Genomic DNA, 144,179 nt, shown 5'->3' with positions numbered 1-144,179 from the left:
GTCTAATTTTGTCCATTGTAATGGAAGTAGTCTATTTAAACGAATAGTGTTCAAGTTATTTGATTGAGGGGGGGGAGGTATTTTCAAAAAGCCCTTAAAATGAAACAAAAATCAAAAAATCGAAAATTAGTTCAAAAAATCAGAAAAATGAAAAAATTGAAATACCTTATACATTTGATCCTGTAAAAAATGGCGACCCCGTTTGACAACAAGTTTGTTCACAGTTTCAAGATTTCAAGTTTGGTATTAACATTTTTTTGGAAATGGGGGGGGGGGAAGAGTTTCATGCGGTAAAAAGACACCCTGTCTCGAATTTTTGAATTTATCAAAATGGCCGTCATTTTGTCAGTAGGGCCACCTTCTTTTTGGGAATAACGGCTAGAAATGTTCCTCTGGGCTACCCCTTTAAGAAAAAAGTTGCCCCAGAGGATTGGTGGGGGGGGAGGGGTGCAATAGATCCTTGATCGACCCCCTCCCCCGGGGCACGACTACGTGGACGGGGAATGTAGCCAATGAATAAGTACAATAAGTTTCTGCAAAATGGATAGAATTCTTTTTAATCGTGATAATACAGTCTCTCTTGATACTCGGTCATGCTGATTTTAACGTGTAGCTGGCATCCAGTAGTATGTAGTTCTCCCTCGTCGTCCAAATACGGTATACTTTGGAAATATACCTACTCGAGAAACGCTTCGTTCATTTTAGGCCCTGCAGGTTTCTATTTCTTCTCTTCAGGTTTGAGCTTACCTCGGAATTCTGATAAATTCTCCGATTTCAGTTCGGAGATCGCTAGTTTATCGGAATGTGGGTAAATTTCAGACGTAACATGTACCCTTCCATTTGGACGAAATGGTTGTGATTGAAATTCGACTAACTTTTCGTAGGAGTAATCGGCAGCTTGCATAATGGTGTAAGGATTAAGTTCGAAGTCTACCTTCTGTAGTAATTTCTGAGCTTGAAGAAATTCCATACGAGTGGCTACCTTGTGAACTTCGTCACTTTTGATATTCGTAGCCGATGGTCGGGTTACCACATCATCATCATCGAGGGTGTCTTTTCGATGAAAATTTCGTAATCGAAAAATTTCATCACCGATGGATCATCGAAATAATATATACTTGTATTTTCCAATAATTGGCTTAATTCGCCAAATATCACGAAACTTTTGCCTTTTAATTCGTCGAATTCGGCCGGACGTTTAGTTTTATCACTCTAGAGATAAAATTACTCTAGCAGAGTTAAACACCTTGTAAAACATAAAAAAGTACCAAATATCACGAAACTTTTGCCATTTAATTCGTCCAGTTCGGCCAGACGTTTAGTTTTAGCCACTAATTCGGGTACGAGACGTTGATATCCGTGGAATTTGGTTTTATCGTCGAACAGAACGTTTCGACTTCCGAATTGAATCTCTTCCTTATTCTTAGTATCGTCACCTTCGTCGAGTTTTTTTCGATTGAAAATTATACGAAAATTACATCCGTCCAGTTTCTCTTGAATGATCACGTACTCGAGATCGGACACATCGATTTTATCGTTTTTGAAATTTTCGATACTTGGGAAAAGTATAAACGGTTCATAGCCATACCTATTTCGTCAGATCGTCACTTTACACTTTCCAACACGAACAACGAATACAAAAAAATTCAACTTTCAACTCGAATATCGATCGATAACAGAGATAAAATTGCGCGAACAGAGTTAAAATACCCGTACCTAGCAAAATTATAAAGTAGGTACCAACAATTTATCAAATCCGTAAACAATTGAAACTTTTATTCACGATGGGAAACTGGGAAAGGCATACATTGATACCTACGAAGAATACAAAACAACTCTGGCTTCTCTAGGACTAGGAGAAAGGCTCGTTTACACATATGACAGCAATGTCATGAAAGACGAATTACGGTTAAATATAAACTTCAATGAAAAATTTATTCCCCCAACTAATGACTAACGTTATTGAAACGAAATCATCAGGTGTTCTTCTTGGTACAGATTTTATACGCGTTCGTGACGGCATCGATGTAATTTTACGATCATTGAGCATGCCTATGAGTTTTCCACCTCTCGATCAGCGATGAGTCATCATTTGCTCAACCCAGTAAGTATAACATTTGAATGTTAGTTTTCATATGTACGTGAAACCATCCCAAAAAATTTTCTAGTCAACCCCCCCCCCCCGTCCAACTGTAATCGTTGATTTTTTCAAAATTTTATTTCGACGACACCTCCACTTAGGGGTTGAGTGAAAAAAGGACTTCAGATTCATGTTTCTCGACCCAAAAAACCTACATTTTGACATATCACTAGATTTTTTTCACTTTTACAAAATTTGGCTATGGTAGCACCTCCCAAAGGGCTCCCAAGGAGTCTGAGGGAAAAAAGTCCTCGAATTCGTGTTTCTCGATCCAAAAAACCTATATTTATTGACATATCGCTCGTTTTTTTTTTGATTTTTATAAAATTCTGTTTTGGGCCCCCAAGGAGTCTGAGGGAAAAAAGACCTCAAATGTGTTTCTTGATCCAAAAAACCTATACCTATATCGACATATCACTTGGTTTTTTTTTCATTTTTATAAAATTTGGTTTTGGGCCCCCAAGGAGTCTGAGGGGAAAAAGACCTCAAATGTGTTTATTAATCCAAAAAACCTATATTTCAACATATAACTCGATTTTTTTCACTATTACAAAATTGGGTTTTGGGCCCCCAAGGAGTCTGAGGAAAAAAAGACCTCATGTGTTTCTTGATCCAAGAAACCTATGTATTGACATACCTATCAGTTATCACTCGGTTTTTTTTCATTTTTACAAAATTTGGTTTTGGTAGAAACTCCCAAAATGTGCCCAAGGGAGGGAAAAAAGGACCTCAATTTTGTGTTTCTCGATCCAAAAAACCTATATATTGACATATCACTCGATTTTTTTCATTTTTACAAAATTTGATTCTGGTGGCACCTCCCAAAGGGACCCCAAGAAGCCTGAGGGAAAGAAGGACCTCAATATCATGTTTTTCGACCCAAAAAACCTATATTTTCACATATATTTCGATTTTTTTCATTATTGCCCCCCCCCCCTCCAAGAGTCTGAGGGGAAAAACGACCTCAAATTCGTGTTTCTCAATCCAAAAAACCTATATTTTGACATATCACTCGATTTTTTTCATTTTCACAAAATTTTGATTTTGCTAGCACCTTTCCAATGGGTCTGAGGGAAAAAAGGACCTCAGATTTGGGTTTCTCGACCCAAAAAACCTACATTTTGACATATCACTCGATTTTTTTCATTTTTACAAAATTTGGTTTCGGTAGCACCTTCCTTAAGGGACCCCAAGGAGTCTGAGGGAAAAAGTAGGTACATCAGATTCGTGTTTCTCGACCCAAAAAACCTATGTTTTGACATATAACTCGATTTGTTTCATTTTTACAAAATTTGGTTTTGGGCCCTCCAAGGAGTCTGAGGGGAAAAAGACCTCAAATGTGTTTCTCGATCCAAAAAACCTATATTTTGACATGTCACTGTTTTTTTTTTTCATTTTTACAAAATTTGGTTTTGGGCCCCAAGGAGCCAGAGGGGGAAAAGACCTCAAATGTGTTTTTCGACCCAAAAAACCTATATATTGAGGTATCTCTTGGTTTTTTTAAAAATTTTTTACAACATTTGGTTTTGGGCCCCAAAGGAGTCTGATGGAAAAAAGACCTCAAATTCGTGTTTCTCAATAATACAAAATTTGGTTTTGGTAGCACCTCCCAAAGGACGCCCATGGAGTCTGAGGGAAAAAAGACCTCAAATGTGTTTCTTGATCCAAAAAACCTATATATTGACATATCACTCGGTTTTTTTTTTCATTTTTACAAAATTTGGTTTTGGTAGAAACTCTCAAAATGTGCCCAATGGAGGGATAAAAAGGACCTCAATTTGGTGTTTCTCGATCCAAAAAACCTATATATTGACATATCACTCGATTTTTTTCATTTTTACAAAATTTGATTCTGGTGGCACCTCCCAAAGGGACCCCAAGAAGCCTGAAGGAAAGAAGGACCTAAATATCATGTTTTTCGACCCAAAAAACCTATATTTTAACATATATTTCGATTTTTTTCATTTTTACAAAATTTTGATTTGGGTAGCACCTTTCCAATGGGTCTGAGGGAAAAAAGGACCTCAGATTTGGGTTTCTCGACCCAAAAAACCTACATTTTGACATATCACTCGATTTTTTTCATTTTTACAAAATTTGGTTTTGGTAGCACCTTCCTAAGGGACCCCAAGGAGTCTGAGGGAAAAAGTAGGTACGTCAGATTCGTGTTTCTCGACCCAAAAAACCTATATTTGGACATATAACTCGATTTTTTTCATTTTTACAAAATTTGATTTTGGGCCCTCCAAGCAGTCTGAGGGGAAAAAGACCTCAAATGTATTTCTCGATCCAAAAAACCTATATTTGGACATACCTATATATAACTCGATTTTTTTCATTTTTCCAAAATTTGGTTTTGAGCCCTCCAAGCAGTCTGAGGGGAAAAAGACCTCATATGTGTTTCTCGATCCAAAAAACCTATATTTTGACATGTCACTGGTTTTTTTTTTCATTTTTACAAAATTTGGTTTTGGGCCCCCAAGGAGCCAGAGGGGAAAAAGACCTCAAATGTGTTTTTCGACCCAAAAAACCTATATATTGACATATCACTTGGTTTTTTTCAAATTTTTTTACAAAATTTGGTTTTGGTAGCACCTCCTAAAGGGCGCCCAAGGAGTCTGAGGGAAAAAACGACCTCGATTTCGTGTTTCTCGACCCAAAAAACCTATATTTATTGACATATCACTCGTTTTTTTTTTTCATTTTTACAAAATTTAGTTTTGGGCCCCAAAGGAGTCTGAGGGAAAAAAACTTGAAATGCGTTTCTTGATCCAAAAAACCTATATATTGACATATCACTCGTTTTTTTTCATTTTTACAAAATTTGGTTTTGGTAGAACCTCCCAAAGGGCCCCCAAGGAGTCTGAGGGGAAAAAGAACCTCAATTTCGTGTTTCTCGATCCAAAAAACCTATATTTTAACATACCACTCGATTTTTTTCAATTTTTACAATATTTTGATTTTGGAGCACCCCCTCCCCCTTTTTTTGCCATCGGAGTCACTTTGCGCCCCATCCAAAGAACTGTTAAGAATTTCGAATTTTGTACACGTGTGGATGATTTTTTTAGATTACAGTGGGGAGGAGGGGGGGGGGGGGTTGAGTTGAACATCATTCAAATTTTATACTTACTGGGTTGAGCAAAATTCTGAGAATATTTTTCATAAATTACTTCTACGTGCCTGGCTCGCCTCTGTAAAAATTTATGTGCTCGAATAATTATCGAATATTTTTATGCTATTAGTTTATGAGTCACGTTATGTTGATAAGGCACATGTTATTGGTCATCGCAGAAGGAGAGATGGAAAACTCGTAGGCACGGTCAATGTGCGTGAAATTACATTGGTGACGTCACGAACGTGTAGGTATATAAAATCTGTACCAGGAAGAACACATGATTTCGTTTCAATAACATTAGTCATCAGTTGGGGGAATACAGTTTTCGTTGTATTTCATATCTAACGGTAATTTCGTTCTATTCTTGCGTCAGTCAGCCAGGTGGTTTGTTGATAGTTGATCGTTGGTCCCTTATATATTGCTGTTGCTGTTGCAATTCGCTGTACAGTACGTACATTGTTGCATCATGATCTGAACTCGCGTCTACTCTTATTCTCGTAGAGAAGCTTCAGTCATTCAGTGTTGTTTTGTATCCTTCGTTAGTATCAACGTATTCGTCTTTCGCGTCGTGAATAAAATTTTCAATTGTATACGGTTTTGATAAATTGTTGGTACCTACTTCATATTTTGCTAGGTACGAGTATTTTTAACTCTGTTCGCGTAATTTTATCTCTGTTATCGATCGATATTCGAGTTGAAAGTTGAATTTTTGTATTCGTTGTTCGCGTTGGAAAGAGTAAAGTGACGAAAATGGCTATGAACCGTTTACTTTTCCCGAGTATCGAAAATTTTAAAAACGATAAATTCGAAGTGTCCGATCTCGAGTACGTAATCATTCAAGAGAAACTGGACGGATGTAATTTTCGTGTAATTTTCAATCGAAAAAAGCTCGACGATGGTGACGATACTAAGAATAAGGAAGAGATTCAATTCGGAAGTCGAAACGTTCTGTTCGACGATAAAACCAAATTCCACGGATATCAACGTCTCGTACCCGAATTAGTGGCCAAAACTAAACGTCTGGCCGAACTGGACGAATTAAATGGCAAAAGTTTCGTGATAATTGGCGAATTGGTCGGATCTAACAGCGGCGGTAAGCCAATCATCGATAGATACAAGTATTTCGACGATCCATCGGTGTTGAAATTCTTCGCTTACGAAATCTTCGTCGAAAAAGACACCCTCCCTGATGACGTAATAACCCGACCATCGACTACGAATATCGAAGGTGACGACGTTTACAAAGTAGCCACTCGTATGGAATTTCTTCAAGCTCAAAAATTACTACAGAAGGTGGACTTCGAACTTATTCCTTACACTATTATGTACGCTGCCGATTACTCGTACGAAAAGTTACTAGATTTCAAGTCCATTTATTTTAATCATAATGATTTCGTCCAAATGGAAGGGTACATGTTACGTTTAAAGTTCACCGATTCCGATAAACTAGCCATCTTCAAACTGAAACCGGAGAATTTACCCGAGTTCCGAGATAAGATCAAACCTCCCGAGAAGAAACAGAAACCTGGGCCCAAAATGGACGACGCGTTTCTCGATTATATTTCCAAAGTACCGTATTTAGACGACGATGGCAAACTACTCGATTCCAGCTACGTTGAGATCTGCATGAAGGAGTATCAAAAAGAGACGAATATCACGACGAAGAAGGAATTCTTTCCATTTTACAGAAATTTATCGTTATGTTGTCGCGAGAAAATTAATTTTAACGAATTGTGGGAGAAGTTTGAGAAGTTGGTGGCTGATGTGAAAAGGTAGCGACGAAGAATTTTTTTAATGTAATATTTTATCACTCGTTTGGTACATATTTATCTATAATAATTATTTTTGTTTTTTTTTCAATTATTGTGCATTGGTTGCTGAAGTGAAAGAATTTCGTACTGAGGATAATTATTTTTTTAATTACAATTTTTTAAAATTCGTTTTTAATGTGTTATTTTTTAAAAAATTATTTGCATTAGGAGAGAAAATTTTGCGTTCTACTTACCAAGTGAAAGACTATTTTTTTTTTTACATTTAGACCTCCATTTTTTATGCAGAGAGGACATAGCTACAAATTTGAACAATTATTAAAAGTAGGAGATCTGAAAATGAAAAAACGTCACATTTACAAAAAATATCAGAAAAATAATCATCGAATCTGCAAAAATTGGCATTTTTTGATGGTAGGGGGGGGGATGCATACAATCCAATATATTTTCTCAAACTATGAAGTTCATACAAAATATTGGTGGAAAAAATCTTGAAAATTTGATAAATTACACTGAATTAATTTTTGAAGTTGTAAAAAAATGTCTAAAAAATGGAAAAAACACTACCAATTCATCAAATCACGGTTGTGGTTAAGATAATAATTCTCGTTGAATCGAAACGATATTTTTTCTCATTCGTGGTAGTTGTTGTTGTTGTTTGTTGCGATATAATTTTTCCTCATCCGCAGCTGCCTTGTGAAATAATCTCTTTTTTAAAGACTCGAATTCGTCGTCGTTGTTGTTGTTGATTTTTACTCGCGTATTTTCGTCTTGGTGGTCGTTTTCTTAGCATTGATGAAAGTCTTTCTGAATGTATGAGTTATGCTATTGTCACTCGCCACAGTAGTCGACCATGTTAAAGGGGTTGAAATTTTCATTCTCGTAGTAGCCGTCGTTATTGTGGTTGTTGTTGTTGTTGATGATTGAGAACTCATTTTAGCGACAACGATAACCACTACTACTACTCAAAAGCATAATGATAAAAATCACTGAATAAAATAAAAACTTACAGAATTTTATTCAAATCAACAAAACATTTTTAAATATTTTTCTAAAAGAAAATTTCTGAAATTATTTGTGTGTTAGAATCGCAGATGTCTTTCAAAAAAAGGTGAGTAAAAAAATTATGTTACTCGAGTTTTAAACAAAAAATCATCTCCTGAGGTCACCCTAATCAAGTATTGGACTTGACAAATATCGAATTATGATGAAAAACGAACGCTGATTTCAACGAGCTACTCAGTTTTCCTCTACAATAATATTATGGTGATGAGTGATTTTGAAAAATGTCCTTGGAGGGTAAAAAACCTTACAAATCATGCGTGATATTAATCGATAGTCTTGAAGTTTTTATTAACAAATAGGGAATTGAGAGGAATTTAAAAAACATCCACAAATGAACAGGCTATTGTAATCTAGAGCAATAAAGAACATGTTTGTGGTCAAATTAGCATTTTATTATAAAAACATTTTTATAATTCAATTAAAAGATTTTTCAATTTCAAAAACTAAAATAAATCTAACAACTCTGGTTGAAAAAGATTCATTAGATTATTTTCCATTTTCCATATAATAAGTGAAGTAGGTACCTACTGAATTTCCATTTCCACTTTTTTAATTTGAAAGGTTTTCATTTTTCCTGGATGTCCGATTGAAGTTATTATTTTCTTAACTTCAGACCATGTAGTTTCGATATTTTCTGACGAGTATCCCGTTACAGTGGTGTAGTACTTTTTATAACTTCACAATTTTTTATTTGTACTACATTATCCATATGGATTGATGAAAAAGTAATATCATCCATAATTTAAAAAATATAAATAATGAAATACTATATATAAATTCAAAATGAGGGAATTCATGTTAATTATTTTAAAAGTTTAAAATTATTTTACCGACTTTGTTGCTTTAATTCTGCTAGAAGATAATCTGAGCAAGATGAGCACTCTTGGTGGATTAAAAATATGTTCACAAACAGGTGGTTGAATGATGTTATTCTGTGATTTGTGGTAACATCCATAAGAAAAACGTACTGATTCTTACAAATAATTTGCAAATGCAAAAAAAATATAATGATTTTACTAATTACTTACTTTTTTGGATATATACATACTACATAGTGCCATGCACTGTCAAACAAACAATGTTAATGCTTAGGTGGAACATAAATCAGGCACTTCAGGAGGTTGAAGTTATAACTTACATTTAAAGGCTTCTTTTGCTGTCCCTTTAGAATTAGTTTTATAGCCACTGATTCTTACAAGTAATTTGCAAAAGTAAAACAAATATAATAATTTTACTAATTACTTAGGTTTGGTAGTCGAATGAAACAATAAGACTCAAATTACTGAATGAATTACGTCTTATACTGAAAGTATAGATGTGACAAGTAAATACTCAAAATATTATTTGGGAGTGTATCTGGTTCTAGTGTGTATTTTATACAATTTGGATCCAGTATTCATGCTTTGTTACATTCGTCATACTTGCTATTTCCCAATTTTCATTGTAATGTTGACTGGGGGTAAAATTAATTTTTTAGTTTAAAATTTTAATTAACAATCAATTCTAAAAATTTATCCTCTCATGGAAATTTTTTTTAAAAGACTCAAATTATTTTCTGAATGAATTACATATTTATTGAAATTACTGAATGAATTACATATTTATTGAAAGAATATAGGTATGTCAAGTACACTACCTAGGTACTACCTACCAGTTCCAGTGTAACCCCATCCGAAGAGATAAACGGATTTATTGCCTTACAACTATCCCTTCGGTGTTCTTCTTTTCTTCCCAGTAGACAAACTGGTCTTATGTTAACTGGTCTTATGTTAGCTACATTATAAAACAAAATTGGTTTCTCAAGTCCAATTTTCAGTAGGTACTGCAAGTGAAATTCAGTAAATACATTTTTTTTATGCTTACGTGTAAAATTTACCGGATTTTTCAGTTTTAGTAGGGCAATGTCATTTATGGACTAATCCAGCAGAATAAACAATGATTTTGTCAGTCTCCACTTCAATCAACATTCAGGTCTCCAAGTCATTTCTTGGCGGAATGATGTACTTCGGGTGCCACATGTTGCTATATTACTAGTTAAAAACTGCTAAGGAAAAAGAAAAAAGTGTACCTACCGTTTGTATTAACGATGGAAAGAAGAATGTGAATGCTTAGAAATTGCGTGTTTGTATGTTTCACTATAAATAATCCTCAATCTTCAACCGTCGAACAAAACATGAGTGAAATAGGAACCCAGCTTAGAATTTATCTCAATGAAATGAATGAAACCGACAATTAGAGCCACGAAAATTGGCACAAGTCGCACAAGGGTTCAAATTGAAATTTAGCACTTGCCAAAAATAAAAAAAAAATTTAGTGCTCAAATAAAGTTCAAAATTGTGCACATAGCTAAATGCAAGCACCAATTGTGAGGATTTTGGTGCTTGTATTGGAATTACTTATGTGTACATATATATGAATTGCAATATTTTATGTTGAAAAAAACACGTTCATAATAACACAATTTAACCCAAATTACAGTTTCAAGTTGTTGAATGCATCATTTAAAGTAGATAAGGGGTCTTCCAGTATTAATCCATTTTTTTTCAATTCATCTTTCACAGTCTGTTTGAAGGACCGTTGATATTAATGTTTCTTGTAGCATGGACATTGACCTTCCTACTGCAGGTGTTATGGTTTCAATGTTGTTTGATGAATATCTAGTCACACTGATATTATACTTTTGGTGACTGCGTAGTTTTTTATTATGTAACTACATTACCCATAAGGATTGATGAAAAAGTAATAGGTACATAATAATAATAATAAAAATAAATAAATAATAAAATATGTATAGGTAACTTAAAAATAAAGTTATTTCATATTAATTATTACTAAGAATGTTTAAAATCATTTTGCTTGAGATATTCGAGATTGTCTGCATCCTGCTCAATTCACATCTTGTTGAATAGCTGACTTTGTTGCCTTAATTCTGCTAGAAGATAATCTGAGCAGTGAGCAATGTTGGTGGATTAAAAATATGTTCACAAGCAGGTGGTTGAATGATGTAATTCTATGATTTGTGGTAACATCCATAAGGAAATTGTACTCACTGATTCTTTCATAATATACATTAAAATTTAGTCGAATTCGAAACGAAAGTATCTACTAGTACTATTCACACAAATTGTAATTGTAGCCATTTTTGCATCTCACAACAACGTTGTATTGATATGTATCATATGTTTTTTATATGTAAACAATGTTTATGCCTAGGTGTAACCTAAATCACTTCAGGAGGTTGAAGTAATAACTTATTGTGCCGGCCAAAAGAAATGTCCATTTTCTTGAATATTAATCAATAACTAATAAGATACTAATGAAAAGCCAACTCCTTTTTTTGTCCCCAAAAATGGTCAACTCAAATGACACTTTTTTGCGCTTGGACTGTAGACTATTACTGTCAGGCGGTCACTGAACTTGCATGCTTTGTTACTTACCGAACTAGGTAACGGCAAATCTTTGGCAGACGACAATATCATCAAGACGGATGTAAAATTGCATGAATAATCCTATCCATAAAGTATTCATGTCATCATAATATACTAAAAACAAAATAGATGAAAAATGATTAGACATACTTTTAGGTAACGTGATTTTTATGAATTTTCCGAAATTCAGAAATATGAGAGGTAAATAAATTTAATTTAAAATGCGTACCGATGTCAGAAGCATGATCACTTGCTGTTCCTTCACATTTTTCGGGGAGGAAGCAAAATTATGCATTGGGGTGATATGGAATACCGGAACGTTTGTCAATTCTCCAAGTCGGGTAGAAAATGATCTCAAGTTTTCCAATACGTGGAGTGAATTTACTCTATCTTCGCCGGCAGAGAAATACACGAAGCCATTTGTGAGACAGTTTCTGTCTAGCCACTAAACTGGCCTTGTGTGGACGAGGCTTTACACTGGCTGTCTGTGCCATCACAATTTTGATACCTAATAATTCAGCAGACAATTTTACACTAATTCAGTTTTGATTCACATTATAAAATACTGTTTGGTAGGTAAATTACGCGACGAAAATCCATACAGAAGAACTTACATACTCTATTGAAAAACATTAAAAATCATGGATGACACGTAATTCATCGAATACATATTTATTCAACGAATGATAATGGGAGTTGAAGGTCTTAATAGTGACACCTGCTGTGGCTTAACGGCGTCGGCAAACGATTAGTTCAAAAATTTGTACAGAGAGTTTTTAAATAAAGGGTGACTTGTAGGGCCACTTTCGACCCCATACTCAATACCCACTGTCTAACAAATGAAATGATCTTCAAGAGTGTAAATAAGGTACTTAATCTAATTTTTAAATACCAAGATGATTAAAATTGGAAATTAGGATTAGGAAGTAAATACTTACAAAATTTTTGTTGTCCTGTTGTCTTTTCAATCCACTCTAAATAGTATACTCCTCTGACATATATTCCAGGTTTTGTAGGAGTATCACAAAGTGGGGATCCCAAAGACACAATTCCAGTCAAATGATATGAATCAGAAATTAGTAAAATAAATTGATTCAGCACATTTTTATTTATTAATTTAATCTCATACTTATAGGTACTTACTTATCATTGTGATTAAATTTAAAGTTATAAATTTAAAAAATCAATGTTTATTTAAATAATTTATACCAGAGGGCCTCCTGAATCGCCCTATTGAAAACAATATAAATAGTTGCTTACTATCTCAGTACTTACATTTAAACGCTGCTTGATGTAGTCCCTTCAGAATTATTCCTTCAGAATTATTATAGCTTGCAGCTAGCTGATTTGAGATGAAATTTCTGATTTCTGGCATTTCATCATCAATCTTCAACATATTAAGCAAGTCCAATACTTCTTGATACTGTCGCGAATTATTCCGTCGTAGAACTAAACCGAACCTGAATTTACCGAATAAAGAACGAACACGATATTTCCAATTTACTTTACACTTTATTTAACGATCAGTTTAGTTTTTACAATTTCGGTAAGCTAAGGCGATGGCGATGGTGTTGCCTTCGAGGTTCGGATCGCGACTGTTTTTTGTCAACCACCGATGGTACAATCGTCGGTGGCCGATTTCCGCTAAAACTGCTGACCAGCAGTTTTAGCGGAAATATGGGGTGATAGCCCTACGAGCCGTGTGCAACTTTGTCACCAAAGTTGCACGATCGGCGGATTTAGTATCCGCCGATGCGATGGCGTGACATTTTAGCCATCGCATTGGCGGATGTCTAATTTTCCAAGAATTTAAAATCATCATCATTTTATTCGACGGCTCGTGTTTTCATGCTCGTGTTTTCATACGAAAACACGAGTCGTCGAATATTACAACGCCACAAATTCCCCCCTCCTTTAGAAGTAAGGGGGCGACCACGCCCTAACCTAGATCCCTTTCGCCAATGGGAAAATTTTAAAGGTAACAGATAATAGTACAAAGAGATAATTATAAAATAACTAGTAAAAACAAAACATAACGCAAAATTTGGTAGTAATACATAATAACTAGTAACAACAAAAGATAATGCAAATTTAACTAGTAACAGCAAAAGATAAATTTTATAACAACTAGTAACAACAAAAGATAATGCATGTTTAACTAGCAACAGCAAAAGATAAGTTATATAACAACTAGTAACAATGAAAGAAAATTTGATAGCAGAAGGAAAAGTATATTTGTAACCCACAGCCATTTATCTGCTTATTAAGATCAATTAATTTATACCCACAACATATAAAAGAAATATAGTAAAGTAACAATAACATTTCATAAATAGTAATAACAACTGAAAAAATTTAGATTCAATATATAAGAGAAATATGGTAACAATAACATTTCATAAATAGTAATAACAACTAAAAAGATTTCATCTCAGATTATTTTTGCAGCGTAATTAACTAATTTATAACCCACAATCAATAAACAAAATAAGGATGATAATCATCCTGTAACCCACAACCAATAAACAAAATTATTATTTTTTTTTTTTTTTTTTTTTTCAATGAGAAGATTTTTATACCCAGCTTGGTTAAGGTAGATGGTTTTCTCAATAATAACAGTAGCAAAATTTCACATGTATAAAAATAGTAACACAACAAGGAAAATTTACATCACAGATAATTTTTTTCAGCATTGGGTAATTGTTGATGAAGGTGTAAGGCTTCCCCCCTCCTTTCAGAAGGGGTGACCTCACACCTTAGATGCTGACTGAAGCATTTTTAAAAAATACATAGGAAGTGAGGTATGAGGATATATTGTGTGATTAAGTATAGTATTCCCTTTCCTATTTTTGGAGAGGTTTCCTTGTTGGTTTCAAAAAACCACGAATCATATGAAAAAATATATCTAGGTACTTGTCAATTACAACAGATAATTTTAAATGGGGCAGCCTGAAGTTTTAGAGAACAGACTAGGTATCATAATTGAGAGCAATAAAGAACAATTTTATTTGAAAAACATTTTTATAATTCAAGTCAACAGATTTATCATGTTGAGACATCAAAATTATTTAAAATCTCTTTTGGAGAATAATTATGGAAACTTCTATGCTTATGTTGTTAGGTATAAATTTGATATCATTTTTTGAGACATTAAAATAATTTGAAATCTGTTTTGGAGAATTGGTAATTTATGGAAATATTAAGGTAAAAAATATGCTACGACTGCATGCAAAAAAAATATGGTGGATAAAAAATTGAAACTTGTCCATTCTTGCGATTGAAATCAATTTTAATTTACATATGTGACGTGCTCTATGAGAATCGACCTTAGGTCAAAAAAAGGGGTTTCAAGTTGATGAGCGATTATTATAGAAAAAAAGACGCTCTTTCCAATGGCGCAAACCGCAACTTCCTATCTCTTTTACTTTCCTCGGAAATCGACCCCAAAGTTGAGGGGTAGGGCCAAAATCAACTCAAAATTCATTTTTTTTATTTTTTATGATTTTGGCAGTAAAAAATAACCTAATTTGCATACAAACACTTATCAAGCCCCATTCGTGTATTTCACTTCATAAAAACTTGTTAATTCATTAATTTTTTAAAAGAAGAAAAAGTAGAATAAATTTCATTTTCAGTGAAAAATCTGCTTGAAAAAATATTAAAATAAAAAAAACAACTGAAAAAAATTTTAAAAAAATTGTTGACTTAGGGGGGATTTGAACTCAGTACCTCCCGCGTGTTAGTACATCAGCTGCGCCATGCGGCCAGCGTGGCAGCATAGGAACACGCGGTTATGACTGGTTTACAGGAACAGTCACAGAGCTAAAGGGGACCTAGACGAAACTACTGGAGATGTTTCTGTTGCATACCAACCCGAAAATAAGGCGAAAACACACTTCAAAACTTTAAATGCATGTTTCTCAAAACACATTTTTTTACCTAAGGTTGATTCTCGTAGAGCACGTCACATATATAGTCTTCATTAGTATCTAAGAATTTGAAAAATCAAAAAGTCATTCCGATTTTCAGGATTTAGTTTTTCATATGTAGATAAATCAAAAACTAATTGCATCCCAGAAAAACCCAACAACATTATGTCGATTGGAAATTGGAATTAATTCCTCCATGACCTGATCTATTAATGACTAGACTATGTATTACTCCAGGTTTGGTAGGAAAAACTCTCAATCCCTACCAAATAATATGAAACAGAAATTTGTATAACCAGAGGGCCACCTGATCGCCTTATTGAAAACAATATGAATAGTTGCTTACTTCCACACAGTGTGCAGCAGTAAATAAAAAAATCTGGAAATGATTTTGCTTTTTTATTTATTGTCACTGTGAATACATACGATGACGATAACCTAAATTAATTGTACAATAGGTACATAAGAAAATTAAGTAGGTAACTTTGAAATCTTGCCGCATTTAGGACACTTTGAAACAACCGTTCCTATGCTTCTTTGTGGTGTATGAAGAATATCTGTCGCAGGAAATTGTCTGTTGATGAGTAAGCCTTCAGCTGTTGGCATCTAGAATAATATTCATACCCAAGAGTGAAAATTGAGAAACTTGTGTAATGATAAAAATTGACTCAACAATGTCTACATAGTAGGTTTATTGAATGAATGATGCTTACAGCTCAGCTAGCTTATATTAGGAGTACATTAATCTAAAATTACGTGCCTACGTGATATTTTATTTTTATTTAATTATTTATCCTCGCTTCCTCACGTAGGTATCTTTCTACACTACACTTGATTATAGGTATGAAATCTCATTGATCAGTAGATCGTCAGTGAGGTACTTTTTGCAGATCTATATTTCATTCTAACTTATCAGTTACCAGTTGGGTCGGCAGGTTTGGTAGGAGTATCACAGAGTGTGAATCCAAAAGACACAATTCCAATCAAATAATATGAATTAGAAATTGGTAAAACCAGAGGGCCGCCTGAATCGCCCTATTGAAAACAATATGAATACATGTAGTTGCTTACTATCTCAATTCTTATAATGAACCAGTCGAGTTTAATTTTAGGATTTTATGAACTCACAATTGCAAAAAACTTACTGAACAAGCATCTTTTTTGGGATGATAGGCACACAACATGCTTTGAGGGTTTACATTTGCAGAACTGTACATTGAAATGCAGTCTTTCTAATCGACTTCCTATACATGGAGTTCTGCTTCCATCAGCATATCAGACGAGTCATCCTAGCATGGAATGTTTTTTTAATAGACACAAATTACTGAATGAATTACATATTTATTGAAAGAATATGTACGTCAAGTAAGTGTACCTACCAGTTCTGGTATAACCCTATCCGGAGAGATAAACGGATTTATTGCCTTACAAACTATCCCTTTGGTGTTCTTTTTCTTCTGACAGAAGACAAATCGGCCTTATGTTAATTAAACAACAAAATTGAAAGTTTAAATACGTTTTGTTATGCTTACCTGTAAAATTTACAGGATGTTGTAATCTCAGCAGGGCCATATCATGGACTAAGCCAGCCGAATAAACAATTATTTTGTCAGTCTCAACTTTAATCAGGTGGGCTAGGGTCCAAATTCTGGTCTCTAAGTCACACACAGGTTCACATTGAAGTTTAGCTAGCCAAAAATGAAAAAAAAATTAGTCTTCACATAAATTTCAAAATTGTTCCAAGTATTAAGTATAGTCTAGAACCTACATAGCTGAATGCAAGTTTTCAGTGCATGTATTGTTATATATGTACCTACTATCGTCTGATGTTTGGTATTAATCAAGAAAAGTAAACCCATCCCTTTTTTTTGCCACGTTGACAAGAGTATTTTGAAATTCTTCAGAATTAAAATCCAATACATCTATGAGAGCTCTTGAAACATCTTCTATGGTAGGTACTTATCAAGGGAATTCTCAACTATATGAACAATATATAGGTATACACACACATAGATATTGAAAAAACATGTTAAGAATATTCAGCACCCAGGGAACAACAAAGTTCTGACATGGCCATTTGTGCTGACATACTTATTATGTAGTTATGTACCTAATAGAAAAATAACTCTTATCTTACACATAATTACCAAACATTGGATAGTTCTTCCATTCTAGAGCCCTTTTGCGATCAGGTTATAAATACCTATATTATAATTTTAAAAAGTATGATATTTATACTTTTGTTAAAGATATCATAAATTATTTTAGGCATGAATATATGAAATTGAATAAGATTAGAGCTGCATAGCCAGCTGATTTGAGACCAAATGTCTGATTTCTGGTACATATTTCATCATCAATCTTCAACATAAGCGAGTCCAATACTTCTTGATACCACCTTGACTAAAGCATTTTAAAAAAGTACATAGGAAGTGAGGTATGAGGATATATTGTGTGATTACAACTAATAAATGCAAAAATCAAAACTGATAATAAAAACATCAACTAGCTAAGATTTCTGGCCGATGAGGACATAAGCGAATAGGTAATATTTCTGGTTCTAAGAAATTCTTTGAACAACTTGGAACTGGCAGAATTTCAGCTTCTATAAATGAAAATGGATTACAATACAAATACAAACAATTTTTTTCTCTTCAAAATTTTCTCTAAGGTACCTGTAGTATTTTCAGTCTCACATTTTGATCTTTCTGCCTGAGATCCCGCTACATTTATCACAGTAAGTATCAGCAACTAAGAACAAAAAATAATTTTGAAAATAAATTTTTCCACTCACAATATTCTTTTTTCTTTATAAAGCAATTTTCCTTTCTTAATGAAATCTTACTTGCAGTCCAGTCAGTGCCAGCATTTCCTACATTCAAATCTTCACCTACATTCGTTACGACTTCTGCATTTCCTGAATTATTGCAATTAATTATTAATAGATTAACAAAAATGTTATCAAGTATTTTATCAAGAAATACCAGAAATAAATAGCATAAAATAAAAATAATAAATGAATAAATAATATATGTATTTACCTTCCAAATTAATTTTCTCAGTGGAAAGATTTTCTGTCACAATTTCGCCACCAATACAATCTGTCACTGCATATTCCCTTTCCTATTTTTGGAATGTTGGTTTCAAAAAACCAAATCATGTGAAAAATATATCTACTTGTCAATTAAAACCGATGATTTTAAATGAGGCAGCCCCAAGTTTCAGAGAACAGACCATCATAGCCGAGAGCAATAAAGAACAATTTTATTTAAAAAACATTTTTATAATTCAAGTCAACAGATTCATGACCTGATCTATTATTAACTAGACTACTTACTCCAGGTTTGGTAGGAAAAACACAATTCCTACCAAATAATATGAAACAGAAATTTGTATAACCAGACGGCCACCTGATCGCCTTATTGAAAACAATATAAATAGTTGCTTACTATGTATTGCCTGTGCTAGAAGCTCTTGGTATTTGATGAAATATTGTGCACACTGCACAATCATAATTTGAAATATCAAATTTTAATTCATCTATGGCCTTACTGAATCTGGTATTTCATCATCAATCTTCAACATAAGCAAGTCCAATACTTCTTGAAACCACCTTGACTGAAGCATTTTTCAAAAATAGAATGAATGTGAGGTATGAGGATATGTGTGATTGTACATTACATTATTAATAACACTTTATAACCTATATCATTTTTCTTTGTTATTACATTCCCTTTCCTGTTTCTAGAGAACTTTTCTTGTTGATTTGAAAAAAAAAACAAATCATGTAAAAAAAATATACAGTATGTACTTGTCTATTAAAACTGATGAGTTTGAATGATGCCGCTCGAATTTTCAAAGAGCAGGCTACCTATTTTAGTTGAGAGCAATAAAGAACATGTTTGTGGTCAAATTTCATTTTCAAATGTGATCGTTTCAGTGTTTTCTGATGAGTAACCACTAACGCTGATTTTGTAATTTTTATACCTAACTCATTAATTTTTTGATTTCTACTACATTATCCATATGGATTGATAAAAAATTAATATCACCTATAATACTTGAAAAATATAAATAATAAAATATATTGGCAACCTATAGGACACGAAGTCAATAGGCGTAGAAATTTAATGTTTGTTGCTCATTTTTTGCATGTATATAGACATTTACAGCTCCCATATCCTAAATCAATTGTTTCACATCCAATACGAATAAAACTATATTGTTGAGCGATTTGGTATGTAATGTAGTCAACTTTGAAGCCTGCGATTATGCAGTCTGCTTTGTTCTTGTATTTGACGAATCGGATGTCTGAGGGTGCAATACCCCTGCTGATTTTGATGTTTTTGTATAACTGTTCGACTATAGTTTCAACTGGAACTTCATGAATTTGTACTTCGGAAAGCTGGGAGTTGATGGTCTTAATAGTGACACCTGCTGTGGCTTACAGCGTCGGCAAACGATCAGTTCAAAAATTTGTATAGAGAGTTTTTAAATAAAGGGTGACTTGTAGGGCCACTTTCGACCCCATACTCAATACTCACTGTCCAACAAGTGAAATGATCTTCAAGAGTGTAAATAAGGTACTTAATCTAATTTTTACATACCAAGATGATTAAAATAGGAAATGAGGGTAATAAAAACAATATAAATAGTTGCTTACCATCTCAGTTCTCATAATAAACCAGTCGCAGGTACTTAATCTGATTTTTAAATACCAAGATGATTAAAATTGGAAATTAGGATTTAAAAGCAAATACGTACTTACAAAATTTGATTCCTGTCTCACAAAATTGTAGTGCAGTTGTGTTCTTGATCCAGTCCATGTAGTACACTCCTCTGACATGTACTCCAGGTTTGCTAGGAGTATCACAGAGTGTGGATCCAAAAGACACAATTCCAATCAAATGATATGAATCAGAAATTAGTAAAATAAATTGATTCAGCACATTTTTATTTATCAATTTAATCTCATGTATCATTAGGTATGATTAAATTTAAAGAATTATAAATTTAAAAAAAAATGTTTGCTTACTTTAAATAATTTATACCAGAGGGCTACCTGTCTTCAAGATTTATTTCTAAATCTTTTAGATTCCATTTCTTAGTATAATGTACCTCTACAGCAAATTTTACTTCCTGGATCATAATGTTGAATATCCCTTCGCAATTTGTGTTTTGGTTATCTTATCAGTTTCAAAATATTTCCACACATTGGAACCGTTCACTCGAGTAGCGACGGCGGTTATTAGAAAAATTATTCTGAACATAATGCTGGCTACTTTTCACAGCTATTACACTGCCACGCTCGAAATTGTCCAGCTTATTAGCAATTAGTGGGCCGAATTTGAAAGAGGAAGACTTATACCTTTTTGTTGTCGTTTCATTCCACACGTAACGATTTTTAATTGCGCCTTTGGATGGGAGTGGCGATGAACAAATGGACAGGAACGGAAAAGCAGAGACGAATTGATCGTGTTTTTGCTCCATTGCAGGGAAGTGTGCTTCTTTCAATGTTTGAACTTTTGATGCGTATAATATCGATTCTTTGTAAGTGTGGAATTGCCGCTTGTTTGACAACTTGCAGAGATCATCGCAAAATGGAGTGAATTTCATCTAAGGTGGGAAAATTTTATTAGCATAATATCAGGTACCTAGTTTATCGCAGGTACATAGGTATTACGAGTAGGTACATTTATATTCCTGCATTTTAAAAACTGAAATTGATGGCAATGTCACTTACTTCTCCCTTAGCAAAAATTAATTCACATCTATAAAGGGGAAAAAACAAAAAAAAATACACATAAATAATATAAAAAAATACAGATAAATCCAAATTTTTCACATTATTATTTTAGCTCACCATTTAGGCCTCTAAACCAACGAATACGTGCCTCACTGGAAAGACGTCGATATTGTACTGGCATTGGTTATTCTGCTCTTCCATATTAACGAATCTAACTTGTAGAACCATTTTCAACCCCATATACTCAATACGCAATATCCAACAAGTCAAATGATCTTAAAGAGTGTAAATACGGTACCTAATCTAAATAAATTTTACAACAAGATGATTAAAATTGAAAATCCAAATAATAGGGAGGAAATGAACACATGAGATGATGATCAGAAAATTTCTAAAACTTGAAATTTGATTCCTGTCATGTTCTCCATCCAGTCAGAAATTGTGAAATGTGAAGCTCCTACCCAGAGCCATGAAAAATGAAATTAAAATTACTTACGTTTGTTAGGACAATTACGCAGTATGACTTCGGTAACTGCAGTATATTCTGTTTCGCTTTTTCTTTGTTCTGCATTGTAATGTTACAAATAGATTGCAATAACTCTGCATACGGATTGTTAATTATAATGCATAGTGTTGCTTTAGTCCTGCCACATGTTTCGTTTGCTGCGTGTATCATATTATCCCTGAAAAATTGGGAAGTGTGCCTTTTTTCTTTAGCAGTAAATACACATACGCTGCCAAAAAAACAAAATAAAAACAAAGAAGTTGATTCTGCCTCCATCAGCATATCAGACAAGTCACCCTCTCATGGAATTTTTTTTAAAAGACTTAAATTACTTACTTGATCAATTATGTAGGTATTCATTGAAATTGCTGATGTTGTTTATTGAAAGAATAGGTATGCCAAGTAAGCATACCTACCAGTTCAGGTATAACCACATCCAGTGAGATGAACGGATTTATTGCCTTGCAAACTATCCTTTTGGTGTTCTTCTTCTCTACCCAGTAAACAAACTGGCCTATGTTAGCTACATTAAAAAACAAAATTGAGTTCTCAAGTTCAACTTTCAGTAGGTACTGCAAGTGAGATTTAGTAAATACATTTTTGTATGCTTACTTGTTTGAAATTTAGCTTGTCAAAAATCAAAAAAATATAGTCTTCAAATAAAGTTTAAAAGTGTGTCAAAGTATCAAGTATATAATATAGAACCTACAAAGCTGAATGCAAGCACCAATTGTGAGCATTTTTGGTGCTTGTACTGTAATATATGTACTAATTGTCTGGTAATACCAGATTTGGTGGGAAAAACACAATTCCAACCAAATAACATGAATCAGAAATGGTTATAACCAGTGGGCCACCTGAATCCTCCTAATCTCTTTTGGGATGATAGGCACACAATATGCTTCAAGGGTTTACATTCGCAGAACTGTACATTGAAATGCAGTCTTTATTATTGACTTCCTGTACATCCAGTTCTGCTTCAACCAGCATATCAGACAAGTCACCCTGTCTGAAATTAATTACATACCTACATATTTATTGAAAGAAACCTACCAGTTTCGGTGTACATTTCTTTATGCTAGGTTATTATCTTACCTAGGTATATTATAATTTTAAATAGTTTGATATTTATATGTCAAATATCATTAATCATTGTAGGCATGAATGTATAAAATTAAATAAGATTAGAGCGGCATTATTTAAAATGTGCCTCAAATTTTAATTCATCTATGGCCTTACTAAATCTATATTAGATAATTTTTTTATTCGCATTCACTATAGGTACAATTTAAAAATAATTTCATTTGTCTATGTATATTGTATTGCAATAACAATGATAACACGACAGTGTATTGGCAATCGTTTATTCATTGATACTGTACAATTAACATGGCTAGCTTATATGTATTAGGTGTAGGTACTCTAAAACTATGTGCCTATTTTAGTTAGTTTTTATTTATCCTCACGTATCCCTCTACATATTCCCTCTACTTTTTTAGGCTGTGTCCTCACAGCATTACTTATACTTATGTACCTATTTATTTTAGTAATATTATATACATTCCTATAAATTATTGTGGGTTTCTATTGCAGTATCTAATTTTATTCGAGTATTCTTAATATACATAACATATTTAAATCCAATGATTATTATAGATAATAAACCCACGGTTAGAAAGATGTTCCAGATCAATAGTACAATTACCAGAAAATCCCCTTTTTCCCTGTATTCCTCAAGTTTAACATCCCCTAGCCTTTAGATTTCATCTCTGTGTCAGTGTTTGTATTATCAACATGCATAACAAATTATTAGAAAGTTAAAGTCAACTGATTGAATAACCAAAGACCTGTAGCTCTACAAAAAAATGCGGAGCTTAAAAAATAATATCTACTTATAATTTTCAAAAAGTAATTACATTCTTTATACCTACATAATTACCAATTTTGTAGATGCCACTCACTATTCCTGAAAATTGAAATATGGCAAAAACAAAACAGTGTAAGTAATCCAACTAGCCTTTCTCTTAATGCTTGAAAGCCTTTTCCAATTTTCAGCCATACTGTGGTGGTATAGCATATCTTTTGGAAAGAAAAAAGGTGTTTAACAGCAAATGACCAACAAATAACATAAATTACGTTTAACAGTTTTTGCAGTACAAGTACTTGCAAAATTTTTGGAACTCTGTAATGATGGTGGTTTTTTTTTATCAATAGTATAGATCACCATCATCCGTGTGCATGGTTCCTAACAGCTTCAACTGTGATTCCAATTTGCTAACATTCCATAATCTGTGGAACAGAGAAACAATTCTTGCCATCACAGAAACCAGCTGATGGTGCCACAATTATTTGCACCGTACATAGGCCATTTTTCCCATTTTAACGTTCTCCAAATTGGGAATGTTTTGGTACTTTCTAGTAACAGGTTTCAATTCATCTCATATTGACCTTGTTCATGTATTCTTCAATAGTGAATTTCAAGTTTACACTTTTAGGTTTGCTTATTGTGTGTAGATGCATTGTTTGACAAACTTCCATTGAGAGTGCTAATTTGCAATCCTCATCCGGGTGCCAGTGGAATTCATTAGTTACATATGTTGTGAATGCTGTATGTTGATCATACCTAAAAGAACAAATATTGTTGTCCAAAGAAAGAAAATTTTTGATTTAAACTAGGACAAAAGGACCTTGTTCAGAATTTTAATATTTTCTCAAAGGAGAAATCAAAAAAAAATTTTGGACTTGATGTGTTGCTCAATAATGATTTTTGACATAATGAGTAGATTAGGTACTCCCTGAAGTAGAGTTGGATTTTGATGTGACCTATGTTCTTTATCTATACTTAAGAAAAAAATCCCCATTGAAATAAAATTGAAATGTTGAAGAACTGTACACAGATGAAGGGTACCAGAAGCTTCAAAGCTGAATTGGTAAATTAATGTTTTCTGCTGTTGCTCTTCTGGTCTCCTCTTTGGATACTGAAACAAACTTGAGAAGCTCTTTACACTTGAAATAACTGTGAATATGAAAAAAGATGGCTCCAGGCACACAGTACTTATGGTTTGAAATTTAATACAGTGTAAGAATGGGCTATTGTGGAAAATTTTGAAATTTTGATTCAATTATTTTACTATATTCTCCAGTTCAAGTAAAAGATGGCATTAGCCACATTGTACTTATAGTTTGAGATTTTATACAGAATAAGAAAAAGCTAGGTATAGTGGAAAATTCAAAAATGAAAAGTAATATTTTCTCCAGTTCAAATAAAAGATGGCCTTAGCCACACTGTACTTGGTTTGAGATTTTACACAGAATAAGAAAAGACTATAGTGGAAAATTGAAAAAAAAAAAGTTTCAAAACTCGACTTCTCCATTTTTTACATTTTGATCCCACATTACTATTTTCAGTATTTTCTCCAGTTCAAATAAAACATGGCATCAGCCACACAGTAGGTACTTATGGTTTGAAAATTTGAAAAAAAAAAACCAGTTGAAACGTATCCATTTTTTTTTTACAAAATTTTGATCCAATGGAATACATATGGAAATGAAAAAAGATGGCATTAGCCACACAGCACTTATGGTTTGTTTGAAATTTGATAGAGAAAAAGAAAAGGCTACTGTGGAAAATTTGAAAAAAAAAGTTGGAACATATCCAAATAAAAGATGGCATCAGCCACACAGTAGGTACTTATGGTTTGAAAATTAAAAAAAAAAAAACAGTTGAAACGTATCCATTTTTTTTTACAAAATTTTGATCCAATGGAATACATATGAAAATGAAAAAAGATGGCATTAGCCAAACAGCACTTATGGTTTGTTTGAAATTTGATAGAGAATAAGAAAAGGCTACTGTGGAAAATTTGAAAAAAAAAAGTTGGAACTTATCCATTTTTCTTACAAAATTTTGATCCAATGAAATAACTTATGAAAATGAAAAAAGATGGCATCAGCCACACAGTATTTACTTATGGTTTGAAATTTGATAGAAAATAAGAGAAAGCTATTATGTAAATTTGAAAAAAATGTTTGAAACTTATCCATTTTTTACAACATTTTGATCCAACATTACTATTTCCTCCAGTTTGAATATTTTGTTTAACGGGTGATGGGAAAAGATGGCACTAGCCACACATGCATTATTTATGCTCTGCACTATGGTGGAAAATAGAAAAAAATGTTTTAGAAGTACCTAAGTATTTTCTGCAAGGCAGAAATCTCATTTTACTATTTCCTCCAGTTCTAATGTGAGGTTTTTTTTTGGGTGAATGAGAAAACATCATGTTAGCTCAAATCTTGATATTGATGATAAATTCATACAGCCTTGGTTTTTGTATGGGTTCCCAAATTATCTCACAATTTTCTTCATTTCATACTGAATGGAGAAATTGAAAGCATGACTGAGTACTCATTACTCATCAAATGTTGTGTATATTATGTATATCACTCACTTGTTACTACAGAGTGAATTATTGTCACATTTTGTATTACACAATATTGTACTTGTTAAATGGTACATCGATATGGCTGATGTAGCAATGAAATACAGCCAATTTGTGACTTTGTTGTTTTGAAAGATACCTACTGGTGATTGTTGGTTTCATCCCAATTGCTGTATCTAGACACATATTACTCGAAGCAGTCACACTATTATGTAAATGTTTACATAATAAACAAGTCTAAAGTATCATGTCATGCTTTTCTTTGGGTAATTTGGGACCTCAAGAACCATGGTGGTATTTTCTGAAAAACATTCAGAACATAAAATAAAAATATTAGTTTTGAGTTCATGAACTCTCGAGATTTTCAGCCATGAGTGGCAACTTTGATCAACAGAAGATGAAGTTTGATTTTTATTCATTAGTGCAAAAATAAAAGACGATTTAAAAAAATACAGAACTGGATGAAAAAGTGAATCAAATGACAATTTGTTTTACTTAGTTTGAAATATTTTAGGGCCAATATGGAATAGCCAATACAGAAAAGAATTTAGTTCAAAAATTGTGGGAAATATGTTCACAATGATTTTTTGATTATCAAATGTGCAGATAAATACTTAGGTACCATATGATTTTCAAAAATTCAAAACTGAAGGAAAAAGTGAATGATAATTTGTTTTACCTAGTTTCAAATATCTTATGGCCAATATGGAATAGCCAATACTGAAAAAAATTTGGTTCAAAAACTGGGGAAATTATTTTCACAATGATTTTTTGGTTATCAAATTTAATGGAGAAATAACAAGACTAGAACACGTTAATAATAATGAAAAAAAATATATTAATAATGATGAAAAAAAAAAACAAAAAAAACACTTGAACTGGAGTAATTAGGATTGAAAAAATGAAGTAATCAAATCATTTTTCTCATAGTTTGGCAATTCTTTTGAGAGATGAGCTAGGAGTAGAAAGAACGCAGCAGTACAAAATTATTGACAAAACTCCAAACTTGCAAAAAAAAAAAAAAAAAAAAAAAAGAAGAAAAGAAATCACAGATACATTTTAAAATTGCAAAACAAAAAACGATTTGAAAGAAAAAACTCAATGAAATGGAGTAATTAGGACTAAAAAATGAAGTAACAAAATCATTTTTCTCATAGTTTTGTTTCTATTCAGAGAGGAGCTCGAGAGAATGTGTAGCAGAATAGAATTACTGACAAATCTCAAGTGCAAATAAAAATAAATAAATGAAATAAATTGTAAAAAACATGAATAAATAAAATAATCACAGAAAAAATTCTCAAAATTGCAATAATTTTTTTAAAAAACATCTTGAAATAACCATTCAACATAAATGGCTGAGAGTATAAAAATAAACATAAATGAGCTAGGTTACTTCACTTTATTGAAAAATCAAGATCCAAGAATGTTCTTCTAGCAGAATGTATCAAAAATAGTTAGTTGGAAATGGAATCAGTGAAGGATACAAAATCAAATTTAAAACTAATTATGTACTTACAATTTACAAGAACAAAAAAATGTGTTCTTTTGCTTTTGGGTTGCTGAGGTGGCAGTAGCATTTTCAACACAGAAATTCAGACTAATTTGGAATTTATATAAACTCACCATTTAGCCTCCAGGGCTCCAGACCAACGAATATATATATTTTTTTGGCATTGATTAAAATTTTCTCGAAATCTCATTGTTAACCCCCTAAGTTTAGTCCAGTATCAAGTTCTTTTTTACCAACGTAAAGCAAAAAACAAATTGAAATTTTGAAGAAGAAAACAAGGTATTCTAACTCAAAAATAAATACAAATTACAACATAGCCTTCATTCAGAGGAACTTACAAGAATAAAAACCAAAAATATACCTTCTTAGATTCTGTAAAAATAGAATAGAGATTTTAGCTTATTTTATACCAAAATATATTTAACTTTGTAACTTGACTACAGCTAAAGGATCACTTACTCTGGATGCAATCAAGCGTAAATTCAGAGTACAGAGGCACCGGTATATTGGAAAGAGGAATTCAAAAAAAATCTGCAAAAAATTTACAAAAAGTCACTTTATAGTTTATCAATTGCATGGAAAACAATAATTTCTTTATATTTTTAATCACTTTTTTTTCAATTACCTACACCCGACAGTAGGAATGTACTACTTATATACAACACATCGCAAATTTGAGATGGCCTAGTTGCCAGACTGGGCTAAAAAACATACGGCTGCCAATGATAGGAAAAACCTTGTCCAGGCTAACCACTTTGAGTATAGGCTAACCACAAGCTATAAAATGAATAAAATCAAAGAAATAGTAAATTTCGTCATCATATTTTAACAGTACTTTTTCACAAATCCTTCAAAATCCGCGCCCCTTTGTTAAAAATCAACCAACAGTGCTAAAGCCTGTTCTGTAGGTTAAAAAAAACTGGTTAAAATTTGAGGGTTCAAAAAAAAACCAGTTGAAATAATTAGACTTAAGATTTATGTACTTACTTCCAACTGTTCAAACTTCCGCTATTAGCATCATAATGCATGCTGTTTCCATATCCATATCTTATCTTGCAAAAATTATTACTTCCTGTATATTATTTAATACTGGTTTACCGGCTACTGGTCGGATTTCTTCAGTTTTACTATCCAGTAGGTATAAAACTGTTCTATAATTGCTATATACCTGGCTGTTCTCATTAATTCTGTATTTGTTTTGTTGGAATATTTTAGTTTCTTTCCCATGTCCTCGCCGATTTCATTGGTTCCCTTTCCATGACTCTTGCTAAATGGATAGCTATAAAAAAAAATCAAATTGCAAAATTCCTAATAAGACAACATTAAGATTTAAAATAACAAAATCCTACATCATGTTTTTTTTGGCGAAATTTTTAGAATCAAACTTGATCTGAAAATAAGGGGAAAATCAAAATTATCCAAAGTTAACCTAGAAATCTGAAAGCTTCTGTAATTTATGCGATTGTAGGTAGGTACCTGCTTCTTTCTCCAACTATCAGTAAGAAAACATTGAGATTTTTTTAAAAAATTGAATGTGGTATCCATTTGTGTGATGATGAGGCTCTTCCTCTGGGAGATATTCCAACTATTTCGCCAAATACTAGTCCGAGGGCAAAAGGAACCTCATTTTTGAATTCAGCAATCTCAAATTTAGTCGGAAAACGTGATTAAGAATGCAAAATTTGACAACTATCATTAGACATGTATAATTATTATTTTATAATATGTAGAAAATTACACAAATTGTAATTAGGTACAAAAATAAGTAGATATTAATTATGAAAAAAATTATGTTTTGCTACCAATTGTGAAATTATAAGTATACGAACTACTGGAACTTGGATGAATTGAATCTTGAATCAAGTTGATACACATACTAAATCAAACATATTTTTGATCTCCATGAGAATACAAAGGGAATTCTTTAAAAATTAAAAAAATTACTTTCTAGTTTTGTCATTGGTAAGTGATGCACCAAATGCTTACTGATAAGACGTAGTGATAATCATTACAAAATTTGGAAATTTTTGTTGTCACTGAATGAAATTCTTCTTTTTGATCTTGGTATTGGATTTCATTTCGGAGATACTTTTAAAATCTATAAAAAGATGAGTAAGAGAGCATTTATAATTTTTTAGTACCAGCGTGAAGCAGAAAACAAATTGAAATTTTGAAGAAAAAAAACAAGAGAATACCTAATGAAAATACGAGTACATAACACAAAAATAAATACAAATTACAACATTAGCCTTCATTCGGGGGAACTTATCTTGATTCTCTACAAATTGAATAGAGATTTTAGCTTACCTTATGGGGGTTATTTTTGAACTGCAAAACTGTCTCTTTATGTTTAGAGCCTGGAAAGTCTTACTCATTAATTGAGTTGTTGTGTCCTTAGATGTAAATTACACCGTGGAAAAGCTAGAGTCGTAGTGCATCTGTGCCATACAGCCATATAAAAATAAGCAGCAATGTACTTAGAATTTTTCAAATAATTTTTGAAAAAAATAATGAATATATTGCAAGTAAATTACAACAAAATGACAAATAATTAATACATTGTAACTATATAACACTGGAATAGCATATGTAAGATACAACTGGAAATTACATGACAATTGTTGAAAATTTTCTTAAATAACTAGAAACCTACGGGGGACAGAAATTTCAAATGTAAAGTTTATTATGGGCTAATATACAATGTGAACTGGAGAATTACTAGCTATCTATTATATTATGGTGAAAGTGAAGAAGTCTTTATTGCTATACAAGTAGATTCTCCAGTTGTAGCTTCCTCATAGAGTTTTATATGTAGCTGTTAGTATATACAGAATATAGTCCTTTGGCTCCAGAATTTGTGATGTTCCAGTATCAAGTAGAGCCACAAACTTCAGATAATCTCCAGTTGTACATAGCTTCCATGGCCCCTGAATGGAAGATGCAGTAGTGTTTATAAACTTGTGATAAATTGTTTTGCTACCAGAATAAGTTTAAGCACAGTTTTGGAGTTGACCTACTTGATGAGGACACTCCTTAGAAGATCGCGAATTCGATATCACTCAAAAACTATGCATTTTTGAGGAAAATACCAAGACACAAAAAATGCTTAGAATTAAATTCTGTATATTCAGACTCCAACACTTCTTTGCCAGAAGGTACCGTGTAAAACGCCACATTCGTCATAAAGTAGACAAAAGTAACAACAGCGCATGAGAGTTTAATTAATAAAAATACACACTCGCGCACCAAGAAAGTTCCAATGTTGGACTTGTCATAGGAAACTTCAGCATCACTTTTCTCCATGAAAAATATATCTACAGCCACGCTCGACATATCATTTTATTCAACATTATCCTTCTGGCTTCGAATCTGTAACGAAAGGTCCTGCCGAAGAGCCTACTAATTACGTTTATTGCTTTTAGTGCTTTACTGAACATTGCTGCATAATGTGCGGAGAAGGTATGCTGCCTGTCGAACACTATTCCCAGTACTTTAGCTCCTCCGCTGGTTTAATCTCCTAGATTTTTATATCCGGACCGTTTTTTCAGGTGAAAACCATTAGCTGCATTTTTGCTTCGTTCAACTTGAGTCCTATAGATCTCAAGTTTAGTTTCTCAATTAATTGTTTTATGGCTTTGTTCATTTGTTTTATTTGGTCTTGTGGATTCATTCCTCTAAACACAAACATTAGATCATCCGCAAATGTAATTGCCTTAGCTGCTGTATATCTGTAGCCTGTAGGTATTTAAGAATTGCATTACAGACACATATCCAAAAAAAAAAGTCGTAGCAGTCTGCCGCTACGTAAGAGCCAAATTTTTGTGCAAGAAACGTTGAGGGCTCTTGAACTACTCGCACCCTCGCTTCGCTCCTGTGCTTCGCCTGTATTTGGGGGGACTTTGTCCCCCCTACACCCCCTTGACCTTCGCCCAATTACCTCCTGCTGATGTCTTTTTTTTGTGTTCTGCGCTTCGCTTGAACTACTCGCACCCTCGCTTCGCTCCTGTGTCCCTGGAGAGGGGTCAAATGGGGTTGGAAGGTTGAAACCTGCAAAAAGCACTTCGGGTACACCCTCCCAATGTACTGTGAAAATTCGGACCCTCTAGGTCAATTTGGAGGGGCTGTAGGTCTGGCTAAATGTCAAAAAATACGCAAAAATCCACTTTTTTGACCCTGGAGAGGGGTCAAATGGGGTTGGAAGGTTGAATCCTGCAAAAAGCATTCAAGGGGCACCTTCTCATTGTATGCTGAGAATTTGGATCCCCTAGCTCAATTTTAGGGGTGAGGGAGTCAAAAATAGAGGTAAAATGTGGTTTTTCCCAGCTAAAATGGAGTGGGGATGACCTAGGAAGCTGAAATTTGGATATGTTGATCACAATAGGGGTACTGACCAACGGTATGAATTTGGACCCTTTTCATTCATTTGGGGTCATATTATGCCCCTCCAAAAAAATGACCTTTCTGTAAAAATGGGGTTGGACGGTTGAAACATGCAAAAGGCACTTCGGGTACATCCTCCCATTGTACTGTAAAAATTTGGACCCTCTAGGTCAATTTGGAGGGGCTGTAGGCTTGGCTAAATGTTGAAATTTTCAAAAAAACACGTGAAATGGATGAAAAAATCCACTTTTTTGACCCTGGAGAGGGGTCAAATGGGGTTGGAAGGTTGAAACCTGCAAAAGGCACTTCGGGTACATCCTCCCAATGTACTGTGAAAATTTGGACCCTCTAGGTCAATTTGGAGGGGCTGTAGGCTTGGCTAAACATCAAAAAACATGCAAAAATCCACTGTTTTGACCCTGGAGAGGTGTCAAATGGGGTTGGAAGGTTGAAACCTGCAAAAAGCACACAAGGGGCACCCTCTCATTGTATGCTGAAAATTTGGACTCCTAAGGTCAATTTTAGGGGTGAGGGGGTCAAAAATAGGGGTAAAATGTGGTTTTTCTCACTTAAAATGGGGTGGGGATGACCTAGGGAACTGAAATTTGGATATGTTGATCATAATGGAGGTACTGACCTATGGTATGATTTTGGACTTTTTTCGTTCATTTGGGGCCATATTATGCCCCTCCAAAAAAAATGACCTTTCTGTAATTTTTAACTTTGACCCTCCCCACTGCAGGGGTCAACTCTAGCTCCCAAAAGAACCCTATTCTCCAAGTTTCATCTCATTTCATTCATTAGAACGTCTCTTGATTAAAAAAGTAAAAAATTCAAGTTTCGGTGAAACTTCTATATACATAAACATATAAACATATAAATATATATAACGCCTTTCGCGACATAAGTGGAGAGGCTGTTGGTTTTCAGGCAACAACTCGCGCCTCGCTGGTTATTGCTACAATAGTGATGCACAGTTGTTGATTACAATGGCTAATCTAAGGAGGTGTACTTAATCCCGTGTCACACAGATGTCGCTATAAAATTTACTCATCTCATTTCATTATAATTCTTAACCGTTGATGCTTAATAAGATTGCATTTTAAAGAAAAACGTTTGCTGCAGATGATGATTATAACGAACATTTTTCAAGGAAAAACTTATCATTACATGGATAAGGACTAAAGGAAGCATCATACAAAAATTCAGCTCTTTTTGATTACTATGAGTGGGAAAAAGCGCGTATTTTGACATCGCACGCACGATGTGACACTCGACCAATCAGATGCGCCGTTCAGAGGACTGATTCAAATAATAATGTTTCTTTGCCTTATCAATACTTTCTGGACTCGGGAAAATTTTGATATCAACACCCAAATATTACATTTACGGCGAATCGGGGAATTAATTAAATGATTAATAAACTTACAACTTTTTATTCTCAATTCTCTCGCATTTCTGTCATTTGATGATGATAATGTAATAGCATCTTCGCTCTTCACAAGTTCAAAACAATCAGACAATTCAAATCATAATAGCAACTTCGAAATCGTGTTTATTCAATAATCAACATCGCTAACAATGGTATGCATTACACATTAATTACATGGTAACCTTATATCTAAATATATAAGTAATGGTTTTCTGTATTTGGATAACATAATAATCAACATCGCTAACAATGGTATGAATTACACATTAATTACGTGGTAACCTTATATCTAAATACCTATATAATGGTTTGGTTTTCTATATTTGGATAACATAAACTTAAAACTTAGGTTTAAAAGCGTAGCAAAAAAATGCAATAAACTTAAGTTGCCGGCAACCCCATGTTCTCCTGCACACAAAACGCCAAACAGTGGGGTGCTTTTTTTTTCCTCGAAGTACGTAAATAATCGTGTTGAGATTGGTTAGCAAAATTGACGTTTTCCTTTAACTCGATTTTTTTCGGAGGCCTCCCTTTAACGATAGGAGCATTTCCACCTACTGTTCGCAATCGACGACATTTCAAAGTAGGTTGTACACTGATAGTCGATCCTCGCAATCTCGGCTTAATTTTTCCATCTTTCCCAAAGGTGCACAGGGCATGCGATAATGATGATGAAGTTTTCAAATGCGAAAAATTGTTGAAAAATTGCTTACATGCTGTTGCGCCTTCTTCACTTTTACTGAACTGAGTTAAAGTGTTGCAAAATTTCTTCAATATTGTACATCGAAAGTTGGCATAAAAAGCTCATCATCACCATCATCATCATCAATGTTGATTGCAGTAGCTGTAGTTGAAGGCGTAGTAGCAGTGATGTTAGTAATATCACGTAATGTGGGAACTGCAAGCATTGGCGCGGAGGTAGTACTAACACTGCAATCAATATCCATTTGTTCTTCTGTACTTCGTTTTTCGCCAACCACTGGGAGAACTTCAACTTGGTGTTGATTATCTGATGGTAAGTCAGACAGCTTTGCATAGAAGTTTGATGGAACAGTCTTCCCTGTTGCAAGCTCATGTATAAATCGCCGTTGATCTTCATCTCCAACAAAGAAATTCATAGTATTCGATTTTTTTTCAACCAAAACTGCAGCTTGATGTTTACAAGGGCCGCCAGTATTTCCAACAAAGCACGTACACATCTCCAACTCAAGATTTACGACATATTCAGTATTTTTTGTCAAATTTTTCACTTTGAACACTGCATCATTATCTTGACTACCATGGATTTCGAAACTTTCTGCTTTCTTGTTTAAAACATCCAAGGAATAACGAGCTTGTAAATGAGTCTGAATATTTCTTCCAGCTGCAAAATTCAACAATTTTCTTTCATAATAAGGATCAATTTTTGTTACAAGGAAGTCGATCAGTTGAATAATATTGTAAGCACGTGTTCGGTGAAATATTTTGTCCTTTAGAACTCGCATTGTAGCTTCAGCGTAGTTGTTGGTATTATTCTGGCGAGTCAGTAAAGTATTTCGAAAACATAACGCCCAATCTGCTTTCTGAGCCCATAAATCCATGTAATAGTTCAGAACTTTTGGGTATTTCTGAGTTACCTTGCGATCAATAATAAATTTATACTGAGCATTCAAATCAGCTTCTGTCTTGGAGTACAATAACTTCTTAAACATGTTGAATAAATTATTTTTATCGGATTTCTCAACATGGTTTTCTGCTTTCCATAAGTACCGCCAAACCGCTTGGAGTATATGAAAAATACATAATAGCAGAATCGCTCCTGGGAAGACAGATCTCAGAGCGGATCGTTCAGCGGCTGAATTATCTGTCAAGATCATTGCTGGTGTTTTTTTACCATAAAATACTTCATCAGGAGACATTAATTTCAACAGTAATCGTAGTCCTTTGGCAATGGAGTCCGCTTTTTCGGTAGTAGTAATCACAAGGCCTAGAGGTAAGGCACCCATATACGAATGCGTCATCAAAATAAACACGCGATGCTGTAGAGAATCGAACCCACCAGTCGAATCCATAAATACAATCTCTGACGAATGATTGATCTTTCGATGCACACGTTTCATGAATGGGGTCATCACCGCAACAATTGGTTTCCCATCATCATCGATTTCATATATGAGAGAATCATTATTATCAGTTTTTATTTTTGATAATTTCTGTAGCATGACCTCCGTCGCATCCTGGCTGAATTCTCCATATAATTTTCCACGAATGTCATGAAACAGCCTATTGAAGGAAGAAAACGAATTAAAATATTGAATAATAATTTAATTTCATCAATATTTTAAATCATACTTGTACGTACTTGTAGCACCAATTAAGATCAGGACAGAGCGAGCGATCGGTAGCTTTCACATAGTAATCCTCTCCATACAGATTTTGGAGGTCCATCTGGTGAGATTCAAGGGCCGAATACGGCGAATGGCCATTTTCGAATAATGCGAGGAATTTGTTTTTTGTTTCAGTGGAAACATCTTTACATTTGAGTGCATCGGCACTATCCAAAGCGTGATTGTGTTGATTGAAAAGTTTTATTATGGTCGGATAGGAAGGTAAATGCGGATCCTTGGCTCTGTAACATAGTTACGATCATCAAAGTTGCGTGTACTTTAAAATAAGTATTTAAATTTAATAGGTATTCGTTATTGATATGGACTATGGAGAATACTCACCGACATCGTTTTCCAATTTTTGTTATGGTGATTGTAAGGCGTGCCTGGCATCCGCAGTGCTTGTCATGGGGCAGAAACTGCCCAGCTGAAATCCTCAAATCGGAATGTTGGCAGTGGTATTCTTTATAATATACGTTTTTGATACCAGCTGACATATTCTTGGGATGCGTACGTGAAATTCGCCATGTAGCTTCCCAAGCTTTAAAAAGTGGCTGCAAATCAGCTTCATCACGATATTCTGCTCGTAAAATGACTGTATTATTTTCGCTTTTGCATACATGAATATCCGGTAGTGAGGAAATATTCAATGATTGCTGGTTAAAAATTAAAAAATCATATTTCAATCATTGGCAAACAGAGTTCAGTTATCTGCGATGTACATATCTAAAAATGGCGCCACAAACCTTTATAGAATTTATTTGCTCAGGGTCTTGTATACAATCCATTTCCATTTTCACACATTTCGGAATAGGAATTATTATTTATTTATTATTTTATTGCACTCTTCAATAGTGATAGACGCGTGTCGAGTTGATTGACAGAAATGAGAAAAGCCTCAAGTCCAGATTCCGGTGTTCCTGAATACAGATGATAGCGGTAGCGCCGATAGCAGTGATAAGAAGAGGAAGTTACAAGTGCAAAAAGAATCGTAATTTCCAGCCTAAATGCACGAGGTGTCACATCGTGCGTGCGATGTCAAAATACGCGGAAAAAGCGTACAAAATGCGATTTTTGAGAGAATTTTCAGATCAGAATGTGAAATTGAGCTGCAACGTTGGAATTACGCTGGTATATGTGTCGTGAAGAAGAAATGAGACGAAAATTTTTGAAAATTATACCATTTTTGGATACTTTTAACAGGAATGTGCTCGGATTTCACAGGCAGCTGAAATTACGCATTTTCAATGGCCCTCCAACTTTTTCCAAATGAAAAATTAATTTTTCTAGGCCTAAGCATAATTTTCATGGGAAAAGTTATTCATGGAGGCGTAGGTGAACTTTTTGAATGAAACGAACTCGAAAATCGGATTCGGTGACTTCGAATTAGGTACAGATGTCGACCTGTACCATGTGTTACCCATTAGTTTGCCACCTACCTTTTGAATTTTTCAAAATTTCTAAAATTAGGGCAAACTGATGGGTAACACATGGTACAGGTCGACATCTGTACCTAATTCGAAGTCACTGAATCCGATTTTCGAGTTCGTTTGATTCAAAAAGTTCACCAAAGCCTCCAGGAATAACTTTTCCCCTGAAAGTTATGCTTAGGCCTAAAAAAATGAATTTTTTGTTTGGAAAAATTTGGAGGGTCATTGAAAATGCGTAATTTCAGCTGCCTGTGAAATCATGGCACATTCCTGTTGACAGTACACGAAAATGGTACAATTTTGAAAAATTCTCGTCTCATTTCTTCTTCGCGACACATATACCAGCGTAATTCCAACGTCCCAGCTCGATTTCATATTCAGATCTGAAAATTCTCTCGAAAATCGCATTTTATTCACTTTTTCCTACTCCTAGTAATTGATAAGAGCTGAAATTACATCGGCTTCATGTTATCATTGTTTCAGAAAATTCTTTGTTGGATTATAGGTACCTATTTCAAGACTTGTTCCTTCGTTTTTCTTTTCAAATCTGAGACATCGTCGCTAAAAAAGTTCAAAAATGAATACCTAAATAAAAACATTTTTGAAAAAATTATATACCGTAAAATCGAGCAACTTGGGACAGTTTTCACTTTGAAATCTTATAGATTTTGATATAATGGACCGAAATTATTCATTCAAGTGTCAAAAGTTAGAAGGCGGTCTATACTTCAAATATCAAATTTAGAAAAAATTCTACCCCCTCCCCTTAATATATTTTTTTTTGAAAATGTGTTGTCCCAAGTTGTACCCATAGTGATTGTAACTTGGGTCAAGCAAAAAAATGACGTTGAATATCAAGTTGTATGCTCTAAGAAACATCAAGGGACACCTTAAATGAAGAAAAAATCGATCACAAACCAATCCCCTCCCCTCCCCATATCAAAACACACGCTGAAAAGTGACCAAATTCCTTTTAAAAAATTGATGGCCTGAAATTGGTCTTTTTTGGAAAAATGTATCAAAAAAATAACAAATTAAACTCACAAAACTTACAAATACCTAGATAAAAATTGAACAAAAAATGAATTTTTGGCAATTTACTCCTCCACGCATCAAAAGGAACAAATAAATTTTACAAATATGTAAAAATTGAACAAAAAAATGAATTTTTGGCAATACACTCCTTGATGCATTATTGCATTAAGAGGAATAAATAAAACTCACAATAGGTAAAAATTTAACAAAAAAAACAATTTTCTGAATTACCTCATCACCACAGAAATAATACACCTTCCTCTTTTCCTTCACAAGAAGTAGTTTTTTGATGACTTGGTCATTACTGATGCACCATGTATCAGGAATCTGAGGTCGTTTGAAACTGATAATTAGTCATCTTCGATTTTTGGACCTTTCCACAGCATGTCGACCTTGATTTGATTTCCTTGATTTGATTTCTTTGGCATCCAATATTTTTTTCCAATACCTGACTAATGAAATTTTTAGTCGTTTCTGTTTTAGTTTCAAAATTATAGATCAACGAAGCAAATAAAAAGTTGCCTTCCTTGACTTCAATTTTATTTGTATTTTCATTCTAAAAAAAAACCATTGCTGGGGCCTGGATTAACAAGTAAAGTAGAGAAAGTAAAGCTTCCTTTATAGTGGAAATAAGCTGGCAATAGACAATTTCTACAGAAAATTGTATAGACTTTTGAACTTGGACTTTTAAAATATGTAATAACATTTTTCTTATACATTCCGATGATTAATTCACTTTGATAAGAAGTTCTTAACTTTATATTTTGTTCAGTTTTCCAATTAAAAGTCAAAATACTTTAACTTTTATTTAGAAAAATTCCATGGAAAGTATAAATATCACCATTTGAATTCATGTATTCAATTTAAATTTTCTGTGGAACTTTTCTATGACCACTATAAAGGAAACTTTAAAGTTTTAAAATCTGTACGAATTTTTGATTGAGCGAGGTTTTTAGAAGTTTCGGATAATTCAGGTTGATTGACATCTTAATCGGATTGAGGGGGGGGGGGGTCAACAGCAGCTTCAAACTTTTTCCAGGTACGGTATGCGGTAGAAACCTTTTTTTGCGAGTGAGCAAGTGAGCTGAGACAGCAAAAAAATTCTAAAAAAAAAAAAAGGTTGAAAAACTGGTCAATTTTTTATTGTAAAAACTTGGGACAAAAAATTTTTTTTTTTCAGACAGCACTCCCTTTAACATTAAAAATTTCATGAACAAATTACCCTAGAAAATTGCGCGATGTCTCAAATTGAAGCTTGAGAAATTATCTAATAGAAAGTAAAGTGAATAATTCACTTGACAGTTTCACATTTGAGGACGACAGAAAGTTATTTCCTCATTTTTTTTTGTAGAAATCCGAGTCTGATGAATAATATTTTTTTATCAACTCATGTAGCATCAGGGCACCTGGATTTCATTAAGAACCTGGGCATTTAACCATGCACAACACGTTCAAATTTTTTCCACAGCGCTAGCTAACATTTTATCAGTCCCACCTCCACTCAAACTATATAGGTAAAAACTGTCCCAAGTTGCACCCTGTCCCAAGTTGCTCGATTTTACGGTACCTTTAATTTAAAAAAGCGAATAGCACTGAAATAAAATAGCGAAAAGTTTTTATAAGCAAAAAATAAGAAAATTTGCACATATTAAACCAATACATACGCTTAATACGTACATTTAAAAAATAAAATGTTTTAAAATTACACACGTGAGGTACTTAAAAAATGCGAATTGCACTGTAAGTCTATAACAAACAGCGAAAAGTTTTGTTTTTCATGATTAAAAAATAAGAAAAAGCACACATATTAAATGATACCTACGTAATACTCTTAGTACACTAGAAAATACATTTTTTTCAACATTAAAGACATTTATGATACTCTGTCAATGGCAAACAGGATTGACTTTAATCAATAGGCGGTAACAATTTCGAATTTCTGTAAACAATGATTGATTCAGTCTTTCAAAAATGTATAATTTGCATTTGATCTTAAGTATACTTAAGATCAAATGCAAAAGTTCCAAAGTTGGACTTGTCATTGGAAACTTCAGCATCACTTTTTTCCGTGAAAAATATATCTACAGCCACGCTCGACATATCATTTTATTCAACATTATCCTTCTGGCTTCGTATCTGTAACAAAAGGTCCTGTCGAAGAGCCTACTAATTACGTTTATTGCTTTTAGTGCTTTACTGAACATTGCTGCATAATGTGTGGAGAAGGTATACTGCCTGTCAAACACTATTCCCAGGTACTTTAGCTCCTCCGCTGGTTTAATCTCCTAGATTTTTATATCCGGAACGTTTTTTCAGGTGAGAACCATTAGCTGCGTTTTTGCTTCGTTCAACTTGAGTCCTATAGATCTCAAGTTTAGTTTCTCAATTAATTGGTTTATGGCTTTGTTCATTTGTAAACACAAACATTAGATCATCATAGACACATATCCAAAAAAGGGGCTCCAAGACTGAGCCTTGAGGACACCCTTTGGTGGCTTTTGTTTGGTAGATATTATTGTTATAGTTATAATTAAATGGAAGAAGAAGCGCTGTTTACTTGTATGTACAATCGATGGACACTGGTGATGAATCTCTATGCAATCACAAATGATTCCTTTGTAACGTTCCGTCAAATAAGGTACATTTCAGCTTTATTTTGTATTTTTGAATAAAAATGAAAATTTTCATGTTTTTTTGTATTTTGAAGACAAGGAGTAAAGTTTTCCGACTTCTGTTCTATGAGGTCTAAATACATAGAAACGAAGAGGGTTCGTTTACCCAATAATTGAGTTGTTGTCGTTACAATGTAAATTACACTGTGGTAAAGCTGGAGTCATAGCGCATCTGTGCCATTCAGCCATAGCGATACGCAGTGATGTGGAATTTTCAAATAATTTAAAAAAAGGTTAATGAATATATGACAAATAATTCCTTGTAGAGTTTTATAGCTGCCATTAGTACGAGTATATACAGAATAAGTATAGTCTTTTGGCCCCAGAATTGGTGATGTTCCAGTATTGACTAAGCCACAAACTTCAGATAATCTCATTCTACATTTGGCTAGATCAGATCAGTGTTGGTGGCTCAATTGGTGTTGGTGGCTAGATTGGCATCATGTCAGTGACCTTAAATATATTGTTCTTACTGGCCACATCCATAGTCAGTGTTGACAGTTATAGATATTTCATATGATTGAGTATACATGGGCATTCACGTGAGTGGGTGGCATGTTTTATATCATAGTTGTTATTCTTGTTGTTAGTATTAGCTTTTGTAAAATTTACACACTCAGTTGGATTATATGGAATTTCTGCTTCCACTTTGCAGTGTTTTTTTACATGTCCATACTAGTGACACTTCAGACACTTGAGAGGTTGCACGCTGTTCTTTACTGGGCAGACAGACCAGCCTTGCTCCATGAATATTTTCCCATACTTTTTCACAAGCAATGGCCATGAGTTTGGAGTTACTGTGCATATAGCAAATGACCCAGATGTGGAGTCATTGTATTTGTATTTCATTATTCTGATGAAGTGTGCGGCTTCACCAGTTATGTTAAGGATTGCTCAGTCAATGTCATCCTTTTCTGTGCCCTCTGGTAGTTGGTGCACGGCAAGTTGCGGATTTTTCTTGGCTTTCTTCGCTATGGGGTCCAGTGAACCCTTGAGCTGCTCAGTTAGGTTGTCGATCTGCTCCTGATTTTTACAGGCAATGATTACCGCTCCGTTGGTTGTTGGTCTTACATACTGGACCCCCATCTTATAGGGGTCAACGGTATTTTGTAGCAATTGCACTGGGTTTTCACCAAGATCCTGAGAGTTGCACTAAATGTTGAATCATAGCCTGTAGAAGTTGGGTGCTGGGATCAGAGAATGAAGGGGGTGGTGGAGACAGCAAATTTGTTGACGTAGAATGGACAGCATTGACAAATGGATCTCTAACTGGAGACTCCATAATCCAATCAGCAAGGGTCGCAAGTTTGTAGAGCTTATCCTTGCTGGCAGTTAAAACAAAACAAATTTTCTCAGGGAGCCGATCTAGAAAGAGCACTTGTTAAAATTTGTCATTTACAGCTCCTTCTGGCAGTTTTTTCATCTTATGAAGTGACTGAAGTGGTCGCTTACTTCTGAGAGAAACTTCCTGTAACAGAGTCCTTGCATTTTGTTTCTTCTGAATCACTTAATTCTGTTATCAGGCGTTGTTTAATTTTTTTGTATGGCTCATCCTTGGATGGATTGTTGAAAAAAAATCCTTGATATCTGCCATTGTGTTCGAATGTGGTTTGGCCTGGACCCACATGCACTTCAATTTTTCATCCTTGATTTGGCATAGGTCAAAAACAGCTTCCAAGCGCTGAAACCAGAGCCGAGGTTCCTTTTTTTCAAACAGTGGAGCTACTATGAGCATAGCAGTGGAGTTTTGAGGTTGTGGGTCTGGAGTAGGGGTCATTGTTGAAATTGAACGATTCACTCAACAATGATTACACAAACAATTTATATCACAAAGCGAATGGGTTATTAATTGAAACAAATATTATTTTCAATGGTACAATATGAAATGTGAATGTTGTGGTCACCACTTGAAGCGCACCAGCTTCTTGTCACAACCATAAAAAAATATGCAGCAATATAGAATTTTTCAAATAATTTTTAAAAAATGAATAATTATATGTATCACAAATAAATTACAACAAGATGACAAATAATTAATACATCGGAACTGTATAACACTGGAATAGCATAAGATAGATACTTATAGCCAGAAAATTAGATGACAAATGACAATTGTTGAAAATTTCCTTAAATGACCAGTCAGGACAGAAAGTTTGAATGATAAGTTTAGTATGGGCTTATGCACAATGAGAAATTGAGAATTATTAGCTGTCTATGATGAAAGTGAAGAAGTCTTTAGTGCTATAGATTCTCCAGTTGTAGCTTCCTTGTAGAGTTTTATATGTATGTAGCTGTCAATACAGAATATTATCCTTTGGCCCCAGAATTAGTGATGTTCCAGTATCAACTAGAGCCACAAACTTCAGATAATCTCATTCTACATAAAGTTTGTCAGCATTATTTTCCTGACTGTTTTTATTTTACAATATACATATATACAAACTTAATCTAGTAATAAGGCAATTTTTTTCAATGTTAGCCCTGCATAATGGGCAGGATGTCTGTCTTCGGTTCATGATTAGCATGGCGATACACCTCTGGCAGAAGGAGTTATGACCACAGGGTTCCAGTTTGATCTGCTCCCCTGTGGCCTCCAGACATATCGAACAGCTTTCTCTTTCATATCCTGGCCTATAGCCAGGTACAAATTCGTTTTCTGGCTCCTCCTGAGGCGGATACTCCATAACATTTATTTCATCTTCCTCCCATACTAGAGGTTCTGGGGCTGGCAGAGGATCTGCCAACCCATCCACAGTTCAGGGGCTTTCCCTGTTTTAAGTTAAGATTAAGACCCCAGACTCACCAACTCTATTTTTGCTCATTACAATATTTGATATAGTTACTCTTGGCATTCTTGAATTACAAGAAATCATTTGATCATAGGTTACAAAAATTAAATCTGTATCTTATTTTTTGATTTTTGCCACCGATGGTTGGTTTTCATCACTGACAATCGCATATTACAAATAAATTCCAACAAAATGACAAATAATTATACTTACATTGTAACTGTATAACACTGGAACAGCATAAGATACAACCATAAAATTACATGACAATTGTTGAAAATTTCCTTAAATGACTAGAAACCCTAGAGACTGAAATTTTGAATGTCAAGTTTAGTAGGGGCTAATGCAGAATGAGAACTTGAGAATAATTAGCTGTCTATGGTGAAAGTGAAGAAGTCTTTAGTGCTATAGATTCTCCAGTTGTAGCTTCCTTGTAGAATTTTATATGTATGTAGTTGTTAGTAAGTTTAGTATATACAGAATATTATCCTTTGGCCCCAGAATTAGTGATGTTCCAGTATCAACTAGAGCCACAAACTTCAGATAATCTCATTCTACATGAAGTTTGTCAGCATCATTTTTTATGGACTTAGATTATTTTCCTGCCTTATAAAATAACTTAGCTTCAGCTATATGTTTTTTTTTTGGGAAGATAATGTGTGATTTTTATGGGCACAAAGCTGATGTAAAAAATGTGTTTTTTGTGAAGGAAATGAGTAAAAATTTACTGTCTTGTTCTGCTTTAACCAGCAGAGGTAATAAAATTAAGTATTTTTGATGGTGATTATGCCGAAGTATTGAATGTAATCCCATCGTGCTTGTATCAATATTTTTTTCAAACAACGGGAAATGAATATCATAATATATGACCCCTACATCTCGAGTATCTGTTGTTAAAAAATAATGATTACATTTCTTTTGAACTGGATGTAGGATGTCATCATTGGTAATTTCTACACAAGGTACCGAGTGCAACAGAGTAACCATTGGTTTACTCAATTTATGAGGTGGAATAAACGTGATGTAAAGTTTAGTAGAGGCTAATGCACAATGAGAACTTGAGAATCATTAGCTGTCTATGGTGAAAGTGAAGAAGTCTTTAGTGCTATAGATTCTCCAGTTGTAGCTTCCTTGTAGAATTTTATATCGCACCTCGGGAGTTATAAGGTCACATCTCAAAAAAAATTGATTTTGATGTTTTTGCATTTTTGGGGTTTGCATGACCCCCTGCAACCAAAAATAACACTTTGAGTTGGGTATGCTGCTTAGATCATGTAAAAAATGCAAAGGGCCTAACTCAAAATTTCTACAACATTGCAAGTTGTTTGGAGTTATAAGGTCACATCTCAAAAAACTCCTCTTTCTTTGAGTAAAATTTGCACATACAAAGTGTCAGAAACCAGTTTCGATAGTGTTGGACGTTTTTAAGATGTAAAATAATCACAAGGAGTGTATTTTTTGTAGGTTTGTTCCAAAACAAAAAATTTTTAAAATAGAACATTTTTCAGAAAAATTAATTTGCATATATATTAAAATTTTAGTTTTTTGGGAAAAACTCAAAAACTAAGCACTCTAGAAAAAAACTAACGACATTATGTCGATTGGAAATTTAATTCTCTACAATTTTGTTATCATGAAAATTTTTTTGGACGCTTTTTTTCGCCTCCAGATCACTTTTTATGAAAGGTTATAACTCAAAATGTTTTCCAAACATTGAAATATTTCCTCTTTAAGATTTTATTTTTCAAAATATTCTTATGCTAAATGAAGGTAGGATCCCAATCTTCAAAATGACATGCTATTCATTCCTCACAATTGATAATAAGTTGATGAAAATAATGAATCAAGTTTTAAAAAAAAAGAAAATCACTCTCCTGTAAAATTTCACTTTTTTGAGATGTGACCTTATAACTCCCAAGGTGCGATATGTATGTAGTTGTTAGTAAGGTTAGTATATACCTACAGAATATTATTCTTTGCCCCCAGAATTAGTGATGTTCCCGTATCAACTAGAGCCACAAACTTCAGATAATCTCATTCTACATTAAGTTTGTCAGCATCATTTTTTATGGACTTAGATTATTTTCCTGCCTTATAAAATAACTTAGCTTCAGCTACATGGTTTTTTTTTTCAATTTATTTGAGAAATATTTACAATCTTAGTCTAATAAGAGTATAAGTTTTTCTATAGTTGTCTGACAAAGAGGGCAAGGAGTTTTCCTCTTATCCATGATGAGTCTGGCTATGCATTTCTGGCAAAATGCATTATGATTGCAAGGTTCAAGCTCAACATGCTTACCTGTTTGATCCAAGCAAATGGAACATTTTTCTTTTTTGTATGATGGCATCTGGGGACAAATTCTTCTTCCATGTCATCTCCTAGATATGAGATGATACTTCTTTCCTCTGTCCCCAAGTTGATTACAGGTTTCTTGAAATTCGGAATTTTTAAAATGTGGCCCATTATCACATGAAATTTTCTTTGGGTTTCTGTGCATGGTCATTAATTCATACAGAAATTGTATGACTACATCAGAAGAGGCTGTAGCTACTGGTTTGGTGAATGCAAATTTCATACCTCTACATGTGCCTACCAATATGTTGCTATGTCCGGAGCTTTTGGGCAAAGGGCCCACAAAATCAATTTTCAAGTGTCCTCAAATTTCACAGATGTTTATTTCAATAGGTTTCAAAAGATTGGGTGTAGGTTTTGGTGAGTTCTTCTACCAAATTGAAAACACAAGTGTACTCTCCACAAGGTATATTCACAAATAATACTGTATGTACAAAATGATAAATTAAGCAACACATTGGCTTATATTTATATGGGTAATTTAGGCTTAACAACTAACATGTTGTCTTAATGTTATGATTATATTTTCTTGCCTCTGGTCACAAACCTGGCAAGTGCATAGTTCTACCTATACCTTGTTTTGATTTGTTGGCCTTCTCTCTACCTATACATACATTTATGTATTTGCATACTGCAAATATTTACCCAATAGTTGAGTTATTGTGTTGTTACGCTGTAAATCAGCCCTAGCAATACGCAGCAATGTAGAATTTTTAAATTATTAAAAAAATTTAACAATTAATTATAATATAAATAAATTACAACAAAATGACAAATAATAATTAATACATTGTAACTGTATAACACCTGAATAGCATAAGTAAGATACAACTAGAAATTACATGACAATCGTTGAAAATTTCCTTAAATGACTTGAAACTAAGTATGGGATAGAAAATTTGAATCCAAGGTCTAGTAGGGGTGAATACACAATGACAGTGAGAACTTGAGAATTATTAGGTAGCTGTCTATAGTGAAAGTGAAGAAGTTTTCATTGCTATAAATTCTCCAGTTGTATCTTCCTCATAGTTTTATAGCTGTTAGTATTAAACAGAATACCTATAGTCCTCTGGCCCCAGAGCTTCTGATGTTCCAGTACCAACTGCATAGAGCTACCAACTTCAGATAATCTCCAGTTGTAGCAGGCCCCAGAATTGATGCTCCGCTATCTACATGAGCTGTAAACTTGAGATAATCTCCATTTCTTGTAGGGTTGTGTAGCTGTTAGTATATTATACAGATTATAGTCCTTTGGCCTCAGAATTTGTGATGTTCCAGTATCAACTAGAGCTACAAACTTCAGATAATCTCCGGCTGTAGTTTCCTTGGCCCCAGAATTAATAGTATGGTGTGTATTGTTGTTGGGGTAAATGTTATTTGGGAATTTTTATTTTCATAATGTTTTAAATTTAAGTTCGTTTTTTTTTCTTCATGTGAAGATTTCTCTAGGTACGGCCCATGTACCTCCTACACATCTTTGCATTGCCACACTTTTCTAAATTGATCTGTCTTATGTTGGCAAACACTGCACTTCGGATCACCTTTTTCTCTCTCCTCACTTCCTCAGGCTCAGTTTCAGGCAGGGTGGCTTGGCTTGGGGTAGAGAATACTTCGTTTTTGCCCGAATAAATTCTGATTACTTCATTTTCATTGTTTTGGTGGTTAGAGGATCCTTTCCTCATGTTCCCTCTCGTCTTCATCTTCCATTTTCTCAGATCTTCTACACATGCTAAAGTAGTCTCAATCCATATTGTCTTCCTCTATCTCTCTCCTGGCTTGCTGCCATCACCATCTGTTGAATGTCTGCACTCATTGGTGGGCTATTCTCCAACAATTTTTCAAGCACCGGTTTGTGATCCTGAACAGGAAGCTTCAATCATACTTTCTGTTGAGGTTGCAAATTGGATTTCTCCATCTTCACTTCAATTATATTTCACTGACAAATTTGCAAACTGATTTTCTAACACTTTATTCAACCTAAAAAAATATTTTAAGTATAAATATAGTATTAATTATATTGATGACAGAGCAAACAGATTACATTAATTAGAACATTTATCTGTGCATCTATTGGATAGAAGGAGATTTCATAATTTCTTTTTTCTGAGTTTCTTCCAGACTACCATGCATGGGGCAGGATATTCCAGGTACATAGCTAAACAGACAAGCACAATTTGTTAATCAACCGAGATATGATTTTGTATTGCGAAAGAAGTCGTTTTTTAATGTACAAGTAATGATGTTTGAAAATTTGATGTATGTAGCTATGTACTTGAATGTGACGATTTTATCACAAATATTGATTTGTTCACAGATTACAAAGACCCTGATAATAAAATCACATAGAAATTCGTTCATCATGCTTACTTACTCAATTCTACATCTGATCCTAATAAAGATTTGATTTTCAATGTGCAATTAGGATCTAGCTTATGGTACAGTGCTGTAGAAATCATTTGAGTGTATTTGCAAAGATGGAAAGGCGATGAATTATTCATATGAGCCACAAGAATATTAAGAGATCTTATTTTATGCCAGGTTTGTACCTTTTTTTCTATAAATTTTTAGTTCCAACATCATCAAAGGATCAAACACATTCAATTTTATTTCACTGTGTTAATTTATTTCTGTTTGATCTGCAGCATTGCCAAAAATGTGGGTTCCTGGATATTGGAAATGTCAAACTACTGGACTCTGCTCCGCTTGCGTATTTTAGCTTCGCCTTTGGCAGATGGGTTCGTATTTTTGTTTATCTGATTCAAAAAAAGAAATCAACGTTTTTATACTTCATGTCAAATTGATTTTTTTTTTTTTTTGCATAATAATTCAGAATTTTGAGAACGTTATTCGGTTCAAAAAACTTTGATAACTTATTTTTAGGTTGTTTTGTGAGCAAGTTTTTTGTTCTATTTTGAAAAACTTTCTCTCACTCTACAATCTACATATTTTTTCATTACCTAATTTTTGATTCACATTTTTTAAATGTAGGTAATTTCAAACTTCAAGTTAAATTGTTTGAATTAAAGTTCTCACAAAGAGAATCCACATTTTTCTTTTCAAGGAAAAATTTGTAACTAATTTCTTCAAATTTTGGTTGAATTCAAACTAGATCGATTGTATCAATTTTCATTGTAGAACAACGAGTTAAATAATGAAAACGTTTCACAAAATTTACACACAAGTTTATTTCACATAATGACATTCTTAAGACATCTTTTTAAAATAAATTTTAATGCTTTTTACTCTTCAATTTTTTTGAAGGAGTTTTTCTACTTTTGATCAAATTTTTAAACTTTTTAAATTTCAGCGGAATTTCTCTAATTTTTTGAGACCATATACATGAATCTCTCATTGTAAGCTGTTTCCTCTTTTTCTTTGTCTAAATCCAGTCCTACTTGTCATAACACTTTCGTGATGTTTTCAAAATTTTTGTATATGTTTTTGGAAAAGTGGTTGAGGGTTGTGGTTATGGTAATCAGGTTGGCATGGTCCTTGAGGATTGCTTCTCTCACATTTTCATATTTTTCTTGGATTTTGTTTTCATTTTCATATAATGGATAAACTTCTTTTTTGGTAATGGCATTGCAGCAAAAGTTGAGAAAATCACCCATAAATTGAAATAATGGGCAGGATGTCTGTCTTCGGGTCATGATTAGCATGGCAATACACCTCTGGCAGAAGGAGTTATGACCACAGGGTTCCAGTTTGATCTGCTCCCCTATGGCCTCCAGACATATCGAACAGCTTTCTCTTTCATATCCTGGCCTATAGCCAGATACGAATTCGTTTTCTGGCTCCTCCTGAGGCGGATACTCCATAACATTTATTTCATCTTCCTCCCATACTAGAGGTTCTGGGGCTGGCAGAGGATCTGCCAACCCATCCTCAGTTCAGGGGCTTTCCCTGTTCTAAGTTAAGATTAAGACCCCAGACCCACCAACTCTTGCCCATCATATAAGCCTTGCGGCATGTAGAGGTGGTGAGAGTGGGTACAACAAGGTGTACCCCGATATTTGACAATGTATACTCACTTACAATATTTTCATTTTAAAAAAAATACTTATTATGTTGGGGTTCCTGTGACAATTCTGTTAGTCTCAAAGATGGTTCGTCTGCTTTCTATTTTTGCTCATTACGATATTTGATATAGTTACTCTTGGCATTCTTGAATTACAAGAAATCATTTGATCATAGGTTACAAAAATTAAATCTGTATCTTATTTTTTGAGTTTTGCCAAGGATGGTTGGTTTTATCACTGACAATCACATATTACAAATAAATTCCAACAAAATGACAAATAATTATACTTACATTGTAACTGTATAACACTGGCACAGCATAAGATACAACCATAAAATTACATGACAATTGTTGAAAATTTCCTTAAATGACTAGAAGTAGAAACCCTAGAGACTGAGATTTTGAATGTCAAGTTTAGTAGGGGCTAATGCACAATGAGAACTTGAGAATTATTAGCTGTCTATGGTGAAAGTGAAGAAGTCCCCATTGCTATAGATTCTCCAGTTGTAGCTTCCTTGTAGAGTTTTATATGTAATTAGCTGTTAGTATGTATTTACAGAATATTATCATTTGGTCCCAGAATTAGTGATATTCCAATATCAACTAGAGCCACAAACTTCAGATAATCTCATTCGACATTCAGTTTGTCAGCATAATTGATTATTCACTTTTAGGTCAGATAATTACATTTGCAAACTGATTTTTTAACACTTTATTCAACACAAAAAAATATTCTAAATAATATTCTATATTAATTATATTGGTTACAGAGCAAATAAATAACATTAATTAGAACATATTCATTTCACAGAACTTTCATTGCATACAGCATACGCATCTTTCATTATTTTTTTCTGGTGCTATGGTGCGGGGCCCTACCGAATACCACCAACCAAAAAGAACACAATCAACAACGACCATGAACGCAACATCGATATATTTTATGTGTCATATTGCAGAAGTATATATATAGCACGCTTATGAACCCATGTATGGGTTAATTTTGCATAAGAAGTGTAAGAAGTGAACCAGTAGGTTTACCAGCCTGGCTCACTTGTTAAAGGTTAATCTTACATAACAAGTCAGCCACCTGTTTCAAACTAGTTTTGTCAAAGTTAGCTGCGCGCACCAAATGTTTCTCAGAGATGTTCGCTAGATGTAGTATTAACGTGAGGCCTATATAATAGGAAGCACTGGTCGGCATACCCAATGCCCTGTTGAAATTGGGTATGCACGATGATAAATTTGACTAATGATTTTTCTGCATTTTATTGCTCTATGGGAATACTGTTGATACCAAAAATTTTGATGTGGTTCAGACTTTTTGACAACCAAGCAATTTTCACAAAATTCAATATAGTACAAAAAATTTTAAAATTTTTTTGAAACAATTTTCTCCAAAAATTTTTTATTCTGTTTCTTGATACAGATAAATTATATATTTCAATGACTGTGCAATTAGAATTTTGATTAGTTAATTAGAACAGAAATTGAAAATGATTTTTAAAATTTTGAAATTTTGAAAAATTGGCTCATAAGCCTGCCGTGTGCCTATATATTATGTATGTAGCTGTTAATACAGAATACATATTATCCTTTGGCCCCAGAATTAGTGATGTACCAGTATCAACTAGAGCCACAAACTTCAGATAATCTCATTCTACATTAAGTTTGTCAGCATTATTTTCCTGACTTATAAAATAACTTAGCTTCAGCTATTATGTTTTCTGTTTCTATTTTTTTGAGAAATATTTATCTAATAAGAATATAAGTTTTTCTATAATTTCCTGACAAATAGGGCAAGGAGTTTTCCTCTTATCCATGATGAGACTGGCTATGCATTTCTGGCAAAATGCATTATGATTGCAAGGTTCAAGTTCGACTTGCTCGCCTGTTTGTTCCAAGCAAATGAAACATTTTTCTTTTTTATATTATGGTATCTGGGGACAAATTCTTCTTCCATTTCATCTCCTAGATATGAGATGATACTTCTTTCCTTGAAATTTGGAATAACACAAGTGTACTTTCCACAAGGTATATTCACAGATAATACTGAATGTACAAAATGATAAATTAAGCTACAAATTGGCTTATATTTATATGGATAATTTAGGCTTAACAACTAACATGTTGTCTTAATGTTATGATTATATTTTCTTGCCGCTGGTCACAAACCTGGCAAGTGCATAGTTCTACCTATACCTTGTTTTGGTTTGTTGGCCATCTCTCTACCTATATTTGCATACTGCAAATATTTCCCCAATAGTTGAGTTATTGTGTTGTTATGCTGTAAATCAGCCATAGCAATACGCAGCAATGTAGAATTTTTAAATTATTTAAAAAAATTAATAAATAATTATAATACGAATAAATTACAACAAAATGACAAATAATAATTAATACATTGTAACTGTATAATACCTGAATAGCATAAGTAAGTAAGATATAACTAGAAATTACATGAGAATCGTTGAAAATTTCCTTAAATGACTTGAAACTAAGTATGGGATAGAAAATTTGAATGTCAAGTCTAGAAGGGGTTGTTGCACAATGACAGTGAGAACTTGAGTATTATTAGCTGTCTATAGTGAAAGTGAAGAAGTTTTTATTGCTATAAATTCTCCAGTTGTATCTTCCTCATAGTTTTATAGCTGTTAGTATTAAACAGAATACCTATAGTCCTTTGGCCCCAGAGTTTGTGATGTTCCAGTATCAACCACATAGAGCTACCAACTTCAGATAATCTCCAGTTGTAGCAGGCCCCAGAATTGATGCTCCGCTATCTATGTGAGCTGTAAACTTGAGATAATCTCCATTTCTTGTAGGGTTGTGTAGCTATTAGTATATTATACAGATTATAGTCTGTAGCTTCGCCCCTTCGATTCCAAATTGGAGAATAATATATTCGACTTTACACACAATGTACTTCGAGCAAATAGATCATAAGTCACTCAACAGTATTATCGACACGAACATCACAATCACCAAAATTATCATATATTTAAACGCATTCGAATAAGATAAATATTTCCTCCAATTAAATACAGGTTACATAAAAGTTTACTCAATTTTCGATACAATGTAGGTACACGATTCAATTCAATTATATTCGATTGTCATTACCAGGAGGCGGATAGTTCTTCTACTGTGGCTATTTTTTCGCGACTAAATATTACTTAGCGCCTGGCACTGTGCTTGGGCTATCCACCTCGCCCTTGAACGTGCGAATGTACCGTTATGTTTATGAATCGAACCACATATTGGTACTTTTGTTGTGGAATTTTTCGTGATGTTTTTTTATACAATTCGTCGCATTTCTGTACGTGACATAGTCCTTTGGCCTCAGAATTTGTGATGTTCCAGTATCAACTAGAGCTACAAACTTCAGATAATCTCCAGCTGTAGTTTCCTTGGCCCCAGAATTAATTGTATGGTGTGTAGATATTGTTGTTGGGGTAAATGTTATTTGGGAATTTTAATTTTCATCATGTTTTAAATTTAAATTCGTTTTTTTTCTTCATGTGAAGATTTCTCTGGGTATGGCCCATGTACCTCCTACACATCTTTGCATTGCCACACTTTTCTAAATTGATCTGCCTTATGTTGGCAGACACTGCACTTCGGATCACCTTTTTCTCTCTCCTCACTTCCTCAGGCTCAGTTTCAGGCAGGGTGGCTTGGCTTGGGGTAGAGAATACTTCGTTTTTGCCCAAATAAATGCTGATTACTTCATTTTCATTGTTTTGGTGGTTAGAGGATCCTTTCCTCATGTTCCCTCTCTTCTTCATCTTCCATTTTCTCAGATCTTCTACATCATGCTATAGTCTCAATCCATATTGTCTTCCTCTATCTCTCTCCTGGCTTGCTGCCATCACCCTCTGTTGTGCACTCATTGGTGGGCTATTCTTCAACAAATTTTCAAGCACCAGTTTGTGATCCTGAACAAGAAGCTTCAATCATACTTTCTGTTGAGGTTGCAAATTGGATTTCTCCATCTTCACTTCAAATATTTCACTGACAAATTTGCAAACTGATTTTTCAACACTTTATTCAACCTAAAAAAATATTTTAAGTATAAATATAGTATTAATTATATTGATGACAGAGCAAACAGATTACATTGATTAGAACATTTATCTGCTAATTCACAGAATACTGCTCTGTATTTTGCATCTATTGGATATAAGGAGATTTCATAATTTCTTTTTTCTGAACTTCTTCCAGACTCCTAGGCACGGGGCAGGATATTCCAGGTACATAGCTAAACAGACAAGCACAATTTGTTAACCAACTGAGATATGATTTTGTATTGCAAAAGAAGTCGTTTTTTAATGTACAAGTAATGATGTTTGAAAATTTGATGTATGTAGCTATGTACTTGAATGTGACGATTTTATCACAAATATTGATTTGTTCACAGATTACAAAGACCCTGATAATAAAATCGCATAGAAATTCGTTCATCATGCTTACTTACTCAATTCTGCGTCTGATCCTAATAAAGATTTGATTTTCAATGTGCAATTAGGATCTAGCTTATGGTACAGTGCTGTAGAAATCATTTGAGTGTATTTGCAGAGATGGAAAGGCGATGAATTATTCATAGAGCCACAAGAATATTAAGAGATCTTATTTTATGCCAGGTTTGTACCTTTTTTTTCTATAAATTTTTAGTTCCAATATCATCAACGGATCAAACATGATGCATTTGAATGCAAAATATTGCTGAGCTTGCATAAAAAGATGTACGTATCGAACGAAATGCTTTTAGGGCAAATTTAATCAAAACATAAACCCTAAGTATAATAAAAATGAAGCAATTCATAAATTATAATCCCAGTGCAATAGAAATCGTAATATATGACAATGAATACATCAATAAAATAATTATTCAGCTGGCAGTGGAACAATCTGCTGGATTGGCACAACCTTTGAGACATGATCAGGTGTTCAAATTTTGACAGTAGGGACTAAACTGCTTTTGGTGGAGAATGTCTTCTTGATTATTGCACAATCCCATTGACATGGTTCTGTATTCATTTTTCAGAGCAAAACTACATCTCCTACTTTGAAGTTCAGTTGTTTGTCCTGCCACTCGGTGTGAGAACGCAGTTGGCTTAGATAGTCTTGGGACCAAATTCTCCAAAACACTCTAATTCTATTTCAATTAGCAACATATCAATCCAACAGCTTGATATTTGCTGTAGGGGTAGAGAAGCTTTAATTATATATGTACCTACGTACTTTCTGTTGATTTAATTGTATTTTCTCAAAAATTCTTTTGTAGATTTTATTATGAAAGCTTTGTCCAAAATTCACAGGATATTTTGGCTAGTTATTATTTTTATGAAATTTTTCTGGAAGTGGGATTATGATTATATGTACATATATACATTTTTGGAATGTTTGTAGGATGTTTATGACACCTCAATATTTTTCATTGAGAATAATGGTTTCATTTTCCTCTGAATTTACATATTACAAGGTGAAATGCCAAAGGTATGTCATAATTCTCTTATGTAGTATTTTCTCATATATTTTGCCCATTGTTTTTAATAGGCAGATAGGTCGATGCAATTTGGCATTATTTGGATCTTTTCCTAGTTTTTGAGGAATACCAGCCATGTGGTTTTCCAGGTGTATGGAAAATACACCAGGTTGATACATGTTTGGTAGATATATCCAAGATTATTTCTTCATTGTATTTATAAATCAGCTTGAACATTCTGTCTCCAAGTCTCTGAGGGGTAAGATTAAAATGGGTAATCTGTGTGCTGAGCAGTGAGTATAGATGTCATTATAATACATGGAGTGTGACATTTCCATGAGGTTATCTGTGACCAATTGACCATGTACATGAATCTCTCATTATAAGCCTGTTCTTCTTTTTCTTTGTCCAGATCCAGTCCTACTTGTCTGACTACTTTGGTAATATTTTCAAAATTTTCATATATGTTTTCGGAAAAGTGGTTTAGGGTTGTGGTTATGGTAATGAGGTCGGCATGGTCCTTGAGGATTGCTTCTCTCACATTTTCATATTTTTCCAGGATCTTGCTTTCGTTTTCATATAGTGGGTAAACTTCTTTTTTGGTAATGGCATTGCAGCAAAAGTTGAGAAAATCGCCCATAAATTGAACTCCTCTCTTCACTTTTTCCTTGGGTAGGCTGTTGCTGAGATCAAACTGGATGGATTTGATATGATGAGTCATTGCTTTTTTAATGTCCATTAGAGCTTTTCCAAGGTCTGTTGTAGAACATACTATGGATTTTGAACACACATCTACTCTTCTTTTCTCCATGATTCTGAGGTCATGAGTGAACATATACTTGAGTGGAATTGAGCTGTCATAGGTGACCACATTCTGTACTTCTGAGAGGTATGATCCAGGGACAATTTTGATTTTGAGGTGGTCTGCTGAAATGGCTTGAAAGATCATCAATGCAAGTGTTATTTTGGCTGGATTCATCTGAAAATACTTTTTCCTTCATTTTTCAAGCTTATACTATTTTCCTTACATCTATGTTAAACAAATTGCATAATATTACGTAGGAAAAATTTTAAAAAGTTGCTATTCTCACCATTAAATGAATTTTGGCGAATCAGCACTTTTAAATACATTGCAAACGTAATTATTTACGATCATTTTATGGACTTGGAGTATTTATCAGACTTATATATATATTTTTTTGGTGTTTTTATTTTACAACATACATATATACAAACTTACTCTAGTAATAAGGCAATTTTTTCAATATTAGCCCTGCATAATGGGCAGGATGTCTATCTTCGGTTCATGATTAGCATGGCGATACACCTCTGGCAGAAGGAGTTATGACCACAGGGTTCCAGTTTGATCTGCTCCCCAGTGGCCTTCAGACATATCAAACAGCTTTCTCTTTCATATCCTGGCCTATAGCTAGGTACGAATTCGTTTTCTGGCTCCTCCTGAGGCGGATACTCCATAACATTTATTTCATCTTCCTCCCATACTAGAGGTTCTGGGGCTGGCAGAGGATCTGCCAACCCATCCTCAGTTCAGGGGCTTTCCCTGTGTTAAGATTAAGACCCCAGACCCACCAACTCTTGCCCATCATATAGGCCTTGCGGCATGTAGAGGTGGTGAGAGTGGGTACAACAAGTGTACCCCAATATTTGACAATGTATACTCACTTACAATATTTTCATTTAAAAAAAAAAAATACTTATTATGTTGGGGTTCCTGTGACAATTCTGTTAGTCATCTCAAAGATGGTTCGTCTGCTTTCTATTTTTGCTCATTACGATATTTGATATACTCTTGGCATTCTTGAATTATAAGAAATCATTTGATCATAGGTTACAAAAATCAAATATGTATCTTATTTTTTGATTTTTGCCACCAATGGTCGGTTTTATCACGGACAATCGCATATTACAAATAAATTCCAACAAAATGACAAATAATTATACTTACATTGTAACTGTATAACACTGGAACAGCATAAGATACAACCATAAAATTACATGACAATTGTTGAAAATTTCCTTAAATGATTAGAAGTAGAAACCCTAGAGACTGAGATTTTGAATGTCAAGTTTAGTAGGGGCTAATGCACAATAAGAACTTGAGAAATATTAGCTGTCTATGGTGAAAGTGAAGAAGTCCCCATTGTCATAGATTCTCCAGTTGTAGCTTCCTTGTAGAGTTTTATATGTAATTAGCTGTTAGTATGTATTTACAGAATATTATTGTTTGGTCCCAGAATTAGTGATATTCCAGTATCAACTAGAGCCACAAACTTCAGATAATCTCATTCTACATTCAGTTTGTCAGCATAATTGATTATTCACTTTTAGGTCGGGTAATTACATTTGAAGAGTGATATTCCAAAACTCGCTTTGTCCATTTTCACAACTTTTCAGGAGAGAGGAAAAACAGTTTCCCTTTAAACGGGTAAATTGGCTTTTTAGGCGAGTTTAGCACTTTATTTGGGTGGATTTATGATGTAGGAGTGTAGGTATACATTTCATCCACTAAATACTGCTGAAAAAATTTTTAATAAAAATGAACAAAACGCGTTTTGGAACGTTATTTTTTTTTAAATTTTTAGTGAATTGGCTATTTAGGTGAGTTTAACACCCCATTTTGGTAGGTTGATGATGTAGGAATGTGAGTTAATACTTCATCTACCAGGTACCACTGAAAACCCAACTTTGATAAAAATGGACAAAGCGAGTTTTGGAATATCACTCTTCATTTGCAAACTGATTTTTTAACACTTTATTCAACACAAAAAAATATTCTAAATACCTAATATTCTATATTAATTATATTGGTTACAGAGCAAATAAATAACATTAATTAGAACATATTCATCTCACAGAACTTTCATTGCATACATGCATATGCATCTTTCATTATTTTTTTCTGGTGCTATGGTGCGGGGCCCTACTGAGTACCACCGACCAAAAAGAACACAATCAACAACGACCATGAACGCAACATCGATAGGGTGGTTGCGGGTTAGATGCCCATAGTCGGGGGTTAGATGCCGGTGTGTCGCGGTTTTGAAATGATTTCAAATTTGCGCGAATCGGTAGAGCAATTATTCCTCTATATTATACTAAAAGCGTAATTTTTTTTATCCAGTAGTTTTTTTGCAATTTGAAAAAAAAACAAGGTCACTTTTTGACCGGCATCTAACCCGCACCTACTGGCATCTATCCCCCCAGTGTGGGTTAGATGCCGATTTGGTGAGGGATAGATGCCACTACCCAAAACCCCCCCAAAAAAGGCTCCTGGAAGATTGAATTCGATGAAATTCTTTTATTTCATGCACAATAAATAAAATGAACATCAAAAATTCACAATGGAAGATTAATTAATAAAAAAAATGAAAAAGGTGTTTTTGAGAATTGACAATATATGTTAAAAATGAATGTAATTCCAAAAATTGACCACGCCAGTTGAAAATATTTAAAAAAACCATCATTTTTGGACTTTTTGCCGCAGTATTACCAAAAAAAAATTTCACCTTCCTCACTCCCATTTAATTACTATGGGCATCTATCCCGCTCACAAAAACCGGCATCTATCCCAAAATGATGGGTCAGATTGCAAGGTCAATTTTCATACCAGAATTGAAACAAATTTTTGTAAATTTGCTTGAATATGTTAGTTCAAGGTATATACTTATGTGTGAGATACTTACATGCAGTTTTGAAACACTTTTTCTGGAGAAAAAATGCGTTTCAAAAATTACTTGAAAAAAGTATCACTGGTTTTAGCTACATAAATTTTTTCATTCGCATATCAAACCAGGTTAACAATAACCGTCACAGATCAAAACTTTAACATAAACTATGTTCACCTTAAGGTATAATCTGTGCTAATCAGTTTTCAGAAAGAGTTGATAGGGAGCGATTGGTGACCACACCGGCATCTAACCCGCACCGGCATCTAACCCGCAACCACCCTATATTTTATGTGTCATATTGCAGAAGTATATAAATGTATACGCATAAATCCATACACCTCTAATACATAGATATAATACTAGGTATGGGTAATTATAGCGAGTCAGCATTTCACCTAGCGCCGTCAATAAACATAAAGTCGAGAGTCGGCAACATGTGTACCTAATGGTACCACATGCTGCCTTCCTCCAAATAAGTAAAACTAGTATAATATGTTTAACGTTGATAATCATAATAATAACAAAATATTTATAATGAGAGAAAAGTATACTATGCTTTTTTTGCATAGGTTATGCTACTACGTAGCTAGACATTGACACAATATACAAGTTTGTAAATACTTAATTAAGACTTTGCAAATGAACAGTTTGCTGAGTCTAGTTTTTTCTTCGAACGAGTAGAGTGATTGATTATTTAACAAGTCATTGAAATTACATCTACATATTGCTTAGTTGTTTACATTCAGGGCGTCGATTCCTGAAATTTTTTCATTGGCGCTATGAGCGTTATGAGCTTTATCTAGCGTTATCATAACGCTTCGTTATTATTCCTGAAAAGCGTTATTGGCGTAACAGGCGCAATCGGCTTTAAACATAACGCTCATAACGACACCTCCGGAGGTGTCGTTATGGGCGTTATGTGCGTTATGTGCATGCAGTTGAGAGTTCAATGAGTTTATTTTGGATACATTTTTGACATTTTTAATTTTTCATGCCCACTTCCACAGTTTTTACGATTTCTAATCTAATTTTTGTCAAATTCTATTCCACTTTGATGATATTTTGGTCAATTTTATTGGTAATTTTTTAATTTTTAAAGCCTATATGCACAATTAACAAGATTTTTATCCAATTTTATTATATTTTCCACAATTTTTACGAATTGTTATGCAATTTTGAGACTTGAGATGAGAGTGTATTCATCAAATTTTAAAAGTAGGTGGTTTTATCAAGGTATTACTCAAATTTCGAAGCGTTTCATTAAATTATTGAGGTCGTTTTAAGATTTTCATGATATTTTAAGTTTAACAAATTTTGATGATATTGTAAGCCATTTTTTGAAAACAATTCAATTTTTGTTGTGATTCAGTAATGGACTCTGCAAAACTACAAATAAGAAGAGGGAAAATTATGAAAAATTTGAATTTTGTTTGTTTTCAACAACATTTTAAAATAGATATAACGCCAATAACGCCAAGATTTCAGGAATAACATTTTTGAACACCACCATTACGCCGGATTTTGATAACGCTAGGTAACACTCATAACGCTCATAGCGCAAGGGAAAAAATTTCAGGAATCGACGCCCAGGGCTGTAAGGTAATTTATGTTGGTAAATTACGGCGGTATTTTACTGTATTTTACCAAATGTTTATTACCGTATTTTACCCTAATTTACCAAAAAGGCAAATTAACACTTCTTTTCCATCTTTCCTTCATAAATTTCCAAATTTCCATGGAAATTTATGATTTGAAAGTTACCAAAAATTTTCCCCATAAATTTCCAAAAAATGTCCATGGAAAATTTTCTATGATCTTTAATAACACCTAAAACAGATGAAAATGTACTTCAGAAGCAGGTCAGAAGTTCAGAACTTCAAAGTCAAACTACAAAAAATAACTTCGTATCCATATTAGTAAAATACCATAAATACTGTATTTTACCGCCGTATTTTACCAGCGAATAAATTACGGTAATTTAACAGCCCTGTTTACATTACATCTCTAGGTAGGTATAATGAAAGTAATCATCCTGTAACGGGAAAACATTGGGTGAAAAGTGCACTTAGAAAGGGAGATTGATTAAGGAGAGGGGTTTAGGAATAGTAGGAAGGATAAGTTACAGGATGTTATAGGTTTTGTCATTAATCAAGTGTTTACTAAGGTTTTCAGAGCATTTTTCTCTGGTTCCTATTTGACTATTCTATGAGTGATATACTTACATTCTCTTTTGTACATAATTCTGTTGGGGCCATGTACTCAGGATCTAGATCAGGTACTCATTTTTCCAAATTTTTATTCTTTTTATAATATCAGGTCATTTTTTTTCAAATTATTTCTGATTTTTCTCCTTCCTTCATCTATTGGCAATTTGAGCATTTTTCTTAAGGTGATTGCGCAATAGTGAGGGGATTTTTCTCAAGAATCATTCTTTTTTTCATTCATTTTTTCTATTTTCCACATTTTTCGGAATTTTAATGTGTAAGACTAGTAAGGATAATTTTTTTTTTCAATTAGAAATTGAATTCGTTGTTGTCATAAATCATTGGTACAAATTCAGGTTTTGATACATATTTGGGTAAGACACATTTTGATACATGTTGTATCCAATATTTTGATAGGGGTACACAAAATTATTGGAATAAGGTGATGGAAACTGCGGAGGTGTCTGATCTTGATCCTTGTTGGCTACTACACATACCTTTTCTTCCTATTGTTCCTTTTTCAGACTGTTTTCCACTTTTTCACTCTCGTTTTCTTCCCTCATTTTTCTCCTTTCAGTTTCCAACCAGGGCTTGAAAACCGGATAGATATCACTCTCGGTTTTGGTTTCGGTTTTATGTTTTTTGAAAAAGTAAAGGTTTCGGTTTTGGTTTTGGTTTAGGTTTTCAAAAATAATATCTCTCTCGTTCCGGTTTTGCTTAAAGGGTTTGATTTCAAAGGAATCGGTTTCGGTTTTGGTTTTGGTTTCGGTTTTTTCCTTTTTTCTCCTTTTTTTAGAAGGAAGAAGGCCAAGAAAGTGATAATTTTTTCAAGTACTTTGTGTATGTGACTAGAAAGCTGCACTTTGGCAGTGCCAAATTTGTCAATTTTTTTAGTTTTCAGGCCTTTGTACCTTTAGCATCAGTTTTTACTTCATTTTTACCAAAAATGCAGTATTAATTGGGCTAATTACCTGAAAAATTCCAAAACCAAAACCAATTCAGTTTTCAATTGGTTACGCTCTCGGTTTCGGTTTTGAATTTGAGAAAATAACGCTCCTGGTTTCGGTTTTGGTTTTAGTTGTGGGAAAATAACGCCCCTGGTTTCGGTTTTGGTTTCGGTTTTGAGCAATTTTAATCGGTTTTTGGGGGTTTCGGTTTCGGTTTTGGTTTCGGTTTGCAAGCCCTGTTTCCAACTTCGCCATTTCACTCCTAATTTCCTCTAAGGTATCTTGCATAATTTTCAAGTCAATTTTACTTTTATCAGAGGCAGCCACTGCATCAATTTCCTGTACTAGTTCTGTCAGGTTCAGTTCATCCTTCACTCTCATGAATTCTCTAGTATTAGAAGGTCATGGGGTGGCAGTCCATCAACTATGTACTCCATCATGTTTTTGAACGCCATTTTTACATCCAGTTTTTTACACAGATTAATTATTTTCTTTACATGTTCTTTGTAGGTTTCATTTTCAGTTTTTTTTTTACTTGTTTTTAATTCCATTCGGATTGCATAACTGTTTTGTTTATAATTTACCTGTTATAACTTTTGTATGATTAATTAATAAATGATCAAGGAATTAATTTAACCCATAACTCAAGAGTATATTTTATCAATGTACATACAGGAATATCTTACACAGTACGAATACACTAGAATGCGCTAAGGCGCATTTACACTACGTTACAACACTTTCTACTTTTACAAAAAAAAAAATAGAAAAAACAAGCTATCAGCTATTTGCTGATTGCAAAGGGTTTTTGCTTTTTGTTAGGTGCTTTTTTCATTTTTTATTTATTTTTCGTAAATTTGATCACAGCCAAAAGCAAGAAGAAATTTACGGAGTAACGAATTTGCAAAAAAAAATAAAGAAAACTGAATAAAAAGCTTCTGGCTTTCGCTAGCTTTTAAGTTGCTACTTGCTTAGCTAACAATTGGGACGTAGAATAGGTATGGAGCGCTAGTGTGCATATTGTTGAGTAGGTAACGAAAAGGTGAACAACAAACGTCGACAACCAATCACAACATTGTTTCATTCAGAAATAAATGGTTCCGATTATAGATTTACTTTAGCTCTGTTCTATTCGCTGCTCCGAGCAACTCCGAGTTGCTTCGAGCAGCAATACTGTGTTCTATTGGCACATTTTTACTCGGAGTAATCCGTCTAATCGTTCTTTTCGCAAGGAGTAGAGTCAAAAGAGCTGCTCTAGAGCAGGTTTTTCTACACCTGCTGAAAAGGAAGTGCAGAAGGAGTAGAGTAAAAAGAGCAGATTTTTTAAGGCGACATTTTTTTTTTTTACAATCAGTATTCCGACATTCCGTTTTACGAGTGTTTATTTTCTTTTTTTTGTTGAAATTTAGTTGTTTTACAAGGTGTTCTTGGATTTGTGTTCTTTTCGAAGACTCATTTCCCCTACTCTCTCTACTCTTTTATCAGTTCCGGAGAAAATCACGAGAGTACACAGAGCTACTCGGAGTAGCGAATAGAACAGAGCTTTTATTTTTTAACATTCATCAGTAGTTATCAGTGATAATAAAATTATTATCACGTATCGGAGGTTTGTTGTTCACCTTTTCATGCCTTTTCGATTTCACCGCTAGAGTTCAGCCACTCCGCGTTCTACGTTCGAATAGCTTTCAACCCCCCTACTTCCTCAGCTTTCAGCTAGCTTTCTGCTTTCCATCCCTACTATCATTTATCATATCATATGTACATTCAGTCATTGTCATTCAGTGATAATTACTTAATTAGCGTAATTAATTAGCAAAAGCAAAAAGCAAAACGATAAAGATTGAATGTTTAAAGAACATCACACATTTTCACATTTCGTTAAAACGTCGCCTATACGCGGCGCTGACGTCACACAGACTCCATGCACTCTCCAATCCAAATCACAGAATGGGTCTCTCCGAAATACTGCTCGCTGATTGGCTACAAATTAAATTGAAAATAATCAATTGCAATAGGGTTTATGCTGCTAGCAGCAAAAACCCTAAAAAGATTCCTATTCACGTAGAACAGAACAAACTAAAAATAAGGATATATAAATCGAATAAAACATAAGAAAAATTTGTCGAAATTAACGAAAAATAAAATGAAATCGACAAAACGTAAACAAAAACTAAATTAAACAAAATTAATTAGCGATGTAAGGAAATATATACTTGTTCCAATCTACTTCAAACACATAAATCCATTCAAGTCCAAACAACGGTGGTCTTTCTTCTTTAACCAAAAATAACTTCAGTGTTTATTTGCATACTGCAAAGGGTCAAATCAACTCTGATTTTGGATTATGCCCATCGAAAATATACATCTAATGGAAACGATTAGAAAATAAACAGATATATTTTTTTCCTTTTTTGAGTGGATGTAGAGCAGGGTCAAAGTTTATCTCTTTCATGATTCGTATGGAAAGGGGGAGCTAGCAGTATTGCTTGACAGGAAGAAAATGTCTAAAAGGTGTAAATGTTACAATTTTATAACGAATAAGGGTAAGGTGCCCGAATGTCGACCAGTCGCCTAAATCCGACCACAAGCCTATCTCGCCCACTAATGCCTTGAAAATTCGGAAAAAAATATTTTCGTATGTATTTTTCACAGAAAAAACGATTAAGACCAAAATCACAACCCAAAAGCCAAAACTCGCGAAAATATAGCTAAAAAACGAAATTCAAAAAGTCAAAATTAACTTTTCCCGCAACTTCAATCGCCTGTTGCGCAAATGTGTGATTTCTCGTGAAAAAAGTTTTAATTATTTTTTAAAGTACAAAGTTCGACGAATAAAAGCCGATAATCAGTTTTTGGATCGATGAAAGGTAAGTCCGATAAATTTTCCATCAAATTTATTTTCATCGAGTGCCCTAATTCCGACCACCAATGATTTGGCTATATATTTGAAATTTTTATTTTCCTGGATTTTCGAAAAAAATGCCAAAACGTAAAAAATGGTGTGCTGATGCAATGAACAAAGCTGTAAAAGCTGTAAGAAAACGAGAATAAGGGTATTTAAAAGCATCTAAACAATTTCCAAGTGTTTCAAATGGGGACATGAGATTTGTGATACGGGGTCAGAAAAATGTAAAAAAAAATTGAATATTTGTTCCCCTTTGCTTAAATAATTAATTGCCTTTCTATTTGTGTCATTTCAATTAATAAACAACGATGTTGACATATTATTTACCATCTTTTTTTCAATTTTTTTGGGGTGGTCGGAATTAGGATACCATTTTTGCGATTTTCAATTTTCTCACTTTTTGGAAAAAACGCCATGAAAAATCAGCGGGGGGGTTTTAGGTTTAGTGACTTTAGGGCATTAAACTAGAGGCATGTGGCTATCATTTGAGCCATTGTGCGCGAACCTAGGTCAATTACAGGTCTTTTTATTCCAAAAATAAACTAGGTGGTCGACATTCGGGCACCTTACCCTTATTGTTTTGTTCACAGATCACAGACCATTCGTTCATCATGCTCACTCAATTCTGTGTCTTGCCCCAAGGATTAGATTTTCAGTGTGTGATTAGGATCTAGCTTATGGTACAGCGATGCAGAAATCATTCTCGAGTGTAAGTATTTGCGAAGATGGAAAGGCGATGAATTTATTGTACGAGCCGTTAGAATATTACGAGATCTTATTTTTTGACAGGTTTGTTGTTTACTTACCTCCTATAATACTTTTTAGTTCGAATATCATTAACAAGTCAACAGCATTGGAATTTTATTTTGTCGTGTTTAATTTTTTCTGTTTAATCTGCAGAATATTCGTCATCAAATGATCGGTGATGGGTGTTCGAAATCTTGCCAAAAATATGGGTTAGCAGTTGCTGACGAGACACTTTACCTGTGTATTGGAAATATCGAACTACTGGACAATGCTCCGCTCGTGTATTTTAGCTTCGCCTCGGGCAGATAGGTTCGTATTTTTTGTTTATTTATCTAATTCGAAGAAAGAAATCAAGATTTTGATAGTGTCGAATTGATTTTTTATTGAAATACGGTGCACAATTCGAAATAAAAAATGTATTCGAACATATTTACACTAATACAAAATGTACAATAAAATAAAACGAAGGAAAATCGCCATAATGCGAACGGAAAACGCAAAACGGTAATAATACTCGAGTAGAATCGCGGAGAATTCGAATAGAAAATCGAAAAGTCATCGGAGATGTTTGTTGACTTCTCGGAAATGTAAGCTATACACTGTATCTCGATAATACGACGAATTACGAGTAATTACGAAGTAAATGAACGATTACAATGTATACGCGATTTTTACATTATTTTCAACACTTTCCCTAATTCGAGAATTATCGAGTAATAAGCTAAATTCTAAAACTACTCAAAAATCTAACATGATGAACGATAATCATGTTTTCTCGAATTCGGTCGATGTTAAAGATGCTTCGATAGCGGCGATGAACTCGGATAAGTAACTCGATCAGCTACCTGGATCCACAAATCGCCGCGTCAGCATATTCGAATAGGTACACCAGATGTCGAGTGAATCGAACTCAAACATCCGGCGAGAGCTGGAACTCTAGAGCTGTCTCCATTTACGTGATGTAGACAGCTGACGTTTTTGTTGGTAGGGTTTTCCAGAGAGATATCGACGTGTCTCTGGCGACGTAACAGCAGCTCGTTTGCTGCTGATCGATGATCGAATCGAAATATCAGACTTATCGATGTCTGATCGCTTTCCCGGAGATCTTGAACGTAAATCCGGCGCATTGTTAGCGGCTATGGAACGGATCGCGGTGTCCATAGGGTCTTTTGAATTTGAACGAGGTTGGCTTCGAACTGCTTCCGCGTACGATTTCGTTGAAGCTTCTATTTCAGCCGTGAAAATCTCAATCTCAACGCAATTAGCGTGATTGTTGACGTCTTGAGATTTCGAACGATTTTTATCGCGTAAATTTCTCCATCTAGACAGAAGCTCGGTTTCTTCTAGATCATCGTTGAGAATATCGTTAGCATCATCGAATTCGTCATTCTCGAGCAAAGAACTATTCGATGATTTCGGTGAGCTTTTTGGCGAACTTTTCGGAGTCGATTTGGTCGAAGATTTCGGCGTAACAAGCGATGACTTCGACGTAGAAGGTGCACTTTTCTTCTCATCACTTATCTCGGTATCGGTATTGTTATCAATCGGATCTAACAAATCTTGATTGATCAGAATGGTAACTCGTTGGTCGCAATCTCGAAGTTTCTCGTAGAAAGTGACATCTTTCGAAATAACAATGTCACGTTTCTCTGGAACGTAAACTCGATATTGCTCCTCACCATCGTATCCGACGAGGTAACCTTCGAGAACCTTTTTATCCAGATTTTGACGTGACTGGATCGTAACGTTAACGTAACATTTCGAACTAACAATTCGAAGATGTTTTATTCGCGGTGGTATACCAAACCACATCTCGTAAGGAGTCGAACCGTTGATCGTTGATTTGCCTACTCGATTCAGCAAATATGTAGCGGTGGTAACAAGTTCAGCCCAGATTTCGATCGGATACGTAATCTCTGGATTCGAATATTTCAATGTTCGCGCCAACTCGACAATCGCACTGCTACCGCGTTCAACAGCTGCATGTGGCGTAAAACGTTGACGAACATCGAACTCTCGTAATACTGAACGTACTGCTTTGTTATCGAACTCGCCTTGGCTGCTAGACTGGAATTCTAACACTTGATGACCAAGGGCGCGAGCTTTGAATAGTACCTCTCGAACGCAACGAGATACTACTGCGGCAGTTTTCTCCTTCTCGACGAACGTATGATGATAATTCGAGTAATCATCTTTGATAACGATGAGATATTTGCGACCACCAAAGGAACAATCGAATGGCCCGCAAATATCACCAGATAGCAGCTCACCAACTGCTCTGGTCGAAGAACGTTTTTCGAACGTTTCGCGATGAACTTTATCGAACTGACAGGGATTACTCGAATTGGTTTTAGTTTCCTGTGATCGTTTCTTCAGGCCCAATTCAACAAGTTTAGCTCGAACGTGATTTTTATCTACATGGCCCCATCGTTCGTGATAAAGTTGCACAATTTCGCTGCTCTCAACAGCATTCACCTGCGGTTCTGGCAAAATGGTCTCGAACGACGCTTTGAAAAGAGAACCATTTTTCGATCTCGTACCGGTGAACATGACGCGATTTTCTGCCTCGAATTTGCAGAACGTAGGATTCGAATAAAATCTGCTCTCTGGCTTTTTATCGTGAGCCGCGACGACTGAGAACAAATTCTTCGAAATACCTGGAACGTACCATACGTCAGTCAAATCGAACTTGACAAGTTGACCATTTACGAAGCTAGCAACTTCGATCGATCCATGACCAACTGCTGTGACGCGACTGCCAGCAGCTTTGACGTAATTCGGTTTCGAAAATGTTTCGTATGTGTGAAACCATTCTCGATTCGATGTAATGTGCTTCGTTGCACCGTTATCAATCCACCAAGATTGATCTGACGAAGATGTAATGAGATTCAGTTGCTCACAATCGGCGAGTAGAGCGCTTTTAGGTTCTGAATCGATATCGTTGAGTTTTGGCGAACAACCAGAAACGTTGACTTGAGGCGAACAACCTGAAGTATCGTTAGCTCGAGCAGGAAAGGGTGGTTTACCGTCGTTGATCCACTGTGAGCACTTTTTGAGCCAGTGCCCTTTCCCAGAACAGTATTTACACACTTGAGCGTTTCTCTGATGATTTCGAACGGATTGATCACCAGATGTTTTCGCGATGAAATTCAAACCACTCTTCTGACCAGATTTAGCGAACATAGCTTCGGATGAAGATGACGACGTTGAACTATGTACTGGTGTGACGTTGCGCTCGTGCGTGATAAGCGAATCGGACAAATTACTTAGTGACTTATCAGCTTGAGCTTTGAGAAGAAGGTAGCTCGATTTAAACGCTTCGAAACGACTCGGAAGAATGTGTAATACTTTCGAAACGAACAAAATTTCCAACAGCTTATCGACTGTCTCGATTTTGCGATTTTCCAGACCAGCTCGAAATTCACGGTGTTGATTTTTGATTCGAGCAACAACAGAGGGCGCATCTTCGTAATCATTCCACTCGGTACTAAAGAAATTCAGGCATTCGCGGAATATTTGGTCTTCTGCCTTGTCGTCGAATTCCTTCGTAAGCACTTGCCATGCTTCGCGCGCGGATAGTCTACCAGCGATTCGACTGTGTAGCTCTTCGGAAACGGTTTGGGAAATGATTATTTTCGCTTGATGAGAAGATTTTTGCCATGTTGCAATCAACTTACGTCTTTCGGCTGCGTCGGTGGCGGTATCGGTCGTTTTTGGTTCATCTGGGCAGGTTGATTTACCTTCGACGATGTCCACGGCATTAAATAGGGCGAGTACGTCGAGCACTTTATCTTTCCATGACGGCCAATCACTGGAACAGGACAGAGGCTTTATACCCTTGATATAATCCATGATACAATTAGGCGAATATGGATTTCAACAGCTCACAACTGCGATCCACAATCTGTACGTCGAATGATAACGCGCGATTAGATATCAACAGCTAACGACTGCGATCTAATTTTCGAATAATACAACCGCACATGAACCTTCGAATACGAATTAGATAACGAACGGAACGAAATACATCACGATTAGCGCGTTTTTATCTCAAATAGGCACAGTTTAGCGCGTCTGTAGCCCATAACCTATTGAAATACGGTGCACAATTCGAAATAAAAAATGTATTCGAACATATTTACACTAATACAAAATGTACAATAAAATAAAACGAAGGAAAATCGCCATAATGCGAACGGAAAACGCAAAACGGTAATAATACTCGAGTAGAATCGCGGAGAATTCGAATAGAAAATCGAAAAGTCATCGGAGATGTTTGTTGACTTCTCGGAAATGTAAGCTATACACTGTATCTCGATAATACGACGAATTACGAGTAATTACGAAGTAAATGAACGATTACAATGTATACGCGATTTTTACATTATTTTCAACATTTTTTTTGCATAATATTCAGAATTTTGAGAACGTTGTTCGGTTCAAAAAGCTCTGATAACTAATTTTTTATATTGCTTCGTAAGCAAGTTTTTTGTTCTTCGATTTTAAAAAACTTTTTTTCACTCTACAATCTACATAATTATTTTTTCATTTCCTAATTTTTTATTCTCATTTTTTAAACGTAATTTCGAACATTCTGTTAAATTGTTTGAATTAAAGTTCTCACGAAGAAAAATCGTATTTTTCTTTTCAAGGAAAAATTTGTAACTGATTTCTTCGAATTTTGGTTGAATTCAAACTACATACATACCTACATAGATCGATCGTATCGATTTTCATCGTGAAACAACAAATTAAATAACGAAAACGTTTCACGAAATTTACTCGCAATTTTATTTCACATAAATGGCATTCTTAAGACATATTTTTTAGCATAAATAATTCTACTAATATCTAACGTAGCCAATTATACCTATTTACAAAAATCGTGCCTTAATTTTGATTAATTTTTTTGTCATGTTCAGAGTTACTTTTTTCGAGTCTGGTGATTTAAAAAAACTAGTGATTTATTCGCTTACATTTTTCACCTTTTGTGGTGTATTTTTTTTTTTTCATCTTGATAATCTTTTATTCGTTGATTCTTCTCTGCTTTCCCCTTCTCTACGAGTAATGGGGAAAGGTCCTCCGGATTTCCTCTCTCTTCAAACATTTTTTTTTCGAGGATTTTTCTCGAAATTGTTTTTAATTTTTTTCTGAAGTCATATAACTACTTTTAATTCTCGTGAGTTCTCAGTTCTAAATTTTCAATGATTTTTCATTAACTGAATTTTCGAGAGTTTTCAATTTTTGTCATTTCCACGATTTTGCGTTGAATCTTATTGATTCGCTTTTCTGCCTAATTTTCGTAATGTTTATAACAATTTCTCCCAATTTTTCCGGGCAAATTTTTGTGGAATTTCCCGTTTTACAGTTTTTTTTTTTGAGTTTTTGAGAATTCGTTTTGGACTTTTGAGACTTGATGGTTTCATTTCGATTTTTTTTGGTGCTTTGTTGATTTTTTTCCTCGCGTCATTCTTTTTGAATTATCATAGATTTTATGTGAATTTTCGCGAGTGCTTTGTTTTTTCAATTTTCACCATGTTTTTTTTTTCATTAAATTTTAGTGCTTTTTACTCTAATTTTTTTGGAGGAGTTTTCCTACTTTTGATCAAATTTGCATTCTGGGATCCTCGTGATTTTTTTTTCAACTTTTAAAATTTTAGGTAGCAGAATTTCTCTAATTTTTGGAGATGTTTTTTCGTTTTAAATTTCGCTCTCGAATTTTATTTTTAGAGTTTTAGAGAGTAGTGATTTTGATTTTGAAAGGAGACAACAGGGAGGTATTTTTAAACACTATTCTTTGACTAATTTTTTTCTCTCCAGATTTCGATCTTTCCTCTGCTTCCTGTTTTAGTCAGTTTTTCTCAATTTCAACAATTTTTTTTGCATTTTTTTTGTTTTTGTTTTTTTTTTGAGATGTGTGTGAGTTTTTGTCGGGTTTTGATGTATTTTCGAATCCAAATCACCATAGGAAAGTTCTGGTTTTTCAACACGCGAGACAAAAGGCAATTTTTTCCTAATTTCATCGACTATGGAAACATAAGAAGGGTACCTACTTTCAAAGTTTTTCAACTTGTTGAGAAATTCATCAAACGGACACTGTTCTGAAAACCAGTTCGTGAAAGTCATCTTCTATAGTCATTAATTAGTCGGATTCTCGAAACATTCTGTAGGTGAATTGCTGTAGTTATATTTGTTTGAAATCACGTATAAAATGGCCGCTGTCAACTGTCAAGGCCAAACAGAGGCGTAGCCGGGGGGGGGGTTAGGGGGTCGAGACCCCCCCATGGGCGCAGGATCGCTGCTAAAATTTCTCCATTGCACATGCATAATATTATGACAAACCATATAAGTAGGTGGGTACAGTAATGAATAAATAGGTAATAATAAGTCAATAGCTATGAACTACGATCAATTCGTATCCCATTCATATCTTCTGGCTACTTAAATTCTCAAATGTTACATTTTTTGTTTATTTTAGCTATTCCTAGGTGCCTATTTTAAAATTTTCAGTCTTAAGAAAGAGACTTAAGTATTTAGCGACTTTTTTGAAACTTGATAGCACATTTTTGAAATATTTTGCTCTCACTTTGCTCTAGCTGAGTACAGTTTTTCTATTTCTAAATTTCTGCACCTGTTCAAGATAGAGCTACCTAACTCTTGAAAATGTCGAATGAAATTACGAAATTGACTTCTTGTAAAAAACATCATAATTTATTAGGTATTCGAAATCAAAAAAAATGTGCATGTAAATCCAAAAATAAACTGCTCACATTAAAAAACTGTTTTTTACTTCTCAAAACACGATATTTCGATAGATTTTGCCCTCAATTTGTTTTGGCCTTTTTACTTTTCTTTTCCAAACCTGAAATTTCTAAAAGAAAATCGTTCAAAATCTGAAATTCTGAAGCTTAAATAATGAATCTCTTCCTAGAAAAAAAAAAAAAAAAACATTGTTCTTTTATGTATGTACATATTCTCTCATCACGGAAAAAATTGGACCTTTCTCTAACAACTAAAACCCCGCTCCATATACGCCCTGGCTACGCCACTGAGGCCAAACTATACTCCGGATCCAAAGCAGATAGTGTGACACTTTAGTATAAACTGACGGATCTTCGTGATTTCCGCAAATACTAGGGCCGAAAGATGACACTCCTATAATATTCCACATGCCAGGTTGTTTTGATATCGAGATCTGTAGCGGTCCTCCACCGTCACCCTGTACATATATGAATAATTAGTACATAATTACAACGCCCTTTTTAATCATTTTGCATGTGTAACTATAGTCTACAAATATTTACGATTCAATTACCGTGCATACATCCCTGCCCGTGTCTACATCTCCAGCACAAATCATGGCTTCTGAATCGTAACCACGCGCCAACTTGCGAGTAGTGCCTTCAAATGAAGTTCTGCAATTTTCATGATCGACTACGTTTATAGTCGCTTTCAGTAACCTATTGCTGAAAGCTTCGGCTATGAAATGAAAAAATCTATGTTACAAAACTGCTAACAAGGAAACCTCTTGAAGTATCCGCCTCCGATTTGAACGGGACCGCGATTAAGTTCATTTTTCGATTTTTGGCGAATTTTTGAAAATCCAAAATTGACTGTTTTTGGCGATTTATGCTTTTTTTAAAAAAAATACGTACTTGATCAGTAAAAATGTTCAAAATAAATCCTTAAACTGATAATAACCCCCCCAAAATCCAAATTTCGCAATCTGCAGTCATTCTGGAGCCTCCAGCGCGATTTTTAAATTTCTCCAGAATTTTGAATTTGCTCCAGAAGGTGTCGATATGAAGTTGGGCAGCTAAAAATCGAGTTGTGTGTTATGATCGACCTGTTTAACGAGCTTATCCACATTTGAGCCGATTCTGGAGGAGACACCTCAAGAGTAAGAGTGGTTTTTTGACAAGCTTTTTTTCAATTTTTCAAAATAAAAATATTCAAAAATCAAAAATTTCCCGTTTGCGAGAATCTTTTCGAAATTTGCGCGAATCGCAGTATTTTGTCATGGACTAACCCCACAAGGGCGAATTTCGCCATTTCCAACCATTCTGGAGCCTCCAGCGCGATTTTTCAATTTCTCCAGAATTTTTAATTTGCTCCAGAAGGTGTCGATATGAAGTTGGGCAGCTAAAAATCGAGTTGTGTGTTATGATCGACCTGTTTAACGAGCTTATCCACATTTGAGCCGATTCTGGAGGAGACACCTCAAGAGTAAGAGTGGTTTTTTGACAAGCTTTTTTTCAATTTTTCAAAATAAAAATATTCAAAAATCAAAAATTTCCCGTTTGCGAGAATCTTTTCGAAATTTGCGCGAATCGCAGTATTTTGTCATGGACTAACCACACAAGGGCGAATTTCGCCATTTCCAACCATTCTGGAGCCTCCAGCGCGATTTTTCAATTTCTCCAGAATTTTTAATTTGCTCCAGAAGGTGTCGATATGAAGTTGGGCAGCTAAAAATCGAGTTGTGTGTTATGATCGACCTGTTTAACGAGCTTATCCACATTTGAGCCGATTCTGGAGGAGACACCTCAAGAGTTGTTTTTTTTACCAGTTTTTTTTCAGCTTTTTTCATAATAAGAAATCCAAAAAAATCAAAGTTTGACGGTTTGAGAGGAAATCTTCGAAATTTGAGCGAATTGCTGTACTTTGAACACAACAAACCCCCTGAGGCCGAATTCCGCCAGTTCCCACCATTCTGGAGCCTCCAGTGCGATTTTTCAATTTCTCCAGAATTTTTAATTTGCTCCAGAAGGCGTGGATATGAACTTGGGCAGATAAAGATCGAATTGTGTGTTATGCTCTGTAAGAGGGTAAAATGACTTAAAGCATGATTCGTAATGTGACTTACGATGGTGGTTGCTATTGTGTTGTTTCCAAGAAATATCCCTTAGAGTATTTCTACTAAATACTCACCGGAATACCTCACATGCTCGGCTAGGGCGTGAGTAGGAAATGGTTGCTTTTACACTCTTAACATATGATCATACACACCATAAATAATAACAAGTTATACACGAGAATAATATTTAATGTGTGCAATATTAACAACACGTTACAGGTTTTACATAATTACATATTCTATGTATTTATGTACGTTAACAAGACACTTTCTTAAACTAAATATACACACGTTGGTGTTACACACTGTGGTGTAGGTTTGGATAAGTGATCTCCTCTGGCAAGGAGATCTAACTTATTCACACTGATATGTGCAAGTACTTACCCAGAGTGGCGACGAGTAGATCATCACTCCTTCTCGTCTATTAATTGGTTTCACTAACAACTAACTAAAACTAAAGCACTAAATATAACACTTAACACTCGAGAGTAAAACTTATACTTAAATGACTGCATTAACCCATTAACCGTGAATAACATACCCGCGTGCACTCGGATACATTACTGGCGTTCTGTACTCTCGTCGCTTGGCTCGTATGGCTAGCTGACGAGAATACAACGCAGTGTTGCCTTAGTGCAACGCAGTGTTACCATGTGGGCGAGCCCTATACATACCACGTACGGCATAGTAGTATATCACATATGCCCCTCTGAGGTTTGCTCGATGGCGTAACCAGCGGAGAAAAGCACGGATAAAAACATGATATACTATGCATGTACGTGGCAGCGGAGCTGTCCCCCTGCCCCCCTGCGTTTCTACGATGAGAATGGCAGAGGCATACGGTAAAGAATAACTTAGACAAGAGAAAATAAATTAATCGACCATCAAGGCCCAGCAACAGGTTCATGTATGGGTGGTACCGCGTAATAATCAAAGAATGGTATTCTATATTTCAATTTTGTGCTTGGTAGTTTCGCTGCTTTGGATATACGATTGTAACATCTTATATGTTACTTCCATTTTTCAAAATCACTCGCTGCGACATCTGCAAAAAATCTGTCATTTTTTGAGGTTGATAATGCGAAAAATGGCACGTGCCTGCCGGATCGCGATTATCGATATGCAAAATAATGACACAGCGATTTCTGCAATTCTCGCAGAGGATTCGCAGGCTGGGAAACCTGTGATTATAGTATATCCTTCTTGCAGCGTTGTCCGTCTGAACATATTATAACACTTTAATTGTGTTAAAATTGGCATTTTTGATAACACGAAAGCTCGAACAACACCAACTTCGGAAAGAAACTGGTTTCCTTAATTGAAGCTGTGTCATCGGTTTCGTGTGTGTCATGACTTGCAGAAAGGTAGTCATCGCTACATCTCATGCTGGAACCCGTAACCGGTTCCGTGCAAGTCATGGCATTATCAGGCAGCGTACCTGTCCTTTTCGGTAACGTCATCACCCGCGGAATCCTCCAGGACCATGCCTGATTTCTTCCAGATACGGGGTGCGTACCGTGGCAGAGTACCAATTATTAATATGTTCTTATGCGGCTCTTAAAAATGGTTCGTAAACCATGCTACCAAGTTCCTCTCAATTCCCTAGGTGTCAGCATCCCATTCGAACATACTTGCAACATCTTGTATGTTACTTCCATGTCACGTGGTCGCCGAATACAATTCAACGATTGTTCAACGAATAGTCACGTGTTCTGTTCTTTTTCGGTAATCTTCGCCTCCCAAGTGAGGGAGATACCGTGGCAGAGAACCGATTATGGTGCATGTCCTTGTATGGGTTTCAATTGGTTCAACGACCAAGATTGCTGATCAGCGGTCTACCTGATTTAAACATGCGCTTATAACACCTTGTGTGTTACAGTTCATTTTTGGCTCACATCGCCAATGATCAAGGTAACAATCGCCCTAGCAGGCGGTTCTTTTCATTGGCAATGGAGATGGCAATACCGTGCTCTCGAACAAGCTGCAGTAGCGCAGGGTGTCGGCATGGTATGCCTCCATGGCAGAGGACCAATAAATAGCATGTCCTTTTTTCAGGGCGTTATGGGTTCGTAAACCTCGACCACTAATTTACCAATTTTGAACTTGCTGTAATTGTGAACCAGTTCGAATAATACCTTGCATCTACTCGGCGGTAGTTGCATTTACCAACACGGTAAAAATAAGCTCTCCGAGCATACCAATATAACACCTGGTGTGTTACAGTCTATTTTCGGTAATATCATCTACACAGCCGGTGAAGAAGTCCTGAGCACTAGTCTCCCCAATATCTCGCGATTTGGTGGAGACATGTCCCAAGTTCTCAACATCTTGGCGCATAGATGTACCGTGGCAGAGAACCAATTATTAATATGCTCCTAGTGGAGGTGTTACGAGCGGCTTACAAAATCCGACCTGATAGTCGATTAAAGCGCATACTTCAACTGGTTGTCATTACAAGCAAGGTGACAAGGCCGAAATGAGCTTTCAGATACGATTCGACGATTGTTTTCCTATGGCTCGAAAGACTCGATCAGTTTATCGTGTGAGAACTACACCGCGGTAGTTCTAATTACCATCGCGGTAATTGTGCTCCCTGAACATTGTATCACCTCGTGGAGATACTATCTGTCATTTTTTGGTAATAACACCCAGCGTTGAAAAAATAGTGGGTGTTTACCCAGGCAGAGTACCTGTTGTCTTTTTGGTAATGGCCCAAAGTTTCCGAAAAAATCGTGCAGGATTTTAACAGCCACTTCGGTATTACCCAGGCAGAGCACCTGTTGTCGTTTTAGGTATCAACAAAACACGAGGAAAACAACGCGAATCCGTCGCTTCTTTATATCCTGCGATACCAGGGCAGAGTACCTATTAAATTAATGTTCTTCTAGGAGACTTGCGGCTTACATTTCCAACCTGAATGTCGGAGAAGGCGCTTTGCAACTGATCGTTTTATTTGAGAGGAAAGTCAGTTTATCTTTTAAAGGGACTACACCGCGGTAATCCCGAATACCATCGCGGTAATTCATTTAGCTCTCTGAACATTTGTAACGTTCTTGCGTTACGTACGAAATTGGAATTATTCACGGAGCCATCGGAACTCTGTCCAGTGGAACTCGCGCCGTCTCGGTTGGACGGGAAGCGTGATAATTCTTCATTTTAGGTCACGTTCGGATAGCGTGAGCTCGCCTCAATCTAAGACTCTAGAAAGAGAGAGGCTCGATAGGTATCGCATATCCGATTCGTGCCTTGGCAGAGTACCTCTTATTTTAATGTTCTTGTGAGAGCGAGCGACTTACATTTCCAACCTGAATGTCGGATAATGCGCATTCAACTGACCCGTTGTTGCTTGTTGAGGGCTGCGGTCCAATAAATAAATAAATGGTTGCGTTCGATGACGCATCCTATGTCAACCAGGACAAAAAGAGTGCTCTTTAAACTTGCTACACCTGTTGTGTTGCATATATCGTTCAAAGAGACTTTGCGGCTTACAGTATCAACCTGTTTGTCGATTCATGCGCCATCTTATCCTGAGGTGGTAAAATATCAGACTGCGTGACAATCGATTCTAGCGAATCAATTCTTCGAGTTTGCACGGGGTATGGAATACCAATTCAACGATTGGTGTTCACGTGAGATTACTTCGCCGAGTATTCATCACGCTTAACTGGTTGCAATATACGACGATATCGCATTAAGGGTTTGCAAAACACAAGAGAGAAAATATAAAGCAAAAAACTCTTCGAAAATGCAAACAAAGATGTTACTAATAATAAAGTCGTTTCTACCTTCGACGAGGTAGTAACAGCTTGTAGGAACTATGTACAAATTAACGAAAATTAATACTAGAACATAAAAGAGTAAGAAAAAAAAAAATACAAAACAACTAACAAATTAAGGTGACAAACACATCACTGGGTGAAAATTCAAACAAGAAATAATACGAAATGTTACAAAAGAAAATTAATACAAATAAAAGGAACAAACATATTATCACCGTGATACATCAATCACGTAAAATTAAGTTTTCTAAAAGTACGTGCAAAACAAAAAAAAATACAAATATCAAAACATTCATACACGTAGGTATGTAGTTTGAAAACAAAAGAAAAAGTAATTTTAACATGATATTTACATAACAGTCATGATGAGAATGATAAAAAATACAAAAAACAAGAAAAACTTTGAAATATCTGCACGCAGGCAGATTTAACAAAGAAAATACAAAATGCAAAAAACAAAAAAAAAAAAAAAGATTATTTACAAAGAAAAAATTTACAATGGTAGTATCGAAAAAATTGGTCATTGCGGTGCAATTCGAATGTCATCGACGTAAGTAAGCGGCGCGGTGACTCGTTCCAATAGGATCGTGAACGGGTGTGCCGTCGGCGCTTCGTTGAGCGGTAGACGATTGAATTCTGTGTTCAGCTCGGGCTCATACCGCGACTGGAGTATCTCATCGACGATGGAATCATAGCGGTTGAGGGGACGCACCGTTGGTCGTCGATGGACCTGAGTCCAGGCGATTTGTCGCTGATCGGTCGCATGTGCCAGTCCCAGGATTGGTTGAAGTTGCGGCTCGTCGTTGGCATTGCGGGTGATCTCATAATATCGCCGCTCTTCACCGCTTGGCATTACCGTGATAATGTCGGTTACTTCCGGAGTTGGCGGCCGGCGAGTGAGAATATTCGGCTGGAACCTTTGACGACGCTCGACGGTGTCATCGTTCGGTGCGAGTAAACGTCTCAACTCTGGGTGCCACGGTGGAATAATTGGCCATGGTCGGACTGGAACTTCGTTGCCTCGGACTGGCTCGTGTAACACGTCCAACGACGGCTTTCGGAACGAATGCCCTACTGGCATTTTCGATACGCAAACCATTTTTTCGATGCTGTTGAAAAAATATAAAGTATTAGAATTGGCAGTAAAAAACTCAACAAACTACGACGAGTTTGTAACATAGAGAAAAGACCACCAATTCGACGATTGGGATATAATTCTATTTTTCGATCAACTCCTGTTAGAGAAGTTCGAAAGTTGATGTATTGAAAGTTTCAACAATTCGACGATTGTGAGCTTTCAATGTTGTAAATTTGCCAAATTAAGTCTGCGTAGAGTAACAGCAGTGCGAACCATAAAATGAAATATTCTTTATCGAGTTCGATTGAGCGTGTTGTTGTAGATACATAGAAACAGTCATCTTGATTATGACGTTTAATGCTCATGTGCGCAGTTTTTTCAGATAGGGCATACGTTACTGTGAATGCGTGCACTAATCTGTCAATAAAGCGCAGTATATAATAAATATCATTGAAAGCACACCAGCGTTCTTGAATATTCATTGTTGCTGTAATCAAAATAATATCGACAAAGTAAATGAGATACATTGATTCAAAATCTTGTATTCTGATATCAAAATTGTACAAAACTGCTTATTACTACTACGACAGTGAGTTTTGGCAAATATAAGAGAACGAGAAATGATAATGATAAAAAATTATTAACTATTTACAAAGAAAACGCGAGTTGGTTTAAAGATCTTCGTCTTCTTCATCCTCCTCGTCGTCTTCACCTTCATCGTCGTTTGAAGGTTCAATTGCCGGTACACCCGTTTGCTGTACTCCTTCGTCGAGGAGCGCTGCTTCGGTGCGTGGTGATACTGGCTGTTGAGATTCTTCGTCGTTGCGAGGACTCTCATTAGTCAGATCATAAGTACCAACGAGATGAGCCGGCTCGGTAGTTTCAATCGCTTCAGTAGTAACTACGGTGGTTACTACTTGTCGGATGGTAGTAAACTCATCATTCTCGACGGAATGTAGAGTTAGAGTCGTATCCTGTACCGCTGTATCAACCTTTGTTAGAGTGCGCTGTTCGATTGACTGCGCTCCTCGAGGTAGTTCCTCCTCGGCGGAAGGATCTACCGTCTTGGTGAGATCGATAGTTTTGAGCGGTTTATCAGATTCCGCTGATTCGGTTAAGTCGACCGTTTTCACTGGTTTCTCATGCGGCGTTGATTCTGTTAAATCAAGCTTCGGCACGAGTACCTTTGGCTGAGTGCCGACTGTTCCTTCCGTCGCAGGATGTTCAGCTTCAGTTTGCACCTTCGGTTGCGACTGTTTACCGAATACCTTTTTGAGGACTAAGTCGCGCTTAAGCGCTGCGTTTACCCGCAACTGCTTTGCACGTTGCTGTCTCGGAATGTACGTCAGTAACGTTTGCGGTGGCGAGAGCTTAGTTTTTATCGAGCTGCGTGACTTGCGCGGTTTTGACTTAACGACTTTCGTTGTGTCGCTTTCCGATGCAGAAGCAGAGGTCGTTGAGTCGGTAGGTTCAGGTACACCCTCGGTATTGCCGAATATCTCGTACATTCGTCGCTCCGTTTCGGTAGGAGGTTTACCCGATGGTGGAGTTTTTACCATGAACCCAATGTATTTGTCGTTATCAGTAGTCGGTTTAGGTTTAGGACCGGTGTTGAGTACGGATGACTCATCTCCCGACTTTACCTTGCGATCTTTTGATTTATTTGACGATCGGTGCTCTGAGCGGGAGCGTTCTCTTGCTTTGGAGGTTGCGTGGGATGGAGTTTTAGACGAGCTTTGCTTAGACTTGTTTCTTGAATCTTCCGACGAGTTCCCGGATTGTTCAGAAACATTGCGAGCTGGTTTCTCCTTCGACGAGGAGATGCCAACTTTCGCATTGTCGGCTTCTTTTTTCCACTCCATTTTTTCCTTCAGCGATTCGCGCGATTTGGCATCTGCGGCTAGTCGCTCCTGCTCTTTCGCTTTACTAGCTTTTACATCGGCTTGAATTTTAGTGAGGACTTTGGCGCGTTCGATCACCTCCTTATCAGTAAGCGGTTTCTGTTCGTCGTCAGAAAAACCTACATTTGTTAGGTGCAAGCCACTGTATGGTGAAATCTCAACTTTCGTTGAAGTTGTTGATTTCGCCTTTTGGTTTCGCGGATCTAGCGGATGACATCCAGGTGTCGCTGTACCCACTTTGGGGTATGGCGGCGTACCCACTGCTTTATTTCCCAGGTAATTCGCTGTTGCCTGCTGCAACTGCGGGTTTACGTAGGATGGTGACAGGGTGTCGGTTACGATGTCATTCGGGCTCTGCTGGAACGACGATTTGGGCAGATTGAACTGCGGCATCACTGGTGCGGAAGTTTGTTGCGAATCGACGTTCGTATCAAGCTTCGCTTTTGATGTTGGCGGCGTTGCAGGTGATGATGCAGCGCTATTAGCGTTATTCAACTCGGCGGTTGAATTGCTTTTTTCGATGACTGGTTCCGGAATAAATACGGCTGCGATACAGTTTGCTACTTTTTGGTATGTAGCTTTCGTATATTTCGGGCCAAGCTCGTCCACTGATGCCAATTCTAGGTTCAAATCGTTGAGTAAGTGGCTCGCAACCATATACTGGAATTTTCCAGTTCCCCAATTGTACGAGAATGTTTGTGTAATTTGCCGGAACGTGTTGTTGTGCAGTCGGCCGCTTGCGTTCGGAGGCAACATGATTACCTGTTCGACTTTTTTATCTCCTAAAACTTCGATGAGTTTCCGGAAATTTAAGTCGAAGGTATTCGGTGGCGTAAATGCGAAGATGTCATATGTTCCAATGGATATCATGAGATTTTTCGGAATTTGTTTTAATTCGACGATTAATTCAATTAATTCCGAAATTTTCATGTCACGCTTATACATGCGTTTATCTATGTTGTCATGATATGGTTTGCCTTCTGTAATCGCATGCATGATACCATGGGCATGGATGTCGCCTACAATCCAATATTTGTATGCGAACAGCGCCATAACCGGTTTCGCTTCTCCGATTTTTAAACCGCACACCGCAAAGTGTTGCGGGTAAGCGTTCGTTGGATAGAACGGCGCTAGCACCTCATGCGTTACCTCGGGGTATCGTGCGTCAAAGGTGTCTCGATTTGATTTCGTGTTTGACTGTTTTCCAGGTTTTGCCCGCTTCTTCTTCTTCGGTACGACCGCCGGAGACTGGTTCGCCGTTGGTTGAGCACTTTCCGCTTGGTTTTCAGCATGCAAATTCGCGTTCGGATCAACGGAATTCTGCACGTTGGCGGTGTCAGGCATACTGGAGTTCGACTGCTCGCCACTTTGAGCGAGTGATCTTCCCCAGTATTCTGTATCTTTCTTCTGCGGGAAATTCCAGTAAGATGAGATTGGCGAGTGTGAACTTGCATCCGGTACAGTCGGCGCTGTACCCGGTTGTACGAACGGGATTTTGAAACTAATGAGCGCCCCGTCGGCCGCGTCCTCGACGTGAGCGAGTGTCCGTGGGGCGGTTGTCATAGCGGCGTTCGTCGTGATGGTGCTCGTATTCATCGTAGTACCGGTTGTCGTAGCGTTCGTCGTAGCGGTCATCGCGGCGTTCGTCGTAGCGTTCGTCGCGGCGTTCGCTGCGGCGCCTGTTATGGTCGGAAAACCGGGCGGCGGGCGGTGGAGGCCTTGCGTAAGGTTGCTCGCGGTAGCGGCGTTTGTTTGAGGTATCCCTGCGTCCACCGGCGTGGGCGCGGGGATACCTCTTTCCGCGTTTTTTGACGGCTTTGGAACTTTCGGCGTGACCTCTGGTGTACCGTTGTTGACCGGAGGTGGTGGCGGGAACGGTGACGGTACAAACCCCTGGCAGAGCTCGTTTGTCGCCGCGGTAGGTGCAGTGGTCGTCGAAATCGGCGTCGTATTCGTCGGTAAGGTGGCCGTAACCGCCGGCAGCGAAGCTGGCGTCGTCGCATTCGAGCTGGTTGCAGATTGCTGGTTCAAGTGACTGGCTATCGCTGTGGAGCTCGGGAATAGCGATGACATTTTGGCTTTACGAAGTGCCTCGTATTTCGCCGTAGTAGTTTCCAATTGAGCTTTTAAACTCGCGATCATATTATTAGCATCAGTTAATTGTACCTCGAAATCTGACATTTTCTTGTACATGTCTTCGGACAAATCTTGTTGTAGTTCTTTGTCGGTATGCAGCTGAGCGATTTCCCTACGTAGAGCTTGCAACTCGCCGGTTGCTGCTCCCGTAGGTTCAGGTGTTGAGATCTGAATACGAGTTACCTCTACCTTGTAGCAGATGTTCTCCTTCACGTCTCGTTCACAACCGATATGTGTACACCGAGTCAACTGCACGCCGGCAGGATCTCGGAGTTCGGAGTCTTTGATCGCTTTCATGATGCAGCTTTTATGGTAAAGATGCTGGCATTTGGTTATGTAGATTGATTCGGGAACTTTTTTATCCCCTCCATATTGTTTGCCGTGTGATGTAATCACCAAACCGCATTTATCGCATGCGAGATGCGTAGATTCTGCCATCACTGTGAACAGAAATGCGACGAGGTGTTAGACGAAGTTGTAAGGCAATACCGGTTTAGCGAAAAAATAAATATTGAATAATTATTCGAAAACAAATCGGCATGGTGGGCCTATTGTCTTTTACGTTAACACTGCTTAGTATATTGAAAGCATAATAATCGTACGAGTTTGTACTTACCACAGGAGTTGATGACAAATATTCAAAAATTTGAAACGAGAAATGAAAATATTATACTCGAAATAAGTAACAATTACTTACGATAGCAACGCGAAAATAAGACGCGAAAACAGAATACGAAGATTCAAAAACGCATTAGCAAAACATATAGCAAGAGCAAAGGCATGTACTCGGTAGCACGTGAAACGAAATAATGATTTCGATAGTTGGATCAGGTTCGTCGTTGCTTCCAACTGCCGAGTCTTTCCCCCACTTCGCTACTCGGCGGCGGCGAACGGGATTGGTCGAACTCGGTGTTGTGTTGGTAGCGATGCGCTCGAACAGCAGGTTTTGACTATAACCTTCTAGAATGTTCTAAGCAGAAAATATCAGACGGCGCCGATTTTCCTGGAACGGGTTTGTCAAAATGTGCGCCTAAATGCGCAGTTCGGCGGTCTTTATTGTTATGATACACTACGTCGCAATTAAATCGAATTTTTTAACGGCCTGTCAGCCATTTTGCTATCACTACGAGTCACGTCGCTTTCTTTTCGTTGAAAGAAAACATCTGCCTTTTGCTAACTGCACGTTTTTCTTTGTCTCGAAATTATTGCGTCAGATTTCATCATCGATTCCAATCTTTTATCGGATTCGATGGTAGAAATTTGCGTGCTGGTGGTTTTTGTTATTATCACCTCGAAATTCTAATTATTCAAATTTTTATTTGTCATCAATTAAATATTACTACTCCTGTGGTTTTTATTTATGTCTTTTTCAGGTATTTGTTCGAAGAGATTTGCGTCACAGTCTTTTACTGTATTGCAAAAATTTCGTGAAAAAATATCCAAAATCTATTATTTCGGTCATTTTATTCACGTTTGGAATTTTCAAAATTACATTTTGAGATTTGAAATGATTTCGAGTCAACAAAATTTTATTTATTTTGGGCTCTTAATTAATTTCAAAAATTTCTCATTGCCTCGAAAACGCTTTGCAATGCACGAATCTAATTTTCTCGCAAACATGAGGGCATATGTATGTGAAAAATGAATTTCAAAATCTATTATTTCGAAAAACATTTCGAACTTGTCTGCGTTAGAAAATTGCGTTTTCGTGATTTTGTTTTTTCGAATTTTGAGTTGCAGTGTTAAGAAAGGGCATATGGATTTGTACATGAATCTCAGTATACTAACTAAGTTTTACCTGTACGAATAGTTCCAAAGGTCACTTTCTGAATAGAGTTGCCAAATTATATGTTTACTCCAATTCGAATTCAATTTCACCGATTACTTTTCAACTGCTACTTTCTGTTGTGAAAATCTGCTTATTTTCATCATACTCGTAGTTGTTTCACCGAGAAAAATAAACATTGTATTACTTAACACTGATGCTGGAAATTCTAAACGACTACATAATTAGTCACTGTACCTGTATTTTCTACTTCTAAATGCTACGTCTGGCAACGTTGCTATATTCCATTTGTACCGCTGGCGGTATTTTATACTACGATAAAATTTGCTCGCCCTTCGTATACGATCTGGAATCTGTATGAAAATACGTGAACGTTATTAGCGATCATAATTTCTGAATAAATTATTACTGCTAATTATTCATAAATCTAGGTTGATTTAGTACTATTATTTGGTCTTAGTATAATCGGTTTCAGTTTCGTAGCTCTTTTAGCTGTTTTTGAAATTTTAAACTAAGAGACCATCGGTATTTTCTACGTGGCTTCTCCTAGCTAATTTATTTCGCAAAATCATTATTAATTGAGACCGGTTACGTCTACGTAGCTCTTCCTAGCTACAATCACTTTACTCACCGGTAAATTGACCGTAGGTATTCTGCTAATGAACGTTCGTTAAAATTATCTTTCATTTGCGTATCTGAGTTGGCTAAATTATTCGCTAGTTATGAATGATTTGATTTGGTTCGCTGCTAATTTGTAATTTTGAATTTTACTCACTTTGGAATATTTTTCAAAATACTAAACTGGAGAATTAGCGTTTGAAACCAAATCACCAAGTACCTACTGTTTTACTTACGTTGAAGTACGCAGTTTTTACTCAGCGATCATTATTCTGAAAGATAATTACTGTAGCGTTCGGTTTCGTCTACGTAGCTCATTTTATGATTTGGAAATAAACACTATCTGAACAATCTGTACTCTGAGAGATCGTCTGGTACTCATTACTTACTTACATTGAAGTATGTAATTGGTACTTACGTGATATTTTATTTTACCATAAAGAAAATTTTGCATCAACGTTCGGTTTCATCTTCGTAGCTCATCCACGTTAGAATCATTCCACTCGCCGGTGAATTGATCGTAGATGTAATGCTAACTTTCAAAATCTAATTATAAGTTTGAAATCAACTCTTATTAGAGTAATTTTCAACTCACGTAGCTTGTTGCTAACTATTTTGAAACAAAAACCGAATGTGATGAATTCATTGTAGAGATTCACTTTACCGTTGATGTGTAATATTCACGTTGCTTGCTTTTATCATCGAATAATTTAGTATACAAATAAACTTCGAGTTGTTACCTGAATTTGTATTTGTAGTTATTCGATGTATTTTTCATTTCAGCCTTCATCATTGCTTAATTGCAGCTTCCATTTTTCTTGAGCGCTAAATAATCGATTGAGAACGATATTAGTATCGAGTTTGATTAAAATACTCTCAAGCGGTTGAGTTGTTAATTATGTGAGGCATATATTGAACGTTAGGTTACTTCCTACGAAGTATCCATTTGTTCATTTGCGTGTAATTAAGCTGTGTGAGAGCGTACATTGTTTACTTTCGGCGAAGTATGCAATGTTAAGCTGTGCAATGAGAGTGTGAATGACTAATTGAAGCAAGCAGTATATAATACATCTATATTTAAGGTATGAAAGACAAGTACGAAAATGCAAATTAGTAAGGTAAATTAAGATTTATCACGACGATGATCACATCTTTTATGTGTTTCATTCGTCGTAATCTGGTGCGCTGATTCACCCGCAAATACGTTGATTCGCTGGAGTTTCTGCGCCGCCGTTACCGTACTAATTACTCCTTGTTTGAACAAATAAATCACATGTCATTGGTTAGTTTCATTAACAGCGATGATTATTCAGAGTGTTAACGAAAAATATATACCTGATAGTGGTTGGTATTTTCCGTGAGATTATCCCACCATTCCAGGTAGGACAATTGAATCCATTTCGGCGTTTCATTACCGTTGTTATTTCTAACGTAACATTTTCTGAAGATTTCGCCGTTGATTTTTCTAATCCGACATGTTTGACGAATGCGTTGCGTCGATATATTGTGCTCATGATGAACCACGTTCGGTTGGGCTTCCATTTTTCTGTTAAAAAGTTGAAGCGAGATAATTGAAATTGTTCGATGTTAGTTTGAACTGAATACTACGTAATTGGAGGTTTACTTACTCGTTTCAATACAGCTGGCACTGTAGAAATCGATGAACAGTAATTTAATACGTTAATGAACCTCAAAATAGCTTCAATTATTCAAAAAGATCGCAATTTTGCTAAGAACAACTTCTAATTCGATCAAACTTTCCTTCGAAGTGATGAAATCGTGATAAGAGCACATTTTCGCCGGTGTTATTCCGTCTGAGTACATGCGGATGCGGTGGCTCACGTTTTTTGCCCGTAACGTAACGCGTAACGCTTTGAATAGCGTTATTTTTCAAAAATCTGAGATTTTACTCAAATTTTGCGTTTTTAGCTATCTAAACCGAGTATTGGCTGTTACGTGGTTATTCCCTTGTGGAATATTTACGTGTCTAGTGATTCTCAAAGTTGGATTTCAGTTTTTTACCGAATTTCAACTTTGAAAAACTCCAAACTCAGCCAATATTGTAGTTAAATTTCAGTCTTCTACCGAATTTTAACTTGTTGAGACTTGTACTGGAGCTTACGTGATTTGTGATTATTCAAAAATCTAATTATTTTCGAAATTGATCATTTGAAATGCCCCAGTCCGCGTTTACGTATGTTTGGTTGTGTCTTCTAGTCAAATTATTTGAAATTTAAAACTTTTTCTCGTATTTGTGATTCATTCTGACTGTTTTAATTTCCTGTTTGAAATTTTGCCAATCAAAATAAATTTACATTGTGACTTGGATTTCGGCGAATCCTGGTCTGTGGCGTATTTTGGTCACTATCTGGTTATAGTGTTCAAAATTTCCAGTTACGATTTTACAAAATAAATTGACTAATTTCAGATTTTATTAAGTAACCAGCCATTCATGGCGTTGGTAATTGTACTCTTTAAGAATTGAGCAATTGCATTTTCATTTCTAGGTATTTCACACTGAGGTGGAATTTCAACCTTTATGATTTCCCCTTCCAGTTTATATTCTGGTGGGAGAGAAATGAAAATGTTAATTTCATTTTCCTCAGGATTAATCTCAACTGTGACTTTATTGATCTCTAAGTTTCTCGGTTCCACAGTAAAAACTTCTTGTAAGTCTTCTGTGAGCGAAAGTTCTGAGTCTTCAATAAAGTAACTTTTATATAGACTTTTTTCTGAGTAATGATACGGAACAATCTGATGGAAATCATAGGTTCTTGGTGGTTCTTGACCCATACGCATTAGGCGTGCCTTGATTCTCTCAGATTTCCTTTGAGATTTAGTCAATTTATTTGGATCTTTTGCCGGTTGTGCGCTTCCTTCTGTCGTCAAATCTCCTGTTTGAGATTGCGACGTTGAAGGTTGCGGCTCTGCGGCGTTTGTCACAATTTTGGGCGTCTTTGGAGGTCGACCTCGCGGCTTCTTGTTAGAAGGAGCAAGTTGTGCACTTTGTTTGGGTGTGGCTGCGGATGCCCCAGTTGAGGCTGAGGATTCTGGTTGATCCTCTGCACTCGTTGGAGTTTCCTTAGTGACACTGGTATTCTGAGCTGAGTCATTTGGATCAATTTCCTCTCGTAAATCAAAGGATGTTGATTCCGTAGACTGTTGTTCAGTTGGCACTTCACCATTTACTGCAGTTTCAGTAATTGTTGGCGTACTAGCTTGATCGCGTTTTTCAGCTCTTTGTTGTGCTCGAATGTCGCGTGCTGTATTTTCAAGCTGTCGTAAAATAGCAGGTGATGCTTCTGCAATGTCACGCTCATTAATACCGACACCTTGCGGTGCACGAGTTGGCGGGTCGTCAACGTCTTCCTCGCTGTCAGACATTGCTTCGCGAGCTTTGAACAAAAATTCTTTGATTTTTTCTTCAATAGAACGCTGGTCTAGTAGAGATTTGAGACAGTCGCTTTTTTCCATGTCTTCGATGTTTTTACTAGTTAGGAATAGCGTTAACTGTCTTATGTTCGAAATTCTATCTACAGTTGTTCCATCTGTAGGTTTCAGAAGGTAACTGTTGAAACCTGACCATTTTATTACTATAAAAGGTCCATGTTTCTTTTGATAGAGTTTCGCAGCTGTTCGTTTTTCGAAACTTGACTGTTTGTGGTTGGTAATCAGAACCATATCGCCAGGTTGCAAATATGTAGGATCAACGTGCGTTTTGTTGAAGCAATATTCTTCTTCAATACGCTTTTGACGTCTTTTTTCTCTAATAAATGCTTCAACAGCTTGGCGATCAGTCAAATTTCCGCTTCTGTCTTCTTGCCATTCACTCGTATACACAGCTTTTTTGGCTAACATATCAGCTATAATGTTAGTGTATTCTACTTTGCGTGCGTATACGTGCTGAAATTCTACATCTTCGAGCTCTTGCCTGATAGCAAGAATACGTTGAAATAGTTCAGCATGGTGAACTGGCTTATTTCGGGAGTTTTTCCAATTGTTGGTTTTCCATATCGAGCATGTGTTCGTTAGCGCTTTGATTACGTAATTCGAGTCTGATAACAACTTTATCTTCTTCACACCGTTATCTCGTAATATTTCTAGCGCAATAATTATTGCCATTAACTCGGCATAATTGTTCGTAACCTGGAATTCTGTGCTCACAATCCTGTCAGATATGTTAGCAGTTGAACCCGGTTTGAAACAAATTCCTATTCCAGCAATAGCTTCGGGTGAGCCGTTTTTGGAACAGGCGCCGTCGGCTGTAACTCTGGCATAGCAATTGTTGTCGATAAAGACTTCCTGTTCGTTCGACGGGACGTCAAATATCTTGAGTTCACGGCTTCGACATTCCTCAATGGTTATTGATGGAATTTGGTTGTTTTCATTTTGATCATGTAATCGTGCTAACGCATCTCGGAAGTTGAAAGTTCTAATTTCAGTAGGAAAACCTGGAATTGTCGTGTCTGGTATGAACCAAGCCTCGTTGGGCTTGAAACCAAACGACGTTGGTGTGTTATTTATTTCGTTCTGGATTTCTCCAACGAATTTACTCCAACCAAGATGAGTGCGATATGGATCATAAACTTCGTTGAGTTTGACACGTAACTTATCGCCTATTACTCTCATTGTTCGTTCCACTGAAGAACTTTGAGGGTTGTAAGCTGTCGTGTGTGCAACTTTGATCTCGCATTTTTCCAGCAAATTGTACCAGGAATCGGAAATAAATTGCGTACCGTTGTCAGTGATCACTTTCTTGATCTTGACATCGTGGATTTCAATTTCAAATAAAATTGATTCCATTGCGTTGCAAACTACTTTCTTTTGAATCCTGTGCATGTCTCGAAGCCAGACACGACTGGTAAAGATTTCTTTTGCAACTAGCAAGTATTTTGGATCGTTCTTTAATGCTGGAACTGGTCCATATATGTCTACCGATAGCACGTCGCCAATGGCGTACGCCTCTATTTGAGCGTATTCCAGGACTTTGTGCTTCGCGTAGTTCTTGTTCACTTTGCATATAATGCAGGTGTTTGTAATATCGCGTATATACGCGAGTGAACTAGGATGGTAGTATAGTTGTCTAAAAATCATGTCTAATCGATTTGCCCCAGTATGCCCATAGGCACAGTGTAGGTAGTCGACAGTGTCATACAATAATCGATCAGGTAAATATGGTACTTGCGATTTGTCTGGCAAAATTTTCATCAGACGTTTCTTACCATCGCGTGTGTACATTATGTCATAAATTTGTTTTTTACGAAGTGATGTACCCTGTTGCTTCTTATTATTTGCTGGTACGTCTTCTTCTAAGACATCCATTATCTTTTTGCAATGTTTATCTCTAGCTTGTTCGTCTTCTATATTGGATAGTAGGTCGAACAATCTGGGTACGTTTTCGTCCATAAATTTGCAATCCAGAGGTGGTAGAGCGGTCTTTTTACTGGCACCTGTTAGTTCATGATTGTCTTCCTTGTGAAAACCTTTCGTGAACCTGGGTACCACTTGGTTAATCATCAATAGATCGAGCTCTGTTAGCTCTTCTATGACGATATTTCCAACTACCAGTTCTGGTGCTTTAATGTCGTATAAAGCTTTATTGGATAACTTCATGTCATAGATTAGATCGAAATTGCATATAGTTGTAACCCATTTTGCAGCTTTTCGGTGCGTTTTCGCCAGACTCTCAAATTCTTTGTAAATTGGGAGCAAATTGGCGCGCACGTGGACTCTCCTGCTGAAAATCCACATCCAAATCTTTTTAATGACTGAGTAGAGTGTTAGCATTTCTTTGTCATACAGCGTAAAGTTTTTCTGGTGCTCCTTGAAGCCAACAGAAATGAACATAATGATTTGCTTTTGTTCATCTTCCTTGTAGAAGAGAACTGCATTCATTGCATCGTCTGTATAATGCGTATCCAAGAATAAGTCGCCCTCACGTGGAGGTTGTTTCAACGTGAATTCCTTCAAGTACTCCGATTTGAGTATGTCGAAGGCCTTCTGTTGAGCATCCGTCCAGACTATAGGGTCGTCGCCCTTTGTCAGTTCGTATATTGGGCTCAGGATTTGCATGTATCGGGGAATAAACGGCTTGTACAGCACGGTGTTCCCAACAAGAGCTAACACTTCTTTGTTGTTTTTAAGTACGAATTTGCCATGTTTCATATGGTCTTTCTCAAATTTCAGGAATTTTTCCTTTTTAAGGTCCTGTTTGTCAATGTTTTCTTTGGATAAGACGAACCCCAAGTGGTCTGTACGCCTCTTGAAAAAGTGGGTTTTGGTCGGATTCAGTTTTAATCCAGCCCGTCTTATTTTTTCGAATACACTGAGTAGTCTATCAAGTGTTTCTTTGAACGTAGTACCAGAGACTTTGACGTCATCCACAAACTTGGAGATGCCTTCTTCGTCCTTTAGCACTTGGTTTATCATATGAACAAACTCACCGCTCGAGATCTTCAATCCGTACGGTAGTCTGTTAAATTCGTATACTTGGCCGTTTATTATGAACGCTGTATACTTTTTCGATTCTTCATCTAGCTCTAATTGCCAGAATCCGGACGTAAAGTCCAGCGTACAAAATAGACCATCAGGTGAACCACTGAATATTACGCTATCGATTGTAGCGGGTTCAGTTAGTACGCATTGTAAAAAGTTGTTCAACTCGTCAGCTGCCAAACACAGTCGTATATCGCCATTCTTTTTAATGACGGGTGCGAGTGTATTTATAAAAACTGAACGAGATGGCCGAATTATTCGCAAATCTAACATCTTTTGAGTCGTCATATCGAGGGCTTGTTTTAACCGAGCTGGAGGTCTATATTTTTCACCTCGTGGCACTGCTAGGTGCCCCTCACCGGGGATAAAGTTGAAATGTACTTTTTCACCTTTGTAACATCCCGGATTCAGACTAAATATGTCTTGATAAGCATTGATCTTGTGCATGGCATCGTCTACCTCCTTTTGAGGTGCAATGCCAAGCTCTCGTATTTCAGCTAAATCTTCGATGAGATTTTTCTGCATAATACGAACTGCTTTGATTCGGTCTTCTTCAGGCTCTTTTAGCTTGTCTCTTGTAGACATGCTTGTGGCCATGAGATCAATAGTTATAGTAGTGTGCTCAGGGATTTGCTCAATCTTAAATAAAGAGAGCGCATCTTTATACACATCTGGGTTTATAAATGCAATTGTAAAATGATCGTCATCCTTAGGTTCGTGACTTACGCATCTCTGGCGGAAATGTAAGTGTAGATCCAAATGCTCCATGGCTACTCTTCCCAATATGAAAGTGTTGCCAATGGTGTCCATTATGTAGAATGGTACTACAAATTCCTTTGGACCAAAATTAAATGTGATTTCGGCCAGAATTTGTGACGCTCGTTCAATTGCATTGTTGGCCATACGTAGCTGCACGATGCGATCCATAGCGATTTCGCGTACTGCATGTGGCACTTTCAACTTAAGTTGTTTCAGCACATTCCTTGAGATAACATTGGGAAGTGCTCCCGAGTCCAACTGAATGGCGACGATCTTATCACCTACTGTGATTGGAACGACGCAAGTTGGGTCATCGGTACCTTCGTTTACCACTAATGGTTTAGCTTTTTCTTTCAGCTGAGTTTCATCAAGGTGTGCGTTGTCAATCGCTTCGAGTGCTCGAGCTTCTTTAATTATTCGTTTTCGAAGTGCATGATGTCTCCATTTCTTGTCGGTAGGTAAACCTCTCATGAATTTTACACGTGTTGTAGTCGTATCACTATTACACGGGAATGTCTTAATGCCATCCCTTGTCAACAATCTGAGTAATCTGTCTTTGGGAGGTTTCTTGATTATTGCATTTTTAACTCCAAAATCTCCGATTGGTCTTCGATCTTTCGCTCTATGGTGAATGTTCAAGACTTCAAACGGAGTTGGAGAGTAATCAAGTTCCGGAAACTCGTCTAGTACGAGTTCTGGATCCTCCATTATCAAACATTTGACATCCATCTCTCTTATGGATTTCTTAGTTTGATTTTCTTGTACTAGCCCGTCGTCGTCAAGTTCTGTTAACTGAGCAGGACGGGTGTACTTGTCCGTGAATGTTTCATAATATTCTTCCGGTAACATGCAACACGTTGGATCTCGTTGGCAATTGGGATTATTGCACGAGGTTCGATATTCCATGAATAAGGTTTTCTTTCTAGGTTCGACGACCTGACTACCTTTTAATGGTTCGTCCTTTATGTCTTCCTCCTGCTTAGGTTGCTGTTCAGGCGGAGCCATGTACGTGTACGGAGGTTGCGGACGTTGTTGGAGAATCTTTTGTACTTCGTCGTATGGAGATTTGAGCGCGTTTCTGCTTAAACGTACTCGTTTCCATTCTTCGAATAGTCTGTATATACCTGTACAAGCCATGTCGTAAATCACACGGTACGTAGGTATAGCAGGGTAGTACTTGTTCCTATCCTTTTCGAATTTGAACTTTCGTTCACAAGGAATTACTCGTTGGTTTTTATCTGCCATGACGCCAATCGCTTCGACACCGGAGGCCGTTATCAATTTTTGCGTCTGCAAATAATACATGGGCGGTTCTTTCCAGAATATTACAATTTGGTCGTCCGCCGCGTTTTGGAATATTTTACGGTATTCGATATATCGATCTAGTTTAACGCCAATGCTTTTGGGGTCACCTGGAATGCAGGGTTTTACTATTGGGAAGATTAATATAATCAATTCCGCCCCTTTATCTTTGACTAGTAGATCTAAGAGTTTGTTTAGACTTTTCTTTATTTTGTCATAAGGTTGAGGTGAGTGATTCAATTCGAATTGCAGAGCTGATAGAACGAATTTCTCTCCTTCGGGGAATTCCGTTTTCTCTATACGTCTGTATAATTCTTCAATTGGTAATTGATCACGTAAATATGGTGGCACCGCTACAGGTAATGGCGTGTCTCCTCTTTTTAGGAAATGCGCTATACCGTCGCCTACCCAAATGAATTCCGTAAAGATTGACTTCATGGGGACTTTGATGTTACTAGACCGTGCCCCTGTAGTGTCTAGTCCTTTTAGTTTTCCGAATTGTCATCGTTTCCTTGGTCTTGACTCTCGTTGGAATCGTGATCTAGGTCGATTTCTTCGATTTCTGCACAGAAATCGGCATTGTCCGGAGTACCTTCTCCTACCGTACCATCCTCGTTTATTACGAAGAAATGTACTGGTAAAGGTATCTGACTAGACACTTTCGGTTGGAAAGTCGAGGGTTTTCTGGCTTCATGCGGTTTTTCACCACGATTGTCGCTGTTCTGGGGTTTTGCATTATCGTTGCTGTTGTTATTACCACCAGAATTGTTCGAATTGGTATTAGAATGGGTGTTCTGTTTAACGCCATTACTATTACTAGTTTTGTTCGAGTTGGGATAGAAATTAATTTTCTGATTCCCTTTGAAATTGTTACCTAAAGCCTTTTGTAGCTTTTGGTATGCCATTTGTAGTTGTCCTTCGTTTACATTTTTGTTCGTAACAGCTGGATACGATTTCTTCGGAGGTTCCGGCGCATTATGCGGTGAATTCGTGATCATGGGTTGGTTCGTCCAGTTCCCTGTTGGAGTAGGACCTTGCGTAGAATTCCTATTCCTGTCAGAATTAGAATTCTTCGCATTCTTCTGAGAATTCCAACCCCCGTTAGGGTTGGTATTCTGGAAGTTTTGGTTGTTACCCATATTCCAATTCGAGTTGGAGTTTTGATTCCAACTTATTTGCGGACCGAAATTCTGGTTTGAAGTCATCGGAGTCTGATTACCCCATTGATTCAAATTCCAGTTATTATTCGGGTTACCGGGAATTTGAGTCCATTGTCCATTCGCATTGAGTATCCAATACGTGGACTGTGGTAAACCGTTTCCGTTATTCCAATTGTTGTTAGGCATTCTATTCCATTCGAATGATGGAGTTTGTTGCCATTGAACGGGCGTCATCGCGCTGTTGCGAACTGCAATGCGTACATTATTCTTCGGGTCAGAGTCATAGTTGGCGAATTCGTCAAGTTTTCTTATGAAACCTTCCACTGTAGTTTGTTTCGCTAATTTCTTATCGTATGGGTAGGGCACTTTTTCAGCTGCTACTTCCAATACTTTGGAAATATTTGGATGTTTGCGTTTGATTAGAGATAGGACCCATCTCTTTATCTCCAAGAACAGACGTTTCTCCGTTTTGGTTTCGCAAAAATATTTCTGGAAATATTCCCATGCATCGTTTTGACACTGACTGTTCCAATAATGTTGAAGGAATCGCTGTTTTAGGTCTTCGTAGTCCGTTATTCCCACCATGTCGCCTTTCCACTCTGTCGCATCTTGAGTCTCAATTACTCCTTGGAATGCGTAAATTTTCTGAGTTTCGGCGGCATTGCTTTTGTTTACGTAGTCTTCGAACTGACGTACAAATTCATGAGGGAAGTAACGTTTCGATTCGTCATAATAAATGCCAGCACTTCTGACTAAGTTGGCATTTATTTTCAAGGTTGGGTTGGAATTAAGACCACTGTTGGGTCTACATCCACCTTCCTTTCTCATATCCGCAACTGCATGAGCTAACTGGCTGCATTCTGCCTTATGTTTTGTCATTTCATTTTTGAATAGGTTGGTCGCTTGGTCAAATTTGGTTTCACATTGCGTTGCCTTTTGCATCGCGCTGTCAGCTTTTTGTAAAGCTGCACCGGTAGTTTGACCTACATATTCTTTCATGCCAGTGGCCCATTGGGTACAGTGTTCACGAACGTCTTTTACGTCGTTTCTGTATCCGTCAATGTTGCGGTTCGTACTACCTGCATGGTCCACAAGATTAATTAGACAGTCTTCTATTCGGATAAGGCTGTGTTCTTGAACTGCTTGACCAATCTGTAGGTTCTCTATGGCACCTTCAGTGAAATCCCATGTTTGCTGAAACAACGATCTCAACGGATCATTTATTTCAGCATCGGTGGCGATTTCAGGTCGTTTCGGTTCAGTTTTGGATCTGCATTCTTCCCTTTTTGAGTCCCTGTAATTTTGCAGGTGACGTGTCCTCGCTGGGGGCGGGTCAGGGAGATCTGATCCATGTACCATGTTATTTTCTTCGGTAGGTACGTAATCTTCGTCATCCTCATCATCATCCTCGTCATATTCTTCGTCAGAATTGTTTGATGGCGGATGACTGCTGAACAATGATTCCACAAGGTTCTGCGGACTCGATTGTTGTTCAGGTTGTTCTACGTTTAAATCCTGCGTAGGTGGATTTTTTCGATTTTTCCGTTTGGATTTGTTATCCGAATTTTTCAACGTAACGCACGATTCTTCGTGCGTTTCACCAATACATAAGCAATGTACTTGGTGTTGCGTAAGGGCTACCGCTTTACTTCGGGTGCCTGTAGCTGGTCCAGTAAATGCCATTTCGTTCGAATTCAACTACAGCTGGGGTAATATTACGACGAATATTTTCCCTTTTTTGTGTGAAATTTCTATTAAATTTCGAACACAAATTCACGTGCAATGCTGGTTTTAATTCGCGAGTTGGTTCTGGTACACAAAAATATTCTATCACGTAAATTGCGCTTCACTAGCACTGAGCTATACAGTCGGTTGACTCAAGTCGCTAGATTACTACGGCGAGTAATCCGGACAAGATAAAAAGCGCTGAGTCAGGACGAACTGTTTCACACGTGCTCGAAACGTGTTTCTTAGCGGGATTCGAGTGCAAAGTCACTTCAGAGGTGACTCGGACAAGATAAAGAGCACTAGATCTCAGCTAAAAAATTAGCTTCGAATGAATCGCGAACACGAACACGAATTGCTGGAGAAAAAATTCAGGTGCCAAAATACCACCTTGGGTATTTCTGAAAAAATACAAGGACACTGAATTATCACTCAGCTTTGAGTGCTGGTTTGAAAAATACGCGAAAAATGCTTGCGATGTGTTTGCTTTGATTAAAAGCCACTCGCGAAATGAATAGTAATATTCAACGATATTACTTACCAATACTGCTGCAAAATATAGCTTCGAACAGAAGTTCTACTGCTGCTGATCGCGTGGTTGAAAAACAAACGCGGAGAAATTATGCAAATAAATTGCTTAGTATCAAAATTCACTTTAAAAAAATAAAACGTGAAAAGATACCGGACAAGACACACACGGAGGACGCAAAAAATGCGCGCGAAAAAATAACACAATGACAGTCAAGCTGCTTCTCTAGAGGAGCGTTGCTAGAACCGTCGTCACACTTGAAAAGAAAAATATATAATGCGAGCCGCGGTAGCTATCAACTCGTCGGTTGGTGGCTACGCAGCTGCAGCGGCGACATCAAAAGATGGCGGCTAGTGCGACGTGTGTGTCTGTCCTTGGGTGGTGGTAGGGGTCACGCAACAATGCGGCGGACAAGCTGGAACTCGCTTTTCACGTTTCGACGAACGGATTGAGTTCTGAGAAATTCTCAACGGATTTTTTATCCATCGATGGATTTCATCATCTACCACCACACATACACATGTAAAAATAAACACGTTTTCGTCAAATTCTGGCAAATTTGACTAGGTGTGTGTGTGTATGAGTGAAAGCAACTTAATACTTTCGTGATTATTTACTTTGAAATATTCACAAGTATTCTTTCCTTTCCTATTTTCGGACACTTTGGTCTGAGAATAGTCAAGAAGTGAATCGTAAGTACAATGAAATCATACTGCAAGTATTATTTTCCAAAGTTTGGTCGCGATCTAAACTTTGTACTCATAACGATTTACTTCCTCCAAGCTCAGATTACGACGAATCTGTGCTTTTTGGACACTCGGAAGGGCGCCAATGTAAGAGGGTAAAATGACTTAAAGCATGATTCGTAATGTGACTTACGATGGTGGTTGCTATTGTGTTGTTTCCAAGAAATATCCCTTAGAGTATTTCTACTAAATACTCACCGGAATACCTCACATGCTCGGCTAGGGCGTGAGTAGGAAATGGTTGCTTTTACACTCTTAACATATGATCATACACACCATAAATAATAACAAGTTATACACGAGAATAATATTTAATGTGTGCAATATTAACAACACGTTACAGGTTTTACATAATTACATATTCTATGTATTTATGTACGTTAACAAGACACTTTCTTAAACTAAATATACACACGTTGGTGTTACACACTGTGGTGTAGGTTTGGATAAGTGATCTCCTCTGGCAAGGAGATCTAACTTATTCACACTGATATGTGCAAGTACTTACCCAGAGTGGCGACGAGTAGATCATCACTCCTTCTCGTCTATTAATTGGTTTCACTAACAACTAACTAAAACTAAAGCACTAAATATAACACTTAACACTCGAGAGTAAAACTTATACTTAAATGACTGCATTAACCCATTAACCGTGAATAACATACCCGCGTGCACTCGGATACATTACTGGCGTTCTGTACTCTCGTCGCTTGGCTCGTATGGCTAGCTGACGAGAATACAACGCAGTGTTGCCTTAGTGCAACGCAGTGTTACCATGTGGGCGAGCCCTATACATACCACGTACGGCATAGTAGTATATCACAGCTCGACCTGTTGAACGAGTTTATCTACATTTAAGGCGATTCTGGAGGGGACACCTCAAGAGTGGTTTTTTGACCAATTTTTTCATAATATGAAATCCAAAAAAATCAAAGTATTACGGTTTGAGAGGAAATCTTCGAAATTTGAGCGAATTGCTGTTTTTCGAACACAACAAACCCACTGAGGCCGAGTTCTGCCATTTCCCGCCATTCTGGAGCCTCCAGGGCGATTTTTTAATTTCTCCAGAATTTTGGATTTGCTCCAGAAGGCGCGGATATGAAGTTGGGCAGCTAAAAATCGAGTTGCGAGTTGAACTCGACCTGCTTAACGAATTTATCCACATTCGAGCCGATTCTGGAGGAGACACCCCAAGAGTGGTTTTTTGACCAGCTTTTTTTCAAAATAAAAAAATTCAAAAATCAAAAATTTTCCGTTTGCGGGAATCTTTTTGAAATTTGCGCGAATCGCAGTATTTTGTCATGGACTAACCCCACAATGGTAAATTTCGCCATTTCCAGCATTTCTGGGGCCTGCCTTAAATTTTTTTGAAAAAAGCTGGTCAAAAACCACTCTTGAGGTGTCCCCACCAGAATAGCCTCATATGTGGAAAAACTCGTTAAACAGGTCGAGCATAACACACAACTCGATTTTTAGCTGCCCAACTTCATATCCACGCCTTCTGGATCAAATTAAAAATTCTAGAGAAATTGAAAAATCGCGCTGGAGCCTCCAGAACGGCTGGAAATAGCGAAAGGCGCCCTCGTGGGGTTCGTTCGCGACGAAATACTGCGATTCGCGCAAGTTTTCAAAAGGGTACCCCCCGATAAGATAGGCAAAATGCCCTTAACCTCAGATTTCGATGAAACTCACAGGGTATGTTTAGTAGCCCCAAAAAATAATTTTGGGCCCATAGCCCGCTCCCCACCCCACCCCCCTCAGCCAGGGGGGTCAAAAAACGCGTTTTTCAGGGGAAAAATTCTGTATCAGCGCGTAATTAAGATAAATTGATTCTGTAAACGAATATAGTTAGAAGATACATGGGCGTACCTCCCTGAATTTTTTCAGAATTTTTCATCACACGGGGAGAGAAGGGGGGACAAAAGAAAACTTTAAATCGACATTACTCCGGAACGAAAAAACATACCAAAACGATTTTTTCGTCAAATATGTATCTTTAGGTCTACTTTCTATAGAAGTCATCACCCGGCCATTTGGAGTGGTGGGTCAAGCTCAAAAGCTCAAAAAACTCTCAAAAAACCACGTTTTTTGCGTTTTTCTCCAAAAATATGGACAAATGGCGGAAATCTAAGAGAACCAAGTTGTTCAGCGTGAAATTTTACCTCAGAATTGTGTAATTGAAAATTCATTTACACCGCATGATCGTAAAACTACATGCGCAGAAGTATTTGTGCTTACATCAAGATAGCTGAAAGGGTATTCCTGGGTAAAATAGGTGAAATGTCCCTGTCCTCGGATTTCTGAAATTTTGATGAAACATAGTTGGGTACCATTAAAAAAATGTCGGAGGCAAAAAATCCCCCCCCCCCCAACCTCCCATTGCTCATAATAGCGAAAAAAGGGCCTTTTTCGGGGAGAAAAAATCCATGCTTCAACCAGTTTTGACAAAAAAATCTGTATTCACTCAAAATACTTGAAGGAGATATGATTCTAGCAACTTGAATTTTCTTCAAAAATTGTGGGCCCCCCAGGGGAGATATATTGACAAAAGAAAATTTGAAACCGCCGTATCTCCGAACCTAATTTAAGTACATGAAATTTTTTTTTCAAAAATGTATCTGCATGAGCACTATAATTGGTATTTTTTTTCAAATTTTCCCTCCAGGTAGGCCATCTTCAAAAACTCAAAAAACACTCAAAATTGTGTTTTTTTGTCACAGCACCACCAAAAAAAGCGATCCATAATTTTGGATGCTGGCCTCCAAAAACAATAAGAAAACCAACTAACTTCTTTAAGGCTATTCTAATTTTTTGATGAAAAATGGTCAACTTTGGGCGGGGATTGTGCCAAAACTATAGAACGGATTTTTCTAGGGTTTGCTTTCAAAAGCGAGGGTATGTCGAGATATTTTTGATTCAGGACATTTGATGGCTATAATAGGGAATTGGATGAAGGTACTTTAGACGCTCACATCCCTGTTGTAAAAGCAAAATTAGAAAATATGGCTACATACCCTCGATTTCATAGATGAATCAGTATTGGTGAAAAAAAATTGGAAGAATTTTGAAAATTCACGGAGAAATCCCCGTCTGAAGTTTAGATGGGAGCGGGTCGCGGGACATAAGCACGACTAAATTCGTTCAATCGATTACATGCAGTCTTACGAACGAATGATGAAAATAATGAACAAATCGGTTTCATATTTCGACCGGTTGTCAAATTAGAATGCTCTCCGCAGAGTATACCCTTAAACTCCAATTTTTTGGCCATAGACACCCCCTCTCCAAATTTTAGGGCGAAAGTAGACAGACAATATGGGTATCATTATCATATGAACCGAACTCGCTGAACATGAATATGAAGTTTGATTTGCAGTTGGACCCTCCCAACGACCACATTGGGGAGAGGGGTTGCCCAAAAATTAGAGTTTTTGTGAAAAATGCTTCATTATAGCGCTATTTACGCCATGCAACTTCTTAATCAAGGTTTTCTTGAATTACAAGTAGCCTACTTTTCAAGTACATGGTATCTAACTCAAAACTATCAGAAAAGTTTCTTTTTGGTGTCGATGATTAAATTTTTATGTGAGTTACCAAGTACATTGAAAACATAGGTATTACCTACCTACGTACTATATGTAGTAGATTGGGTAAATCACCAAAAAAAGAAAAAAAACTGGATTTTTACCAATTTTAGCAAAAACTGTCATTTTGAGTTGAAAGTTGTACAGAAAAATTCTGGCTCCAGAAGTGCCCCTAAAGGGAAAACATGTGCCCTTAAAGTGGGAGTATTTTCGAAAAAACACGGTTTTTTCACTGTAGCCCCTGTACCCAATTTGTTTTGAGAAAAATGACGATCGACCCAGTCCTAAATGAATATATCTTAGATTCTGCGTCCATTCTATGCTATTATTTTAAATTGTTTTTGTCAATTTTGAAAAATCAACAAAAATTCAGGAATTTTTGCCAATCTTTATCAATTTTTTGAAACCTAAAATATTGTCATCACTGCGTTCCAAAATATTTCCTCAGTTTCAGAAATATATTATCTTTCAATATTTTTTCGTCATTATAGCGAAACTTTTGCGAAGAAAATATTTTCAAAACACCAACTACTAATACCCCCTCTCCAAAAAAAAAAAGATTTACTTTTCAATTTTCTCAGTAGAACCCCAAAAGTGGCCTTGGATTTTGATGGCAATAGCATGGATTGGCGCAGAATCTCAAATACCTATGTAGGTACTTTTATTATACTGTCTCCTCCATATATTTTGAGTGAATACAGATTTTTTTGTCAAAACTCGTTGAAGCATGGATTTTTTCTCCCCGAAAAAGCCCCTTTTTTCGCTATTATGAGCAAGGGGAGGTGGGGGGGGGAGGATTTTTTGCCTCCGACATTTTTTTAATGGTACCCAACTATGTTTCATCAAAATTTCAGAAATCCGAGGACAGGGACATTTCACCTATTTTACCCAGGAATACCCTTTCAGCTATCTTGATGTAAGCACAAATACTTCTGCGCATGTAGTTTTACGATCATGCGGTGTAAATGAATTTTCAATTACACAATTCTGAGGTAAAATTCACGCTGAACAACTTGGTTCTCTTAGATTTCCGCCATTTGTCCATATTTTTGGAGAAAAACGCAAAAAACGTGGTTTTTTGAGAGTTTTTTGAGCTTTTGAGCTTGACCCACCACTCCAAATGGCCGGGTGACGACTTCTATAGAAAGTAGACCTAAAGATACATATTTGACGAAAAAATCGTTTTGGTATGTTTTTTCGTTCCGGAGTAATGTCGATTTAAAGTTTTCTTTTGTCCTCCCTTCTCTCCCCGTGTGATGAAAAATTCTGAAAAAATTCAGGGAGGTACGCCCATGTATCTTCTAACTATATTTGTTTACAGAATCAATTTATCTTAACTACGCGCTGATACAGAATTTTTCCCCTGAAAAACGCGTTTTTTGGCCCCCCTGGCTGAGGGGGGTGGGGTGGGGAGCGGCCTATGGGCCCAAAATTATTTTTTGAGGGTACTAAACATACCCTGTGAGTTTCATCGAAATCTGAGGTTAAGGGCATTTTGCCTATCTTATCGGGGGGTACCCTTTTCTCGCAAAAGGGAAATTTTTGATTTTTGAATATTTATTTTTTATTTTGAAAAGAAGCTGGTCAAAAACCCACTGTTGAGGTGTCCCCACCAGAATTGGGTCAAATGTGGATAAATTCGTTAAACAGATCGAGTTTAACATACAACTCGATTTTTAGATGCCCAACTTCATAATTATTCACGCCTTCTGGAGCAAATTAAAAATTCTGGAGAAATTGAAAAATCGCGCTGGAGGCTCCAGAATGGTTGGAAATGGCGAAATTCGCCCTCGTGGGGTTAGTTCATGACAAAATACTGCGATTCGCGCAAATTTTAAAAATATTCTCGCAAACGGGAAATTTTTGATTTTTGAATATTTTTATTTTGAAAAAAAAGATTGTCAAAAAACCACTCTTGAGGTGTCCTTACCCTGAATCGGCTCAAATGTGACTAAATTCGTTAAACAGTTCGAGTATAACACACTACTCGATTTTTAGCTGCCCAACTTCATATCCACGCCTTCTGGAGCAAATTCAAAATTCTGGAGAAATTTAAAAGTAGCGCTGGAGGCTCCAGAATGACTGGAGATGGCGAAATTTGGATTTGGGGGGCTTAATATCAGTTTTAGGACTTATTTTGAACATTTTTATTGATAAAGTACTTTTTTGAAAACAGCATATATCACCAAAATAATCAATTTTGGATTTTCATAAATTCGCCAAAAATCGAAAAATGAATTTGGTCAGCTGAAAATTTAGATTTGTGGGTTTTAGAACATGCTCTTTCCAAAAATCGCGGTCCCGTTCAAATCGGAGGCGGATACCTCAAGAGATTCTCTCGTAACGTGAGGCGAGTAAGTAACCATAATACAGCAAGATGGAATTTTCTACGAGTACTTACTTTCGCCTATTCTTCCCCATCCAGTAATGCTCGCTCTAGTGTTGATGGGTAAATCAGTGGTTGAAGTATACAGGCAAGCGGGCCTTACATAAGGGCTGAATGTGACGTTAGTATTCAACTCGAATAGGGAAATATCATGGTAGAGCGACGATACGTTGTAATTTGGGTGATCGTGAATTTTGATTATTTCGTAAACGTTTGACTTGGCGTCTTCTACGGTTGTAGGTACGTTCGGGTCTCCGAGTAAAACCCATCGTGGTGGACCGCTAAAATAGGAGAGAAAAAGCGGCAAAATAATTTTCGAATTATTCGTTTTGCGTGTTTTTTTGATCGAAGATTTACGGATTTGAGAATTTTTTAATTCATTACCGTGATTCGTGAACACAATGTGCAGCACTCAGGACGAAATTTTCGCTGATTAAACTACCACCGCAATTCCACTCAACGAAGGTAAGGTTATACTCGTCTAATTTTATTTCGAATCCTATGAGAGCCTGCAGTGTTTACAAAATCAAACGCTTCGTGTCAATTTCGTCGTTTGTATACAATTTTTATTTGATGATATGCGGTGGCAATACCGAAAAAAACTGAATGCATTTTTTATGTAGATAATGAATTTCCTTACCATGTGAGGATATTCGCTGATTTGAGTTGGGGTTCCTCCGATTATTCTGGCAGTCAATGATGGTTCATCTGCTTTCCCTTTTTGCTCATATCGATATTTGCTGTACTCTTGGCATTCTTAAATTACGAGAAATCATTCGATCATAGGTTACAAAAATTAGATCTGTATCTTATAAGATTAGTAGGTAATATTTATACTGTACTCGTATTTAAAGTGAACTCTTTTTATACTTATGTATACTGACTTTGCAAAGCTACGGACTCGGCGATATTTGTCAAATTGCAGCATATCGCCTGGCTTTCATCAATTTCTTCTTCGGAACCGCATAGTTCAGCTTGTTTACTGGTAATAAGCGATCTTGAATTGGAACATTCGGCGAGCAGTACGCAACGCTGGTCGGATTCCCTACAGAAGCGATACGAGGCGTCTGAAATCATGAGTAATTTATTTTCTGGTTTCAATTTTATTTTTCAATTTTCAATTTTACGTTTCTTATTGAATTTTTGAGTTCTTTGTTTGATTTTTGATAATTTTTAGCCAAATTATTGAGGGGGAAAAAAATGATGGCTATTGCAGTATAGTGTAGGCGAATTAGAATAATTTAAAAAAAGTCGTAGCAGTATGCCGCTATATGTAAGAGCCAAATTTTTGTGCCAGAAACATTGAGGGCTCTTGAACTACTCGCACCCTCGCTTCGCTCCTGTGCTTCGCCTTTGTTTGGGGGGACTTTGTCCCCCTTGCACCCCCTTTGGACTTCGCCCAACTACCTCCTGCAGTTTTTTTTCGTGTTCTGCGCGTCGCTTGAACTACTCGCACCCTCGCTTCGCTCCTGTGCTTCGCCGGCATTTGAGGGGCCTAAATGTCGAAAAACACATTTGACCCTGGAAAGAGGTCAAATAGGGTTGGAAGGTTGAAACATGCAAAAGGCATTTCGGGTACATCCGCCCATTGTACTATGAAAATTTGGACCCTTCAGGTCAATTTGGAGGGGCTACAGGCTGTCTGAAAAATTGGAAAACGAGTAAAATAGCAAAAAAATCCACTTTTTTGACCCAGGAGAGAGGTCAAATGGGGTTGGAAGGTTGAAACCTGCAAAAGGCACTTCGGATACATCCTCTCAATGTACTGTGAAAATTTGGACCCTCTAAGTCAACTTGGAGGGGCTACAGGCTGTCTGAAAAATTGAAAAACACGTAAAATAGCAAAAAAGATCCACTTTTTTGACCCTGGAGAGAGGTCAAATAGGGTTGGAAGGTTGAAACCTGCAATAATCACTCCTGAGGCATCCTCCCATTGTATGCTGAAAATTTGGACCTCCTAGATCAATTTTAGAGGTGAGGGGGTCGAAAACTGGGGTCAATTGTGGTTTTTCCCACCTTAATCGGAGTGGGGATGACCTAGGAAGCTGAAATTTAGATATGTTGATCACAATGAGGATAATGACCAATGGTATGATTTTGGACCTTTTTCATCTATTTGGGGTCATATTATGCCCCTCCAAAAAAATGACCTTTCTGTAAAAATGGGGTTGGAAGGTTGAATCATGCAAAAGGCACTTCGGGTACATCCTCCCTTGTACTGTGAGAATTCGGACCCTCTAGGTCAATTTGGAGAGGCAGTAGTCTGAAAAATTGAAAAACATGTAAAATAGACCAAAAATCCACTTTTTGACCCTGCAGAGAGGTCAAATAGGGTTGGAAGTTGAAACCTGCAATAATCACTCATGGGACACCCTCCCATTGTATGCTGAAAATTTGGACCTCCTAGATCAATTTTAGAGGTGAGGGGGTCGAAAACTGGGGTCAATTGTGGTTTTTCCCACCTTAATCGGAGTGGGGATGACCTAGGAAGCTGAAATTTAGATATGTTGATCACAATGAGGATAATGACCAATGGTATGATTTTGGACCTTTTTCATCTATTTGGGGTCATATTATGCCCCTCCAAAAAAATGACCTTTCTGTAAAAATGGGGTTGGAAGGTTGAATCATGCAAAAGGCACTTCGGGTACATCCTCCCTTGTACTGTGAGAATTCGGACCCTCTAGGTCAATTTGGAGAGGCAGTAGTCTGAAAAATTGAAAAACATGTAAAATAGACCAAAAATCCACTTTTTGACCCTGCAGAGAGGTCAAATAGGGTTGGAAGGTTGAAACCTGCAATAATCACTCATGGGACACCCTCCCATTGTATGCTGAAAATTTGGACCTTCTAGATCAATTTTAGGGGTGAGGGGGTCCAAAACTGGGGTCAAATGTGGTTTTTCCCACCTTAATCAGAGTGGGGATGACTTAGGAGGCTGAAATTTAGATATGTTGATCACAATGAGGATACTGACCAATGGTATGATTTTGGACCCTTTTCATCTATTTGGGGCCATATTATGCTCCTCCAAAAAAGTGACCTTTCTGTAATTTTCAACTTTGACCCTTCAAACTGCGGGGGTCTATTTGAGGTCCCAAAAGAACCCAATTTCCCAAGTTTGAGCTGATTTGATCAATTAGAGCAGGTTCCAGGTCATAAAATGTAAAAATCTCAATTGTGCTGAAACTTATACTTACTTACTTAAATCAATAAATAAATAAATAAACATCTATACTTGAATTTTTTACATTTGTGACCTGGAACCTGTTCCAAATCAACTCAAACTTGGCAAATGGGGTTTTTTTAGCACCTAGAATTGACTCCCAAAGTTTTTAGGGTCAAAGTTGAAAATTACAGAAAGGTCATTTTTTTGGAGGGGCATAATATGGCCCTAGATAAACGAAAAGAGTCCAAAATCATACCACTGGTCAGTACCTCCATTTTGGTTAACATATCCAAATTTCAGCTTCCTAGGTCATCCCCAACCCATTTAAGGTGGAAAAACCACATTTTACCTCTATTTTTGACCCCCTCGCCCCTTAAATTGATCTAGGGGGGCCAAATTTCCAGCATACAATGGGAGGATTTTCATAGTACATTGGGAGGATGTATCTAGAGCGCCTTTTTCCGGGTCCAACCTTCCAACCCTACTTGACCCCCCTCCAGGGTCAAAAAAGTGGATTTTTCTTGTTATTTTACACGTTTTTTCATTTTTCAGACACCCTGTAGCCCCTCCAAATTGATCTAGAAGGTCCAGATTTTCGCAGTACAATGGGAGGATGTACCCGAAGTGCCTTTTGAATTATTCAACCTTCCAACCCCATTTTTACAGAAAAGTCATTTTCTTGGAGGGGCATAATATGACCCTAAATAGATGAAAAGGGTCCAAAATCATATCATAGGTCAGTATCCTCATTGTGATCAACATATCTAAATTTCAGCCTCCTAAGTCATCCCCACTCTGATTAAGGTGGGAAAAACCACATTTGACCCCAGTTTTGGACCCCCTCACCCCTAAAATTGATCTAGAAGGTCCAAATTTTCAGCATACAATGGGAGGGTGTCCCATGAGTGATTATTGTAGGTTTCAACCTTCCAACCCTATTTGACCTCTCTGCAGGGTCAAAAAGTGGATTTTTGTGAATTTTTTTTCTTCGCTGATTATTGGCGAGGTTTCTTTTGTATTTTTTGTAGATTTTTCCCTATTCTGACGGGTTTGATTTTTTTGAGAGTTCTCTTTTTTAAAGTTTTTTGATGATTTTCTCGGAATTTGCATTTTATTTTTTCTATTTTCAAATTTTGGCCAAGTTTCTCCAGTTTTGACAGACTTTTTCAACTTTCAATTTTCACGATTCTATAGTTTTATTCTAGATTGTGGTCATATTTTCGCATAAATTTTGACTGCATTTTATTTCCTTTCAATAGTTTTTTTTTTTTTTTTTTTTGGAGTTTTGTGCTTTCCATAAACGAAGTGATTTTTTTGCTCACATGTGATTTTTCCTCTTCCAAAAATCATGGTTTCCTTTAAATTTCGATCTTTTTTTTCGAGAAAGGTGGGAAGCTTTGTCTTCAAGATTTGATGACTTTGTTTTTTTTTTTCACTTTTTGAGGTGGATTTTTCTGCATCTTGATATCTTTCATTCGTTGATCCCTCTCTTTTAAACTTACCAAAATTTAAAGTTGACATTGTAGGGATGTATAAATTTTGCAAGGCATCAGAGGGTACTTTCCTCTCTGAGTTGGGCGATCTCTTGGGTACACTGGGTGATATTGTTTGTCTAACAGGTGATCTGAATGTTGATATTCTTGAACGAAATTTGAAAAATGCAAGTTACCTCAACTTATTAGAGTCCTCTGGATATGAATGTATATTGAATGAACCCACTAGGTATTTTCGTGACCTAAACTCTTGTATTGATCATGTCTTCTTAAAAGGGAGGTTCAATGCAGGTTCAGTGTTGGTTGAAGTTGGGTGTAAGGTTGAGAACCCACATGTGGCTGATCATAGGGCAGTTTTGATAGAGATACAACTAATTAAAAAGGTCTCTACTGATGGAGGGTTAAAATATATTCAATATGGCAGACTGAGGGAAAAAATTAAGAATGAAAATTGGGATACTGTCAATGGTGAGGGGTCTGTGGATATGCAGATGGAGAGCTTTCTGCAGAAATTACAAAAATTAGTCTTGGAGAGCACAGCTACCATAAATCCATCTTCGACTAAGAAGGCCCGTAAACCATGGGCATCCCCCACACTAGTATATCTATCACAGGAAAAGGCAAGGCTCTATAATCTGGTAAAAAAGAAAAAAAGTGATCCTCGGGTGTTTGCTCAATACAAAGAAGTTTCTAGGCTGGTAGTCCAACAGAGTCGTTTTGAAAGTAGAGAGTATCACTCTAGACTTTTGGAAAGTTATGGTAGTGACACAAGGAGTTACTGGAGTCATATTAGGAAAGTGAAAGGCCAGAAACAGCAAAATATTGAAAAAATTCAAATTGATGGTAGAGACTATGCTGTTGGTGAGGATAGTGCATTTATTGCTGATATGTTTGGTGAGTATTTTGGGAATACAGTGGAAAACCTGGCAAAGAAATTCGAAAATAATAGTCCCTCTGATTCATTTCCAGAAACCAAAGTTGTTGGTAGTTTTCAAAATTTCGAAATTACTGAAGCTGAAACCTTTAGGCATATTATGGAACTGTCAAATAAACCTACCTCTGGTCATGATGGAGTTCCAGCTCGTGTGTTTCGCGAAAATGCTGAAAGATTAGCCCCCCCTCTCACAGACTTATTTAACCTCTCACTGGACAAAGGTGTCTACCCTAAATGCTTCAAAAAATCTATAATTGTACCAGTCTTCAAGTCAGGAAATGCTAAAAGTATGTGTAATTATAGGCCAATCTCACTGTTGCCAGTGATCTCTAAGATATTCGAAAAAATTATGAAAGAGAGAATGCTGAAATTTTTGCAGAGATTTTACTTTTTTGCGGATAAACAATATGGGTTTCTACCACATAAATCCACAGATGATGCATTATATGACCAGATTCTAGAGATTTCAACCCAGCTGGAAGCTGGAAAATCAGTTGCTGCAGTATACATTGATTTATCGAAGGCATTTGATACAGTGGATATTGAGATACTTTTAACAAAACTCTATAACTGTGGGTTTAGGGGGACTATCCATGATTGGCTGAGGTCGTATCTGATTGGTAGAGAACAGTTAGTCAAGGTGGGAGGTGTGCTGGGGAGAAGAAGACCTGTTAAATGGGGTGTACCTCAGGGTAGCGTCTTGGGACCTCTGCTATTTCTCATCTATGTAAATGACCTTTTTAGGCTGAGTGTTGCTAATGGTGTACTGTTTGCATTTGCGGATGATATTTCTATAATTTTTCACGCTAATGCAGTGAACCTCCTACTAAAAGTTATCAATGCAGCTCTGGAAATATTAACAAGGTGGTTTATTGCTCACAAGCTAACACCAAATATTAAAAAGACAAAAGTAATAGCATATGCACTCAGAGACATACCAGACATCTCAGGGAAGTGCTTCTTACATGAAAGGGTAGATTGTTCTAAAGGTTGTCAATGTAGCCCAATTGCACAGACACATGTTGTAAAGTATCTGGGGGTAAATTTTGATTCTAAATTAACGTGGAAGGGGCACACAGAATTCCTACAGGCCAAATTACGTGGACTCAACTACCTGCTGTATTATTTGTCTGGGTTTTTTCAGGAATACCATCTCAGAAAAATATATTTTGCAATTTATGATTCAGTTCTAAAATATGGGCTGGTTGCCTGGGGTGGAGCTGCTGACAGTCATATTCAGCCTCTTGTGGTCTTGCAGAAATGGGCAGTACGGAATATTGTGGGTCTTCAAAGGAGAGATACAACCAAAGGTCAGTTTTCAAGGCTTGGTATTTTGCCGCTAAAAGAAGCATACCAACTTGCTGCTGCTTCCTATGTACACAAAAAAAAGCCATCATTTCATGTTGGTCACATTCGAAGACCTGGTTTAAGGGCCCGTGACCTTGTGGCTGAGGTTCCTAGGTGGTCAGTTGAGAGAACACGCATGCAGGCCCCATATAGACTGCCAGTAATCTACAACAATGTTCCTCTTGAAATTCGCCTCAAAAGCAGGGTGGAGAATTTTAGAAAAAGGTTGAAGGAGAATCTTTTTGAAACTATTTAGTTGGTACTCCAACTTGTATTTTATACTTGGCTGGTTGTTTACTATGTAGGAATTCGTCACCTAATTTGTTATCTATGCACCAAGGCTGTTCCAAAGTTCTGGTTTTTTTCCCTCAGTCTGCAGCTTACATTTCCCTCATACCTACTGTTGATTGATTGTTTGTTATTCAACAGTTTCTTGGTTATTAATTATTTAGAATTCCGTTTATCGTGTAAAAATCTCATTAATTGAATGTTGTTCAAAATTCTTCACCTAGTTGGCTATAACATTGTTCTAAGCCTATGTTTATGTCCGAATTATACTTTATTTATATTATATGTTCTCTATTCCCCTTAAAACATAGTGTATGATGTTACATGTATCATGTTTCCATTAGTTTATTTTGCATTGTTTATTATTCAGAAATTCTCACTCGCTATAACTTTGTGATTATGTCCAATTTGATAATTTTTTTATTTTTTATTCATGTGTTGTCTGTTACCCTTGAAAAGTAGCCTATGTTGTTATACATATCAGCTTATTTCGCGTAATTTACTATGTAACTTATTTATAAAGAGAGCCATATGTCACTCGCGCAATAGCGCATCGGCGTATGTACTAAATTTATAGTAAACCTATCCCTCCAGCCTTGCGCTGTGCGCTTAGGTTGGGTGGGTGTATATCTAATCATGTTTGTAAAGCACAATTTCAATATACCTCTAACCTCTCTCTCTTTGAGCGATTTTGTTTTCAAGATCGAATAATTTTGCTCCGTTGAATCCGCTTGAGTTCTGCTAGAAATTTTTTGATGATTTTTCTCAACATTTTTTTGATTAATTTCCGAATCGATATCTAATTTTAATTCTCGTGAGTTCTCTGTTCTAAATTCTTAATGATTTTTGCTGAACTGAATTTTCGAGAGTTTTCCATTTTCATCATTTCCATAATTTTGTTTTGAATTTTATCGATTCGTTTTTCTGCCTTAATTTTTATTCATTATTCTTAATCTACGATTAGAGACTAACGCTCCGTTAAGGGGCTTAGTGCAAGGCTAATTGTCAGTTAACGAGGTAACTCATTATTAGGGCCATTATTGCAACAACCAGGTAAAGACTAACGCTTCGTTAATGCTCGATTAGCCAGGTAACTCATCATTACAATCTTGGATTAGCGATTAACGGATCGTTAAACCATACTAAATTTCAGTTCGAACCTATTTATCAATTTTTTTTTCTAAACTGGAGAATTCAAAAATCTGCTGGAGGCCCCAGAATAACTGAAAACCATAACAAATCGACCACGGCGGTCAAAAATAGGATACAAACCAAATTTCAGCCTTTTTCGTTCACTCTTTCGCGAACGGGTCTATTCCATGTCAATTTCGACCAACGTTTTTGACTCATGTCTTTCGATTTCGCTCAATTTTTTTTTACAATATCTACAAACCCAGTAAGTAAGAAATCCGCAATCAGTTTGGTCCCAGCCCCCTCAGCGGGCGGGTGGGGAGCTTCCATTATTTTCACATTGTCTCGAGGTACTCAACTTCAGCAGTGCATTCCTCCAAAACTATGATACTTTGAGCAAAACTGATTTCACAGTTCGAAAGAATATTGAATTTTGAACTTTTTAAGCGTTTTGACATTTTCAAAATTTGAAAGTTCAACTTTTAAATTGAAAGTTCAAATTTCAAAATGGCGCTGTAAGTGGGAGCTACCATTTAAAATTCCGAAAAAATGTCCATAGATGTACCTTTTGATGCTTTTTCGAAATATTCAAGTTTCGAGATGGGATCTCTTGATAGAGGGGGAGCACCCCCACCCCCCCAATTTTAAGTGGAACTTTCCAAAGAAAATCTGGGGCATGTGATATATCGAATTGTATGTTTTTGGTGACGCTGAATACGAATACGACGTTAGATTTTTGATTAGACCCCATCCATGGCCTCCAACAATTTTTTTGGACTTTTACCAATGGGGGGAGGTTTTGGGAGCCATGGGTGAGGCCAATTTGAAAAACTAAGGCTGTATTCGTGTTCAGCGATATCGAAACCATACTATTTCATGTGTCACACGATTGAAACTATTTTTTTTAAGTTCCCCGTCCCCCCTGGGGAGGTTCTGAGGGCCGTGGATGGGTCCAATCAAAATCTGACGTCATATTCGTGTTTAGCGTCACCAAAAACATACTATTTCATGTGTCGTACGAAAAAAACCATATTATTTTGAACTTTTACCCCATTTTGAGAGGTGCTGGGGGCCGTGGATGGGTCCGATCAAAAATCTAACGTCATATTCGTGTTCAGCGTTACCAAAAACATACAATTCGATATATCACATGCCCCAGGTTTTTTTTTGTAAGTTTTGCCCAAAATTGTGGGTGGGGTGCTCCCCCTCTATCAAGAGGCCCCATCTTGAAACTTGTATGTTTTGAAAAAGCATCAAAAGGTACATCTATGGAAATATTTCAGAATTTTAAATCGTAGCTTCCACTTACAGCGCCATTTTGAAATTTGAACTTTTAATTTGATAGTTCAACTTTCAACTTTTGGAAATTTCAAAGTGCTTAAAAAGTTCTAAATTCAATGCCCTTTCGAACTGTGAAATCACCGAGAAAGCTGAAATTTGGGATATACCCTATTTTCGACATGCCAAATCGATTGGAAACGGTTTCAACCCGTTTTCAGCAGTTCTGGAGCCTCCAGCAGATTTTTGAAACTCGAAATTCCCACAAAACTCCATCAAATTGGAGTTGTAAAGCTAAAATTTGTTCTAAAAACTAATTTCAATACGCTACGAAGTACTGCAGGTGAATTTCAAATCGTTTTGGATCCTCCAGCGACTTCATGAAAATTCCTGAAGCCTCCAGCAGATTTTTTTATTTTTAAATTTTCACAAAATTTTATCAAATGGAGACGAAAAGCTGAAATTTACTCTACAATCCAATTTTATAACACCCCCTGAAGACGACTTCAGGTGGGTTGAAGTCATTTTAGGACCTCCAGCGACTTTTTTTGAAAATTACTGGAGCCTCCGGTAGATTTCTGAAACTTGAAATTTCCCCAAAATGTCATGAAACTAAGATGAAGAGTCGAAATTCATTCTGCAAACTAATTTCAATACGCTACGAAGTTGACTGCTGGTGAATTTCAAGTCGTTTTGGAGCCTCCAGCAACTTTTTGAAAGGTTGTATGACGTTTTTTCGGAAAATTGAAATTTCCTAAAAGTAGCTGGAAGCTTCAAAACCATTTGAAACCACCATGCAGTCTGCGAAGTAAATTTCAGCTTGCTGCCAACTCCATTTGATAAATTAATTTAGGAAAAATTTCAAATTTCAAAAATCTACTGGAGGCTCCAGTAATTTTCAAAAAAATCGCTGGAGGCCATAAAATGACTTGAACCCACCTGAAGTCGTCTTCAGAGGGTGTTAAAATTGGAGTGTAGAGTAATAAATTCAGCTATCCATCTCCATTTGATGAAATTTTGTGAAAATTTAAAATTTCAAAATCTGCTGGAGGCTTCAGGAATTTTCATAAAGTCGCTGGAGGATCCAAAACGACTTGAAATTCACCTGCAGTACTTCGTAGCGTATTGAAATTAGTTTTTAGAATAAATTTTACCTTTACAACTCCAATTTGATGGAATTTTGTAGGAATTTCGAGTTTCAAAAATCTGCTGGAGGCTCCAGTACTGCTCAAAACGGGTTGAAACTGTTTTCAATCGATTTGGCATGTCGAAAATAGGGTATATCCCAAATTTCAGCTTTCTTGGTCAATTTGGTAAAATTTTGATTTTTTCCCTCGTTTTTGGCCTAAATGGGATTCTCAAAAATTCACCAAAAATCGAAAAACGCACTTTAGCACTTGAAATTTTGACAGATGATAAATTTTTGCATGATCTTTCAATGTACCTTTGTATGGTTAGAATAATTTCGTGCAAGTCCTATGTTAAAACGCAAAATCTGCGATTTCGGCTGACCTGTCAATCAAAATGGCTGCCATTTTGTAAGTAAGGCCAACTTTTTTTTGGTAAGTTTGCTTTAAAATGTTCCTTAAGATGTCCCCTTTAAGAAAAAAGTTGTCCCGGAGGATCGGGGGAGGGGGGTGCAATCACTCCTATTGTCATATGCCGGACTAATACTATTTCATTTGTCACACGATTGAAACTATTTTTTTTCAGGTTACCCCCTTGGGGAGGTGCTGGTGGCCGTGAACGGGTCTAATCAAAAATCTAACGTCATATTCGTTTTCAGCGTTACCAAAAACATACAATTCGATATATCACATGCCCCAGATATTCTTTGGAAAGTTTCACCCAAAATTGGGGGTGGGGGTGCTTCCCTTCCATCAAGAGATCCCATCTCGAAACTTGAATATTTCGAAAAAGCATCGAAAGGTACATCTATGGAAATTTTTTCAAAATTTGAAATGGTAGCTCCCGCTTACAGCGTCATTTTGAAATTTGAACTCTCAATTTGATAGTTCAACTTTCAAATTTTGAGAATTTCAAAATGCTTAAAAAGTTTAAAATTCAATATCCTTTCGAACTCTGAAATCAGTTTTGATCAAAGTATCACAGTTTTGGAGGAATGCGCTGCGGTAGTTGAGTACCTCGAGACAGTGTGAAAATAATGGAAGCCTCCCCCCCCCCCACCCGCCCATGACTTTCGAAATCCCATTTTTTGGTCGAATTGACATTAGAATGGCCCAAACGGTGAATTTTCCACTTTTTTTTTCAAAAGTGATCGCTGGAGAAAATTTTGGATTCGATCCGAATTACGATATTTAGCAACGTTAATATACGTTTTTTCGAAAAAATTGTAATAATCATGCTGGTAGGAAATCTTATGGAGAACATTTTTTGCGATGATAATTTTTTTTTAAAAAACACGTTATTTCGCGAAACACACGTAGGAATTAGCCCCAATAAATCCTCTCATTTCATCTAAAAAATTCCAGTCAGTACTAAATACAGAGAAAGTAGAAAGAAGCATACACTTACTACGACTCAAGTGAGCATCTTGCGACAATTCTAAAACAACGCAGAAAATTATCCAAAACTTCGACATTTTTTGGATTTTTATCGATCAAAATTGATAATGAAAAAAAATGTATAAACTCATAAAACCACGACAACGCGAACACGTGAAGCAAAACAATTGTGGAGCTCGCGTCCTTCGACGAATCTAGCTGTTTTATCATTCATAACGGTCTTCGCATCTCCGCTTTCTTTCCTGTGAACTCTCCTCGAACCTGTTTTTAACTACCTACCCTCATTCTCGCTGATATCTTGGTAATATCCTTTCTGGCTTTCTCGCACTCTAGCAACAGGCCACAGGTGAGAAGTTGAAGAGAACGAATTATTTTACATCTCGCCGTTCCAAAAAACACCACAATGACCGGAAGATCAACTCGATAGGACTGAAATTTCGAGGATTTATTTTTTAGGATAAAAAAAATGACCCGTTGAAATTTGGGTCAAATTAACTCTGATTTTGGATCATGCCCATCGAAAAAATATATATCTAATGGAAACGATTAGAAAATAAACAGATATATTTTTTCCTTTTTTGAGAGGATGTGGAGCAGGATCAAAGTTTATCTCTTTTATGATTCGTAAGGAAAGGGGGAGCTAGACAGTATTGCTTGACAGGAATAAAATGTCTAAAATTTGGTACAAATGTTACGATTTTAAAACGAATATTGTTTTATTGTTCACAGATTACAGACCATTCGTTCATCATGCTCACTCAATTCTGTGTCTTGCCTCGAGGATTCGAATTTCAATGTGCGATTTGGATCTAGCTTATGGTACAGCGATGCAGAAATCATTCTCGAGTGTTGTATTTGCGAAGATGGAAAGGCGATGAATTTATTGTACGAGCCGTTAGAATATTACGAGATCTTATTTTTTGACAGGTTTGTTGTTTACTTACCTCCTATAATACTTTTTAGTTCGAATATCATTAACAAGTCAACAGCATTGGAATTTTATTTTTCCGTGTTTAATTTTTTCTGTTTGATTTGCAGAATAGTCGTCATCAAATGATCGGTGATCGGTGTTCGAAATCTTGCCAAAAGTATGGGTTGGCAGTTGCTGACGAGTATTTACTCTTTAACTTGGGTATTGGTAAATGTCGTGTATTTTAGCTTCGCCTTTGGCAGATAGGTTCGTATTTTTGTTTATCTAATTCGAAGAAAGAAATCTTGGTTTTAATACTTACTTAATGTCGAATTTATTTATTTATTTATTTTTTATTTTTTTAAATTTGTTTTGCATACTTGATATTTGGAATTTCGAGAACGTTTGTTCGATTAAAAAAACTCTAATAACCAACTTATTTTTATTTTGTTTTGTGAGCAAGTTTTTTGTTCTTCGATTTTAAAAAACTTTTTCTCGCTCTCCAATTGTATTTTTTCATTACCTAATTTTTGATTTACATTTTTGAAGTTCTCACAAAGAGATATCGTATTTTTTATTTCTTCGAATTTTTAGTCGAATTCAAACTGAGTCAAATTTTCCAAAGTTTGACAAATTTTGGGGTAAAATTAACAGTATTTAAACTTGAGCAAACTGCGAAAGAAATTTCAGGTTATTCGGAGAACAAATCATTAAAATCATTGCATCAAAAACTGAAATTTTGAGCGCGCAGGTTTAGACTAACCGGACATTTTGCTTGGTATTTTTTTTTTTTTTTAATTTTCTTCGTTTTTTCCCAATTTTTACAAGTAGGTACTTATTACTGATTATTTTTGAATTTCTCGAAGTTTTAGTGAATTTTCTCCATCTCGAATTTTGTTGATTTTTTTCCAAAATAATTTTTTTTATGATTTTGATGATTTTTTTTTCGCCTGAATTTTTTTGTAAAAATCTTTTATGCTTGTGTGGTTTTATTGATCAAATTTTAGTCCGAGTTTCTCCTTATTTTATGTTTAGAGGCATTCCATGTCAACTCAACCAAAAAAAGGTCATTTTGAAGGTCATGTCTTTCGATTTCGCTCAAATTTTTTTACAATATATACCCACCCAGTAAGTAAGAACCCCGGAATTAGTTTGGTCCTAGCCCCCTCAGGGGGGGTAGGGGGGCTTCCATTATTTTCACATTGTCTCGAGGTACTCAAATTTAGCAGCCCATTCCTCCAAAACTGTGATACTTTGATCAAAACTGATTTCACAATTCAAAAGGGCATTGCATTTACAACTTTTTATGCATTTTGAAATTTTCAAAAGTTTAAAGTTGAACTTTCAAAAAATGGCGCTGTAAGTGGAAGCTACCATTTAAAATTTTGAAAAAATTACCATGGATGTACCTTTTGATGCTCTTTTGAAATATTCAAGTTTCGAGATGGGATCTTATTGATGGAAGGGGAACACCCCCACCCCCAATTTTGCGCGAAACTTTCGAAAGAAAATCTGGGGCATGTGATATATCGAATTCTATGTTTTTGGTGACGCTGAACACGAATATGACATTAAATTTATTGTAGGACCCCTCCCATAGCCCCCAGCACCTCTCCAGAGGGGGTAACCCCCAAAAAAATGGTTACATTCGTGTGACACATGAAATAGTATGTTTTCGATATCGCTGAACACGAATATAGCTATAGTTTTTTGAATCGACCTCTCCCATGGCCCCCAGAACCTCTCCCAATACGTATATTTGACTTCATATTCGTGTTCAGCGTCACCAAAAACATACTAATCCATGTATCACACGAATAAAACACTTTTTTGAACTTTTACCTCCTTTGGGGAGGTGCTAGGGGACATGGGAGGGGTCCTATCAAAAATCTGATGTCATATTCGTGTTCAGCGTTACCAAAAACATACAATTCCATATATCACATGCCCCAGATTTACTTTCGAAAGTTTCGCCCAAAATTGTGGGTGGGGGTGCTCCCCCTCCATCAAGAGATCCCATCTCGAAACTTAAATATTTCAAGAAAGCATTAAAAGGTACACCTATGGAAATTTTTTCAAAATTTTAAATGGTAGCTCCCACTTACGGCGCCATTTTGAAATTTGAACTTTCACTTTAAAAGTACAACTTTCAACTTTTGAAAATTTCAAAATGCTTAAAAAGTTCTAAATGCAATGCCCTTCCGAACTGGGAAATTAGTTTTGATCAAGGTATCATAGTTTTGGAGGAATGGGCTTCTAAAGTTGAGTACCTCGAGACAATGTGAAAATAATGGAAGCCCCTACCCGCCTCCTGAGGGGGCTGGGACCAAACTAATTGGGGGAGGGTCTTACTCAATGGGTGGGTATATATTGTAAAAAAAATTTGAGCGAAATTGAAAGACATGACTCAAAAAAGTTGGTCGAGTTGGCATGGAATGACCCTTTGATGACTTTTATAAAATTTTATGAGTTTTCCTTTTCCCCAGATTTTCTTGGTGATTTTTTTGTTGAATTTTCGCGAGTTGTCTTTTTTTTTAGTTTTTTGATGATTTTCCCAGAATTGCTATTTTTTTTCTTCAAATTTTGGCGAAGTTTCTCCAGTTTTGACAGATTTTTAGCTATGAATTTTCACGATTTTAGTTCTATTCTAAATTAAGGTCATTTTTTGCCTTAATTCTGATTGATGTTTTTTTTTTGTTATTTCAACTGCTTTTTTTTGAGTCTTGTGTTTTGAAAAAACTGGTGATTTCTTTATTTTTTTTTTACATTTTTGTGGAATTGTGATTTTTCCTCTTTCAAAAGTTATAAAATTTCGTTTAAATTTTGATCATTTTTTTAGATAGGGAGAGAGCTTCTTCAAGATTTGACGAGTTTATTGTTTTATTCATTTTTTCACTTTTTATGGTGTATTTTTTTGCATCTTGATTCATCTTTCATTCGTTGATCTGTCTCTGCTTTCCTCTCCCGTTTGAGTAATGGGGAAAAGTCCTCCGGATTTCCTTTTTCTTCGAATAATTTTTTTTCAAATTTGAATTATTTTTCTCTCTTGAATCCTGTTGAGTTTTGCTTGAGATTTTTAGAAGATTTTTCTCGAATTTTTGTTAACATTTATTTCCGAATTAATACTTGGACTTTTAATTCTTGCGAGTTCTCTGTTCTGAATTTTCAGTGATGTTTCATGAACTTAATTTTCGAGAGTTTTCCATTTTTGTCATTTCCGCGATTTTGTATCGAGTTTTATTGGTTCGTCGTTTTACTACCTAATTTTCCTACATATTTTTGTGATTTTTATAAAATTTTCTCATAATTCTGCCTCAAATTTTGAAAGTGATTTTTTTTTCGAAAAAAAATCCGTTTAATACCATGGATTTTATATCGAATATTGGTTTGTTCACAGATTGAAGATCCCCGATGTAATGTCGCGTAGGAATTCGTTCATCATGCTTACTCAGTTCTGTGTCTTTTCCTATAAGGATTCGATTTTCAATGTGGAATCTGATTTTTTGTGTTGTTTCATCATCACGAGCAAGTTTTTTGTTTTTAAGTTTTTAAAGATGTCAAGAACTGACTGAATTTGTCCAAAAAATAAAGTATACCAGGCTACAGTACGAAAAAATTGATAACATTTTTTTTAAAACTGGAATAAATTTGGCATCTTGGTTTTGTTCTTGTTACAGGTTGATCGTGAATTTCTTCAGCAGACATCTGGTTTTGAAAAAAAAAAAAAAAAATGGGAAAATCTAGGCGGATACTTCCAGGAAATCTGTTGGGATGAAATGGAAAGCAAGAATTTTCTCAACTAAATGGAATTATTACCAGATAGCCCGTTTGACTATAGCAATTCCGTGAACTTGGTGAGAAACTTGTATATGTATTCTACGAGCATATTATGTAATGTACTCGTAATGTGAAATCGTCTACAGTCGTAGTCGATAATATTATATTGGTCACTTGTGGTTTAATGTAATTAGGACATTCGTACATCGTAATTATTAATCAAATTTTTGTGATCTCTTGACCTGTAAAGTACCTACATAGTATTCTTGAAAGATTTTTTTTTTTTTTTTGAAAATTGTCGATTTTGATATTTTTTTGTCCCTACATTTATTTACTTATACTTCCTTTTTTATCGAGTGTATAATTTCAGTATTAATTTCAGTCCCAAAATATGTCAGAATTATGCTGAGAAGGGTTCCTCTTATTTTGAGGTCAAAATATTATCAAAAATCATCAAAAATCGTGTCGGAGAGGTTCAAAATTACTGTTTTGATACCTCATTATGATAATTGAGCTCATTTCCAAATTGGCTCCCTTCTTCGTCTGCAGCCCATTTCAAATTTAGTGCCAAAAAATGTCAGAATCGTGCTGTACGAATAGTCAATTATCACTAATTATAATTAAGCATCGCTGATCACGTCAATCTCGTTTATTCTGATCGATCGGGCGTTTTTCTATTTATGAAAGTTCAACTTTTTGGAAAACAAGCTTCATTTCGGAGGGAACTTTCAGCATTTTGGCAAAACCAACACCGGAAACGGATTCTCCGGGTATGAAAACCCCCATTCGGACTTTACGTACAGTCTAAAAAGCTCTCTAAAGCTCGGAAAATTCGATTCAAGAGTTCAAGTATTAGGAATATAGAATCCTGTAATATCCTATATTCTCCTAATAGAAATGGTCTTATTCAGCATCAAATATACTCGAAAACGACTAAAATCAGCAAATATGAACTTTTTCAAAATTGAGCTTTTTGGCCGAATTAAAGCGAAATAGGGTGTACGAATAGTCGATTATTACTAATTAAGCATCAATGCTAACGTCAAGATCGTTTATTTTTCTGTCGATCGAGCTTTTTTGTACCTAAAAATTCAACTTTTGTGAAAAAAGCTTCATTTCGGAAAGAACTTTGAGCTTTTTGGCAGAACCAACGCCGGAAACGAGTTCGCCGTATCCAAAAACCCTGCATTCGGACTGTTCGTACAGTCTAAAAAGCTCTCTAAAGCTCACAAAATGTATTCAAAAGTTCAAGTATTAGGAGTATCGAACCTCCTAATATCCCATATTCTCCTAATGAAATTGGTCTCATTTAGCATCAAATATACTCGAAAATGACTAAAATTAGCAAATATGAACTTTTTCAAAATTGAGCTTTTTGGCCGCATAAAGGTGAAATAAAGTGTACGATTAGTCGATTTTCACTAATTCAGCATCGCTGATAACGTCAAGTTCATTTATTTTAAGCGTTAAAGCTTTTTTGTGCCTGAAAGTTCAACATTTATGAAAAAAAGCTTCAGTTCACGGCGAACTTTGAGCTTTTTGAAAGAACCAACACCGGAAACGAATTCTCCGCGTGTGAAAACCCCCCATTCGGACTTTAGGTATAGGCTAAAAAGCTCTCTAAAGCTCACAAAATTGATTCAAAAGTTCCAGTATTAGGTGTATTGAACCTCCTAATAATCTGTATTCTCCTAATGAAATCGGTCTCATTTAGCATCAAATATACTCAAAAATGACTAAAATTAGCAAATATGAACTTTTTCAAAATTGAGCTTTTTGACGGAATGAAAGCAAAATAGCTTGTACGAATAGTCGGTTATCACTAATTCGGCATCGCTGATCACTTCAAGGTCCTTTATTTTTGTCGATCGAGGTTTTTTCTACCTGAAAGTTCAACTTTTGTGGAAAAAAGCTTCATTTCGGAGGGAACTTTGAGCTTTTTGGCAGAACCAACACCGGAAACGAATTCACCGTACCCAAAAACCCCCCTATTCGTACTTTACATACAGCCTAAAAAGCTCTCTAAAGCTCGCAAAATTGATTCAAAAGTTCAAGTATTAGGAGTATCGAACCTCCTAATACTCTATATTCTCCTAATGAAATTGGTCTCTTTTAGCATTTAATATATTCGGAAATGATCAAAATTGGAAAATTTGTGCTTTTCAAAAATTGAGCTTTTTAGCCGAATGGAAGCTAAATAGCCTGTACGAATAGTCGATTATCACTAATTCAGCATCGCTGATCACGTCAATTTCATTTATTCTGATCGAACGACCTTTTTTCGTCCTGAAAGCTCAACTTTTATGAAAAAAAGCTTTATTTCATAGGAAACTTTGAGCTTTTTGCAAGAACTAACTACGGAAACGAATTCGCCGACCCCAAAAACCCCCCTATTCGTACTGTTCATACTGTCTAAAAAGCTCTCTAAAGCTCGCAAAATTGATTCAAAAGTTCAAGTATTAGGAGCATTGAACCATGAAATCTGTCTCATTTAGCATCAAATATACTCAAAAATGACTAAAATTAGCAAATATGAACTTTTTCAAAATTGAGCTTTTTGACGGAATGAAAGCCAAATAGGGTGTACCAATAGTCGGTTATTACTAATTAAGCATCGCTGATCACGTCAATTTTGTTTATTTTGATCGATCGAGCTTTTTTCCTCATAAAAGTTTAACTTTTATGAAAAAAAGCTTCATTTCGGAGCGAACTTTGAGCTTTTCGGCAGTACCAACACCGGAAACCAATTCGCCGTACCCAAAAACCCTCCATTCGGACTGTTCGTACAGTCTAAAAAGCTCTCTAAAGCTCGCAAAATTGATTCGAAAGTTCAAGTATTAGGAGTATCGAACCTCCTAATATCTCATATTCTCCTAATGAAATTGGTCTCATTTAGCATCTAATATATTCGAAAATTATAAAAATTGGAAAAGTTGTGCTTTTCAAAAATTGAGCTTTTTGGCCGAATTAAAGCCAAATAGGGTGTACGAATAGTCGATTATCACTAATTCAGCTTCGCTGATCACGTCAATTTCATTTATTATGATCGATCGAGCTTTTTTCTACCTGAAAGTTCAACTTTTGTGAAAAAAAGCTTCATTTCGGAGGGAACTTTGAGCTTTTTGGAAGAACCAACACCGGAAACGAATTCGCCGTACCCAAAAACCCCCCTATTCGAACGGTTCGTACACCCTAAAAAGCTCTCTAAAGCTCGCAAAATCGATTCGAAAGTTCAAGTATTAGGAGTATCGAACCTCCTAATATCTCATATTCTCCTAATGAAATTGGTCTCATTTAGCATCAAATATACTCGAAAATGACTAAAATCAGCAAATATGAACTTTTTCAAAATTGAGCTTTTTCACCGAATGAAAGCCAAATAGGGTGTACGAATAGTCGATTATCACTAATTCGGCATCGCTGATCACGTCAAGCTCGCTTATTTCAGTCGATCGAGCTTTTTTCCACCTGAAAGTTCAACTTTTATGAAAAAAAGCTTCATTTGAGAGGAAACTTTGAGCTTTTTGCAATAACCAACACCGGAAACGTATTCGCGGTACCCAAAAACCCCCCTATTCGTACCATTCGTACTGTCTAAAAAGCTCTCTAAGCTCAAAAAATTGATTTGAAAGTTCAAGTATTAGGAGTATCGAACCTCCTCTCCATATTCTCCTAATGAAATTGGTCTCATTTACCCCCAAATATACTCGAAAATGATCAAATTTGGAAAACTTGTACTTTTCAAAAATTGAGCTTTTTGGCCAAATGAAAGCCAAATAGCCTGTACGAATAGTCGATTATCACTAATTCGGCATCGCTGATTACGTCAGGCTCGTTTATTTCATTCGATCGAGCTTTTATCTACCTGAAAGTTCGACTTTTGTGGAAAAAAGCTTCATTTCGGAGAGAACTTTGAGTTTTTTGGCAACACTAACGTCGGAAACGGATTCTCCACCTGCAAAACCCCCCCTGTTCGTACTGTTCGTACAGGCTAAAAAGCTCCCTAAAGCTCGCAAAATTGATTCGAAAGTTCAAGTATTAGGAGTATCGAACCTCCTAATATCCTATATTCTCTTAATGAAATTGGTCTCATTTTGCATCAAATTATACTCAAAAGTGATCAAAATTGGCAAATATGCAATTTTCCAAAATTGAGCTTTTCAGTCGAATGCAAGTCAAAAAGCGTGTACGAATGGTCGATTATTACTAATCAAGTATCGCTGATTACGTCAAGCTCGTTAGTTTCGATCAATCGAGCTTTTTTCTACCTAAAAGTTCAACTTTTATGAAAAAAAGCTCGGTTTTTCAGAGAACTTTGAGCTTTTTGGCAAAACTAACATCGGAAACGGATTCTCCGAGGGTGAAAACCCCCCATTCGAGCTTTACGTGCAGTCTGAAAAGCACACTAAAGCTCGCAAAATTGATTCAAAAGTTCAAAATTATAGGTGCAGCGCTGCAGGCGGTGAAAATGAGAAGTTCTTTTGTAATCCTGATTTTGGGATATAGAAAGGTTAAAGAAAGGTGTATTTACAACGTATTTTTGACGATCAGAAAAGAAGTTCCGTTTTCTGCCGCCTGAAGCGCTGCATTATTTTTTTCAAAATTTGTTTTCATCAAAATTGAGTTTTTTGGCCGAATGTAAGCCAAATAGCGTGTACGAATAGTCGATTATCACTAATTCAGCATCGCTGATCACGTCAAGCTCGTTTATTTTAATCGATCGAGCTTTTTTCTCCTTGAAAGTTCAACTTTTATGAAAAAAAGCTTCATTTCTCAGAGAACTTTGAGCTTTTTGGCAGAATCAATACCGGAAATGAATTCGTCGTCCCCAAAAACCCCCACAGCCGAAAATCCCACTCGATTCAATCCATATTTCAAGGGGTCATTTTTTAGAGCAAAAAGCTCTCTTTTTCTCAAAAAAAGTGACCCCTCGAAATACGGGTTGAATCGAGTGGGATTTTCGACCATGAGGGTTTTTCGAGACGGCGAATTCATTTCCGGCGTCAGATTGCCCTGAGGGCGCTTCCTTCTGCTCAAAATGGTCCATTTTTGGGCTCTAAAAAAACGACCAAATTTTGCATTTTTTTCCAAACGATTTCTGACAGATTCGAGGTCGTCGAGTTCGAATCTGTAATCTATTTGGAGTATGGATCGCTGCTTTAGTGAGAAATTCCGAATATTCCACAAACTACGTTTTCAATAAAATGACTTCTTAATGTGTTGCTTTGTTGCAGATTTTATTATGCATTCACACGTCATGTGGAGAGGTGGATGATTCTATAATATTTATTTTCAAAGATGTTCGAATACTTACGAAGTGCAAGCTGGAAGATTCTGTGCAGTCTGCAGTCATCAACTTCACAGTACTTACTCTGATTTCATTCTTGAGAATAAATCCATTAATAAATATTTGTATTTTGTTGCAATAAATTTGTAATTTTACGAAAATAGAAATCATTAATAAATATTTGTGTTTTATTATGTATGCCATTTTAACGATTCCTTGAATATTTTATCGTAAGCATCAAACATTTTTAAATGATAATTCGTAATCTACGACCTCAAATTACTATGAAACATCGTCAAAACGTAGAAATAACATCAAAATCGTGATCAGGGAGCAGCGACCTCAAGTTATTACAAAAATACGTTGATATTTTGAACAATTCGTCACAGATTCGAGTTCCTGGTGAAAAATTAACCAACGCCTGCAAATTTCTCGATAGGCAACTATATTAACACGTCTCCACAATGAGCAATGGGCTGTGTTGAGACACCATCTCCGTAAAAATGACTAAACATAACTCTGGATTTATTTGTAAAAAAATGACTGCATTTTTCATTTTTCGGATGGGAGAATTTTGAAATCACGAATTTGGCATTATTTTAGCGCTAGAACCCGGGGGGGGGGGATTTCTAAAAAAAAAAAAACAAAATTCGAATTGAATTCATTTCAATATTCAATCGACGATAATTTCTTAAAAATCGCATTCGTTGAACGTTGAAAAAAACCACGTTTCGAATAATTTTTGCGCCTTACGAGTAGGCAACTTCTTTGACACGTTCAATTATTTTCCCATTTTTCTCCTTTTTAAACCTCTTAACGAACGTGAAAAAAAGTGACTCGGGGTGAATCGAGGCCACTGAGTATAAATTTACCATTTATATCAGTCAGGGTTGCCAACTTACCGGTTTAAGAACAGATTAACATAAAAATTGTGTGGTTTTTTCCGATCATTTCCATTAGTTGAAAAACCCCACGTTTCGAATAATTTTTACGCCATACAAGTAGGCAACTTCTTCGACACGTTCAATTATTTTCCTATTTTTCTCTTTTTTAAACCCCCTATGAACGTGAAAAAAGTGACTAGTGGGTGAATCGAGGCCACTGAGTCCAAATTTACCATTTATTTCAGTCAGGGTTGCCAACTTACCGGTTTAAGAACAGATTAACATAGAAATTGCATTTTTCTCCGATCATTTCCATCATAAAAAATTAAACATCTGAAAACCCCCACGTTTCGAATGATTTTTGCCCCTTACGGGTAGGCAACTTTTTTGACACGTTCGATTATTGTCCCATTTTTCTCCATTTTAAAGCCCTGTACGAACATGAAAAAGACTATACTGGGGCAAACCGAGACCGCAGAATTCTTTACAATTTATTTCAGTCAGGAATACCAACTTACCGGGTTAAGAACAGGTTTACCTACATTGAAATCGTGTTAGTTTCGTTGAAAAACCCCACGTTTTGAATTAATTTTTGCCCCTGACGGGTAGGCAACTTTTTTGACACGTTCGATCATTTTCCCATTTTTCTGCATTTTAAAGCCCTCTACGAACGTGAAAAAGACTATACTGGGGTAAATCGAGCCCGCAGAATTCTTTACAATTTATTTCAGTCAGGAATACCAACTTACCGGGTTAAGAACAGGTTTACCTACATTGAAATCGTGTTAGTTTCGTTGAAAAACCCCACGTTTTGAATGAATTTTGCGCCTTGCGAGTAGGCAACTTCTTTGACACAATCAATTTATCCAAGCCAGGCTTGCTAATTATACGCATTAAATTCGTCGAAAAAGCTCACCTTTCGAATACAGTGTTTGCCTTGAAGGTAGGCAATTTCTTTGGCAGCCTAAAAATAATCTTCATTTGACTATTCAAATCCGACAGGAGTGCCAAATAACTGGTTTAAGCACAACTTTACATCAAAATTGTACGTCTTGGTCAATTTTTCATCAAATTTAGCGCTCAAAATTCGAGATTTTCCGCGAAAATAAAGGCAATGTTCCGAATAATTACAGCCATAACGAGTTCCTAACAATTTTTCCAAATTCAATCAAATTCATCGTGATTATAGCTGATGAGCGAATTGGCTTTTCGATCATTTCCAGTACATCAATCGATATAATTCGATCCATCGTCGATAAATTCGCTGTAAGAAATTACCATCAATAAAATCAAACACCAGACAACCAGAAATCAAATCAGCGGCGAAGAAAAAAAATTACATACACTAATTCTACACAGATATGATCGATCTGGGCTAAAAAAAAAACACGCCGGCCGCTCGACGTGAAAAACCTTGATCCATCAGTACAAAATATTACATCGCATAAATTGATAATACAATACAATATAGGTGCGCACCAAATTAACAATGATAAAATAACAAGGATTACAAACTTATTTTCAAGTACAAATACACATATTACATATAATAGATTCAACAATAATAAAACAAATTCGGTATTGAAAAATTACAATCTAATGAAAGATTGGTACGGCTCGGAGGGGAGGGAGGGAGGGAGGGAGGGAGGGGGGTGAGGGGGAGGGGTCATTAAAATTTCGATTATTCCGATATTTTTGCACACGATTTAACATTTCGGTATTCACGAAAAAAATGCACCAAATTCAAATAAAAATTACCTGGCTAATAAAAAACAAGAGGGATAGGTGAAATTTTATACTAACATTCAAAATAGGTAGCTGAAAAACTGTACGCCAATTTTTTTTCCAAAAATACACGTTTGTAACCCTCAAAAATAAAATCCCGTATTACAACAACCCAATTTCGCGAAAATTTCAACCAATTACCCTTCGTCAATTTACAATTACATTCCCACTACGTAATTTTTCATAAAAAAAATGTTAAAAAACGCAAATTCAATTTACAACCAGAAATCGTCGTCGTACGCAGTCCAGATCACCATACTCGCTACACACACGCTCACCTGCCTGGCAAGTTGACCGAAGCAACGAAACCAGGTCAGCCTTTGACATTTCTCTCTCAAAAAAAACTCACTCTCACGCGAGCAAGTGATGCAAAACCTAGAGTGCACCACTGTACTGCGTGGGGTTGGATCGGAGAGACGAATCTCTGGGGATCCAGATGAAGGCAGGACTGATAGTAGACGGCGGGCAAATGGCAATACCGTTACGCAGGATAGGCTGATATTAACCATCCCCGCTCACATCTTTACCAGCCCGGAAGTAAGGTTCGCAGATTGAGCTGGTCATAGGCCACGGCTCGCACCACTAGATGGAACGCAAACGTTTCCACCGTATGAGTCGTAACCTCTTACGACAACCCCTTATTGTGACTTGGGTATACAGTCGAAGCCGCCGTATAATGACGACCCCACTGAGCGTCGCAGGGGTGAGCCAGGGGACTACGCCACCATTGAGCAGGCCGCTGTGCCGAAGCACGATAGCAGACAAGTCGCCGAATGACGCTCCCCCAACACCATACGGCTTTGATGACCATCGAGACGGAACCTTGAGCGAGAGCCCGTGAACCGTGGATGCGTTTCTTCGTGTAGCTGTAGATGCTGCATGAAATCCAGCTGATCAGCTCCGTACCGGCCGAATACAGTGGACTCCACGATACGCCGCGCGAGTACGTATGTGGATTCGCGGATGCAGAACTACGTAAATGGCTAAAGTAGGCGCCATACTATCAGAAAGTAAAATTTTCAGGGGATCACGCCGCCAGGTTGACGTGAAACAGTGGAAAAAGTACGGTTGTGGGTTGATGCACTAACAGGCAAGGATGGACAGAACTTAACAAGACCAGCCACAACCGCATCCCCTACAACACACTCACACCACTAGCACCACTCGAAAACATCGAACACTCGCACCACTCGCATCTGCACTCTAAAACATTCAACTGCTTGCAAAAATACACTCGTCTGGGAGCTCAAATTTATTGATCCAGTATCAAATCCCGAAAAAATAAGGGGGGATTTAAAATTTCCAAAATATGATACCCATCAATATCAAAGAGTTGGAATACAAGTCTATTAATCCGGTATCAAATCATGAAAAAAAAGGGGAGGGGAACTATCAAGAATTCATCCGACGTATCAGAAATCAAAAATCAAATTCTGAAAACAATGGAACAGGGGAAGGGAAACGAAATTCCATCGAAAGCGTGGCAGTATCAAATACATTAAGAAAAAATATGGGGAGGAGGGAAGGGGCGAATCAAAATGTCATCAAGTATGTGCCACTATCAGCGAACAAAAATCCAAATTTGTAAAACCACTGAAAAAATTGGCTAGTGGGAGGGGTACGTGGGAGGGGGGTACAGGTAAAACATCTAACTTAATATTTTCTATAGACATACATTAACAATAAGGTTTCAATAATATCACCATCTATGACGCGTAGCTTGAATAAAAAGACTTGAGTGCTTACTAGGTACATATTAAAGAGCTCGAATAAATAATTATTTCCAATCATTTCCGTAATACATATTTCAAGTTCATTCCGAAAATTGAAATTATTGAGACATCTATCGTAAAAATCTCTCAAAATTCTTGCTTCAAATAAGATAATAAGCAAGGGTGGTTACGATGGTCAATTTGATCAAATTGGGGAGTGGTGTCATCGGTTGGTGCTAGTAAGTAGCAATTTTGGCCATTTCTTTGAATAACTATAAAGGGTCCTATTTTCTTTTGATACAACTTTCTAGAAGTTCGTTTTTCGCTGGATGATAACTTATGGTTTGTCATTAGGACCCAGTCCCCTGGTTCGAAAAATGTCGGATCGAGATGTTTTTTATTGAAGGATGTTTCTTCTTCAATTTTCTTAAGTCTTCGGGAGGTAACCGGAAGTTATTTTCACGTTGCTTCGTTCACAAAAAATTACAATTGTTTCAAACCATTTGCATGCTACCAGGAAGCCATCAGGTATCGCATAAATGTTGACAAAAATAGAGCTCGTATCACCGACAGTAGCAAATCTAGCAGATATGAAGCGACATCTTGAGAAGAAGTAGGCTGCGCAATCAGGTACAATCGAGACTTGTTCTTCAAGAAGGTGTAGTGCTCAACGAAATCGACGACTGGTGGCATTTCTACTTAATTTAGCTCACGAAGACAGCGCTTGGATATGTCAGCATTCGGCGAACACCTGAAACAATTGATAAATTAAAAATTATATGTAATACGTAATAACTGAAGTAACCAAAAACGTAACAAAACGTTTTCATGCAGAAAAAAAATCAAACGACACAAATATTATGAAAATAGCACAATTTTAAATGGTACAGTGAAAATTGGGGCGGGGCAGAGGCACTGGAGGGGTGTGGATGAGGTAAGCATAAAATTGTACGTCATATACGTGTTTGGGGGGGGGGGGTCGATTTATGTAGAAACGAGAAAGGACGCCTCATTTGCCAAAAATAATAATTTACATCAGAAGCCATTTTTACCCCCTCTTAAGTTTTTCAATTTTTGACCACAGCCGACCTCAAATTTTTTAGAGGTCTAAAACACAATTATTTAAAAATGTTATTCCCATTTTTGTGCCGTATCATGGTCATCGCTAAAACAGATACACAAAGCTAAAAAAACGCCATTTTGAGGGGAACATATGGAGGAGGGGGTGAAAATTTTCAGAGGGACATCTCTTATGGATCTTTACAACACACTAAAAAATTTTAATATTCGGTTCACATGAGGCCGAGGAAATAATTTTTATTGTCATTTCAGATTCCTGACAAAGGGTGCTCAATGACACCCACCTTCCATGCAAATATCAACCCTGAAGCTATCGGGGGCAAATTCACCCTACTTATCCACCTATGGCTTTTGAATTAAAAATTCATTGCTACGGATTTCTTTTTTTAGACAGTACTGTGAAAACCAGTACAGCATTTGTACCTGGAAGATGCTTGAAAAAATCCAACCACCAAGTTTTGGAAATTTCAACACAAAAGAGTAAAACTTTTTTTCCAATATCTGAAAATTCTTAATTTGCAATGCACAAAGCTTTGAACTCACCAAAGCTGAATGTAGGTGTGTTGCAGAAGAATTAGTGATAGCGGAGCCACTGAAGACATCATCAAACCCGGATCATTTGAATGCAGCATGAAGACAATTTACACTTGGTCAGTAGTGACAAATGTTCATTTGATAGCAGCAGTCTCATCGTGTTATAGGCACCTGAAACAACATTGCAAAAAAATAAATAATTAGATTTTAAAACAAAAAACAAAATTACCAATACTACAGCAAAAAAAAAACCAACAACGTCAAAAATATTGTCACTTCCACTTTCACTTGCATTCCTTCAAGTAAACCCTCAAGTAGTCACAGTCAACAGTCAAAACTAACAAAATACTGATCATGAACATTTTCCAGTGCACCCTGGTTAACAGTACCAAAATCAATGTTTTAAGGCACACCGCAGTTGAAAGTACTGAAATTGATTATTTTTTGGTGCCCCCTCTCCAGTCAGAAACATCAAAATCAATTTTTATGGTTTCTCCATGTGAATAATGCCTAAATGCTTACTGAAACCAAAATTTGTCAAATCCAACCTGAATTTCTTGAATTTACAATTCGTTGGTACTTCTGACTGTGGTGCACCAGAAAATGTTCACAATTGAACCAGATTCATACGCGTGTGGTGCTTCTGACCAAGGTACCCAAGGAATCCCTTTACAGAACTTTTGCGCCTACAGAAATGTTGATCACAGTTTCCCGAGTGCCCTTCTCAATAGGGTGAATGGAATATTTATGTGAGAAGGGAACATACCTGTTAAATTTTTAGATTGTCCATTTCATACTATAAACTCTGGCTTTCACTCATCTAAAAGAATGTCTCTTCAACACTCTTGCTCTTTGCTTTTCATCACTGAAAACTACCCTAGATCACTCTTAAAATGTATCCTAAATCAACATGAAAAACATTAATTCTAAATTCCACCAAAAAAAAAATTAATTTGAAGTCACCACAAAGAAACTCATTCGAAATAATAGAGAAAAAATTAATTTGAAATCATCTTGAAAAAATTAATTAAAAAAATTATTTACCATAAGAAAATATTGATGAGTTACCTGGGCAATCACTAATTAGGAATTCTTGATCTTTTAAAAAAATAAACACTACATAAAAGCACAAGAAATCAGACTAATTTCAACGCAACAACCGCTCTACACAAATATCAAAATCTAACCTCAACTCTTCAGCTTCACTCATGCCTATCCCACAGGCCGATTTCATTCTCAAATTTAAGCTCCTCCCCCAAGAAAGAGGGAAGACATTTCGACCAATGAAAATTTAGGGAACAATAGACAGGATTAGTCTGTTACATTATCAACAAACAAATTTGAACCAAAATTAGCATTACATTAAATGGGGAATTTAAAATCTGTAAAGAAATAAGGAAGACGCTTGTCAAATTCAGATTCTGCGTCATAAAACACCCTAAAATCATACACGCTTTCCCCTTATTTCTTTATAGATTTTGAATTCCTCATTTAACGTAATGCTAATTTTGGTCCAAAAATGTTGTGGAAAACGCTTTTGTCATTGTGACGTTTCATTAAAATTGTCTTACATTATAAGACTATTTATCAAAAAGGTTGGCAAATGTGAAGTTCAGTTCAAGTTCACATATTTTGCAAACTGATCTTGTAGTTTCTACTAAGTTCCATGAACTTTTTGATATATGAATAAGACTGCAGCTGGCTATAAAAATTCTAAACCGCTGGTGTTAAAATAATACTGCAGGTTTAGCGGGGTACAATGGAATATGCAGCACGGGGTAAGAATTCTGTATCTGAAACTGGCATAGAAAATTGTGGTGCAAATTTCATCTGGTTTCTATTGAATTAAGAATTTTCAATGAGTTGATCACCAGCTGCAAGATTTGAGAGCATTCCAAAATCCCTTATCTTTTTGAATTTTCAATGGTTACCAAACACCTGCTGTGATTTACTGTACAATCACATGCTGCGAGAGTATAGTCTTTATCTTTTTCATTGGATATCCATTATCTAATTACCAGTAGCACCAAATTAATTCCGATAGCAGATGTGCAATACTCCTTTTCTAGACATAGATGTCTAGTCTACCTACACAAAATTTATTTCTGTAGCTTTACTCATCTCTGAGAACATTCACTGAAGAGTAAATTTTGAGAACAGTCACAAAACCAAGGTACACAGTACACACACTTGTACGAATTTAGTGAATAAATGCGCCACAATGAAATCTTTTCTCTTTCTTATAATAGTTATGTCAGCATCTAACTAAATAAATAATTAAATGATTTTTTTATGTGCCATGCACAACTTACCAACAAGAGAATTCATACACTGCGCTGGATGATGGCGAGTAAGACTATCTTGAACAAGTGCACGAGCTGCAAGCATCCTGGCGATGATTGAACTACTGGAGATGGCATCAATGTCCATAGGATATCGGCTTGTAAGAAAATGACTGCAGTTGGTATTCTCTTCATGAACTTGGTAATAACCTTTGGAGAGGTTGTCTGGTGATCATGGCCAAGTTGCAGGAACTCCAACAACAAATGTTAATGCACATATGCCACCATTTCCAAGGTTGTAAAACAATATTTACACTGGCAGCAGTGACACCTGAAACAATTTTACAAAAAATGGTACAAATTAGTTATTTATATTGAAAACTACATAGATTGTAATTAACAGATAAGTACAGGAAAGAGCTCCAGATAGATATTGTATCAGATTTTCTCATTATCACAATGGGAGAAGGGAATGATGTAGTCAAAGAACCCCTCTCTGCGACGGATGTTAATAGCCCAATCTAGAGTTTATGCTATTTTATGTACCTGTTAAATTCCTGTCCTAAGATAAGAAATATGGAAAGAAATAGAAAATGCAAGTTGTAGAGAGGGGATCTAGATGAAGCTCTTATATGTACCTGTTCCATTTGGATGTAAGTAAGCTTATTATTTTTCTCATGTATTACAATGTGTTAAATTTAAAGTTGTTTTAAGCAAGTTTTACTCATTTTAAATCAAAATGGCCAATGGGCCAAAAACCCATAAATTCTTGGTTTCAAAAAGAACTAAACAAAGAAATAGCAAATAACTTGGAAGTACCCAAGAGTACAGTTAGTGATATCGTTAAAAGATACAAAAACAGGGCAGCTTCTACCCCACAAACAAGCAGACCAAAAGTTCCAAGTGCATGCGACAAGCGAGTAATCATATAAAAAACCAAACAAAATCCAAAATTAAGTGCTCCAAAGTGACAATTGAAGCCAATCACATGATTTCAAAACAAATTTTGCCAACAACTGTTTGAAGAACCTTACATAATTACGGATACAATGGTAAAATAGCATGAAGAAAACCTTATATAAAATATGATAAGAATCAAACAAAAACAAGTAAATTTTGTGAGGGAGTATATTAACCAACCTGAGCATCTCTGGAATGACCTTATATTTTGCGATGAAACTAAATACAAAGTATTTGGATCAGATGGTCCACAAATCATATGGAGAAAACCAAATGAAGCACCAAAACTGATGAACATACAACTGACAGTTTGAACAAGTGCACGAGCTGCAAGCATCCTGGCGATGATTGAACTACTGGAGATGGCATCAATGTCCATAGGATATCGGCTTGTAAGAAAATGACTGCAGTTGGTATTCTCTTCATGAACTTGGTAATAACCTTTGGAGAGGTTGTCTGGTGATCATGGCCAAGTTGCAGGAACTCCAACAACAAATGTTAATGCACATATGCCACCATTTCCAAGGTTGTAAAACAATATTTACACTGGCAGCAGTGACACCTGAAACAATTTTACAAAAAATGGTACAAATTAGTTATTTATATTGAAAACTACATAGATTGTAATTAACAGATAAGTACAGGAAAGAGCTCCAGATAGATATTGTATCAGATTTTCTCATTATCACAATGGGAGAAGGGAATGATGTAGTCAAAGAACCCCTCTCTGCGACGGATGTTAATAGCCCAATCTAGAGTTTATGCTATTTTATGTACCTGTTAAATTCCTGTCCTAAGATAAGAAATATGGAAAGAAATAGAAAATGCAAGTTGTAGAGAGGGGATCTAGATGAAGCTCTTATATGTACCTGTTCCATTTGGATGTAAGTAAGCTTATTATTTTTCTCATGTATTACAATGTGTTAAATTTAAAGTTGTTTTAAGCAAGTTTTACTCATTTTAAATCAAAATGGCCAATGGGCCAAAAACCCATAAATTCTTGGTTTCAAAAAGAACTAAACAAAGAAATAGCAAATAACTTGGAAGTACCCAAGAGTACAGTTAGTGATATCGTTAAAAGATACAAAAACAGGGCAGCTTCTACCCCACAAACAAGCAGACCAAAAGTTCCAAGTGCATGCGACAAGCGAGTAATCATATAAAAAACCAAACAAAATCCAAAATTAAGTGCTCCAAAGTGACAATTGAAGCCAATCACATGATTTCAAAACAAATTTTGCCAACAACTGTTTGAAGAACCTTACATAATTACGGATACAATGGTAAAATAGCATGAAGAAAACCTTATATAAAATATGATAAGAATCAAACAAAAACAAGTAAATTTTGTGAGGGAGTATATTAACCAACCTGAGCATCTCTGGAATGACCTTATATTTTGCGATGAAACTAAATACAAAGTATTTGGATCAGATGGTCCACAAATCATATGGAGAAAACCAAATGAAGCACCAAAACTGATGAACATACAACTGACAGTAAAGCATAGTGCTTGTGTCATGGAATGAGGTTATAGGTATTACAACACCTGGAGTGGTGGAATTAGTGCTCATTGAAAGTAATATGAACAGCCAGCAATATCTAAAGGTCATCTCCTCTCCACCACACAAAAATATGTAATCAAACAAACGTTTAGATTCTATCAAGATAATGATCCGAAGCATAGATCACAACATAGTTCAAGATCAAGAAGTGCTACTCTACAAAGTTCCTAAAATTCTCAAACTTCCTGCCCAACCTCCAGATTTTAACCTGATCAAGAATGTTTGGGATGAACAAATACTCTACAAAGTTCCTAAAATTCTCAATCCTCCTGCCCAATCTCCAGATTTGAACCTGATCAAGAATGTTTGGGATGAACAAATACTATCAACTAACAATACTGGCAACTCCATTTAAAATACATTGAGCGTTTTTGTCGCAATAATAGCGCAATCTGAACGACCTGGTTTGAAATCAACTCTTATCAAAAATGCTCTGATTGGTTGGTTTATAACTGGTTTCAGATGCTTGTAGTAAAATTTAGTTTCACTCCAGGCTACTAAGAGGACAAAACACAATTTTTTGATGTAGTTGCCAGTATTGTCAGTTGATAGTATTTGGGACGATTAAGACCAAAAAATACATTCATCACTGATTTCCTCAGTTTCTGAATTTAAAAAACGATTAAAAGAAGAGTCATAGACACTTTGTTTCCCCAATATTTGAAGAAAGTTGTCTCAAAAATGTCAAAAAGGGTGAATATGGTAATTAAATCAAATGAAGGGTGGTTTTCCAAAACGCATTAAGTCCATTTTTTTCGAAATTGATTTTTTCGCGCCATTTGGTTAGTGACGTCAGGACACATCATCTGAGACGCATACCTACCTAAAATACCTATTTTATCCATGTTCTTTCCAGCTTTTTGTGAAATTGTTGAAATGTGCTTGATTTTCCAAAACGCATTAAGTCCATGTTTTTTAACACTTGTAGAATCGCTTGTTCCCATACGAACTGATTTTTAAAATTTTATAGTATGTTGTATATGTGCATCCTTAGGAAGTATCGCCACAGAAATTTTCAACCCCCTCCCCCCATATTTACCCCTCAAAAATGACGTTTTCAGTTTTTTAACTTATTTTATGGTATTTAACAATGACGATTGCGAGGTACATTTTAGAAACACCTTTTTTGGACGTATTTTTGACCCAATACCTTTTTCGAAATTTTTGCGGTGGTGCGCCATGTTAGAAAATTGGGAAATGTGTGAGTGGGGGGGTGAAATGGGAATTTTGGGGAAAATGACTATCAACGAGTAGGGTGTCGTTTTCTTATGATTCGATATCGCTGAGCACGAATATGACGTTAGATTTTGTTTTACACCCCCACAGCCCCTCCGGAGCCCTCAGCCCCCTCCTGAATTTCTATTCATTTTTGAAATAAAGTTATGTACTTTGATGAATTGTGGTGTCATTTTCGTTGTTTTCTTATGATTCGATACTCACTTAGCCCTCTCCTAAATTTCCACCATTTTCAAAATTAAGCTGCTTTTACAACATGGAATCTTTTTCATACGAATTTCGCGCTCAGCAGTATCGAATCACAAGAAAACGACATCAATATCAACGTAATTCGAAAATATAAGGCAAAAACTTTCAAAAAATCACAATTCCTCAGAAGTGAAATACAAACATAATTTTTGATAAGAGGTTTTGAATTGAATGGTAATATGCAAGCTGGAAAGGAGAAAAGGCAGAAAAATGTACTTTTCGCGTGGTGTTTTTTTTTAATTCTTCAATTTGTGCACTCGCGATTGAAAATAAACAGTAAGTAGTAGGAACCATTTTGTTGGAAATTGATTTTCCTACAAGATGGTACTTTCATTTTATAATTATCTTATAGTTACCTCATAATTTTCCTGAATGAATGCTAATTTTCAACATAAAACGTCTAGTGGTTTTCCAAAACGCATTAAGTCCATGTTTTTCAACACTTGTTGAATCTCTTGTGCAACATTCAACTCAACACCGCGTGTTGGATCATATCAAGCTATACCTAAACTTCAATGTTAGGTTGGTTGCATACTCAAAATAAGCCCTCTAATGAAATGGGAGTATGTTTTATGCTTTTTCTCGGAACTTACTTTTGGGACTTAATGCGTTTTGGAAAACCACCCTTCAAATGGTTATGCCACAAAATATCAAGTTTAGTTTTATTTTAATCTGAATCTTGAATTTTCAATTTTTTAAAATCCTAGAGATGTATTAGTTTTGTTTTTATTCGTTTATTTATTATTAAAACATAATATTTTTGGAACACCTATTTCTGACTTGATTTACAAATAATATGTATTCATTTTTCTATGGGTTAAGGAAGAATAGGAGGAATTTTGAACAGTTTTGAGAATGTTAGTAGTTTTATTTGAGAGGTTTGTAAAGCATGGACTTCCATATTCAATCTTACTACGTATCAGAGCTTTATACAAGTGGAGTAATAGTTGGCATGATGGATTATACTTTGGATTTTTAACAATTTTTAGTATTTAGACGTTTGGTAAGTTGAGCTTTTATGTTGAGAAACTGAGGCATCCAAGTAAGTTTTTTATCAAAAGTAAGTCCGATGGAATTTGGTAGTTGGTTTAAAAACTAAAGGATGTCCTTTGAATTCAAGGATAGGTTCTGGGTAAGTTTTATTTCTTTTAGTAAAAAGTATACAGTGAGTTTTAGATTTAGAAAATGTTAGTCCATTTGAATCAGCTCATTTTTCGATACAATTGAGAGTTTTTTGGATCGTTTCTGAGACTATGTTTGATGTTATTTGAGCGTATTGAAATGTTTATATCATCTGCAAAAATTCTTAAGGAAAGAGGTTGGGGAATAATCAATTAGGAGTATAAATAGGATGGTGCTAAGCACAGAGCCTTGAGGGACTACATTTTCAATATCAAAAAATTCAGAGTATGTATTTTCAATTCTGACTCTAATGGTATGATTAGATAAAAAGTTTTGAATAAAGTAATGCTAAATGCCCTCAAATTCCTATAGAATGTATTTTTTGAAGTATTTCACTATTTTGTATCTCCATGCTTTGTCAAAAGCTTTTTCAAGATCAAAGAAGACTGAGAGTACATTGTAATTGATAGTTTAACCATTCTCCCAATGATTTCATTTAATTTCAAGGATATTTTGATTTTTCAATATTTTCAATAAATTCTTCTCTAGTTTGGCTGTTTTTCTGTTAAATTTTAGAAAATTTTCAATTTTATATTACACTAGGCAACGGCATGCTTGTGTTCGGGTTGAAAATGGGCTTAATCGATAGTTTAGACCCTAAAACAAAAAACAGAGTGGGATTTTTCAATTTGAATTGTTTTTGTGGTCAGGAGAGATGATCAAAGTTTCAAAAATGGCCGTTCTTGCCCTATTTCATGAGTTTCTGGCGACACCAGTATTGTTTTTCGAAAAAAACCAAGGTCATATTCGGATTCTACGCACTTTTTTAAGTAAACATCTTTCCCGGATTTTTAATTTTCGAACATTCAAGCGCATACGGAAGATTTTTGTTTGTAACATATTTTAAAACTCGGAGCGCGCGACGCTAGCGTTACTCCACGATGTAATCGTGGCGCGGAACCGTGTTCGCGCGGGCGAGGTTCTCGTGCAGTAAAAATTTCGTGTTACAAACGAAAATCTTCCGTATGCGCTTGAAACTTCGAAAATCGAAAATCCGGGAAAGATGTTTACTTAAAAAAGTGCGTAGAATCCGAATATGACCTTGGTTTTTTTCGAAAAACAATACTGGTGTCGCCAGAAACTCGTGAAATAGGGCAAAAACGGCCATTTTTGAAACTTTGATCATCTCTCCTGACCACAAAAACAATTCAAATTGAAAAATCCCACTCTGTTTTTTGTTTTAGGGTCTAAACTATCGATTAAGCCCATTTTCAACCCGAACACACGAAAAAAGTCAAAAATTGTTGCCTAGTGTTATTTTACACTATTTTAATATTTTTTTCAAATTAGCTTCAATTTGCAATAAATTCTGTCATTTTAACGATTTTCTCAGCAATTTTGAGAAAACCAATAAGCGATTTGAGCAATTTTTCAACATTCAATAAATTTTAGGACCGTTTATTTCTAATTTTATTTTTGAAATTTTCAATTAATTTTTCACCAATTTCTCTGGTTTATTTCTGTTAAAACCAGTTTCTCAATTTTAAATGTTTTTAAAAACCAATTATTTCTTACACATTGATTACCTTAAATCCAAAAGGACACTATACTGGTGCTATGAAACATTTTTTTCGATCAATTGTAAACGAATAGTCACTAATTCAGATTCAGTTTACCTCAAAATCGTTTTCATTTTGTTAAACATGAGTAGGTAAAATAATCAAAATTCCGACCGTTTGTCAAGCCACTGGCCCTTTTCTGAGTCCACCTCTCCTTAAGGGCAATATTATTTCCCAACGTTCCCCTTCCCCATCGTGATTGACTTGTACATATAATGAAAATTACAACATTCTGAACGATAAATCGATCAAAATCGATAAATCTGACTCACAACAATATTAAACTTGCCTAACATTCGACAAAACGAAAACAAACTTCAACAAAAATAAATAAATATTTATTGTTAACGGTCATTGACCTTAACGATCAATAAACCAGACAAATAAGACTGAGCAAAAAGCTCGATGACTTTACTTTACGACGACAAGAATAATATTAACGCGAACGAACTTATTAACTAACGAAAACAACGAAAAAACAACGATAATTTAACAGCCAACAGTTTACGCGATTTTACGAAAAGAACAAAAATCCATTTAATACGTAACCAATAATATATATATCGCGAAACCGAAATTTATTTTTTATTAAAAATAAAAACTTAAAAGTTACCGAACATAGTTCGTTACGGTTACGATTCCAATTTTGCCAACACCCCACCATAAAAATATTTTCCCTAACACGCGTACCACTTAAATAAACGTAAAACTTGTTGCTTCTTATCAATACCAGTGTTAGTAAACACTTTGAAACAAAATATTTTTACAGCAAAATTTCAGTTAAATTATACTTAAATTACATAAAAAACAACTCGAAAACTTAATTTAAGCATTAAACAATGACTCACAGAGTCTATCGAAAACGGTACGTGTTGTGGCTTTGGTTAAAATATCGGCAAGTTGATCCGCCGAAGATATCTTTTGCAAGTAAATGATCTGTTTTGTGACTAAATCGCGTATATGATGATAACAGACATCTATATGTCTGGTACGTTTCGATTCGACCGTATTCGCAACGGCAATCGCTGCATTAGAATCGCAATACACCGGTACGGTGTCAATACGAACTTCTAATTCGACAAACAGATTTCGCCAAGCCAAGACTTCCTTTCCAGACGTACTTAACGCAACGTATTCAGCTTCACACGACGAAAGACTTACACAATTTTGTTTCTTGACTACCCAGTCAATTACGTTGCCATAGTGCAATACAAAAATTCCAGACGTTGATTTTCTGTCTAAACAATCACCAGCGAAGTCCGAATCTACGTATACTCTAACAGAGTATTTATCAACGACTTCAGGTATTACGTAGGTAAGTTTCACGTTCAACGTACTACGTAAATACCTGAGAATACGCTTACTATATTCGAATAGCTCCTTGTTTGCCAAGTGCTGGTATCTGCTTAGAAAGTTTACAGCAAAAGCGATATCGGGACGTGTTCCCCTTGCTATGTAACTTAAACTTCCTAAGAGACCACGCACTTTGGTTTCATAACTTTTATCGAGCTTGAGATTGGTAATCTTCAAGCCCGGTTCGATTGGAGTTGAGATACTATTCGAATTAGATAAACCGTAATCATTAACTAACTGCTCGATATATGAATTTTGATGTATTTCTAACTTTTCTTTACTACGATTAATTTCCATTCCAATGAACTTCTTGCATTGTTCCAGGTCTCTGATTCCAAAACGCTCATTCAATCGCTTGACCAACCACTCAATTAGACGATCATCGCAACCTGTAATTAGAAAATCGTCTACGTAAACGACAAACACGCAACGTAGAGGATTTTCGGCATCGAAGTAGACACACGGATCAACTTTGCTCCTTACGAAACCGAGCGAAAGTAAATACTCATTCAATTTTGCGTTCCACGACTTGGGACTCGTTTTTAACCCATATAACGAACGTTTGAGAATATATACGACACCTTTTTCTTCGTTAGTCCCTTTCGGTGGGTTGAACATAATACCTCGGTTTATATCTCCATTGAGAAATGCAGTACTCACATCTAGCTGTCTCAACTGCCACTTGTTGACCATAGCTAGATTGAGCATCGA

The 144,179-nt window shown here is 36.1% G+C and overlaps 1 protein-coding gene across 1 annotated transcript; it reads right to left on the bottom strand.

Moving 5' to 3' along the window:
* Positions 1–70,870: 70,870 nt before the first annotated feature.
* Positions 70,871–117,372, bottom strand: LOC135834313 (serine protease snake-like). Its single transcript, XM_065348167.1, has 7 exons — positions 117,124–117,372; positions 105,833–106,015; positions 105,589–105,704; positions 105,333–105,457; positions 104,964–105,229; positions 73,423–73,586; positions 70,871–73,326 (listed from the first exon to the last, which is right to left on the bottom strand). The coding sequence occupies exons 1-7, from the start codon at positions 117,188–117,190 to the stop codon at positions 73,120–73,122; spliced, it is 1,128 nt and encodes a 375-aa protein (XP_065204239.1). The 5' UTR covers positions 117,191–117,372; the 3' UTR covers positions 70,871–73,119.
* Between the last annotated feature and the right edge of the window lie 26,807 nt (positions 117,373–144,179).

The sequence above is a fragment of the Planococcus citri genome, chromosome 2 (assembly GCF_950023065.1).
Source record: "Planococcus citri chromosome 2, ihPlaCitr1.1, whole genome shotgun sequence".
Classification (NCBI taxonomy): domain Eukaryota; kingdom Metazoa; phylum Arthropoda; class Insecta; order Hemiptera; family Pseudococcidae; genus Planococcus; species Planococcus citri.
The sequence above is the reverse complement of the archived record's forward strand: the minus strand, read 5'-3'. Positions and strand labels throughout refer to the sequence as shown.

Coding starts and splice junctions, on each gene's coding strand:
- LOC135834313 (XM_065348167.1), bottom strand. CDS start 117,190: ATGTCGAAGTTTTGGATAATTTTCTGCGTTGTTTTAGAATTGTCGCAA. Junction 73,587..104,963: donor ATGGGGAAGAATAGGCGAAA/GTAAGTACTCGT, acceptor TTCATTTCATAG/CCGAAGCTTTCAGCAATAGG. Junction 73,327..73,422: donor CGGGCAGGGATGTATGCACG/GTAATTGAATCG, acceptor ATATATGTACAG/GGTGACGGTGGAGGACCGCT.